The sequence below is a fragment of the Candoia aspera genome, chromosome 1 (assembly GCF_035149785.1).
Source record: "Candoia aspera isolate rCanAsp1 chromosome 1, rCanAsp1.hap2, whole genome shotgun sequence".
In the NCBI taxonomy this organism is placed as follows: Eukaryota; Metazoa; Chordata; class Lepidosauria; order Squamata; family Boidae; genus Candoia; species Candoia aspera.
Window position 1 is genome coordinate 62,277,788 of NC_086153.1, and position 119,336 is coordinate 62,397,123.

The 119,336-nt window shown below is 39.8% G+C and overlaps 4 protein-coding genes across 4 annotated transcripts in view; 2 read left to right on the forward strand and 2 right to left on the reverse strand.

Moving 5' to 3' along the window:
- Positions 1-2,111: 2,111 nt before the first annotated feature.
- AARS2 (alanyl-tRNA synthetase 2, mitochondrial) lies at positions 2,112-35,516 on the forward strand. Its single transcript, XM_063304908.1, has 22 exons — positions 2,112-2,345; positions 3,864-4,052; positions 5,326-5,471; positions 6,889-7,083; positions 8,249-8,393; positions 9,924-10,069; positions 10,445-10,553; positions 11,408-11,446; positions 13,778-13,889; positions 14,234-14,361; positions 15,627-15,777; positions 18,298-18,467; positions 18,876-18,989; positions 20,768-20,908; positions 22,609-22,746; positions 24,387-24,496; positions 25,145-25,253; positions 27,619-27,741; positions 28,433-28,543; positions 30,874-30,957; positions 31,385-31,495; positions 35,017-35,516. The coding sequence occupies exons 1-22, from the start codon at positions 2,118-2,120 to the stop codon at positions 35,179-35,181; spliced, it is 2,964 nt and encodes a 987-aa protein (XP_063160978.1). The 5' UTR covers positions 2,112-2,117; the 3' UTR covers positions 35,182-35,516.
- A 1,923-nt stretch (positions 35,517-37,439) lies between these two features.
- LOC134488018 (uncharacterized) lies at positions 37,440-48,651 on the reverse strand. The gene is made up of 8 exons (XM_063290250.1): positions 48,647-48,651; positions 47,487-47,627; positions 47,113-47,270; positions 46,262-46,430; positions 45,857-45,937; positions 44,115-45,045; positions 41,296-41,485; positions 37,440-37,681 (listed from the first exon to the last, which is right to left on the reverse strand). The coding sequence occupies exons 1-8, from the start codon at positions 48,649-48,651 to the stop codon at positions 37,440-37,442; spliced, it is 1,917 nt and encodes a 638-aa protein (XP_063146320.1).
- A 38,076-nt stretch (positions 48,652-86,727) lies between these two features.
- Positions 86,728-93,853, forward strand: TCTE1 (t-complex-associated-testis-expressed 1). The gene is made up of 4 exons (XM_063290306.1): positions 86,728-86,934; positions 87,408-87,976; positions 90,243-90,692; positions 93,091-93,853. The coding sequence occupies exons 1-4, from the start codon at positions 86,751-86,753 to the stop codon at positions 93,262-93,264; spliced, it is 1,377 nt and encodes a 458-aa protein (XP_063146376.1). The 5' UTR covers positions 86,728-86,750; the 3' UTR covers positions 93,265-93,853.
- A 25,113-nt stretch (positions 93,854-118,966) lies between these two features.
- TMEM151B (transmembrane protein 151B) overlaps positions 118,967-119,336 on the reverse strand; it is a 1,470-nt gene continuing 1,100 nt past the window's right edge. Inside the window, exon 1 of the mRNA XM_063290375.1 lies at positions 118,967-119,336. This exon is cut by the window's right edge and continues 1,100 nt beyond it. Within this exon, the coding sequence (XP_063146445.1) occupies positions 118,967-119,336 (370 nt within the window).

Below are 119,336 nucleotides of genomic sequence, written 5' to 3' on the forward strand. Positions count from 1 at the left end.
ATCCTTGTTCAGCCATCTCTTGTATCTTTTGAACGGGCGTCATCTCCCGAGCCAGCTTAGCCTAGCGGTTCCTTCGCAGTCCGAGTAATTGTTCTTCAATTGCTAGCGCATAGCAGTTCGAGTCCCGTGGGCGCTGTCTGGCTTTTTGATTACTGTACAACACATTTTTGAAAATACCTCCTAAAACCAGAGAGAGAATAAAAATCAGAATTGCAAAGGGCTGAAACACACTCTCTAAAAATAACATTTCCAGTCCAGCTTTTACATTGTTCATGAATCTTTAGCCTATTGCCTGTACAATCCTTGTTCAGCCATCTCTTGTATCTTTTGAACGGGCGTCATCCCTCGAGCCAGCTTAGCCTAGCGGTTCCTTCGCAGTCTGAGTAATTGTTCTTCAATTGCTAGCGCATAGCAGTTCGAGTCCCGCGGGCGCTGTCTGGCTTTTTGTTTTGTTCAATTTGATTAAAATACATTTTGTTTAATATACCTCCTAAGACCCAAGACAGCATTAAAATCAACTGAAAATGGACTGAAGCACACACTCAAAAAATAATTTCCATTCCAGCTTTTACATTATACCGGAACAGTCTTTGTTCAATTGATTCCAGTATCTTTTGAACTAACACACACCTTTGAAACAGCGCAACCTAGTGGTTTCTTTGCATTTCTACTGTGTATTTAAATTGCATCCAGGCAATAAAAAGGATTCAACTGCTAATTTTCTAATGGTTCAGTTTCAACAGGCATTGTTTGGCTTTTGATGCCTCAATTTGATTAAAGCACATTTTGAAATGTATCTATTAAAATCTGAGAAAGCATAAAAATCTAAATGGTATATGAAGGAACCATACTTTAAAAATAAAATTGATGATTCCAGAACAACTTTTATACCATCCCTCAATCTTTACCTGTTGTTTCTACACCCCCCTCTTAGTCATCTTTTGTATCTTTTAAACAGGACTGTGTTAGAGCCTACAGTACTTAGATATTTCTTTTGCAGGGAGGTGAAGTTCCTTTATATATTGGGTATGTGTTTGAACTGCTAACTATTAGTAATTCAAGTCTGGGGGATGCTGTTTGATTTCTGATCCCCTCAACATTATTAGAGTATTTTCTATCCTTAAACTTGTATTTATTGGATTTCAAGGCTAAAATGAATACAGTGTTTGCCACTCTACCAAGTCAAAGAATGAGAGAGTCACAACTGCAGGCAAGAGTGCTTTAACTTTTTAGCCAAAGCAAAGGGCTTTTTAAAAAGACCAAGCAGAATAAGAGGGTGGTTCCACATATATTTCCCAAACTTTGGGGGTGGGAACTGATGCAACTCAGCAGAAAGCTTTTATTTGTGCATATTTGATGATCACTACCACAGTGCACCCATTGCAATGTATTTGCGGGACCTCCTCTCTTCCACTGTTTCTGCTCACCCACCCACCCCAAGATCTAGCAGAGAGGGCATGCTCCAGGCCCCTTCTATTAAACAATGTCATTTTGTTGGACCCAGGAGTCGTGCCTTTACTATGGCAGTGCCTGCCCTGAGGACCAGCATCCCCCAGAGAAGCCATTTCAATGATTCATCTCAGGGTTTGGTTGCCTCTTATGTTTGTCTCATACCCATTGACAGGTGACAAAATCAGCCACGGCACTGCATTAGGTATCTGTTTGAATGTAACTATAAATCAAATTTCTCCATCAAAAGGACCCCCCCCCCCACCAAGCAATGCATCACTTTAAAACAGGGATTCCTAAACTTTTTGCCATCAAACCTCCCTTTAGTGTAATCTTAATGTACACACTTCCCCTAAAAATCCAAACACCAAAATGAACACAAATGAAGAATGAAAACAATACAATGAAACTTTGGGAAAGGTGGATTTATTGTAACAATGTAACTAAAAGGTTGAATGGACTCTGCCTGCACCTCCCCAAGGGAGGTACACCTCAGTTTTGGGAAACCTGCTTTAAAGATAGATCACTGTAATTTCAAACATTGTGAAAGTAACTCCACATGCTCACGGAGCACTCGCTCTCTCATGCATTCATATACACACACAGACGGCGTCACTTCCCAGACTTTGCTCCCCCCTCCGATTCCCACAATTCCGCCCATAGCTAAGATGGCGGTGGGAGTCACGGGCTGCGTGAGACGCTTTCTTTGGGTGCCCCGCGGCTGGCATTGCAGCTCTTTCCGACTTCGCTCGACTGCCTCCTTGTCCTCCGCGCACGTGCGCCAGATGTTCCTCCAGTTCTTCCAGGAGCGGCACGGGCATCAAGTCGTGCCCTCGGCTTCTGTAAGGCCGCGAGACGATCCCGGGCTGCTATTCGTGAACGCGGGCATGAACCAGGTACGTGCCCAAAACAGGGCGGAGGAGAAACAGGCTTCGCAGAATGGTTCCGACGTTGCCCTTGACAGTTCTAACCGGATGTTATCTAGTTCCCTTTTTCTCGGATTTTCTTTCTTTCTTTTTCCTAGTGTAAAAACCGCTACTGCGGCGCCGTCGTTTTACATCTTTCTCGCTGCCAAAAGGAAGTATTTGTATTGCTCATAAAGCTGCATTGCATTTTACATTTTAGACTTCTGGAATTTTTTCTGGAAATGTAAAAAAGAGAAAAAATGTTCAGCTGAAGAAAAACGTGCAGTCAGAATAAGAAGCATAGAAATCATAATGCAACTGAGAATTGCAGTTGGGATATTTCAAAAAGAACTTCTAAGTTCTTTTCTGTAGCATGTTGTCTGTTGAGAACTTGATTCAGTTAAATCTTTTAGATAAAAATGAGTTGAGCTTCATATGCTATTATGCTTTATAGTGTTATTCACATTATCTAAAATTATTTAATACAACTTCTTTTCTAGAGCACCATACTATTAAAACATATACTTGGAACCAGCATGATGAGTGGCTAAGTTATTGGACTGGACTGAGAGAGTTGCTCATTCAAATCCCGCTTGACATTAGCACAGTGTTCGAAAGAAAACTAAAAGAATGTCCTGTTTTCAGATACTCCTGAGTGCGCTCTGGGTGCATATGTGACACTGAAAGAGAGAAAATACTTGCATGACATGTTAAGCCATATTATAGTTAGGCTTGCAGTCTCATCCAAACATACACTACAGGTAGTCCTCACTTAACCATTCGTTTAGTGATGGTTCATACTTAGAACGGTGCTGAAAAAAAGTGACTTACAACCAGTCCTCACACTTATGAGTCACGTGATCACAACTGAGCACTTGGCAACTGGTTCGCATTTATGACCGTCACAGCATCCCGTGGTCATGTGATCACCATTTTCTACCTTCCCAGCTGGCTTCTGGAAAGCAAAATCAATGGGGAACTTCATGATTTGCTTAACGACCATGTGGTTTGCTTAACACCCATGATGATTTCATTAATGACCGCTACAAAAAAGGTTGTAAAATAAACAAGGACCCGCTGTTTCTCTAAAAAAGATAGGGTGGAAGAATAACAGAGCAGCATCTTCTGTTTTGTTTTTCAGCATCCATGGGTTTGGAGAAACATTATTTTGAAAAGAAAGTCTCACATCCTGTGCATGTTGACTCTGATTCTAATTTGGTCACCCAAACATTGTTTAAGTTGTAACAACGTGATCCCACGAAGTGACAGATACCACAAAAGAAAGAGTATCTCGAAGAGTGGAACTATCAAAATGTGGCTGGCCGGATTTGCTGTACTGCCTGGGAAATGTTTGCTGGATGAATCCCTTAACCATGCATGCTTAATGCTAAACTTCGTTTATTGAATTACAAGGGAATGTGCCTGCGCACTATAGCAATCTTTCCCTTGGTCTCAGCCAAATATCTCCTGTATGTGAAATTTCCTTTCTATTTGTCTTTGAATTTCCAGTTCAAACCCATCTTCCTGGGCACAGCAGATCCTCGAAGTGAGCTAAAACATTACCGGCGAGTTGTGAACACCCAAAAGTGTGTGCGGGCAGGTGGAAAGCACAATGATTTGGAGGATGTGGGTCGAGACGTTTATCATCATACTTTCTTTGAAATGCTGGGGAACTGGTCATTTGGTGATTATTTCAAAGTAAGGCATTGAGCTACTCTTGCTTAAAAAACATGGCCTATTTGGAATTAAATGTGATGAAGATTTATAGAGCCAGAGTTACCTTTCTCTTTGTGACATATTTGTTTCTAAACTGCATCAGAAATAGGAGCGTTAAAGCAATTGTTGTAGTCTTTATAGCTTCTCAGTGCAAAGGATTTTCTGCATGTGGAAATAATACTTTTTGAGAAAGCCTTCTCTTCTGATGTGTGCATACAAGGCATTTTAAGCAAACGTGAGACTCCTTACCAGTCTAAAGGTAGTCCATCTTTATGAGAAATGGTGCCACACTATAGTTGATTAGGCCCTTGGAGAACTGGCACATGTGTGTACAGAAGTGGAAGACCATCTATTTTCAGTTAGCTGAACTGAAATGGAAGTGGCAGCTTTCTACCTCCTGGAGGGCACACTTCAGAAAGCACCATAATACTCATAACTAAAAGGATTTAAAAAAAATAGCATACAAATGATATATTGTTTTTTTAGGTTTGAGTGATAAAAGAGAGATTCAGTGGTGTTAGCAGTTTGATTTTAGATTTCTGGCTAAATCAGCCGAGGTCCCAGCTCACAGGACATATCACAGCTAACCCTTAAGGGTCATCGGCTGAATGAAGCAGGAGGTCTGGCTGCGATTAGAAAGTGGATAGCACCAAGACCTGATGGTATAAGCAAGTCAAGTGGAGGAAACCCTTTAGTGGCAAAGTGAACCAAGTTCTCCTGTTGTTTGCACTTCTATTGACTTGGTGAACCTTCTGTGCTCTCATTTCTGATCTAAATGCTTTCAACCAGCTGTCTCCAACCTGTGGCTTGCTGATGTGTTGGAGTGTAATTTCCCTTGGTTTTAGTCAGCATGGCTGTGGTGATTAGAAATGGTGGGGGTTATAGTATATGCAGAGGACACTAGTTTGAGAAAACATTTTTTAAACTGTATAGAAACAAGCAACCAAAAGAGCCTTATAGAATTCTTGTTTGCCATTAATGACACTAATTGTTTTTTTATCTGTCCTTCAACTCCCAGAATTTTGTATCTTCAAGGAATTTAGGGTATCCTGCACAGTAGCTTAGAGAAGTGAGTAATCTATCCAAGGTTCCAGATCAATTTAGACCCATATTTTCATTTTGTTTGCTGCACCAGGCTGTCCTTGATTTGTGATGTAAACAGCTAATATCTGTTCCCTCTGGAGCTTCTGCAGTTGTTTTCTTACCCAAACATTTAACTATTATTTTTCACTGCCTCCATACCTTTTTGTTTTAGGAGGAAGCATGTAGGATGGCGTGGGAGCTCCTGACACAAGTCTATGAAATTCCAAAGGACCAACTTTATGTCACTTATTTTGGAGGTGATACCTCACTTAGTCTAACTGCTGATGAAGAGAGTAGGGATATATGGCTTACACTTGGGTAAGTAACTTTTTTTAAAAAGAGTGTGTGAAAGTAAATTATAGAAACTTTGTTTGAGTTTGTTATCATGGTCCAAGGCCAAACAACAATGCACACATTCAGAGCATATATGCCATACAAATAACCCAAACAATAATTTTCGTTAAGTGGCAACTAGATGGCTTCTAAGAGCTATTGCTAATGACAGATATTTTGTCAATGTCTTAGAAGTATCAACATATAGATCACTAAGTAGTACAGCCATAACTTCCCAGGCCTGCAGGCAGCTAAAGGGTGTGATGATGAGTGCTATTAATTCCATACACCAGTGAATATGTGGTAGACAGTGAAGTAGCACAAGCACATACTCACTTTCTGAGTCCAAACATAAGCAGGTTGGATTACTCTATGTGCCCATTGTCATCTTGACGGGTAACATACCAATTCACACCAGTGTGAAAAATCTTCTGTGTGAGGCGTGCAAAATGTACAAATATTTGGGTATTGTACATGGAGAGGAATAAGGATTTCAAGAATTTTGTTTGCATAGCCTCTAGGTTAAATACCTCTTTGTATGAATGCAACTGGGCACCATATAACAACTGGTCCAGAACTTTGGCCTTGTAAGGTTGGATCGCTGCTGGGACCAAGTTATGAGCATTATTGATTACATACTTAATCATTGAAAGAAATGTTCTATGAGATTTATATTCAGCTCTCACATTTAGCAGGTAGAAGATTGAAAGCAGATACCCCAATATTTCAAGGTTTTAAAACTCTGCTCTATGAATCTCCCATTAATGTTCATTTTTGAGTAATTAATTCCCAGGAATTCTTTGGAACAATAGAATGATAAAGCTTGGAAGTATGTTGGTAAACCCACTGCAGTATGGAAAGAATGGCAGCAGCATCTGCGTATAATAATAGAAAAACTGGATAATGAGCTAGGAAAGAGGGATTGGTCAGTGTAATGCCTGGAATAGTTTGTTGCCATGCTTTATTACATGGTCTTACATGGTTTTATCTGCTTTGTACTCCCAATAGCCAGCATGGACTGAATACCATAACGTTATTTTTCTTGTTCATTAGCCTTTATCAGTAGAGGCCAGGATTATAAAGCAGAGGAGGAACTAGTTGTACATATCATATTATGCCATAATATGGTTTGTTTATTTGGCTTAGCATGTTTTGTGAAACCAGCCTCTGGTTTGTAAAGCGTGATGTGTGATTTAGCAGAATGAATGAACCATGTCCAAGTTACCAGTGGGGTTCACTTACTACAGCAAAGTGGCAGCCCACAAGAGCTTTCCTGTCTTGACAGTTCCAGTCCATGAAGTTTATAGACCCAGGCATTTGGAGAAAAGGAGGACAATACAGATTTACTGCTTCCATTTACCAGCTTTTTTGTTTGTTTGTTTTTAATTTGCTTATTTTTCAGTGTGCCCCCTAGCCATGTTCTTCCTTTTCATCTGAAAGATAACTTCTGGGAGATGGGTGACACTGGTCCCTGTGGGCCCTGCACAGAAATCCATTATGATCATATAGGTGGTGGAAGGAATGTGGCAGCGCTAGTGAATCAGGGCAGCCCTGATGTAGTGGAGATCTGGAACCTCGTTTTCATACAGTACAACAGGTATGAAATGATTGTTACTGCTAGAATTTTATATTAATGCCACAGCCTGATGACTTAGCAAGATTTTGCATGCCATAGAAAAGTGTTTCTCAACCTTGGCAACTTGAAGATGTGTGGACTTCAACTCCCAGGATTCCCTGGCCAGCAAGTGTAATCTGTCTGTCTGTCTGTCTGTCTGTCTGTCTGTCTGTCTGTCTATCTATCTATCTATCTATCTATCTATCTATCTATCTATCTATCTATCTATCTGTTTTAATAAATAAATAAATAAATCTATCTATCTATCTATCTACAGGTTTTACACCAATCAGAATTGCTTTATCAATCCATTTATTTATATTAAATATATATTTCTTCTTCTCCCCCTGTCCCCCATTATAATGTAGTCTGTCAGCTGGGGGGTTGCACCAGTTTTACATGGCATGAGAAGGTCTCTGCAAGGCTTCAAGTACCCATTTTGCCCATTATCTCCCCATCAACTTCAAAATAATTTAAAAAGTAACTTAAAAGTTAAAAAAAGTATTTTAATTTTTTTAAAGTAAAAATAATTTTAAGTTTTGATTTTCTTTACCCCATCACACTGTGTACTGCCTCTGGCAAGTGCACTTTCTGCATTCATGTTCCAGTGCTTATATACCATTTGCCACTGTATTGTCAGAGCTAGCAACCTTTGGCCCAGGGCCCCCATGACATCCACAGCCTGATTTCAAAGGTCTTCTATGAGACATGAGCCCAGATCTCTAGCAAGAGTGATCTGTACCTTTCCTGCAGCCTGCTCCTTGGGTAAGAGAGAAAAGGGTGTCAGAAAACAAAAGAAAATTAAGAGAAAAAGGGGTAGCAGAAAGCATTGGAAATAGAGCATCTAAGAAATTGTGTCTTTACTCATTTGGGGTTCTGGCTTTGCCTCTGCTAACCTAACAGATTGTTTCTGTGGAACGATAGCAAAGGGTTGCCCATCCTAATCTATTATGAACAAGAACCTTTGCATAGTCTCTCATTGATCTTGGTCATCTATTCTGTCCTCATCAGTTTTCTTGGTGCCTTTCTCCAACTTCAGTTTAATCTCGCAGCATTCCCATTCCCCTCCCTTCAGTTGAACAAATCTTTGGCCTCAATTAATGTTTATCATTTTTCCCTCCTCGATTGGCAACTGGTATGTTTCTAGAGAGGTCAGTGGGAGCTTGCGCCATCTACCTCAGCATCATGTGGACACAGGAATGGGCCTAGAAAGGTTGATGACAGTTCTTCAGAACAAACGGTCCAATTATGACACTGACCTCTTCACTCCAATCCTGGATGCCATCCATAAGGTGATGATCAGCCAGGTATAGTTCCACTGAGGCTTTGGGGTTTTGTATATCAAAGTTACATATCTGCCTAGTAGGCCCCAGTTAAAAGCTATGATGGATCTATTGTATTGACTTATATTGATTTGAAATGTATGTGGAGAAAGGGAGGCATGGAAAGCAATACAGTTCTGCTGCTGCTATTAGGTGAGTAGAAAGAGAACAGCTAGTCCTTGACCTACGACCATTCGTTCAGCGACTGTTTGAAGTTATGACAGTGCTGAACAAATGGTGGTTACAACCAGTCCTTGGAGTTCCAGACTTATGACTGGTTGCAGCACCCCACGATCATGTGATCACTATTTGCAACTTTCCCTGCCAGCTTCCCCAACCCTCGCTGTGCCATCCTCACACACCCTCCCCAAGCCTCACCTGCTGGCCTGGTACTTGCAACTTCCTGCCAGCTTCCCCACTACTTTGGTTGTGGGAAACTGGCAGAAAATTTCCTCACCTAACAACTGTGGGATTTGGCTTTATGTCCACATCATTTAGCAATGGAAATTCCAGTCCCAATTGCTGCTGTAAGTTGAGGACTACCTGTATAGCTTCACGTTAGGGGAAGGCTGATGTGACAGAACCATAGTGCTACACCATTACCTTCCTGGTGTGGACAGGAATCTGTGGTCCACTAGATTTTATATTACAATGTTCATGATCACTGGGTGGTGCTCATGGGATTTAGAATTCAGCAAAATCTTGAGGTTCACCAAGATTCACCAGTATGAATAGTGAGGATATACTAGAATGCTTATTTCTCAAGAGACCAAAAGTTTCTCTGGAAGTAGCCTTAAAAGAGCCAGAAGAATGACTTAAACCGTTTGCTGGCCATTCAAATTGAGAGCACCAGCCCTGATAGCATCAGGATGCTTATTTCATGGGTGGAAAAGCACAGCTTCCAAGGAATTAAAAAAAAAAGTTGTAATATGGGTCTTACTGTATTTGGGAATAGCTTTCCTAGCACTCTCTTAGCTATCCGTTCTCCTTTTCTGCTGTACTGCAGTCATTTACATGGCTATCCAGAAGTAGGTGCCACTGAGTTTAGTAAGTTACAGAACTGCAACATTAAAGGCTAGGAAACTTAGCCGTTATTGCTGTACAGTGGCTCAAATGTGATTCAGAAGAGGTGCAAGCATAACACCTGTATGTGACTCACTAAAACAGGCACATCTTTTCTCAGGATCTTTTCAGAAAATAGGTGGAAGTATGTTAAAAAAGAAAGGACACAGAGGCAGTTGAATGAATTTACAAATGCATTAGACCCACCAAATACATTTTGTGTGTTGTGTGGAGATGGGGGAATGGACCCATTTGTAGTTTGGTGAATTATTTTTGGTCTGTTCTTTTTAAAGAACATTCAATTTAAACATTTAAAGAGCATTTAATTTAAACATTTCAAGAAAAAAAAGTAAGGAAAAGCAGTACAACTTGGTGTAGTTAAAGAGAACATGTAGTATTCTTGTGTGATGTTTTTCTGTGTGTTCTGTTATCTTTCAGGGCTGCGGTGGACCTGGTTACCAGGGCTTGGTTGGTGAGACTGACCCAGGGGGAGTGAACATGGCATACAGAGTGGTGGCAGATCATGTGCGCGCCTTGTCTGTGTGCATTGCCGATGGGGTTTTCCCAGGCATGGCTGGTGCTGAGTAAGGAGGAAGTCCAATAATGAGGGGAAGAAGGGTTGGGAGTGGGAATTGATTAGAGGAAATGCTGGTTGATATTGTGAGGGAGAAGGATACTTGGAAAGCGGAAGCAGGGCCTTCTGTGGGACATGGAAGCTACAGTCTTGAATGGTTTCAGGAGATTAGTGGGGGAAAGAGTGAGCTGCAGCAGACGGGAAATGCATGTGTAAAGTATATGATATATGGAGCCTGCCAAGCGTATGGTTGGGAAACCAACAAGGTAAACACTAAGGGAATCTTGGTGGGAATTTTAGCAAATATTCAGACCTTCTGTGAAAAAATAAAACTGCCTACTCACCTAGAATGCTAATTTCTTTCTGAAATTTTTCTTCTCTGCAGGCTTGTTTTGCGTCATATATTGCGCAGAGCTGTACGATTTTCTTCTGAGGTTCTCCATGCTCCACCTGGGTTCTTGGCCAGTTTGGTTCCTGTTGTGGTAGAAATTTTGGTAACTGAGAATTTGATTTCTTACGGAGGATACTTCTTAGAGCCAGCTTCCTTTTCTAACACTGTATTGGTTGCCTTATCAGAAGGTCCTACCCTGTGACATCAGATGAGGAATCCCTTAGTTGCTAAAAGTATGGGAGATACAGCAAAGTCAAAGAGTGGATTTTATTTATGCAGGTATTAAAACTACCTAGTCGTTCCACATCTGGTCTCAATATTAGAAGAAATAACAAAAGACTCAGCAGTTCTTCTATTATTCCAATGAGATATATCACGTCACATCTGCTGAATAGAAAATATGCAGAATACAGTCCAGTAACAGAAATGTCAAAGGACTTGGAATAAGGAAAGAGCTCTCTTTGCAGAATTCCATGTTTCTTGATTGAAAGACAGCCTCCCTCTCATGGAAGTGCTTTTGTCCGATAATATGAAGGGGCTGACAGGCCTTGGGTGATATTTGTGTAAAGCAACACATCTGATACTGTTTATCATTCACACTATTCCTATTCAGAGGTTTTATTTTTGCATAGAATTGGGGGCAGGGGGAGGGAAGGTAATCTGCTATATCAGGCAATTCCTGACATGAGACTAACCCAAAAAAAATATATCCTGATTTCAGAAGTAAAGAATTCCATATAATGTAAATTAAGGATGGGGAGAAGTGGGAGCTGGACTAGTAATGTTCTGTAATGCAGTGATTCTCAACCTCAGCAACTTTACGATCCGTGGACTTCAACTCCCAGAATTCCCTAGCCAGTCGTGCTGGTTGGAGAATTCTGGGAGTTGAAGTCCACACGTCTTAAAGTTGCTGAGGTTGAGAAACACTGCTGTAATGAGTTGATGTTTCCTTTGCAGGGAGATGCTTATCCAGAACTAAGGAGGGATCCAGACAAGGTAAACAGCTAGTGCTGCTGAACTCAAAGTTATGTATGATCTCTAGTTATTACAGATTCCTTGGAATAGTTCCTTGGCAGTTCACTCTTAATGAGTATATTATACCAGCCTCCAGTTTTCTCTGAAGTTTTTTCCCACTTCATTTTGACTAGTGGAAGAACGGAGGTGGGAATGAGATTTAAGGCTCTCTCCTGAGCAGTCATTAGCATATATGCTAATACAGTGTGCACTTGAAAAGTCAGTCCAACAGTTTGCCTCTGTGCCACACTTGAGCAAATGCAAGCAGGAAATTTGCCCTTCCAGCATGGATGAAGTCATAAGCCAGTATCGCATCTACAGCCAGAGGTATGTGGCAAAACATGTTGTCTCTGTTTTGCCTCTTTTGTTTTGAGAGAAAGAAGTTTTCCTCCTTTCCAACTTTATTTTACCCAGTGAATAGTCCAAGCAATGACTCACATGTCTGGAGAAGGAAGGTCTCAGTTAATTTTATAAAACCTTTCCGGACAGGAAGCTTTTGCTGCCTCATTAAAAAACCATTCAGAAATCAGGCTTTTGGTATAGTTTTGATTGCCCATGTTTGACTATCCAAAAAGAAAAGGTAGGAGCAAAAAAAAAGGGGGGGGACTTCACAATATTTCTAACTTAGCTCCTAGTTTTAAAATTTGATGATATTTCCTAAATTTCTAAACGTTTAAAAATTATCCTGCCAATGAATGCAGATGACATCCATCTTTATAGAAACTGCATGTGCTGCAGCAGCTGATAGATTGGGAATTATGTCTTGTTATGTCCATTTGACAGTTGGCGGTAGGGGGTAGAGCCCTCGGTGATACCATGCTATATATCCAGTATTAGCCTAGTTTGTTGAAAAATATTGTGGGGCGGGGGGTGAGGTGTTGCAGCAGCACTGCAATTTACTAAGAATTGGATGCATATACATACATACATACATACAGTATATAGTATGAAATGTACAGTATTAAGCAAGTCTGCAAATTTTCCTTTCTCTTTTCTTCCTGTTTCCTCATCTTGTTGAGTGAAGAGCTTATTGCTGAGGCAGCTGCTGAGCAATTAATGTTTGTACTATAGTAGCAAAGAAGTCTGTCACAATGGAATTTTAATCCCTTGTGTGTTATCTACCAAACAGGGCCTCAGAGTTGGGTCCAAGTAGAATTTCCAAATTCAAACATTTGGAACATAAAGCAGTTTAAATGAATACATTATTTAACGGCATGCAGTACAATACAGTACAATGCAATATTCAAAAACATACAGCAGTTCGAAAGAAGTTCAAGTGGAAAAATATCTAATATCATTATAGCCAGATCTATTATCTCCCTATAGACTCCTCCTCTAGTCTCTACAGCAGTGTTTCTCAACCTTGGCTACTTGAAGATATGTGGACTTCAACTGCCAGAATTCCCCAGGCAGCATGCTCTATAGGATACTTGCCAGTGTTTCCAAGGTGAAAAGAAGGGTGCCCCCTCAGTGGTGGGGCACTCTGATTTACCATCAAAAGATTCCAAATTTCATTTCTGGCCTCTCCAGATATTCCTGGTTAAGATCTAGTCTGAACACTGGAGAAGCTACTGCTAGTCAGCGTAGAGAATATTTAACTAAGGGACTGAGGAAGTTAAAGGAATCTCTTACGGTCCTATTTTAGAAAATGGAACCCTCTTTATGAAAAATTGCAGGGAACGTACAGAAGTTTGAAATTTACAAAACAGGTGGCATTGCCAAAAGGTATTCAGTCTACTCCTAAGGCTGCTGTTTTATATTTTTGTCATGGAATGTGACACTAAGAAACAAACCATACGTGCAAAGAAAAATGGGCACATATATTGTAGTGATGTTCATTTTGTCTTCAAGTAAGAATTGCATCCTACTTTGTGGCCCCAGTTCCAGAAAAGTTTCTGTGGGAGTTACCTATGATGCCACAGTTAATTATGGTTGATTAAGGTCTTTTGTGGACTAGAGGCATCTAAAAACCTGGACCAGTGTCAATAGTGTGTACAATCTGGATTTTATTTTCCAGATCAGATGCCTTTTTTCTTCTACATATCTCTTACTCTGCCCTTTTCTCCATTTGGGTCATAGGACTGCGGGGAGAGTAGAGTAGTGTTCCAGAGAGAGTGAGCTGAGGAGCATGGATCATGTTTTTACGACATCCTCTGGGTAGTGGATAAGTTATCTTGAAGAGCTTGGCTATTCAACTGTTTAATTTGCCTTTTCATCTTTTATTCAACGCTTGTAATTGTAATAATTTGCTTTTTGAGTGATGGGTTTATTTACTTTCTGTGTCTCCTCAGTTTGCTTCTTATCTCCCTACAGATTATGAATATCATCAATGAAAATGAGGCAGCATTTTTCTCTTCCCTCTTGCAAGGCCGCCGAGTTATAAACCGAACTCTCCAGAAATTGAATAATTCCAAAGTCTTCCCAGGCAAGGGTCTTATTTCTCCACAGCCACCCACCACTAACTGCCAAAGTACAACATATAATCAAATAGATGCCTTGTTTGCAAAGCCACCTGCCTGACTTTGACTTGTCCTTTCCTTTTGTCCACGTTTGCATGATACAATAAAATATTTCGGCTGGTTAATGGGAACGAATGTGCCACTTCCTTACATCTTAGCTCTGTAACCACAGTCAGTAGTTATCCTACGGTTGAGTTTTTCATAATTTCAAATTCTAGTTAGGGAGCATCAGAAATGGCAGACACTCTGTTATGGATGACATGCTTAACCGTAGGAAAGTTGCTGATCTTGCTCATATTCTTGCCTGCAGGCGAGGTAGCTTGGTCCCTCTATAGAAATTTGGGGTTCCCCCTGGATCTCATTAAATTGATGATTGAAGAGAGTGGAGCACAGCTAGATGTTGCTACTTTTGATCATCTGGCTCAGGAACATGCTGAAGTAAGCCTCAGATATGTCCTTTTTATGAATCATCCTAACTGATCTGATTTTTTTTTCTTTGATCATTGCCTTAGAAGTGGTACTTTGAGGAAAATCTAAGGCAAGATAGGCAACCTGTGACCTTCTAGCCATAGTTAAGAGGGAGCTCCCAATAGCCCCAATGGTAAATGGTGAAGAATGTTGGCAGTTTAGCAATATCTGGAAGACTACAGGTTGTTCACTCCAGTTGTTTAAGATTCATTCACTGAAGAAGCCCCTCTGTTAACTGTAGTAAACTATAATCCATAATAATAGATTAAGTACTGGCGCTGCGGGTTAAACCGCTGAGCTGTCGATCGGAAGGTCGGCGGTTCGAAACCGCGCGGCGGGGTGAGCTCCCGTTGCTCGTCCCAGCTTCTGCACACCAAGCAGTTCGAAAACATGCAAATGTGAGTAGATTAATTGGTACCGCTTCGGCGGGAAGGTAACGGCGTTCCGTGAGTCATACTGGCCACATGACCCGGAAGTGTCTATGACAACGCCGGCTCCAAGGCTTTGAAACGGAGATGAGCACCGCCCCCTAGAGTCGGACACGACTGGACTTTACGTCAAGGGAAACCTTTACCTTTACTACCACCATAAATACAATGAATATAACAATGAATATAAATATAAATAGATAAAAAATCAGAAGGTCGGCGGTTCGAAACCGCGTGGCGGGGTGAGCTCCCGTTGCTCGTCCCAGCTCCTGCTCACCTAGCAGTTCGAAAACATGCAAATGTGAGTAGATCAATAGGTACCGCTTCGGCGGGAAGGTAACGGCGTTCCGAGTCGTCATGCTGGCCACATGACCCGGAAGTGTCTATGACAACGCCGGCTCCAAGGCTTAGAAACGGAGATGAGCACCGCCCCCTAGAGTCGGATTCGACTGGACTTTACGTCAAGGGAAACCTTTACCTTTACTGACATCTGTCTTAATTCTGATGTATGTTTGTTTGTTTTTTTCAAATGGAATAGCCCTTTTGATTTTTTTCCCCCCTTAAAGGTATACAGGTGCAAAATGAGTTGGAGTGAGATTTCATAGTATTCATTTAATCTCACCTCCCCAACGCTTGATTTAAAAAAGGAGCAGAGCTTCTCAAGAACTTTAAGTTGGAATTTGATCCTAGATTGGGAAAGCTTATGAAAATGCTACAGTCTCCAGAATTCTGTGAAGAGGTTTTATTAAATGGATGTGGCTCATTCTTACGTTTTCTCTCTTTTCCCCTGTCCCCATACCTGTGCAGCACAATGCTAAGTTGCAGCAGCAACAGCAGCCACAGAGTGCTGGGATGCGGCTGGATGTGCTTTCATTGGCCCAGTTGCAGCAGCAGAATGTGCCTATTACTGATGATTCCCCCAAGTATGACTATAAACTTGGACAAGATGGGAAATATGGTAAGGATTAACCAGCCTTGGTGAAAACCAGCTTTACTTTATTTTCCAGTAGGGAGAAAAATGTTTCTGTTAGTATTAATGGTAATTTTATTTTAAAAAATTATAATTACAATGATAAAAAGCTAATACAAACTAAAAAAACCTAAAAAAAGAAAAAGAAAAAATAGAAGGTGCAGAAAAGAAAAAGAAAATAGAAAAATAGAAAAGAAAGAAAAAATAAGGATATAGTAAAGAAAAAGAAAAGAAATATATAAAGAAATTACTTCCCCCTTCATCACAACAAGTATAAACAATTTTAGTGACTCAACACCTTCTCTTAAAATACAACAAATGATCTCTTCTTCCCATATCCCATCTCTTAGCAATAAACAAATCCTCAAAACCTCATCGTTTCAGTCCTGACCAGCAAAAGTCCATTAAGGGTTACCAGAGATGACAACATATCTGTTTTAACCTTGATCAAATAGACCAACTTTATATTCCTTCCTTTTACTTTAAACAATCTTGATCTTTAGTTCCTTCAGATAATGTCCTAAAACTTGATTTCTTTTCATTTTTTTCTTTGTCCCTTCTCACAAAATTCTTCAAAGCTTTAACAAGCCTCTTTTGTAAATTCAATATAGGAAAATTATCCAGGTCACTCTCTTGGTTTGTTATTTGTATATCCATTTTTATGATTAAAACATCAGCTAGTTTGTTTTGTATGTCCAGTGTAACATTTTTTTCCATATCATTCTTGTAGCCTGTCATTTGTAAATCCAGTTTCAAATCAGTCTTGATCTTGTCAGGTAGAACTTGTTCCTCTTCCATAACATCTTTTAAAACACAGTCTGTCTCTAGAGGCAGACAGTCTTAAAATTAACTTCTGAGTCCATTGTTCAAAATATCCTTCAATATGTCCAATGTTAAAATATTCCTCTTTTGGGGGAGATAGGCCGTAGCAAAATTTGAATAATAAATAAATAAATAAAATTTGCTCCATTCTGTATTAGTAAGTCAAGGGTTAAGGATGGAAGAGGCAATGATTTGCATCCCTGAAACTTCCTAGCCCTGTTCCATCTGAAATCTCCCTCAAAATGAAAAAAGAGCCAAAGTAACCCCTCCCTCCAACAATAGTCTGAAGCCATTTGGAGGCAGGCAGGGACTTCCATGTGGGAGTGGGAGGAGCAGTGGGAAGCCTTTTGAAGGCCTCTCACTCCCATCCTCATAGAAGAAACACACAGAATCCCACAGTCTACCTTTGACTATTTTGGTGCTGGATTTTGGCAGTGCGATGTCAAGGCAGTGGGAGGCTCTGCCTTGTCCACCCCTCATATGAAGACGCACCTCTTCTCTAACCAAGTGAGATGTATGGACCCAAATCCCACTTGCAGCCCTTGGAAACCATGGAAAATATTAGCCTCCTGCCCCCCATATTGTTCTTTGCATGTGGGATTCTACGAGTGAAGAAGGGAGAAGAATCATCTTGGCCTTTTGCCTAAGCAGCAAACTACCTTCAATCAGGTCTTACTCACCAGCCACCATGGGAGTTGGCAGGAGTGGGGGAAAAATTGAACTCCGGTGCATCTAGATCAATGTTTTTCAACCTTGACAACTTTAAGATGTCTGGACTTCAACTTCAGCTCCCAGAATTCCCCAGCCAGCCGAAGTCCACACATCTTAATGTTGCCAAGGTTGAGAAACACTGATCTAGAGGAAAGAAGCCTGCTTTTAGCAAGTCGCTGGCAAGAAAGAAAGTCCCTAGTTTGTTCCAATCCCACACTTGTCATTATTGCAGCAAGTTTCATGATGTCACTATTTCATCCATAAAAGTAGAAACCTTGGAGTATGGCCAATCAGAGTAGACACTATTAGGCTAAATAATCCAATAATACCCAAGTTAGTCTAAGATAGTTTCCTTTATTCTGTCCTCTTTTATAGAACAACAAGGGAGATTTAGCTGTCCTGAGTTTGGAGCTGGGGAGGGGAATGTGAAGAAAGGAAATCTATTATAGCACATGTATTGAGTGGATACACATTTAAATGCATTTCATGCAGTTAAAGTCAGTAATACATCATTGTCATCAGCTCTGTGGGGAACTGTGAGTGGTCTCCACAGTCATTAATCTTTGTATTTCTTGGATTTTTCACATACCCAACTTCATCTATTTGGTGGAAGCTTCACATTTTGTTATAGCTCCAGCAGTACATTACAGAAACTGGCAAGAGTCTAAACCTCATGAGGATCTCCTGCCTATTAAGCAGTATGAAAAAAAATGCTTTGAATTTGGGTAATTAGGTACGTCTTTCATGAGAAGGAGCTACTCCTATACGTAATAATGGCCTTCTAATATACTTGCTATGGGTACAGATGCCCTGTGACTGTCCAAGGTATTTGGCCGTAAAATAATTCAGATGAGCATCTTAGAATTGTCAGATCAGTCCTGTGTGCCTGGCTGATTGCCTTGTGCTCCAGGTGGCCCTACTGAATAGGCCACCTTGTAGAAATGGAGTGCATGACCTGTTTCTTACCCTTTGCAGTGTTCAAGCCATGTCAAGCCACAGTCCTGGCACTCTATAGAGATTGGAGTCTCCAAGAGGAAGTTTCTGGAAAAAAAACCTGTGGGGTCCTGCTAGACAGAACTTGCTTCTATGCTGAGCAGGGTGGTCAGGCATCTGATCAAGGCTATATGGTGTGTGGCAGGCAGCAGGTAAGCTTTTTCCCAGTCAGAACTGGAACTATTCCCTGTAGATCAGTGTTTCTCAACCTTGGCTGCTTTAAGCTGTGTGGACTTCAACTCCCAAAATTCCCCAGCCAGCCAAGCTGTGGCACCAGTCTTGTCCTTGTCTACATCTTCTTGCTTCTCTTTTAGTTACTGCAGATATAAGCAAAATGGAAGGGAAAAGCTGACTGCTGTAGTATTTGTACTAAATGCAGAAGGTTTGCCTCTTCTGGTCTTATTACTTGTCCCAAGGTTAATTTAGGAGCTTAGCTGATTGATAAATATCCTTTGAAAATGACTAAGATGACTGAACTTCCTGTAGAAGAACAGGAGACCTGTTCTGTTAAAATCATCAAGTGTCGATGCTAACCGCTGTGTCTTTTTCCTGCTTTTGAGGATGTACTTCTCCCTGTCGAATCAGTACAAGTATTTGGTGGCTATGTAATCCATGAAGTCTTCGTTTCAGAAACTCTGAAGGTTGGGGACCAAGTACACCTCTTTGTGGACGAGGTAACAATCTGTGCTGGGCAATGCCATGAAATTCCTGAGTCGACAGTGTGTGCTGTTGATAAATATGCCATAGTAACAGATTATATTGGGTGGGAAGTTAGGAAAAACACATTACCATGGGCATGAAAAAGGATTTGAAGGACTGAGATACAGGATATCCTGTATTAGTTTTTACCTTTATTGATTTTCCCTCTCTCACACTATTTTCCTTTCAACCAACTCGCTTTCACAAAGCTTAACAAACAGATGCTGCAGTTCAGCACCAGGACACAGCGTCTTATACTCAAGATACAGATTCCCTAAGAATTCTGAACTGTGTGACCTGTTGAAATAAGTGAGGCTGAGATACACAAATGGGGATGTTTTGGTGGAGGAAGTCTTTGTTATAGTAAGGCAAATTCGATCATTTTGGCTGCAGTCTTAGGCAGTCCTTTGAGAGACCTCAGCAAAGTTTATTTCAAGCAAAGCTGCAGTAATTTTGCAGAGTTATTACTCAAGCATTCTACTACTCATAAGCAGCTAATGCTTCAAAATGGGCTGGTGAGCCAGTTGTTTGAGGGATGCTCACTTTTTAATGAAATGCTTAGTTCTAATTAAGCTACTGTACCCCTTTCAGGAACTTTCTGATGGTGTAAATTGTGTGTGCTAGTAACTCCATCACAGAAAAAACTACATCAGCACATGCATCACATAAAATGATCTAAGACAAGTTTGTTTTCGTTATTTCACTTGGTTCATTTAATTATTAGAAGCAGCAAATATTTGGAGTATCAAAGAGTTTAGTCACTATTTTGTAGTGAACGTCTTAGAAACAAGTATGGTGACTTGGAGATATAGGAAGGATCTGTACAAGAATAATATACTGTCTCTTTTGGACAGGAACCATGAAAAGCCATGAAGTTAGTGCTTTTTCAAGTGTTCTGTAATATACATGCAGTTGGTATTCTAGTACACACAATGTAGAGGAATATAGAGATGACCTTGGTGAAGGAATGAATGCGCCATTAAGGGAAGAGAAATGGCAATCCAGTCCTGGGAAAGTGAAAAGCATAAGAAAGAAACTCAGAATAACCATGCTTTGATTCTGTGTGGTATAATACAGACAATCAAAATGGATAGGGCTTTCAGAATAACCATGCTTTGATTCTGTGGGGTATAATACAGACAATCAAAATGGATAGGCTGTTATTATGCCCTATAACAATAAAGTAGCATTCCTGGAATCCTTGCAGTGTCTGTTTCCTGAGCTGGCCTACCTCAAAGGGCTGACAAACAGGTATGTAACATTGTGTTTCTTCTGGCATTGATTAAAGCAGGGAAAGGGAGCTTGGAGATCTTCAGATACTGCTGGCTACTACTGGCTTCAGCATCCTTCATTGCCATTTTAATTGGAGCTGCTGGGACTTGCTGTTCAGCAACATCTGTAGGGCCGCAAGTTCTCCCCCAGTTAATTCAAGTATGATAGAAAAGGAAGGGCTACAGATCACATGGAAGTTATAAGCACACACTTGTTTGGTTTAATCTCTGACATCTCCAGAGAAAACAGATCTTGGATAACGAAGCTGGAAAAAAAAATCTGCCTGAGAACATTCCCAGACAGTATAGTTGGTGCTTTGTAGGTGGATTAAGAATCAGTATAGCTTTGTATATACATTCATGTGTTTCATTATGCATTCAAAACTCCTTTTCATTTTTTGTTGCTGATACGTTCATCTTTATTATAATGTCTTGCAACAGCAGTACCCCCTTCTTACCCAGTGCATTGCCTTTGCTTTCAGGCCCAGAGGCTAGCCTCCATGAGGAACCACACAGCTACCCATTTGTTAAACTTTGCACTTCGCCAAGTCTTGGGAGACTGCACAGAACAGCGGGGATCCAGTGTGACTGCTGAGCAACTGAGATTTTTTGTCAACACCAAGGTGCCTGGGATCCCCAAACTGTTCCATATTTAGAGCAGGGAGGATAAGAAAACCTGGAACACACCTAGAGTCTGGGTGTGGAAGTCAATTCAACACCTACTATCTTGTGCTGTTAGATGGACCACATCTGCCTTTGGACTGGGTTAATGGTTAACTTTGCTATTGCCATAGTGAAGGTCTCTGGAACCAGGTCTTCTGGATAAATGGCTTGATTTAAAATACTCCGGAGCCTAGAAGATAGATACTTAATTACAGTCACAGACCAGCTCAAAACCTAAGAAAGAAACAAGTGTGAGACAGAAAGTAAAAACCACAGTAAAACCCAATAATTATAAAACTGTTGTGGTCAAGGTGTCATGTATTTTAGAAACAGTAAAACAAAACTTAGCCACATTAAGAGAGATAAAATCTCACTGATCAGGTAGTATCAACCGTAAATGAAATGGAACTGGAAGGCCTGGAAATTTGACTAGATGGGGTGTTATTAGCTGCAACCAGGCATCTTTGTAATGGGAGCAGTGCAAAAGAACATGGTTTGGTGTTTCAGGAATTCCTTCACCACAGAGGTAAAGTCTTTGTTCAGTTTCCCTTCAGGAACAGCGGTTGGGAACCCCATCACCTAGAATATAAATTAAAATAATAAATTTATACATAATGATATAAATTTAAATAATTAATAAACAAGCAAACAAACATGTTTCATCTTTTGGAAAAGTACCTAACTGGGGGGAGATGGGCGGTGATAAAAACTTGATAAATAAATAAATAAAATAAGCCCAATTGTGCTCCAAAAGCTGTATGTTTGTCAGCTTGATATTGTTGTGAGGGTCTTTTCTCATTATTGCACCTAACCATGGCACAAACATGCCCTGGCAACATCTTTTTTTCCTGCCATATCCCCATGGTGTTGTCTTCATTTGTCCCCAACATTTGAGTGAGACAGACTTCAGACTTCAGTCATCATTAGCTGTCCTGGTATTGAAGCAGTGTTCTCATTATTCCAACGCTGTCTAAGGGTAGCCACAGGGCATATAAAGTCTGTTGGATTTTGTCACCCTTTACCATGGAGAAAAATTGGGTTAATGAGTAACTTGATACAGACAGTGAAGGAGAGATAGGGATTGGCAATGGGAAAAGCAAATGTCTGGCAATACAGATTTTTGCCATTCAGTGATGGATAGACAGTATAAAGTCAGCAGTGAGGAAAGGCCCTAAAACAGCAGGTGGAGGGAACTGTGTGCTATGTAGGTCCATATCATTGTATAAATGGAGGAGTGATATAGTCAATTAAGTTTTGGAGTATTGAACTATAGGTTAATGTCTCAATATGTAACATGCACAGGACAACTCAACTGTTATCTAACCCTAATTACTATTGTGAATACTTGGTGTTTTCACTAAAAGCTTAATAACGTAACTTTTGATAACATTCTCTTATACAGAATTCGTGTAAGTTCGCAAACAAATCTTGATATAGTGTTGTATTATACTATATAATATATAGTATATAGTATTCAAGTATTCTTGACTCCAGTTTTTGGATGAGAACTCTGAGGCTTAAAAATCTAGCAAGTGTTAACACCTGAAATTGAATCCTGGAAACTAATCATCTACTCTTCTGGATTCTAGGCCCCTTAAAATACACTAATCTTCATGTTGTGTAATACTCCTTTCTGATGAAGTATATTTTTCTTCATCAGGTCCCCATAAAAACAGAGGATCTGCAAGAGGTAGAGGGTATGATCCAGGAGATGATCAAAAGGAATGAAACTGTCTACACAGGAGAAGTCCCCATCAGTCTGACTAGTGATGTTCTAGGCCTCCGGAAACTGGATACGGTAATTTGGGGGATGGCAGTGACTAAAGGAAGGAGTCTTAAGTAACTAAAACCACATCCAAAATGGCCTCATCAGGGGTGGGCATTTTGTTCCTAAGATATTTGGGGTCATTTCTGGGCAAATCTTTATGTTCTTGAATGTATTTTTAATGGAAATGTATAACAATTATAAATACAGGTAGTTTTCGCTTAGCGACAGTAATTGAGCCCAGAAGGCAGGTTGCAGGCCTTCCAAAAGGGCAGAAATAGGGGGGAGATAGGTGGGTGGGGGGAGTTGAAGCACCCCTGCAGTGGTAAATACGGGTGGGCTGCCAAGTGCCCGAATTTTGATCACGTGACTGCGGGGGTGCTGCGACAGTTGTAATTTCAGGCACAGGTCATAAGGCCATTTCTTCAGCGCTGTCATAATTTTGAACGGTCACTGAACGAATGGTCATTAAATGAAGACTACCTGTATTATGCATTTTAAAGGTTACTCCAGAATTACTAAATGATGCTCCTATTTGTTTTGCATTTTGATACACATAATTTCTTAAAGTACTTTTTTCTAAATAAAAACCTACTGTGAGTTATATACAACATGGTTCTTTGAAACTAAAATAGTAACCTACAAAGAACTGTCAGATGGTTTTTATCTCTAATTTAATGTGGCTCCTTTACCTCAGGATAGATAGATCAAAGGATAAATGTGTGCGTGAATGTTGGTGATTAATTTTTTGGTACATTTGAAAGACAATGTTAATAAAAACCCTAAAAAAAGTAGAATGCATTTTACAGCATTATACCATGTTCTTCCATGATTCACTTGGCCTGTACAGAGAATATAATCTTGTTCATCTGAACAGTTGTTTTTCTGCATGATCAAGAGCTTCCCATTCATGCCTTGGCTGTAACTGTTTTCAACTTAAATGCATTCATTGTCTTCTTTCATACTCAGTATGTGTCACTGGGAGAAGCATGCATGTCCCCTCTATGTTTGTTAGTTTATAACTCCCAAATAGGGCTTAGGGAGCATAAGAACTGCAAAATGTACTGTAACTGGTTAAATTTCAGAGTAAATTGGAGCTGAAAACATCTGAAATAGCCAGTATTTTATATAGTTTTTTGTGCTTTCTCTATAGTTTTGCTACTTGGCTCCTGCTTCCGAATCCCATTTCCCTCTAATACTTGTTCCTTCTCTATTTGTTCCAGTTCCCAGCCACAAAATACTGAGCTTTTTGAAAACCTGAACCTTTGCAATTCATGGAATTTAAGCAGCTCAAAAACTGGCTTTTACTGAAAATATATCAGGTTCAGCCATCTCCCACTTGTTTCTGCTAGTAATAGCTTTCCCATCCAGCAGCAATCACACAGGGGGGCTAGTGGGCACGGCACATGATCCAAGCCCTGGCCCTTTGTACCTGCATGTGACACTGACACATACTGTACAAGGGAATTGTGCTGCTGCACCTGCCACCTTGCCTAAGAAGTATGGGCATTTGAGTGGAGATGGTGTGTGCAGATCTTCCCACAGATTGGTCTTCAGCAAATTCTCAAGGGTGCTGCTGTCTTCCACGTAGTTATGTCCGGGTGATCGTTGCAGGTCACTGGCTGCATTGCCAGTAATTGCTGTGTCATGTGGTCCTCTCTGACACCTTTCAGGTGTATCCCAAGCTGGTTCGTGTGGTGTCGGTAGGTGTCCCAGTTGAAAAGCTCTTGGCTGAACGTTCTAAGTATGCAATGGGTACCTCTGTGGAACTGTGCTGCGGAGTGTAAGTATTTTTATCATCTTCTGTTTCTTTTAAATTGGAACGTTTTTGTACCTGCCTTGAGATTGTGCATATGAAGTGGGTTTCCTTAAAAATTCCAATTCCAACTCCCCCCCACCCCCACAGCTTCAGTGGGAAGACCAAGGTCTGCTTAATTTCTGCAGTCTGCCACAGCACTGTCTGCTTCAGTATAAACTGCCAGGAGTCTTGGCTAGCAGCTCCCACATGTGTTTTTGTAGTGAGACCTTTACCTGGGGGAGCTTCATGAGCAATATAAAATGATACATTCTAACTTACTACCAAAGAGAAGGGCAGTTTAAAAATACGGTGAAAATATAGTTTCTCTTTCTCGTTTTTCTTCTTGCTCCTTGGCTATTTACCATTGATTGCAAGCACTTGAAACTCAGTCAGCCCAGCTGAACTATTTATTGGCCAAATCCTGTAGGGTGGTTTGGCTTTAGAAGTTGGGAGATACCTTCTTTTAGCCATAGCTCTCATGAGTGGGAGATTGGAGGCTTTCCTGTCTCTGCCATTCACTGTCTCCTTAACAGTATTATTGCAGAGATCTTTATAGATACTAAGCTGGGCTTTAGATTTTTGACTCCTTCCAAAAAACAGAGTAGATTTGCTGCTTTTTCTCCTCCTGTCCAGACACCTTCTGCAAACAGGAGATATACAAGACTTCACCATCATCTCAGAGCGGCAGATGATTAAAGGAATCAGCCATATTGTTGCAGTGACAGGAGAGCAAGCCAGACAAGTAAGACCTCAGCTGCTGGACTTTTACTAAGTTGGTGGTGCAGATGCTGTTTAGGCAGGCCCCCAGACCTGCTGTCCTTCTCTCTCCCTTTGATCTGTAGTATTGCATTGTCTGGAGGGGGCTGTAGACACCTGCCCTTTCCAAAGCTCATAGTATCTACTCACCTGTTGCCTCCACTCTCATGCTGGAAGCAAATGTTATTCTCCTCCCTTTCCACATCTATTCAAATTCTGCAGTTCAGAATCAGTTAAGCAACCTTGATCTCTTTCACATAGTCCTTTGTTATGTCAAGGTCTTTGATTGTGAAAAAAAAAATGAAAAATCATTCTATCTGGAAACAGGGGAGATGAAAGCAAGGCCAGAACTTTGCTGCCTGATCATTGGGACCTCCATATGGATTCCTTCTCATTCTGACTGTTGAGCAGACAGAGCGTCATGTCTTCCAACATTACTTTCTGTACACCTGTGTTCTCTTGTGCATGGGCATAAAGGTGCAGAAATAATCTTACAGTTTTTTTCCTTCTGCTGCTTTTGTTTATGTTTGATTTAAAATAACATCTAATTCTAACAACGACTTAGGAACATTAGGCCGAGTGCTTCTATTTAATCCAAGGGTGAGGAATATGCCCCAGCCCCTGAGGCAGATATTACTCCTGAGGCCTCTGCATTTGACTTAAGAGACTTCTCTTCAAACCCCCACCCAAATCCATTCCTTTCCTTCAAGCCTGTGGAAGGGTGGAGTTGCTCTTTTCTTTCTTCTCTGTGGAAGAATGGGCTGCCTTCTTCTGCTCTCAGCCTCCATGTGAGCTGAAGAATGCCTGCCTTCTCAATTCATACAAAGTTCAAACAGAAGAAAAACTGCTGGATGTCAGAAGAGGTATGCTTCAGTGCAGAAACTAGAAAGGCGACAGTATTATGCAGGCACTCTGATCTTATAGTTGCAGCCTCCCTTTTGAAGTTGCCCAACCAGAATTTGCATTCTTTTCCAAATGTTGTGCTCAGTGCTACAAAGTTGGATGAGGCAGCCTAAAATATTAAAGTAGTTCTCTCTCTAGGCCTTTGTATACAGTTGGTTTCAAATTCTGATTTATTTCTAGATGTCTTCAACAAGAAACTCTAAGTTCAGTTCAGCCATTTCTGGCATGACTGAGGCACTTGAGGCCTTCCCCTTTCATCCAGTTCAATGAGATTATGTAAATAGTGACAGAGCATGCATACACCCAGACAAGTGTGTAAAATTTAGAAATTCATAGAGTGATTCACTAACATTCTGTAAGTGTTCCTGAATCTGGTCCTCTCCAGAAATGTGGGTCTGTAATTTAGATCCCCAGCTATTGAGAGACCCACTAAAAGAGTTAAAGGTTTAACCAAATTTTTCTCTAAATCTGAAACCGTGATCATGGTAATCTTGAGCTGTGAAATAGCCTCTGAATAACAAGTAGAATGTCCTTAGTATTTTTTTCAATGCAATCTTTTATCATTCCATGGCAACTATTAAGAAAATTGTGAGGCATTCAGAAGATTATATTACGTGAACATATATAACATCAAAAGTATGCCAGATGTTTTCAATGGTCCACAACTCCACCCCCTTTTTAAGCAATATGGTATATACATATCTCTTTGCTTTGTTGCCATCTGTGCAAATAATGCCACCTGTGTGAAGATCAAGCAGCCCAGTCAGCATGACCAGTGGTGAAGAATGGTGGAAGTTTCAGCCAAATCTGAAAATACCACGGGTTCCCTATCTTTGCAATAAGTAAACAAAAATGTTTTTAAAAAATAGCCCATCATCCTTACTATAAGAACAGATTAAAACTGGAAAAAGAAAATGGTCTTTACTTGGCTCTAAACTATTATCACCCCCTCAAATCCTGCTAAGCTGCCTCATTGCGGTGAAGGGGACTGGGGTGTTCCTGGGAGGGCTGACTGAAGAACCCCAGGAGTGTATGCCAAGAATATACACTCCCAGCAGGGTCACCCAAGGCATGAAGGTCATCCCAGCTGCCCAGCTAAAGCAAGCAGACCCCTATATTGGGCAGCAGTGATATAGGAAAGCTAGAGGAGGATAATCACTTTAGTGTCAGTATCAAAAGCATCACTTCATATTGCACGGGAGAAGACGGGGGTAAACAACCATTGTATTTGACCAAGAAAACCACAAGGACAGACAAGGTAAAGTAAATGACGGCATACTGCCAGGTGATGGACCCCACGGTTCAGATGGCACTCCTTGTACTATTGAGAAAGAGCTGAGAATTTTTCAGAGTACTATTGGCACTTATGAAACAGCTAGTTTCAAGGCTTCAGAACATTTAGCTGCTGAATATTATTAAGGCATCAATTATCTCTTTTTTTTTTGTAGGCTCGGGATATTGGCCAGTTCTTGGCTAAAGAGGTGGATTCACTTGCTACCCGAGTGAAATTGGGAGGAGCCTCAGTTAATGAAGCGTGGCGAATCTCCAAGGAAGTTGGACAGCTGACTGATGTGAGTAGTGCCTGCTTTCTCATGAAAAGACCTCATGGCAGGTTTTTTTTAATGCTATTACATGACCTTATTCTCACATAAGCTCCTAGTTCTCTGATAAGTAAGCTTATATTATCTGATACTTGTTGAATGAATGGAAATATTAGTATAGTTGCAACATCCATTGCTATACATCATATGAAGGTAGGATGTCTGATTTCAGGTCTGGATCCTTTGATAATTTAATGGTAAAGAAGTGTTTACTGAAGCCTGCCCTCTTGCCCCCACCCCCATATGAGTTCAATATGCTCAGCATATACTTGTCATTAACTAGCTAATCAGATTGCTTCAAGGGCTTTATTTTTCTCCTGACTGACTGACTAGTGCCATCATCCTATTTCCCTTCCTTTGATTTCAGTAAGCTGGCTGGCCAGTAACATAAGCAGGGGCCAACATTTGGGAGCTCTGGCACAAACAGCTGACAGCTTTATGGTACTCACTGAAGACTGACATTTTTATCAATGTACATCATGCCGAAATGTTTCTGTTTAAGAGTGAAATTAGGGCTTCATTCATTCAAACAGACTGTCTTTTTAGCTACAGGGGGGAAAAAACTCTTCCTTCAGTTGCATTGCTGGAGAATTGTTGCCTCTCCCAATTGAAAAAGAATCTGAGAAATGGAAAGACTTAATGGAGTTGATTTGTTTTACAGAGGGTGGACACTACCAAAATGACCCAGTGGCAGAAAAGGAAACTGCAGGCTACTCTCAAAACACTGCAGCAAGCAGCCAATAATGCCCATAGAAAAATGGAAATCAGACTGGTAAGGATCCAGCAAGTCTTCATTTTGGCAGGCATGACAGAATTTCATAATAAGTTACAAAAAACTTAAATAAGCAAAGAGGTGTTAATCAACTATGTGACCTAATACTCTTAATAGAAACTGAATGACTGCTAAACCATATTTGTGATGAATTCTGAACTGGCAGTTTATTATGTTGATTTCAAAGCAACAAATATTGTAATTAATTACATATATGTATAGAAATACATTTTTAATTAAATGAATATATAAAGAAGTATAGTAAGTGGCACCTTTCCCAAACTACATCACATCCGTCTATGATATGTAAATTGTTATATACTTGGATTAACTAAACGGACAGGGTCTAAGACCAGACAGAAAATCCATGGCAGGACTTCCAGCTAGGTTTTTTGCTACTTCATGCTATGCCCTGCTATGTCGTAGTCTTAGAATCAACTTGAACTGATCCTGTATTGGATTGTTTTAAAGTTTGTGTTGGTATTTATTTCTATCTAACCGCTGAGCTGTCGATCGGAAGGTCGGCAGTTCGAAACCGCGCGGCGGGGTGAGCTCCCGTTGCTAGTCCCAGCTCCTGCTCACCTAGCAGTTCGAAAACATGCAAATGTGAGTAGATCAATAGGTACCGCTTCGGCGGGAAGGTAACGGCGTTCCGTGTCATCATGCTGGCCACATGACCCGGAAGTGTCTATGACAACGCCGGCTCCAAGGCTTAGAAACGGAGATGAGCACCGCCCCCTAGAGTCGGATTCGACTGGACTTTACGTCAAGGGAAACCTTTACCTTTACCTATGATTATTGTAGCTTTTTCGTAGGTAAAATAAACTTGAGCCCATGGACAGAACCTGCAATTACGTTCCAATTTTTATTCAGCTTTTTACTAACTGTACTTACTTACAGTGCTTGTTTATACATAATGAACTACTGTAAATACCTAAGTAGAGAAAACCTCTCACACCAGCACAGCCTACCCCACTTTGGTGCTTTCCCAATATTTGGACTGGTATTCCCATCATCCCAAGGCAACATTACCATAAAGTTGTAAGATTGTGTAAGGGTTCTGCAAAGGCTAAGCAAGTCAGAAACCACAGATAAGATTATTCAAAAGTAATTATCTGCTTATTAAAGATAAACAAAATGTAAACCAGGATTAAATATAAGCCTTTGCATGTGAATGCTGTATCTTGACACAGCAAGACATGTTAAAGTAAAACACATGTGAATAGTTTTAAAAAGACTGATAATAATTTGGTACTTTACTTCAAACTGTACTCCAAATTTAAATCAAATCTGGAACCCAGCTAATTAGGATGAATGTGTTAGGGGAGAGGGTTTCAGTGTTGTGATTGTTCCTGTGTTGAACTGAATACAGAAGATCGGCGTGGAAATGAATGGATTGTTCGGGCTGTGGATTGCTCCCCTATGGAGAGCTAAGAAAGATAACCTAGTTAAATGTTATGGAGCTCCCTGAGGACAGTGCTAATTGAAGATCTTATACTAAACTGTACAGAATAAGACTGAGTGACCCACGGTCCTCTATCTGTTGAAATGCATTCCTAGCAGCCTCCACCACTGATATGCAATTCATAGCATCCTCTATCATTGGCCATGCTGGCTAAAACTTCTGAGACTTGTAGTTAACCAACAGCTGCACTTTACTCCTAATGCACAGGCACAGAAGGGAAAAAAATGGTCAGATGCTTGTGGAGAAAGGTGATTGATCTACTAGAAAGAGTTCTGAGCCTAATCATCAGGATGTTCAGCTTGTGATACGGTTATTTGGGAACAAAACAAGAGCTCAAGAACAGGTTCACAGGTCTTTTTGGAGTAAAGTATCCTCAAATTTAGAAATGTGGAGTCCTCTTTTTATGCTTTATCTTGTGATTAGGCGGTAAAGCAAAAACCAATGAGCTTTCAATGACTTAAAGAGTATTAGTGAGGAAACAAGTCACTGCTACAGAATGGGATTAGACTTTTGGCATGGCAGACTTTCTCTCTTTTTCCAAGGTAAATTTTAATGTCTCTTTCCTCTCTGTTGTGGTACTTCCTGTTCTCTCTGTTCTGGTAACTTCCACTGTTAATACATATATTTTTTGAAAAAAAGAAAATACGGATGTTTTGTAACAAGCACTCCATTTTAGTGCAACACAGTCCATGGACTTATGCTCTTACAGAAGGATTTCTGGTTTGTTTTACATTTGCATTTTTAAAGTAGTAATTAGTGCAGATGTCACTGTGATGTTCCACTGACAGTATCACCTCTCTTCTGCTACTCATTTTATGTCAGTTATACAGCCATTATTAATGCATTTTGTATGTTCTTTCTCCAGGCTGCAGAGAAGGTGCAAGACTTGCTGACAAAGTATTCCAGTGAATCAGTCATCATTGATACTGTTCCTGCTGAGTCACCCTCTGTGAGTTTTAACCCATTATGGATTTCTCTTAGAAAGCAGCATAACAGCCTGAGGGCCATGCTGAAGCTGTTTTGGCAGTCAGCAGATTGAACTGACTTTCTCAATTGTTAAAAAGCTTAGAGCAGAGAAAGGATCACACCTGAGCTGCTCAGATATTGTGAGTGGGCTGATTAGTTCCGAACTCTTTAATGATTAGATTTTTTCCTCTATTTTTATAATTACTGTAGCATGTAATCTTGGATCCTTCCTTTTTACCAACTCTCAACCTATCTGTTATAATCCATTTCTCCTTCACAGTCCATGGAATGTTGCAATGCTTCATAACATCATGCAATCTAAAATACTGGAGACTTGTTCCACTTCTTAAATTTCTTGATTAAAATAAATGTTTTAAAGGTGTTTTATTTTTATCTTTTTTTTGTCCTAGATCTTGATGAAAGCGGTCAATCAACTGTGTAACAAAGTGCCAGGGGCTTCAGTGATGTTGCTTAGCTCACAAGCACCTGGCCAGGTGTTTTGCGCTTGCCAGGTATCCAAGGTAAGTGGGATTCCCAGTGATCCTGACGTTTCCACTATTCTGAAAGGATAGAAGCAAAATCTTCATGTTCTTTGAGTGATAACGAACTTTGAAATGTGTATTTTCATTAGGGTCAATAAAAACATGACTTTAAAAGAAAATTTAAATTGGGCATCTTTATTTTTTTTTTAGAACAGCCCCAGTAAAGTACTAAATTTTTTACTTTTTAAAAAAAATGTAGCATCTTTACAATAGAATTTCATCACCATCATGCCTAAGCGTGATGGTGATGAAATTCTCTTGTAAAGATGCTACATTTTTTTGCCTAAGCAATTTTATGAAAATAAATTAATGGCTCTGTCACATTCACATACTAGGTTACCTGGTAGTCAAACATTTTAGTTTTTCATTCCATGAAAATGATTCTGGCCCATAGTTCAAGGATTTTGCTTTTAGTTACATGTGGGAAATCACAGGCTGGAGATTATCGTGGTTGTAGACTTACATGGTAATGGAATTTGGCCAAACAAGTTAGAGATGTTAATTAAGACAGAGCCAAGGTAAGAAAAGTTGTTCAGAAGAAATGGCTGAGATGAAAGGAATGGCGGATACTTTCAACGTGCTGTCACTGCAGCTATAGGTAATGAATATATTATTTCCTAAATACTTGTTTTTTATTCATCTAAAATATATTACCCAAAGAGATCCTCTTTGATGTTCTAAACAGGTATATTAATTTACAGTTTAAAATATATTAGTTATCAATTTGCACTACTGTTTTCAGAAATATGTGAAGAAATCTGACCTTTCATTGAAACCATTAATATGTGAAGAAATATCAGTGGCAGATGATTTAAATCAGGGTTTTCTCTTAGTGATTGAGTTAATTAAATTGCCTTAATATAAATCAGTCCACCCTGGATTTCCCTTAATGTCTAAAAAAGATTGCAAATTGTCACTTTCATTACAATTTGGAGAAAATAAGCAAAAACTCCAAGCCAACTGCTTGGTAGTCTCTACTGGGTGGGATCTAAAACGGAAGGTTTTATCTCTTGAGTTTGCTGATGTAGTGCCACGCCAGACATTGGCTCATAGGTAGTACAGTATATAAGTTTTCATAGTAACCCCACGGCCCCCAGATAGGTCTGTTTTGCAGAAAGGATTTCCAATATTCTGTATTTGGCACAAACAGAAGTTGCAAAAAGGAAAAACCCATAAAAGCTTAATGTAGACCACCAGAGACCAAGATACTGTAGACACTTCAGAGGAAACGGATCAGTGTGGAACAAAGGAACCCCCAGTAATATTATCATAATGTATCACTATAATTCTGAGGATTTAAAACATTCTTGTGGGTCTCCTTAAGGAAACCTGAGGTTCCTATAAGCAAATTCTGTATCAAACACATGCTCTTATACAGTGGACCCCAGTTGTACTTTTCATGTGGTTTAAAGGCTTTGCATTTGTGATACTGAGAAGCACTTTCCTCAGGGAAATTCTTGCTATATGCAGCAACCGAAGCTAGGCTGTCTATATTCGCCACCCGGTCCATTCCCAGCATACATACCCATCACACTATTCCCTTTCATGGAAGCAACATTATGCAAAATGCAGACAGGAGTAAAGAATAATAAGGATGTGCAGCACTTTGGATCCAAAGCTGAGAAGGTGCTTTGGAGGGGGTGTAGCTCTATCTTTCTGATTTTGCACAATAGCCATGTGATCCCCAGAAAATGCATGTTTAAGTAAGTGTCAACAGTGTGTCAACTGCTGCTCTGAAGGATATTGTCTCACTCTGTTGGTGCTCCTTAGCTCAAACACATTTTTCTTGTGACCACATGACCTCCAAGTAAGCCCACAAAAAGAGGCAGGTTCTTTACAGAAGTACTAGTACTGTATGCAGTGTGTGCTCCTACACCTGTTCTGAAGCATCTTTTTGGCTTCATATCAAAAGTACTGCACTTCCCTAATGGTAAAGCAGAGAAATAAAGACATGAGATAAGAAAAAAGAAAAGGAAACATACCTAAATTTTATCAGTACAATTCGTAATACCTCTGCATACTTTTCTATTCTTGCAAGCCATTCTTGCTTCTCCCATGTCAATCCACAATTTCATGTATTGCCTTTTGTTCTTTAAACTTTTCAGCTCTTTATTTCAGGATCTCATTAAGACTATCCAGCCATGATTTTCTCAGACTTCCCCTTTCTGACAACCCCTTCACTCTTTCTTCTTGTATTTTATAATTCAGCCCCCATTCATGCTCTGTGATCAAATGACCTCAGTGTGTTCCTTTCACCGTCAATCCACAATCATTCAGTGCTCGTTTTCTTAACCCTATCTTTTTTTGCTTTACCACACACACTTCTTAATTAACCCATATCCACTGCATTCAATCTACTTCTGTGTTTTACCTTACATACCCAGTTCTCACTGCCATATAACAAAATGGACAGAAGCAGGTTCTTATACACAGCCTCCATTTAATTCAACAATCTTTTCTTGCAACAGACCACATACTACCAACAGCCTTTCTACCAGCATTTGCCCATCTTAAAATTTCTCATTCCATTTTCCCATCTTAGTAGACATTCTACTAAAGTATACAAATTCAGAGAGCCAGACTGGTGTAGTGGTTAAGGCACCAGGCTGGAAAGAGGGAGACCATGATTTCTAGTTCCACTTTAGGCACAGCCAGCTGGGTGACCTTAGGCCAGTCACTCTCTCTCAGCCCAAGGAAGCAGGCAATGACAAACCACTTCAGAAATCTTGCCAAGAAAACTGCAGGAACATGTCCAGGCAGTTGCCAGAAGTCAACAATGACTTGAAGGCTATACAGAGAGAGAGACACACACAAATTCATCTATTTCCTCTAGTTTTTTAGCAGGTAAATATAACTTGCAATCATTCACTCCATTTTTCCATATTCCTAACAGAACTATTTCAGGTTTCATTACATTAATTTTCAGAACCCTGTTCCTTGTTGTTTCATGCAATCTAATATTCATGGGAAATCATTTAGGTTCTCAACTAACAATAAAATGACATTGGCATACAAAAGCACATATAGTCCATAATTTAGGACTATTCACATTATTTTTTATTTTATTTATTTTCTATCCCACCTTTATTATTTTTACAAATAACTCAAGGTGGCGAACATACCTCATACTCCTTCCTCCTCCTATTTTCCCCACAACAGCAACCCTGTAAGGTGAGTTGGGCTGAGAGGGAGTGACTGGCCCAAGGTCACCCAGCTGGCTTTCATGCCTAAGGCGGGACTAGAACTCACAGCCTCCCGGTTTCTAGCCCATTGCCTTAACCACTAGACCAATCTGGCTCTCTGAATTTGTATACTTTAGTAGAATGTCTACTAAGATGGGAAAATGGAAGGAGAAATTTTAAGATGATTATCACACACTTTCTCTAAATCAGTAAATGCACTTTTTTCACATGCATACATTTCTCAAATACCTGCTGCAAAAATCTGGTCTCCATTCTTGGCAGCTCATCTATGTTCTATTAATTTGTCCCCCTTCTTAGAGTTCTTTATCAAAGGTTTCTGCAGCTGACTGGGCTCTCGCTGTCTGTACTCAAATGGGAGGCAAAGCAGATGGTACTGGAGTTGTAGCTAAAGGCATGGCGAAGACCGATGATTTGCAGATGGTGCTGGCAGCAGCACGGGAATATGCAAAGAATGTATTTTGATGCTCATTTGTGAGGAATCTGGATATTCACTTGAATGACTGTGAATCCTAATGAACTCTGTACATGATGTCCTGCAACACTGTTGATTCGTCTGGATTACTGGACTGATAGAATGAGCTGCTTGGGCCTTGGCTAGCCGATGTATACAAAGTACGAACTTTCATGAAATATAATTTGCACTTAAGGTTCAGAAGAACAGAGATAGTCCTTTGACCAGCCACATGAGCACAAGGGAAGTTAACATACAGGCAAATATAATCAACCGCTCAGCGTAGTTGCTAAGAAAAAAATAACTACAATGTTGACAATAAAGGACATAAGTTTGTTGGCTACAAGACCATGTTCTTTATCCAGTAGAACAAAAAGTTAGTATGCTGTCTGACTGGAACCATTTTCCAAGGCCTGACTATGCAATGGAACAAATCCAGGCAAGTATGCTAGCCAGGTTTTCTCTGGCTGGTTGTACGAATTTTGCAAATAGGAATTTCTTTGGAGGGTGATTTTGCTGTTGAACATTGCTTCACACAAATAATACTGGTGCAAATCACCTCTGAAATTCTGTTATATCCAGAGTTTATCATCCACTTGTTTGTGATTATCTGCCAGGGTTTGACTAACCATGCCTGGATTAATTTTAAATGGACCGCATCTACCACTTTTTTTCAGTTCAATTTTTTTTATCCTAATCTGATCCTTTTTATGTTGCTCAGAAGTCAAGACCTTTTGCTAACCTTAAAAATATTTTTTTGGAACTGAGGAAGGAGAACCTGTGGTTTTCAAAAAAAAAAAAAAAAAAGTTGTAGCAGACCAACTGAGGGACAAATATAGCAAATGTGGGTTGGCCTTTGGTAGAGTCTCAGAGTGTGAGACCCTTATAAGCCTCACTGGCAGAACTACTCTCTTGTCATTTGATGGAAAGTATCAGCTGAGTCTTTCCCATAGACTCAGGGTCTAGCCATGAATTTTTTTTTTTTATAAGAAAGGGCTGTTGCTGGAAATCCATAGTAGGAACTAATGAACCTTTCTTGGAAAAAAGCACAACCTCTTATTTTCAGACTCCAAGCTTCATAAAGGTGTTCTTGATGATATTTTGGCAATCAGAAGATTTTGAATTTCCTTAACTAAATAGTACATTCCTAGTTAAATCACCCCTGTCAACAACAGAGAGGGAAAATACATACATGTGTGCCATGTTCTTAACTGAACTACAGTCAAGCACTGTCCCAATACATGATTGACTAGCAACATACAGAATGTTTTACAATGCAGAGTCTTGGGAACTATATGAAGGCACCCTTCTTCCTTGCTTCAGTCAGCTCTGGTACACTGGAAGTGAAGGAAACTCAAATCCATTTGGTTTGTTCATGCTTCTGGACACAGCAGAGCTAAGGTTCAGGATGTCTTTGTTTGTATTCTGAGAAGAGAAGAAATTAGTACATTAGTGTAATCTTCCATCAGTTTCAGTGTGATACTATTAAAAAAGAAAACAATTTTTCACACAAAAAGCTATGTCTATGTCTATCATATGTCTATGTTGTCCCCCTTTATGTCATGTGCACCACTTTAGATGCACATTTGTAAGCCAGCAAAATACCAGTCTAGCTACAGCTCTCTATTTATGTTCAAGCTAAACAGCATGTCAATAATTGAGTGTTTTGCCAATATTTCAGTTAAACCATGGCCCAGAATTTCAAGAAATGGGAAAATTACTATTAGCTTACTATTACTATTTGTATAAAGTTTTTTATATCATGATTTTTTAAAAAGCGTATTATTTCACACTTTTTAAAGATTGTTTCACCAAATATAACATCTTGAACAAATAATATTGGTATGTATAATTGCTCTATTAACAACAAATTTTTTGCAACAGGCCTTAAGCTTTGCACAGGTAAAATAAAAACTTAATTGATGGCAATGTAATTATCAGAAGAGGAACATGTGTTTGTTTTTCAATTTGTGGCACTTTTGCTACCAGACTTAGCCATATCTGTAGAAACTTTTTCTAGTGATGCGCTTAATAGTTTTGTTTTGTTTTTAGACAAGCAGTACTTTGAATGCTGTCCTAACTACCCAGGAACATCATCCCTTGTCAGATACTAGAGAAAATGCAATGTTTTTGCCCAAATCACTTTTAGTAATGGGAAAACCCTGTCCCTTCAGATGTGGTAGGACTACCACTTCCATCATCTCTGACCTAGTGTTTAATGAGAGTTGGAATCCAAAAACTTTAGAGGACACATATTCCATAGCCTGTTTTAAAGCTCTACCATCACCACAGATTCTAAATTACTGAATTCTATGTAGGGGGAATGAGTATACTGCCGCATACAGACCCGTACTATAACGCCTTCACTGATGGAGAAAGAGTATATAAAACCATCCTGAGACTTGCTTCCATTGTCTACTTTGGGCTGCTGGAGTGGTGGAAGCTGAAGAGACCGTGGTGATTCATTGAGCATGGCCTGTCTCTTCTGCAGGAGCAGCTGATTTCTCAGCACTGTAGAAAATAAGAATATCAATTACAAAGCTATTTTTTAACCTCCGTGGAAGGCATTGTATCTATGGTGCACAAGTGTTTTGCAAGCAAACAGGCCTAACTTAAATTTGGGAAATCTCTAGTTAAATGGTCTCAACTCCCTAAAGGAGGACTTTGGCCTAAAAACTCAGGTCCTGTTTTATAGGCTGACTCAATAACGGCAGCTCCTATGCATCCAGGTTCTCTCTATGGCTGTGTTTATACAACATTGTACAAGACTAGTCCACAAAAATGAACACAGTGCCATTTTATTCTCCCCTTACATCCCACAGTTGTTTAACCAAGCTTCTGCTTACATTTTCCTCTGAACCAAAATGGCCACCATTGGGGTTTTGGAAAAAAACAGGACTTCTAGCTTACAAATCCCAGTTTCTTATAGGTTGCAAGTCCAGTTTCAGGGAACTCCAAATGGTTGGTATTTGGGTGGATTTACCCATAAGATATGTGACAACACTTGCTGGAAGAGTTACGTGTGACCAAGAGTTAGAAAGAGGAATAGCGGCCCATGTTTGCTAAGCAGCTTCTTAGCTTAGCACGTTATGTAAATTTGGTTTGGTTAATTGGCACATTTGGTTAATCTGCGGCACTGTCCATTTTTGGCCAGTCTTTAAAAAGTTATTGCACACTGAAAATAAGAGCATTCAACCCTGAAATATTGAAGAGATATGTTGGTATATTGTTTTCTGCTACAGAAATTAAGGTTACTATGGTAACAAATCATTCTGGCCAGGTGAAGAGGTCGAATTTAATTGTCCTCAGTTTAGGTGTTAATAGTTGCATTGTCTGAGGGGAAGGCAACTTGCAGGACTTTAGTTTCTTTTAGCCTTGCAGGGAGTAAGCAGCTGAGAGAGCCCTCCTCTCTCTGAGAGCATGTGTGAATGCACAAGCCTGTAAATATGTTTTTGTGTTTTCTGTAAATAAATTTATTTTTACAGAAATGCCTGGTGTGTGATTTTTCTGATCATTCTGGGCCAAATGCTTTCCAGCACTCTGCAACAAGATATTCAGTCTTCTTTTCTCCCCATTGTGAAAGTAACTTTAATGCTCTCTTTTTCTTGCTCATCCAAGGAAGGAGGTCTTTTGAGTCTGGAGTAGTTGGTTAGCCCAGAGGGAGGAAAAACTCTTGATTAGAAGATATTTAGTCCTGCCAATATGGACAAAAAAAGAAATGGACAGCAAGAGCTGTATTAAAATAGAGGGTAAGTTAATTTTGATGAAACCAAGTCTTGGATCCCATCAGTCAAACAGAATTAATTTCTGGCTATCAACAAAGCAGCAGGAAATTACCTGGTTTATTTGCTTTAATAGGGCTCAATTCTGAAATGTTGAATCCCTGCTTTTGCATCCATGCTTCCCTCAAGGCATTGAGGAACTGTCATTTATAGTAATTATTTGTTGCTGCTTCTGTAGCAATGATTTAATTATGGACCTCCAAGGCATTGGGAAAACAAAAGTATATGTTTGGGTTAAAAGAAACCTCTCTGGGCCTCCTTTCCCCTTGCAGTCAGTAGGCAGCATAAGAAATAAGAGGTATTAAACAACAAAGAGCTGGATTCAAGTTATTATTTTGCACAAAAAGCCAAGAATTCACCTGCAGTGGGAATTTTTTTGTACATACTGAATAATTCACCCATAGATGTTGAATAGTTGACATTCTCTGTACAGGTGGATTACTTAAGCATGTTTGGAAAAGTGTCTAGCAGAATTTATTTCATTAGATTTAGATGCCATCCAACTCCAAACTGACTCTTAAGTAGCTCACTATGTAAAATAAAATATAGAATACAATATACCATATATGTATAAAAAATGAACATCTGTCTGATCAACATACTATACTGTATGTACAAAAAACAAGGGACCACATCCACCCTACCCCAAAATCTGGGAGAACAGACAGGTTTTGAAGGCCCTTTGGAATGCCATCAGAGTGGGAGTCATACAAATTTGGGGGGGATCTCCTTCTAGTGGGCAGGCACTGTGACAGAGAAGGCATGCTTCATAGGTCTCAATAAATGACACTGTTTAATTGAAGGGACCTGGAGCACACCATCAGAATTACGATGGTAAGGTTAAAAGGAAGTGACAATGAGTAAAAGTTGGAAAGTGCAACATGGCTTTATGCCATGTAGGCAATATGTAGGCCAGATTTTTGCTACTTGGCAGATGACTGAGGAATGTAAATGTAAGAAAGTTTACTGGGCATTTCTTGATTTAGAGAAAGTATAAAGTAAACTGAACTGCCCTGAATTATGCAATACTTTGCATATACGTGTAGTTGGGTGCTAGTGCAGGACAGAGCAGTATATGATGGAAATAAAGCACATGTGAGAATAAATGCAACCCTTAATGTTCAGCATTGTCTCTTTGGTTGTTTAGTATATTTATGTGTATAAGGAATAGTTGTGGCGAAAGTAGTGGTATATTGGTTGGGGATGTAAATATGTGTGTACTTTTGTATGCAGGTAAGGACGCGGTGGCGCTGCGGGTTAAACCGCTGAGCTTGCCGATCGGAAGGTCGGCGGTTCGAATCCGTGTGACGGGGTGAGCTCCCATTGCTAGTCCCAGCTCCTGCCAACCTAGCAGTTCGAAAACATGCAAAATGTGAGAAGATTAATAGGTACCGCTTCGGCGGGCAGGTAACGGCGTTCCGTGTAGTCATGCTGGCCACATGACCATGGAAGTGTCTACGGACAAACGCCGGCTCTTCGGCTTTGAAACGGAGATAAGCACCGCCCCCTAGAGCCGGACACGACTGGACTTAATGTCAAGGGAAACCTTTACCTTTACCTAAGGCTAAGTTCCACAGTGATATGCAGTGAATGTTAGAGTCAACAATTCAGTGACTGTGGATTTTAAGGTTAATGTGATGCATTAGTTATCTCTGACAGGGAAATGCAGCGAAGAATAATAAACATACATGGTGAAACACTACTTTGGTAGAACATTTACTACTAACTTTACTATTGTAAAATAGTAGTAAAGAAATGGATGACAAAATGTGTAAATGCTATTTGCTGGAAGAAGTAGCCCAATAGGAATGGAGACTTAAGTGTTTTAAAATAAAATGACATAGAGTCAAGAATGAATGGATATTGAATGAATGCAGATTGAATATAAAAGTGAGTATCAAGTTTAAAGAAATATTTGAGGTGGCTGGTCATATAGACATAATGAATGAGGATCAGATTATAAAACAGATGTATGAAGGAAGGATGAATTATTCAAAAGGAAGTGGGAGACGAAGAAAGTCAAGGTTGGATGGGGTTGATCAAATCCTGAAAAATAAATAATTAAGTTCAAAGAACAGAAGGCAGTGTATGAATCAGTGCATGGACATGGTGAAAGCAAATATGATTTGCAAGAATAGAAAAGCATGGAGAGATACATTTCGCTAGTATAAACTAATTTTAATTTTAATTAGATTTCCTTTTTTTATCTCCCACCTTTGATTTCTTGTATCCCCTACTTCTCATTTGTTTTCTAAGCTTTGCCTAGTACGGCTTAGGAAGCAAACGGCACAATAGCTACGTGTTTATGTCTTTTTTCAGACTTCCAAATGACAATGAACCTACCTGGGGCTCTTTGTGCACTTGCCACAGATCTCTTGAGCCAGTGTTTTTGAAAGGCAGCCCAGTATGGCATTAGGATGCTGGAGACTGAATCCTTCAGACTGTCAAACAAACTTGGGGGTGGAATCTCCTTCTGGAGGGCTTGCTCAGCTGCCCGGATAGCTCTGCCCAGCCTCTTATTATCCACTGCCACCTGCAGGGCAAGCCACACACATTCTGCTTTCTGCATGCCAAGATTACCCCTGGAACCACATCTCCTTTCCCCTTTTCCTCTCCAGTTGCACAATAAGACAGAGACATTATTTGGAGGTCAAATGTATGATCTCACATTATTTTCCTGCTACTTTGGCCTCTATTTGGATGGAATCTGGTTTCACTGCCAGAGTTACTGATGCAGCAGTAACTGATCAGCCAGAACATTTCTCTAGATAAAATAAGCTGTGGCTGTAAGAAGCTGAAATTAATTTAGCTAGTAGGAGGTAGATGATGGCATTTCATTATTCTGGAATTGCTGTTCTGGAGAGAATATTGACTACTAGACTGTTAGGCTACTCAGTGCATCTTGCTATATTTTCTCTGAAATTCTTGATGCTGTTGTTTTGACTTCTTCTTGTCCCTTTTGGCTTTATACAGCCTTGTGGGCAAGTTACAGAATCTGTGATGATAGCTTCTTTCACAGGTGCATACGTGACTACCATTTATTTGTAAAATGTGTATTACTTCCATTCCTTTAACTGCTCAGCACAGCCTGCAGGCAACAGTCTATTGTGATATCTCAAACATTAAAAGGCCTAGTAAATAAATCTGTTTTGAGGCCAATCCTAAACTGTAGGAAGATTCTGACTCCAGTGGCAATTGATTTCATAATATGATATCCTGCCATAGAGAAAAGTGAATCAGTTGTTAAACTAGGGTCTGCCAAAGATGTCCTCCTGGATGGACTTCAGAAGAGCAGGCACTTTGGGCTCAACCATGTAAGGCCTTACACACCATCACAAGCTCCCTGAATTAGGTTTAGAAGGCTGGCAATTAATAAAGTTGCTTCAGCATAGGAATGACATAGGAGCCCAAAAATGCCCCACCACTCATGTTATTGTATTCTGGTCCAGCTTCACCTTTATGCCTTTAAAGGTAATCCCACAAAGAGTATGTTGCAATACTCAAAGCTTGAAGTTACCAGTGCATGAGCCACTGGTTTCTGTCCTACAAGTAAAGTCCCACCTGGTTTATCAGATGAAGCTGATAAAAAGGTCTCCTTTTCCCTAACATTATATAACTGCCCATCACCAGTGCTTGATCCAGGAGCTCCACCTCACCTCTGCAAACCTGTTCTGCTAGGAGTACAACCCCAGGCAGAACAGGTACACTTCCTAACTCAGAAAGTTCAGCCTGCAGAATAACAGCTTTATCTCATCAGAATTCAGCTGATTTTCCTACATCCACTCCTCTACAGCCTGCAGCCGTATGGAATCGCTAGTATCATCCAACCCTGCGCCCTCAAGAAAGGTGAACTGTAGCTGAGTATCATCAACAGGTTGAAAACAACTTGCTCAAAATTAGTGAATGACCTTCCCGCTGGCCTCTTATAAATATTAAATAATATAGGATCCAAGATTAAATTTTGAGGAACCAACCATGTCCATGTTGAACATAAAGGACTGAGCAGGGGTCTCCCAATATGCCTTAGGGATGTGACCAAGGAGAAAGGAGTGGAACCACTGAAGAACAGTGTCTTGAGCCCTCAGCTTCCCCATATGCTCCAATGGTTACATGTGGTCAAAAGTATCAAAAACCACAGAAAGAGCCAGGAATAACAATGGGATCCTTAACTCTGCATCCATAATCCCAGTTACAGGACTTCATATTACAAATAGTCACAGAATGTATATTACAATGTAGTGCATAGGAAGCAAGTCTGCATGTATTCTACCCTCTGATGCCACTACAAAAATATGGTTGCAGTAACTGAATCCACCATGCTGAGAATTACAGCTTGCTTTGCTTTACCCCCTCCCCCAAAAGCAGGTTTCTTGCTCTTAAGCTTGAAAATTTTGAAAGATTAAGCTATGTGGTGAAATTTATCCTGTGCATAATTTACTCTGGTCACAGAATTTTATGATTGATAGATAGATAGATAGATAGATAGATAGACAGATAGACAGACAGACAGACAGACAGACAGACAGACAGACATCTCAAAGAAAATACTCCTGCTCATTTTACTGTTACTTGTTGAAATTGATGAATGAGAATTTGTTTCAGCAATTCTGTCAAAAAAGAAAATTTTGCAGCATAGTGTTTGTGGACATATTAATGATGAAGTGACCAAGAGGTGTCTGTTAATTTCCTGGTTCTAATTGGACAACTGTTTCTCCAGTCAACTGCAGCCTCCATGGCTTCCCCTGCTTCAATTAAATCCCAAGGAAGATACGATGAAACCTATTTTCCAAGGAGGCCTTTTCTATACCAGTGTTACTGTTCTCTGCTCTTGAGAAATTGTTGGAGAATTTCTCCTTCTGGAAATTTTTGAAGAAAATGTTCTCTGCCAACAAATCTGGTGGATCATTTTTAAAGACTGTAATACCCATTCATGGTTATTTCCCTTTAACACAGACAGTGTAACAATCAATATGATTGTCCTTTATCATAGAGAGTATAAGCACTCTTACATGCAAGATGAGATAACAATCATAAACCTACATTTAAAATAAATTGTTTTGCTTAAATTTTGCTAATCAGTTCTTACCAACCAACCAACCAACCTGATAAACAGGACACTCCACCTGGGGAATAAAAGTACCACTGACATTGTGAGCTCTTACCTGCAGCTGAGGCTCAATCTGAGAAGCAAGGAAACAGTCATGTATCACAAGAACCTTTTTCTTCAGAAGAGCCATGTCAGGCCAGGCATGATGAGCATTTTTGAATTTCTGCACTTCCAGTAGAAAATGCAAACCACTCTCCAACACAGGTGTGCCATGCACCTGGAGGTGTTTAAGGAAATGGAGCATCTCCACAGTGGGCCAGCCTTCTGCAGCCTCTTTCAGCAACTGCCAAAAAGATTCTTTATCTTCCCTTGTAGGTTTTGCTGTGGCTGCTGATGCATCTTGTGCTTCCCGGTTCCTTAAACGCCTAAGAGCTACTTTTCCAGCTATCACATGTAGGAATGGTTCCAGCTTGCACCAGCGTTCCTTTGGAATCTGAGAAGGCACCAGTCCATATTTCTTAAACCCTTCACTCATCTCATCCCAAAACTGCTCAAAAGCAGGGACAACCAGGGAATGTAATAAGAGTCGGATTTCATTCCAGCTAAAATTGGTAATTTCTCCCTGGGCCACTTCTTCCTTTATTCTTTTCTTCAGTTCTTTGGGGAAGGGGATAGTGGATCTCAAAGCCTCCAGCTTGTCCCAGATGTCTAGAAATTTGACTGCACAATTCAGGTATTTTTCACACCCTGGGACTTCCAAGCAAGCCTCCACTTCCTGTAGCAGTCCTAAAACCATTTGAAGCTCTATATTTTGCATTTTACAAGCTGCCTTTTTATAGACATTTAAGATAACCGGGTTGCCAAGAAAATCTGGCACATTTTGAGGGGTGGGTGAGTCCTGAAGAACTGGTGATCTTTCCCTACTTCCCTGGTCTGTACTGCTTGTGCTGGGAGATTTGGAAACCACCACCTTTCTATCCCTTTTCCTGTGTAACCCTCTGTCTTTTGAGTCACGAACATTGGTGTTTTGTTTCTGCTTCTTTATCCTGCAGGCAAAATATATATACTAGTGATGTACAAATAAAACATTCATTTTTAAGAATAAATAGTGCAAATATCCGAAATACAATGACATAATCTGCAAAATGAATACTGGCTGCAATACTTTTAAATTTCACCTATTATTTGGCAAAGGGTGAAGCAGCAGCAGAAGGCAAAGGATGAAAGAGAACATGGCTGAGGAATCAGTCTTCCGATTGGCAGCTCAGCGGTTTAACCCGCAGCGCCACCGCGTCCCTTGTACTGTATGTAAGACCTATTCTTTCAACCTTGGAAGCCAAGGTCAAAACCAACTTCATTTGCAGTTTCCTTTCCTCCACAACCATGAGGGCTAGAAATTAAAACGCATATGCATGTCAAAACCGAAATACTTAGTCAAATTCTAGATAGTGCTATTTTTTTCTGTTGTACTTTAGTTTCCACTTTGTAGTAATAATTGAGTTGTTACTTTTGAGGGGAGCAAAGACCAAACATCTGTACTTCCAAATCTTAGTCTAATTACTGCATTATCCTTAATGTATTATCTCACTGTCCAGCTCCTTCAACATCTTATTCATACCATTAGAAATTAACTCCAACAACTGATTTACTTTTGAGGTAACAGTACAATCTTATGCCATCTATACAGAAATCCTCCTAAGTTCAACTAAGCTTTACTCTCAAGTAAGTCTATGTAATAGACCATAATGTATAAAACCTATTTCAAAACCTTGAGATTACATGATTTGGAAATATGACAACATAAATGTACTGAGGTCACCAAGGTAACCTTTTAATTTCCACAAAAGTTTTGAATACCTCCCATTTCTGTCCTGCTTGCTTCTATGGTCTTTGCTTTCAGTACTTTCAACATCCAAATGAGACAGTGGTACACAGTATCTGTAAGAAAAAAAAATTAGATAATAATATTGGAGAGTTTGGATTTGATTGTTGTGATTGGAGAGTTTACAAATTATTTGTAATGGGTTTTCCCCCCTGGCCAAAGAGATAATGGATGTCTCAATTTGTTAGATTTAATTAACTCTTAAAATCTTCTTCATTAATATAGCAAAAACAACATTTGGACCTGCCCAATGTCTGCACAATATTACATAAAGTCTTAGTTTATAGTGTTGCAGGTCCACAACTTTTGAAAGACCTGCCATCAGAAAATCCATATGTTTACTTTTCAGAAAATTTAGAATAGAACATCTTAGGACTCACTCAAGGAAAGTTGTGACTTCATGGCGAACATAACGGATCCACACCCCACCCAGAATAGGCAGCACATATTGAATCATGGGTTCAAAAGCAGAAAATGTCAAGTCTCCACTGCCAGTGGAAAGTATTCTCTCGAGATGCTGGATGTATTCTAGCATACTGGAACTAAGCTCTGCAGAGAAAGGAGAATCAGAGCACAAGGTTGACCGAGGACTCCAGCTTCAAATTGTTTCTTCATAGGCCAAGTGCCCCCAAATAGTTGGTGAACAAATCTGATAAAAGCTGGAAATTAAGCAAATGGTATTTTTTTTCCAACATAGGTTATAAGATAGGGCATCAGTGTCTATGGTTTACACTATAGCAGTTACAAGTAGGCTTTAATGGTGTTTCCAAACCCTAAACAATCTGTTTGATCAGGATACCAGTGGGGCAGAATTAATGAATATGTTTACCAAGAATTACAGTGGATTAGAACTATCACCTGTCTTCACAGCAAAGATATCCTGTAACCCATCTACAGAAAGGGCCTTCCTAAAATGGATTACATCTCTTGCTTTCTCTAACCATAAAACATTCATACCATCACTGATACTCAGTTTGATTCTGATCTATTGTAGGAACTACAAACTTAAGTCAACATCGTCCATCCATCTGTTCCTCTTTCTGACTCAACTTCAAAAATACTAGATGACATGACATTAATGACAACGATTCCATTTTCTAAGGACATCTATTCCCACACACAGGAGCCCAACATTCTGGGTAATGAGTTTTTTCCAATTAGGCTTTTTGCAATGCTGGACTCAGGTGATTAAATCAGATTCCCCCATATTCACCCTTCCAATATAGCTCACCTGAATTGCATTCTGTGTAAGTGGCCAGAAACAAATGAAAAATCTGCCAGGCTATATTACGTTCTTCAGACTGGCTTGCCTGGTTCTCCTGTGCATTTTCATAACATTTTAGCTTCTTCCACAGTAATAGATGATGAATCTTCTGTGGATCCTCAAACCTGGAGGATAACCATGAAAGATACCTACTTCAACATAAGGTGAACTGGAGGACTGCTGTCAACAAAAAAGAGGATATAGGCAGCCAGATGATCAGCACAGGGCAATGTTGGATCCTGCTTTTTTCAGAAGATTCCCACAATCAAATAGCCTCCTGTGGGTTGAGAATAAAGCACAACTATGAAAAGTGGAACGCTGAAGGCAGCCAAGAAACTCACCTAGTCAAGTAGTGAAGGAGACCATCCCCATCCCCCAGATCACACATCAATGCCTCAACAAATCGAGTAGTGCTCAGGGTTTCAAAGGAGTCTTTAAGGGAGCCCAACAGTTCCTTTGGGCCAGTTCCATTTCTGTTTTTCCTAAACGTTGAAACCAAAACCAAATTATTCATGATCTTTCTGCTGTAGAGGAAACAATGAGATCAGAACTGCATTCAGATTTTCCTAAACCATTCTGAGACTTGTCTCAGAGAAAAGCAGAATTACCAGTCTGCTTCATTAAAACCAAAAAGTATTCTGTCCTTCCCCAGTGGAAGCAAAGCTGATCATCTATAGCAGTGTTTCTCAACCTTGGTAACTTTAAGATGCGTGAACTTCAACTCCCAGAATTCCCCAGCCAGCATGCTGGCTGGGGAATTCTGGGAGTTGAAGTCTTCCCATCTTAAAGTTGCTGAGGTTGAGAAACACTGACCTATAGTATCATTTCTTTGTTGGTTTATTTCTATACTAACTTTCCTCCCAGAGAAGCCTAGAATGGTTAACAATAAAATAGTCACAGAAGAAACCAACATGCCATTGGAGAAGCATAGAGAAAGAGAAGATTTTCTTAACAGCTGCCACAGCATTGCAAAACAAATGTAAACAATGCTTATATAGCCTCCTCTCTGCATTTCTACTAACAACTGGCTTTTAATTTGCCAGTTACTGAATACTGAAGTTTTTCTACCAAGTTTTTCTACCATTTGACCATTGTGATATTAATTATTTTAAGTTGCCTTGAGTATTATTATTTATTCATTAGATTTATATTCCAACTTTGCACAAAGCAGTAAGCGTAGCACTTCTTCCTCTGGGTTTTGGGGGTTTTTTGCACATCAGCCTTGTGAGGTAGGATTCACTAAGAAACAATGATCAGCGCAGTTAGCCAGTGAACTTCCATATTACAACAAACGGGCTTTGTAATACACACACAAATACATAAATCATTTTAATAAACACACAAAAGTAGATACAGTAACAGATCCTGAGTACTTAAGGACAACTAATTGATTAAGCTTCAAGGGGGAGAAACCCATCATGATTTATGATTACAGTAGACTAACAGTCAATATCAAAAATAAAACAAACCTAGCACTTCTGTTTTATGGACTGGTACTCACGCCATTCTCCAGTCATTGTTCCTTTTCATATAGTTCGCCATGTTCTTTTGGTCACCCGTAACAGGAAGCATTGCGGCCATATTGAAAGAAGATGGGAAACCACTACTGCAGAAAAGCTCCTCTTCAACATGGACCTCTGAACTGGGTTCAAGCCTATAGGAGTACTAAATTATACTGACAAGGTACTTTAAAATAAATCAACATTTCCAGTTTTGGTTGAATGAAGAAAATTAAGTGGGGGTGTGGTTCTTTACTAAACTCCACCACAGAGTAAACAAGAACAGAACACAGGACTAATTGTGTATTATATGGTCCATGCTTTAAGGCCATTTTAAAATGTTCTATTTAGAATATAAGAATATTTGTATCTATCTCCTATAGCCCAACTCCCAAAGCCAGGGCTGAAACTGGGGGGGGGGCAAGCGGGGCATTTGCAAGTGGGGCGCCAAAATGAGTGCTGGGGGGGCGCCAAAATGGGCGCAGAATCCATGTTTGCCCCAGGTGACACAGACCCTAGTTGCAGCCCTGCCCAAAGCACAGTGTCCCTTCTAGCACAAACCTTAGCTGCCTGGTTCTCTGATAGTGAATTAGAAATCGGGGGACCCAGTAAGAGCGCAGTCGTCTTAAGGCATCATATTGCTTCCTGCTCAAGGCAGCAAAAGCCGTCTCCTCTTCGCCTGTAATTTCCTCAAGCTGTTCCTGGTGGCAAAGAGGAAGCACAGAGTTTGCATAAAATAGAAACCAAGTTCCACTTTACACATACATACTTTGACTTTGTGATTGCTGCCACTTTTGAGATTACTCCAGTAAGTAAAGTATTCTGTACATATGCCTTTGTAGAAGAGGAATGCAGAACAGCCTGGATGGACCCTCACCCATTTAAAAGGTGAGTCTAATCTATTCTCATTATTGTGGGGCTAATATTTAACCTCTTAAATATGCCAGATTAAAAGAAAATGAAAATAATAAGTACATGTTTCTAACTATCTTCTAAAGGCTGTATTGATTTGATTCTGACTATCCCCCATTAGTAATTGTCAGAAGTCCCTATTTTAAGGTGAAAAACAAACCCTCTGATAGCCATCTAGCAAATTATCAAGGGGGAAGATATTCACAAGAAATCTAGGCAACAGGAGGATTTCATGACTGTTCTGATTCATGAAGCAGCTCTCACTGGACAGAACCTGCAATTCAGTTGCGCAAGCCATTTCTGCACAAGAAGGCTACAGGAGGCAAAGAATTATCCCCTGAACCCAGCTTTCTCACCTGGGATACCAGCTAGCTTAGTTAAGTTTCTGATTACTTAAACTGTTACCTGGACAAAGGAAAAGGGACTTGTACTCCAGACTTGCACTCCAGCTGTATTACTCACTTGAAAAGCAGGAAGAACGGTCAGCATATACTTGGCTTGAATACTCCTGCCAAAAGAGGAGCAGCAGCACAAAATCCACTTGCATTGGAATATTTCCCTGCTTGGTGCTACATAAACATATATCTCTATTTTCTTTTTTTAAAAAAGAGGATTATGCAAAATTTAATACATGATACCAGCACTGCACACTAGATGGTGATCAGGTAGCATAGCTTATATGATTACTCCCTCTACTCTTGAAAGAAGGTGGAAATCTGCCACAAGCTCACATCCCTCAAGATGTGGGCTCATGTAGTTCATGAGGGTCAATTAGAGTCCATGTATACCTCGCCCTCTACCATCTCCTCCAAATATTTGTCCCTATATTTCAGGCTCTTCAGGTATCCCAAGGAATAAAAGAACAAGCTGGATGTTTTGTATTATGCAGCATAACATAGAGCAGTGAATCATCCAGGTATAGATAAGTGTGATCTCCAGATGGTGCAAATTGTGGCTGCCCTCAGAAGCCCAAACTGCACCAATCAGGCCCACAGCTACAGTCTGTGTCACCCGGGGCAAACATGGATTCTGTGCCCCCCCATTCAGTATACAAATACTATTTTGTCATTTTGGTGCCCCCCCAGCGTGGCATCCGGGGCACATGCCCCACTTGCCCCCCCCCCCCATTGTGGCCCTGGCACCAGTGCACCAACCGAACATGAGATGAGGAATAATATCCCTCCTCCTCGTCCTTCTCACTACTTCACTTGGACAAGGCAGGTGAATAAGCAGCAATAGCCAGGAGCCACAGCAAGGCCAGGAATAGTGGGGGACACATATCAATATCAACTCATGATGCTGGTTTTAGTGCAAAAAGTGTCTACAAGCCCAGACATGACCCTAGATGGCATTTGCAAAACTCAAATTAAATTTTAAATGGTAAAATTTTAAAATGGCAATCTTCTTAGATTTGCTGAATCTTTATTTATATTAAAATCTGGCAAGACTTGACAACCTAGCAAGAATTGGCTTTAATTTAAGAAAACTCTTTGGTGTGCCTACCTAAAAAGTTTACCTTCCTATAATCAAAAGTTGCCATGAAGGAAATTTGCTTTCTACTAAGTTGTTTATTTCATTTTATTATGCTTTAAAATATTACAATTATAATTAACATTTCTTTTTAAAATAGTTATTAACATACAATATTATATATAAACTAAATTAATAACCACATTATTACTATACCTCCCACAAGCTTTCATTAGCCCTGCTGAAAAAGATACAGGCATGATCCGTGGCACCTTCTCTCTTCCTCCACCCCAACATTCCAAGTTAATAGCAGCTTGGGAAGTCATTCAAAAGATTTAAAGACTCCCCTCATCACCCCAATATCTCTGATCAGATAAAACATTAGACATAAGTTAATTAGGTTTTTGTTTCCCTGTTTCAAATCAAAAGATCTATCACATACCCCCCACACCCAGACTAGGACTCAGTAATAAATCTCAGACTCCTATTTTGCACAGGTTAATTAGGAAGATAGGCTCAGACTTAGCTAGTCTCCCAGGCACAAGATATATTGCAGCTAGATAAGAATCTTCATTGCAGCTAGAATGGAATTGTTAAACCATTGATTCCCTTCTGTCAGTAGAGGGTTCAATTCTCTCTTCTATTCATGGCAGTTTAAACCCATTGCTGCTTTTCATCACCCTTCTCACATTTCAAAGAAATCTTTGCCCTGCACTTCATGGCCTTGAAGCTGAATGGTTGTTGATTCTTGACATAACTGATATTTCTGCTATCTTTCACAAGATCCATTTATGGATCTTGCTCATCTCATCCCTTGTGCCCTTGCTCAACATTTCCCACCACTCCTAGTGTGAGAAATTCATGGGAATGGCATTCTCACCGAAAGGCACTGGCAAAGAACAGCTGGGACTCCTGGGGTGAAACTGTGGCCTCCAAGTGCCTGGTGCAATCCATGACATCCTCGCAATCAATCCAGAAGTTTAACAGGTGGCTTCCTAATGTGTTATGAAGGAATTCCATAAAGTTCTCCATACCAGCCCTCTGCAATGTAAAAAAGAGAGGAAGGAAAAGAACAATGTGACTGGAGGCACCTGAACAAGGAAATCTCAGCAATAGCTACTGTACAGTACATATCTGAAGATAAGCAGAATAACTTAAAACACTTTTTAAAACCTCTTCTGGTATCTTTGTGGAAATACAGGTAGTCCTCACTTATCGACTACCTCGCTCAGCAACCGTTCAAAATTATGACAGTGCTCAAAAATAACTTTACAACCAATGCCCAGATTTATGACCTTTGCATGGTCCCTCAGTCACATGATGGCCATTACAGTCACTACACATTGTCCTGTGCCTGACCTGTTGTTTTCCTTTTTTCACCCCCTGCAGAGCAGAGAGATTGGAGAGGAAGGGATTACAAGAGAGTAAACAGGCACACAATGGGGAATACACATCAAAAGCAATGCACTGGTGCCGGCAGCCACAAGCGCGCTATGCAAACAACCTGGTATATTCCCCATTGTGTGCCTGCTTACTCTCTTGTAATCCCTTCCTCTCCAATCTCCCCACTGCAGGTGGGGAGAAAAAAAGCAATTTCTGTAGGCAATCTTTCCTGTGCCTGACTTGCTTTCATCCCCCCCGCCCCATGCAGAGTGGAGAGATTGGAGAAGAAGGGATCACAAGAGTGTAAGCAGCTATACAATGGGGAATACACCAGGCTGTTTGCATAGCACACTCATGGCTGCCAGTGCATTGCTTTCGATGTGTATTCCCCATTGTGTACCTGCTTACTGTCTTGTAATCCCTTCCTCTCCAATGAATGTAAATACAAACATTAATTCCCTTCTTGCTAATTATTCCAGCACTAGGGTAAGCATTCCAAAGGGCAAGGAAAAGGTTAGGAGCCAAACAAAAGCTGAAGGTGTGAAACTGATCAGTCTTGTCCGTTTCAAACACTATCCCAGGGCTACTTGGGTGAGCATTCCAAAGGGCAAGGGAGTGGTAAAAAGGAAAGCACAGTCACAGTCACATGATTTCCCATTTAGCAACTGCTTCACTTAGCGACAGAGTTGTCGGCCCCAATTGTAGTCGCTAAACGAGAACTACCTGTCCTGGATAGTCCCCAAATGGTGGAGAAACATTGTACCAAAGTCCAGTTGATAGTTTAGGATTTAAATTATCATCAGAAGGGGGAAATGAAATTATAGGTAAGGACTGAAGCCATAACATGCCGTGTACTGATATCATGAGATTTGTTGTAGCCAAATCAGCAGCAATGTCAAAATAAACAACATTCTGATGAATTTCTTGCTTGTTCAGGTTTCCTCCAAAAATAGGGTTATGACAGAGATGGAGATACTGTAGATGTATCTCCCTGTGTGATGAGCTGTAGCCCTTTTCATACATTTCTCCATATGTATACTAACTGTACACTAAGGATGTGTGGAACCATTCGTCATCTACTGATGTATACCTATTACATGCATGTGGCAGTTTTTGATACTTTTGCAATTAATTTCTTCTGGACACCTCACAAATATTTTCCAACTTCTAAAACATTCTTTCAAAAATGAAAAATGTCCCCTTATTGGCCTGTCTGTGGGCCAAATGCAGCTACTATTATTTTCTCTTACAGAGTTAGTACTTACACTTTGGCACTCAGTGCACAATAAAATCATTATAGCTGACACCAAGTCAGAACTTGGGGTCCATCTAGATTGATTCTGCTGATATAGTCTGACAATAGTCCCGCAGAGCTTCAGGCACACTTTTTTCCAAGCCTGGCGACTCAATCTGGGACCTACAGTATGTACTCATACAGTAAGAGGAAAGCAGATTCCAGAGGGAAAGCACTGTGAAGAAGTAAAGCTGGGATTGCTGTCTGTGCTTGGGAAAAGCAGCTGCAGCCAGGTAGAAATGCTTCCCATCCCCATTCCCCAAGGCTCAGCACAGCTCATGCTTTTTCCCAAAGAGCTGTAAAAGTTTACAGTCCCAGAAACTTGAGAGATGGGCTCATTCATTCATTCATTCACTCACTCACTCACTCCCAGTTTACTTGCAAGCATCCACGCCGGTGTTCCAGCTGCCAGGCTAATTGAGCCATACCTTGGTGTTTTCAGGAAAGTGCCTCATGCCACCCAGGCCCTTAGCTTACAAAAGCAAATGCTAAGACAGAGTGTGTGTGGGTGTGTAAGAAAAAAGGAGAGAGGAAAATGACAAGCAGGCAAGGAAGCAGGAGGTGACGTTTGGAGACCGACAGCTATTACAGGCAGGCAAGAGGGCTATCTGTCAACTGCCAGGACCACAAGCTACAGTAAGCAGCATATCCAGGTGGGATTCCTGCCTGGAGCTCAGCTTGAGAGCTCAGCTGGAGTGCTCAAAAGCAACACTGCTTAAGAGCAGAGCTTGGAGCTCAGCAGCAACCAGAAAAGGAGCAACCACACTGAGGCAGCACCTCATCCCAAATAGCGCAAGAACTTTTGGAGGGAGGCAAAGACTGCATACTACTTTACAGACTTTGAGACTTTTGTTTGCTTTAAGGACTGAGTATTAAAGACGTATTTACGTGGCTACATCAACTTGCAAGGCCTAGGAGGGTGAAGTTAACCCAGAGCAACAGCCTGTTGCTGGGGAGGATGTGTGCTGCAATAAAGCATTGTGTGCAGATCTGCTACACTGTGGTGTGTCCAGTCCTTGGAAAGCAAAGAACCCTCACAAGCACAGAAGCCATTTAAAGTAAATGTCTGTGCAGTTAAGTGTTTCAGCAGGATGCCATGTTACCCACAGTTCCTAGGATGTCTTCTTTAAGTTGCTGCAAAGCAGCACTTCCGAAACCAGGAGGAAAACACTTGTCCTGCTGCTCTTCCTTTGAAATACTTGTTTCATCCAGGTCAAATTGCAAAACCTTTCTGTGTCCTGAGAATGGCTTCTCGTAATTCCTGAAGGAAAATATGGATCAGGAAGTCAAAAATACGTAATTGACAGGGATAACTTTTTTTGCAGATTATAACTATGACATAGCACTGTCTCTATGGACCAGCAACATGATATATGACGGTTTCCCACAAAACAGAAAACTGGTGGGTTTTTTTCCAGGTTGTGTATTTAGCCTAAGAATATTTTACACTATTTCTCAATGGAATATTATCTGAATCCATGTTACTGATGCTGAAAAAGGCTGAATATTATCTCCCATGAAAGTAAAGTCACCAATTACCTAGAAGGTGAGAGCACACCGGTGAAGTCAGATAAATATAAGCCAAATATAAATATAAGCCAAAAGGCAGCAGTCTGTTACTTCTGGTTACACAGCAAAATGAATGCTCTTAAAATCACTTAGCACTCTTAAGAAAGATGAGCCATAGTACCATTCATCATGGACACATTTGAACGTATTAAATTTTTAAGCAGCAATCATGAGATGAGAAAATTTAAGTGTCTTATCCTGGCATTCTTAGCAACTAGACTCACCTATCCTTATGAAACTCTGTGACCTCTTGATTAGAGGTGGTGGAAAGAGCAGTCCTGCTCAAATGAACTGAAGATATCACTTTTTCACCAGCATTTGTCCAGTTACTTCCTACAATACAGACACATATTAGAACCAAGATCAAACACTTGATCCGTGAAAAGGAAAAAGAGACTCCAGTTCTTCACAAAGAGGTAGAAAGTTAAAGATTACTTTGCAGACTTTGGGAATTTTGTTGTCAAACAGATTTCGCTGTTTAGTGTTAAACTGGGCCTCCCACTAAGCTATGCTTGCGTATTTGGAAACATGTATACATATATACATGCCCTTTATGCTATAAGACTGCAATGCACACACCACAGGAGTAAGAAATAGTAAGACAAAGAAATCACAGGCATGAGATGAGAAAAACAAAGCTACAACACCATTCACTATACCTCTCTCCCTACCTTTCTATCCTTCCAATCCATCCTTTATTCCACTACATCCACCAATTCATACATTGCCTTTTGTTCTTTAAACTTCTCACCTCTCTCTTTTAGAGGATCTCATCAACTCCATCCAACCATGACTTCCTTCATCTCCTTTCTTTCAACTCATTAACCTCCTTTATGTATTTGTTCTGGTATTTGATCCTCATTCATTCTATTTGACCAAACCAGCTTAATGCATTTCTTTCATACTGATCACTCACTACATATTTATTCAACACTGGTACCTCTTCTTGTCTTACTGCTTAAGTGTCTCATTCAATTTACTTCTATGTTTCTCTTGTCATCCCCCTCACTTCTATATAGCAAAGCGGGCTGAATTATTTTCTAATTCACCACCATTTTTGCTTTTTTGACAGATATTCATTCCTTGCAACCAACCACATACTAACAACTATCTCTCTATCAGCATTGGCACATCTAAAAAATTCTGTTTTCTCATCATTAGTTAACATTCTATTAAGGTATACAAATTCCTCTACTTGTATAGACTCTACTATAGTTTTTAAAAACTGTACTATAGTTTTTCACTACTTATGCATAACTTGCAATCATTCTCTTTCCTTTTCCCTGTCAAACACATTAATTTTCCCTGGTCTTTAGTACATTAATTTTCAGATGTATCCTCCTTGTTGAATCATAATATCTATTGAAATTTCACTGCAAATCATTCTTGATACTTAGGTACATCACCTACTTTGTGTGTATCTTTGAGTACACTCCTGGCAACTGCCTGGACAAGTCCCTGCAATCTTCTTGGCAAGATTTTTTTGGGGGAAGTGGTTTGCCATTGCCTCTTTCCTAGGGCTGAGAGAGAGTGACTGGCCCAAGGTCACCTAGTTGGCTTCAAGCCTAAGGCAGGATTGGAACTCACAGTCTCCCAGTTTATAGCCTGGTGCCTTAACCACTAAACCAAACTGGCTCTCTACATTACTTACATGCAAAAGTACAAATAAATTCACATCCCAATCAGTACCCATCTACATTCATCATAACTTTATGTATTTCTCCATAAATAACAAATGGGGTATCACTCTTCACATGTCTTATTCCCTGCTCATTGTTGAACCAATCGCTAAGCATTTATTTATTGTCATGCATGCTTTTTTTTTGTCTTGTCAGATTCAGCAACCAATCTTCAATTCCATATTTATGCAAAACTTTCCATAATTCAAGCCTATTCACTTTATCAAATGTTCTGTTTAAATCAACAAATATGGTACTCTTTCTCACATGTCTACATTTTTAATGACCCGCTGAGAAGTAAACTTCTGGTCTGCACATTTCCTGTACAGCATAAAGCCACACTGCACTTCAAAAATTTTATTCATTGATACCTCCCTTTCAGTCAGAAATCTGCAAAACAGTTTCTGAGGCATCTGAGCAAAGAAAATCCCCTCTATAATTCACTTTTGTCACTTTGCATAAGGAAACAACATTCTTCTAATCCTCCATTATGAATATGGTCTTCACACACAAGTTAAGTAGCTCACACAAACACTACGTGAACAAACCACATCTATACTTTAACATTTTTCAAATTTCACAATCTACGCTCATAAGCTTGCCATTGATCACCATTCTCGATTTATATTAGCGAGTAAGTTTTGAGTGTATCCTTCTTTCAAAGTAAACCAAAAGTTAGATCTACATGGATATTTAGATCACTGTGACACATGCTTCAGTCAAGGAACACACAAAATGTGTCCCAACCCATCCTTCTACTATTGTTTTCCCTGAAAAGTGTTCTTTTTCCCCCAACTTTCACCACAGTTATGAAATGATTATCTTTTGGTTACATTGCTGGGTTCTTGGCACTGAGCTTGGTTGTTTTTTTAAACATGTTTGATCGCCAGGCTAGGGAATATCAGTGCAAAGAAGAGTGGAGTTTGCTGATTTATATATAATGGCTGGTCCTGCCAGTCTTTGTGATGGTGTAGCTTCCTTCTTGATGGTTCTTTGATGATGGTTTTGTTTCTTCCTTGATTGTTTATCTGGTACTGTTTCCTGCTTATCTGGGTGTTGGCTGCTGGAGGGAATGTGTTCTAGGCTAATTTGTTTCCTTCCTGGGCTTCTGATTGTATCTTTTCAATGGTACACATATTGGGCTTATCTCTATGTCTACTGATGGCTGATCTGTCTGGATGCCAAGCTTCCAGGAATTTCCTAGCATTTTTGGATTTGGCTTGATCTAAAATGTCAACAGTTTCCCAGTTGAAACTGTTGAGTCTGATTATATGTCCATGTGTTGCAAAATTAAGGAGCTTTCATAATGTCTTTTGACTGCCAGTTGATGTTTGCAATGTGGTCTGCTAGACTTCTGCCTGTCTGTCCCATATAGCCTGGTAATGAAATGTCTGCAAGAAAACAACCAAGCTCAGAGAGCACCAAAACCCCAACAGTTTAACGCTGAGTTACCTATATCCTCTTCCACTGTATGTTTACATTCTAAATACTGTTGATAATGTTCTGTAGTTTGCTGTGCACATACTGAGGAACAGTTGTTTTGAAACACTGCTGACACTGCAACACCTTACAGGAAAAGGCTAAATTACAAATCCTACCATGATAAATGTTCTCAGAACTTCCCATTATCCTGGGGAGCACTTAATACTGGAATTCAATAACATGAGAAAAAACTTGCTGGATCAGAATAGTGGGTTATCTAGATCTGTATTGTTTTCTCTAAGTGGGAAGCAGTTATTTATAAAAAAATAATAAAGGCGGGATAAAAATGAAGTAAAAATAAAAATAAAATAAATAAACTGGATGTGAACACAGTAGCATCTGGCTGCCCATGTTCCATGGCAACATGATCTGTTTTAAGAAGAGCCTCCAATTCTTTCAGCCTAGCTGCAGGGTTCTCACCATTTCTTTCTATACTGGTGTCTGATCGGAGTCTTGAGAGCTGGAGTCTGCTTGGATGTTCTTCAAATGGGGACTGGCCAAAGCTCAAAATACCTGAGAGCTCCAAGAAAACATCAAGGGAGATTTGGCCAGATGAGTTTGCAAAACGGCCTGCAGAAAAGGATAGACAGAGGATCAAAGTGTCAAAAGGAAGATCTTTAAGAGTAAGCTACTGGATAACCTGTGTGGATTAGAAAGGAATGCAATGACTTAATGAGACGATAGAACAGCTGGGACTTGCAGCTTTCCATGTCCCACAATCACTGAGATCATATTTTGCACTGGAAGTAACAGTGAGGAAAAGTGCGTTCTCCTTGTATTAATGGAACTTTGCTTGCTTAATGGATTCCCATTAAGTTTTAACAAAATATCTTGAACCAGCTGAAGTGCAACTTTTAGCTTTTAATTAGAAATAAACAATCTTGCAACACACCACCATCTCTTCAACTAGTATGAACTATCAGCAATAAACTAAATGGTCTTCCAGCCTCTGCTGCATCATTTTCTCCATTTTCCAATTTTCTTCTGGATTTGAGCTAATCTACTACAAACAATAATAAAACCTGAAAGCACATTATCATCCCATTTGCTTGCCAGAGCAGAGTATCAGTTAACTTGGTGCTTTGACACATGATATCATCACTCCTGCTCTGAAAAAGACCTTCCTTGTCTTCTCTAAGTTAAATCTATATGGTGATGAAAAATAAAATGGAGAGCATGTAAAAAGGACATAGAAAGAGACTGATCCTCAGAGCAATCTGCACAGCAATGCAGATATCAGCATCAAGTGTTGGCTGTACACAATATACCAAAAGTTACACATCTGGTCCTATGGTTGCTTCCTGTCTTGCAGCTGCTTATCATATCTGTTCTAGGAAAAGAAGAGTCTGGTGTCTTAAAAACATATGGCAATGTTTTGTCCCTGTCGTCTTCTTCAAGGATTTTTTTTTTTAGCTTCCCAGTCTAAATTACAACTTGAAATTTCCTGGTGGTCTCCTATTCAAGAACCCTGCATACCTCTTTCAAGATCAGCTAGATGCTGCCAGCTGTTGTGACCTCTAATGTACTGTGCACAGCTATATCAAAAGTAAGAATGTTTGTCTTGTTGGATTCAAAATGACAGGTATATTCATATTAGAATAGGTTATCCATGGACAACCACATTTATTAATGAATCATGTATCAGTATATTAAGGACAATATATTTTCATTAGTATATAATGCCATATTTGTCATTATGTGTGTGTACGGACATATATGAAAGATGGAGTATGTGAGAGTGGAACCCTCTCAAGGCAGGTCAAAGATGCTTGCTCAGGAAGATTTCAGTGTATGCAGCATGTGGAAAGTATCAGCATGAAGAGGTGTAGTTTTTCATACACTTCAATATGAAGAGTCACAAGTTGTAATTCCCCAAAGAACAGATCTTACCACATGAACTGGATGAAGCAATGGCACTGTGGTACAAAAAGGTATGCAAAAAGTACCAAGGTAGGACCAGTCAAGCTTTGCTATTGGTCATACCTTTTTGGAGGGTATAAATGTGGATGGTAACTGGCCCCCATCACATGGAACAAGCATTCCATGTGGGCATTTCCACTCAGTTCTTCTGGAACTCAAACCCAGCATGGCCATCTAGACTCTCAGTCAGGAAAGTATGTATGGGTATGTAAAAATGGTGAGTGGCTTTTAGAAAGCAAGAAGGTGAACAACAAAAGTCTAAACTTTAATTTGATTGTATGTGTCTGAATGCCTGAACAAAAAAGGGTAAGTTCTAAGTGTGACAATCAGGCTTCTTTAGCCAAAGACTATCCCTAGTGCTATGCATGCCAAAAATCCTAGGGAAGAAACTGAGATAGACTGGGGAGATCCCCTTTGGCTGATGTAGGGACTTACCTAGATAGGCTGGGGTGCTACGCGTTTGGCTAGGCCGTCTGAGCAAGACATCCCTTGGCACACCAGAAGACGGCTGCTTTGTTGACAGACAACTGGGGATGCTGGAAACGACAGTACTATCAGACTGACGACTGTAACCACGAATAGCATAGCGAGTCACTGGGTAGTTCTCATCCAGTGGACATCTTAGCAGTTTTGCTAATTTGTATTCCAAATAATAGACAGTCCTAAGAAGAGACAGGCAGCAAAGAAAGTTTCAAAAATTCTGACAGAAAGCAATTCAAAGCAAACAGCCACAGTCAGGATCCCGAGGAGGCATCTTTTTAAGTCCTCTTTTACAAAATTATTTCAGACTCTGCATTTTAGGTAGTCCTGGGAATATCTATTCATATTTTCTTTTCAACTGCACTCCCTGCCTTTCCATCCCAGATGCTTGAAAGGAGGCTGTGATTACTCATGTTCAGATAGCATAAATGATTATTATAGTGAAGATTTGGGTTGCAGTGTCCAACACTCTTCTGAAACCAATAATGCTGCCCACTAAGTGAGTGTTCAGTTTCAACACTGAAGTCATTTTCATTGTTCAAGCTCTGAATAAGCCTTGGCTAAATAAATAGCTGCCAATGTTGTTTTCCTGGGAAGTGACTGACCTATAAATTAAGTAGATTACCCACCAGATAATATTTAATGATCTCAAGGTTTCTTGTTCATTGTATTTTTGTTGTATGCAAACACTTACACAGAAGGGACTTCAACCAATCCACAAATACTCTGGGACTTAGCAACTCAGTGGAAAGTCAATAACAAGAGACTCTTGCACAGAAGGCTAGGACATGCATAGCGATCTAATACTCAACCTTTGAAATGGGAGAAAACGCTCCAGAGCTAACCAGCTAAGGACCCTTTCTCTCTCTGCATCAGTTGCCCCATAGCAGGAAGACCTTGGTTCATCTGCCAACTGACTGGGAGATTCCAAGAGGAAGCCATCTAGCTCCTGCAGCCTTCCTGTAAGTCGGTCATACTGCAGTCTAAGGGGAAAAGCCTACGTGAAAGATAGTTTTAAAAAATTAGTCTGAAAAGCACATTGCATGGAAGACAGATAGAAAAAAAAAAGAATTCTGCAGGCTTGTATTCTACCAAGAAAGGTACAATGAGAACATAGTCACAGTTCTTTTTAACGCAACACAATCGATCATTCAACGGAAGAGTAAATCTGGCTTTCACAGCGGCACTACATAATTAACATCATTTCTTGTCTAGCCAACATTATATATCTATTCCAGCAATCAATGCCCTTATTAGGCCTGACTCATTTTTCACAAAGTAGGTAGGGGAGAAGAGGGAGAGAAAAAAAGTTGATGTTGCCACCACTCTTCTAAAGTTGTGCCTGTACCGTTAAGTATGGTTTTTCCTCTTTCTTGGCTATACCTATTGCATGACGTTGAACCTAACCACAGAGATTTGTTCACTATTTGATGACATTTTGATTAGTTCTAATAAAGATATTTCCTACCTGTGGATTTTTCTTATAGCCTGAAAGAAGTAAGAACAGCAAAACCCCTTAACTCTGGTATATTCTTCTGACCAAAAACAATAATTTGAGCCCAGATAGCAGCAGGCAAAGTAGTGAATTCTACTCACAGGCAGAGCCAGGAAAGCATTAAAAAAATCCAGAAAGATGTCATCGTAAGTCAACAGTTCTTCTAGAAGCTCATGTCCTGAAATAAACAAACAAAAAATCAAAGCAGTCACATAAACAAAACCTTTAAGTTTACAGACCCCAAAGATTTCCACAACTTTACAAGCATTATTAACTTCCATAAGAGATATCCCATCTGAAAGCTTTTAGAGACAATTTAACCAAAGGTGGCTCTAGCCAATGCTCAGGGCAACTTAGTTAAGGTCAGATTAACCCAAACATTAAGCACTATAAAATCACAGAAATAATGTATTTATCAGCTTTAAATGGCAAAAACTACTAGGAAGGATTGATGGCTGTTTGCAGGATCCATCTATCCAGAGTTAACTTAAGCCTATGTCACAGTTAAGTTAACCCAATTATTCACACAACACTCTGTGTCATAAACTAACCACATGGACTGAGTTTACATATCATACTAGTCTAAAATGTAGTTGGTAAGCAGGTGGTCTGGTTTGAAAATCAGGAAGTTTGCAGGAGTTATGTACCTCTTTGCTTCTTTTTGGTGCCAACCAGAACTTTCCTGCAATAAGGGAAGAATCTGGACATGAGGATTTTGCTCAACCACCACCAAGCACATAAAGCTGGTGTGTGTGTGGTTAATCTTACATTTTAGGCACATAACATGTCTTTCTAATATTTTTAAAGAGGTTGGTATTTTCTCCCAAAGAGAATAACTTCAAACAAAAGAAACGTTTTTTCTTAATTGAGGTAAGTATTTTGAATATTCCCGTGAGGAAAGTGAGAATAGAGCAGCCCATCTGTTTCACTAAGCAAAAGATCCTGTAAATAGCAACAAACACTGCAGCAATGCATGGGGAAAGGGAGCGGATGATTCCTCTCTATAGCAACAGAGCTTTTCGCTTTCAAACGTGTAGCAGCAGCAGCAGATTTGGCCTGGCATATCTATTTCGTGCCTTCGCTCGTCCAAGGTTATCCACTGAATTTCATGCCTGGGCTAAGATTTAAAAACATAACTTTTCCCGCGTCTAACCAGCTGACCGCGCTGGTTCGCTTCAACACACACTAGCAGACGGGTCAGTTCCTCCCATTTGCCTGTATTCCGCCTTTGATCTGCAGGGCTTCGAGGGGTTCAACCGAGAGAGACAAGCTAGAAAGCTGGGGAGCCTGTCATGGCGTTCTTCCCACTCCTCTTCCGCGCGACGCGAGACTCAGCCCCGCGCTGCGTCTGCCGCCTTGAGCGGAGGCCAGCTTCCATACGGCCGCGCAGGGACTCCGGCTGAGGGAGAACCCTGCCCGCGCGCCTTGGTAGTCAAGGGCCGGCAGGTGAGGGGAGGGCAGCAGGACCCCGGATGAAGACGCTGCAGAGCCTCGGAGCCCGCGGCAGACAGAAAGGGCTCTGCTGCTGCCTTGCAATGCAAAGGGGTGTGTGTGTGTGATTGATAGCAATCTGGGGTCTTCCCCCACCCCCCCGCGAATTGGGGACTGCGCCACGGAACCATTTCCCAGGATCTAGGGAGAACGCTCTTCGTTGATTTCCCTGAATTTTCTTCAATACACCCCTGAGAACCCAATTCGAGTGCTTATATATTTGCAAACCTGAACCCCTTTCACAAGCAGTTTCTTTTGCACAGTAGAGGTACTCGGATTATAGAAGGGCGTGCTCCGCTTCTATGGTGCTGCTCCCTATTTCCTTGTTTAGAAAAGTATGGAGAGGAATACCTGACTCCTTCCCATCAAGGGAATAAATGTAAGGTCAGAGGGAGTCCAACTCAAACGAGCCAAGAGAGAAGTCCTGAATCTTTGTTAGGCAGAAAGAACTGTGGTGGGAGAAGGACCTGGACTTCGTTAGGCTGTAGAATGGAGTTAGGAATAGAACATGCAACTCCCCAAGAGTTCCCATCTGGAGTTAAAGGATAGGTAAGGGAAGTTCAAGACATGTGACAAATTAGTCTTGTGTGTTGGGTGAACCAAGCTCCTGTAGTTAGTTCAGTGGCCAAACAGGATGTGCAAACACAGCCAATGTGGAAACAGAATAACAGAGACACTTCTGTAGTGTCTGTGCCATGGACCCTGATCAATGGAGCATGGATTTTAATTGACAGCCCTGGAAGTACCAAACGTATGGAAGTAGCCAACTGCTAGCCTACAGCAGCAGGAAAATCCTGACGGAACATTCCCTGTTTGACAGGGTATCATCTGTGATTGTTTGCGGTTGGTAAATGGTTATCCGAGGGGACAGCCAACTAAGTCACCTATATTGTGGGAACATGGCTGAAAAGTTCAGTGGAAAATAGAATAATTGCAGCTCATAAGAATGTGCATTTCCTCTTCTCCTTTCAACCAAAGGGCTCTTCTACACACCAGCCTTAAGCTACTTGTCTCCCATGCTGAAACCAGCTGGAAATGAATTAAGAAGTTGCTCTTTAAATTTCACTCTGTTCTTCAGCTTTGACAAAGATGCTGTCCAAGTGTTCTGTTGAGATGGCAAGTTACTGTGATATAAGCACCACTTTTCTTTATATGATGGTTCCCATTGATGGAGTTTTTATAGGTGCTCCCCTCTGTTGACTCCCCATTGTACTTGATACCTTTCTAGCCAATGCATCTACCAGGGAACTGGTGGAAAAAGGAAAAAAGGAACACATTTTTATTTTCTTCCTGTGATTAGGGCTAGAAAGGGGAGACTGGCAGATCTCTTTTCAAGCTCTCCTGATTAAAAAGAAAGAGGTCCGAGTTTCAGAGTCCACTGATGAACTTGTAAAAAACACAACAGTCTTACACCATCCACTGGTGAACAACAGATGGAGGCTGCCTTCAGGGTGGACTGGGGCAAGCTAAGGACATCATCATGCACTCCTGTCTTGAGAAATGGTTAGCTGTCCTTGCACTGGAGCAAGCAGGACATGTGGATGAGCCCAAAAACAGATATGCAAGCAAGCATGACTGAATGGAGCCTGAGGTATGTTAGTATCAGGTCAGATGGGTCAGGCTGAAAATGGAAACTTACAGATTTCATTAGGGACCCACTCCTATGTTTTCCTCTATGTTAAGAGCAGTGAGAGTGGATTCAAGAAGTGTGTGAAGGAGCAGGATGGATCACTCAGGTCTGCTATGAAAAAGAGATACTGTGGTAAAAGCAGAGTCAGCTTTGGCAGGAGTGCTCAACTGTAAATAAGTTTCACTCAGCATGCTAAGCTAGGATGTGGTTTGTCTGGTTTTACCAGTGATCCTGGACTTTGTAAGCAAAAATTTATGATAGGGGTGGGATGGACATTCCACAGCATTGTTGAATCCTCTAATTTTTACAGCCCACATTTTTGGTGAGGGGGTGGTTTTGTGTGTGTGTGTGTGTGTGTGTGTGTGTGAGAGAGAGAGAGAGAGAGAGAAAACAGTGAAACAGGGATTAGGGTCAGGCACACTCCAAAAATAATTTGGAAGAGGAGCTTTGAACATCACACAGCACCTCTCTGCTAAATATTAAAGCAGCCCAAATTTTTCACAGATGCCAGGCTTATATTTATTGTCCAAATATATAAATAATCCCTTTCTGCAAGAGAAAACAAGGAGTGATGATGTAAACACTGCCTTTTCTGTGATTTTACCACATCAGTACACCCCTTACAACTCTCGGAAGCCCCCTCAAAAACAGCAGCTGCAGCTTGATACAGTTTCCTATCCCTGGTTTGTGACTCAGTAGGAACCAAAGTAGTGGGTGGAATATTAGCAGCTGCACTATTGCAGTGATGCTATGGGCTCTGTTTTTAATTCAGGCAAAAGCTTCAGAATAACTTCTTGGTATTTGCTTGCTCTTTCTACAGAGGAAAGACTAGGTTGTTAACTGGAAAATTATCTACTTTTTCTTGTAGGTTCCCTACCTAGAGTATTATAGTTCAAGAATATGATAGTTCATTCACTGAACAATGAGACTTAGTACTCCAACTTCAGCAGTCATTAAAATTGGATGTAGAGCAAGAAAATTTTCACTGTACTAAAGAGAGCAAGATTCAGCTGATCCTGAAGTACGAAAAGGGTTGATGCTGCTGGGGCTGGGAGCTGATAGCAGATGTAGGGAAGAAACAGTGCAGACTATTCTGGCTGCAGAGGAAGTTATCAGCTCAGATGTTCAGTGCCAGTGTTTCAGGCTCTTTGGCTATCAGAAGCAGCGAGTCCATGAGAAGCTTGCAGTTGACTTCATGACCTTTGCTGCTGGGGGCAAAAGCCAGAGCAATACACAAACATCAGATTCTGCTGGTGTTCCTGGAGCAAATGCCTAGCTATTTTGCCACTAGAGATTAAGAACTAGGTCGGGGCATGTGGACCAGAGACCACTTCATAGTTGGTGGCTCAAGCAGAAGTCTTCCTACTGAATCAGTCAGAAATAATTTAATCCACCATTTCACTTTCATGAAAAGATTCCTTTTTAAAAAACCATTTCATTTAAAATACTGGTTGCAGAATGACAGCTAAGTGCTGTAAGCCTATACACTCTCGCTTTTTGTATTAATGTTTTAATATTCTAAAACAGTTTTGTTCTTTACTATTTTGCCTCAGATTGCTGCTGGTCGTCCTCTTCTTCTCTTTCCTTCCACCTTTGCCAGCATTAGAGCCTTTTCCATAGAGCTGGGTCTTCACATAAGGTGTCCAAAGTAGGATAATTTGAGCCTGGTCATTGATGCCTGGAGTGAAAACTCTGGGTGGATTTGTTCCATGATCCATCAGTTTGTTTTCTTGGCTGTCCACGCTATTCTCAGGAGTCTGAGTCTGTATCTAATTTTAAGGATGATTACTCTCCAAACTTATCCTCCAAGCATATTTAATATTTTTCTGTTATCAAACATTGTGCTTTTGAAAGCCTCAGGCTTGTGAGTGCCTCACGTGGTCCTGAATCCCCATACTGTATATCTGAATGGCCAAGATTTCATGCACGTGACTTTGCCTTTTTGTGATATTACCCTAACAACATACAGGGTTTAAACAACAAGCTTAGAGTGTAGGAAGCCTGAGAAATCAAGACAAAAAGCATACTTATGAAAAAAAAAAGTACATAAATACCTTGTGAATCCTAAAAATGCTTAAAGCATGGAAAGGGGAGCATAATTTTCACAAAAAGTTCATATCAGTGCACACAGGTAGTTGGAAAAGAGCTTTTACAATCCAGTTATTAAATGAAATATCTCTGTAGTTTAATAGGTTTAAGTGTCCACTGCATTATTAGAATCACATTGCAAATATTTACCTACTTGATGCTCAGCAAAGTAGCAGCACCTAGTTGAGTTTGGCTGAGCTGGAAAAGCTAGGTAGGGCTGCACCTGGCTACTGTTTGGATGGTAGACAATCAGGAAATAGTCTGTTGGCTACATGGAGAAATCACAAAAATGTCCAAGAAGGCAGCAGCAAACTACTTCTGTATTGTTGCTAAGAAAACTGCACAGATGTGTCCATAAAGCTTAGCTTGACTCAGGGACTAAGTTGAAGTGCAGTAATTACTTGACCATTATATAACTAACATTCAGTGAGACAAAATAAAGTATGGAATATTGTTATATTATTTGTTACTCATATTTATTCACATGCATCCTTATTTTCATCTAGAATAGAAGCAGGCAACCTTTTGGTGACCTGGAGCCTCACATTATTTTTGAGGCAAAAGCATCTGAATATCCATTTTTTTCTAATTTAGAGGGGGAATTAGGGTTTTTCTTTGTTTTTGAACTGTGGTCAGGCTATCCATTTCTTGTGATTTTCCTCTGATTCCATCTCAAAATGGCAGGAAGCTGCCCACATTTTTGAAATTTCAATCCCAAAATTCTGTGGCAGTCACAAGACTGGGGGAAAAAAAAGGTAGGGGGATTGAGGCATGTTGTGTGTTAGAGGGTGTAGCTGCCAAGTCAGCTGCTTTCCAGAGGTTTTTTAAAGGGAAATAACGCAGGCAATTGCATAACAGCTATCCACTGCTACTTCTTAGGGTTGACTTTTCCCCCAGTGGGGCATCCCTTTTGGGTACCCAAAGTTGGGGTTTATTGGAAGATGTCTACACCTGTAGCGTCAACAGGTTAATTTTGACTGATCCCTCCAAGGCTAAGCAGAGTCAGACTTAGCTAATACTTGGATAAGAGACCAGCAGGACATCTCAAACTGTTAGCTAGACTCAGGCCCACAACTTGGGTCTGTGTCACCTGGGGCAAACATGGATTCTGCGCCCATTTTGGCACACACACACACCCCAGTGTGGCGAACGGGGCACACGCCTTGCTTGCCCCCCCCCCCCAGTTGCGACCCTGGCTAGACTGGAAGACTGGACAAGCAAACCAGTTCTACATTGCTGCAAGAAAAGAACATGGATGTGTCCATATAGAGACAGGAATCAAATTCCATTAGAAAGTTGTTACCATTACACCAAACAAAACTGAAAAGAGGAACGGCAATCCTTCAACAGATTCCTTTATGCTATAGGTTTTGTATCTTGCACTTTGAAGTACAACTCCTGTAGTTACCCTTGAATTGCACCATTATTGAGACAAAATTATGCTAACCTGTCCCTGAAGACTTTGCTCTGGAACTCTCTTCTGTTTTGTGCATTTCCAGGAGGATGGGATCTGAAATCTCTTAATCTTGTTTCTCCCTCTCCTGTTTCCTTCCTTTACAGGAAGCTCACTTTACTGGCTAAATATATACAGTTGGTGACAACTGAGTCACTGGGTGTGGCAAGTTAAGTTTCTCAATCTCACCGGCACTTATTTGTCCCCAGAAGGGACAGGTGTACAGGTAAGGAGTAAGTTCCTCCTCCTATCAAACACCAGTTGTAAACTAAGTGACAGCTTAATGGATGGCAGAGCTCCACTTACTTTTTGCTTCTGGGTATTGTTTAACAGTCTACAAAATCCTCTTACAGCGATTCTAACCATATCTACACAGAAAGGTAATCTGCTTTTGTTCGAGGCAGAGATCATCAATATTGCTCATGGTAATTGGAGTTTCTAAGTTTGTTGCCTAGAATACCTTTATACAAGCTTGTTGGATGTACTGCAGTTGTTACCACAATAGGAACTGTATTAAATGTTGTTTTCATGACAGATTTTATCTTAAGAGCCAGTCAAGAGATTGTCTTGGTAACATTTGTAGGGAGATTTTTTATCAGCCCTATCAAACTCCTGGAAAGCAGCTTTTCAGAATTATGACTTCCTCATGGAACACAATTATTAAGTTATTTTTGGAAGCATCCCTCTATGACTATATGATTACACTTTAGGAAATAGTCTTCTCAGGGCATGAGAAATTAAACCATTGACATGCATCCTTGGAGCCAGCTGTCACTGCCAGATAACTAGGTTCTCACCTGATACTATTTCATTGTTCTACAGCTGGGTGTGCTGCATGTGCTAAATCAAAACCAGTCAAGCCACATTATGGGTTAGTGTGATATACAAACCCATCAGTCTGTGAATATAATATTGTTGTAGGAACTTTGAAAGGAGCAGCTAACCCAGCTAGGACAACATAGATCATCTCCTTTGGACCAGTAAGAATAGGAGAGGAGGACAAGAAAAAGAAAAACCAAATGCTCTGCTCATCAAAGGAACCATCGGGATCAGTGCAGTTCACATGTACTTAACTTTTTCCATGCATGGCCGTTCTTCATTCTTCTTCAAGGACATTTAACTTAGTGCAGACTCCAGTGAAATAACTAGTTAATTTTCACATAAAAAGAGGCATAATGATGCTGTTGTGCTATTTTTATTAGCTTAAAGAAACAGAAAAATACAGTTTCATTATCCTGTCCTTATAAAATAAGTACTTTACACCAGAGTTAGATTATCTGTTTATTAAAAGAAACATATCCTTATTCTGCTTTGGTGAAACTCATATTGAAACATACCAGTAGGTGGCATCCTTGAATTTTCAGTCTAAGCTTTTCTCTCACCACACATCTGCTTTTATTAATCTGCAATCTTGCTTTAAAAGTGCCTTTTCATCCTGAATATTACAGCTTCATAGGTAATATTGATTTTTAAACAGACAGGCAGGCTCCTGAGGCTTTGGGTACAGTCCACAGTGCCTCTCTGCATCTGTCACTGAAAGCCATGTTTCAGTGTGACCCAAGTGCAAGGAATAGTCCAAATGTGCTCATTGTTAGCTGTTTCAAGATTCAGTTTTTAAAAATGGCTTTTGAAACATTTTTTTTAAAAAAAATAATGCATGATGTGTCAATTACATTCTTTTTTCCAGGTCCAATTTTTCTCAAGGTTACATTCAGAATTTCTCATCACCCTTGTATCCTTCATTGATTCTCTGAATATTTCATCATAAATCAATCATGATTTTAGATTTATTTTCATATGCACACTCATGTTTAAATTGAAACAGACAGAAGAATTGTCACTGATCAAAGTAGATAAATCTGGGATTTGCTACCTAATATGGTTGATTAACAGTCTGGTTTCACTGAGCACAATACATGCTTTTATTTACTATAACTTGTAACATACCAGTGTGGCTAAAGTTATGTAATGGCTAGAAAGAACTAGAGTACTTTCTCAGGTGCCAGATGCCAACAATTAAATGGGTGGGATCCTACACAATTTCATGTGCTAATGCTGAACTCTTGCATCAGTTTTTAAAAATTAATTTGGGGTTTCAGCTGCTGTAGGCATTTCCCATTTATCCCATAGAATATTTTGGGTGTTGTCTTTATTGTACTCATTTGGAATGGTGATAAGTTGACTCTTTGGCCAGCCAGAGAATATATATGTGTTATATATGTAGGCAGTTATTGTAAACTGAACTATCAGTGTGTCAACAATATATGTTTGAGACTTTTTTTGCATATGTGCATTTGCTGTAATTTGAGAAACAGCCTACAGGCATCACAACTATACACATACTACTTTTTTCCTGCAATGATCCGAATCCCTGTCAAAAGGAGGAGCCTAAATAAAGATCAAACTCCCATGTCACCTTTAAAGCCCAAAGTTACTTAGGGCCTGACAACAGAGGGAGCAAAGGGAAATTCTGGAAGGCTTTCAAGATTCTGTTATTATACCCCATACAGTAGAATAGAATTCGTGGAATCTTGCCAGTGTCTGTTTCCTGACCTGGCCCACCTTGGAGGGCTGATGCCCTCTCCACCAATGAATGAAGGTGCAAGGAGAACAGCTACTAAGATGTGTGTGCGGTGAATGATGACTTTGGAGAAGGCAATCCATTCCTGCTGTTGAATGAGCATGGGCTTTTGAAGTGTAGAGGGCTATAGTATTTCATATTTCTCTCTCTTTCTATACAAAAAGGAATTGTGTTGTTATGTCTCAATATGAATTGTTGAAATGAAATACCTTTCCTTTATAATATTGCCACTAAGGATTTTATTTAGTCTTGCTTTCTATCTATTAAGCACCCAAGGTAGCTAACAAAAATTGAAGGGAAAAAATATAGAGTTCACAATAAAAAATTGCAAAAGAGAAGCATCTTTATGGATTTCTTAAACGTGGAAAGAATGGAGCTCCAAACCCAACTCCAGAAGAGGGTATTGTATAGTCTGAAAGCAAGGCAGGGAAAGGCCCCCTCCTGCGTGTCAGAAAAACAAATCTCTGAGAGGAGAGGCCTCTTCTGTTGATCTTAGGTGTTCTCTTAGGTAGCCAGGCCCTAAGCAATTTTGGCCTGTAAAGATCTACCACCATTTCAAATGTGCCTGGTAAGCAACTGGCTACCAGTGCAGATCTTCTAGTGCAATCATCCTATGATCCCTGTTCCTTGGACCAGTTAGCAGCTTAGCGTGTGTATTTTATACCAGCTCAACTTTGTAGACAGTATTTAAGGGTAGCTCACATACAGCACTTTACACTACTCAAGTCTGGATACAAATAGGTTTAGGAATATTAGATACTGTTAAATGACCTATTAAATAATCTTTTGCATAATTAAACTGCTCTGAGCACAAATTATTGTTGAAAACACAATATACAAAGAAATAAGTACTGATGATGAAGACACTGAAAAAAGGGAACCCTGCGTGGAGCATGAAGATTCATGTAAAACTTCAAAGCCCCCTCAAATTATATTTGGTGGATTCCCTATTAGGTTCATAGATGATGTGGACAGCTCCAAAAAATGAGAAGCCAGATTTGCATTTAGCAGATCTGCAAATTCTGTGTGAAAAACAAAAGGTTAGGAACCACCCAAGATCAAATCTTGCTGAGCTATTTTCCCCATGTTTTGAAAAGATAAATGTCTTTTGAAGAGATCTTCAAAACCACTTAGTAATGATTTTCATGCAACTCCACATGATCTGTTAAAAAGCAAGTTAGGTAAGGTGATGAGATACTAACTTTAGGAGAACAAACAACTGGATGGAAAACTGTGACTAAGGATAAAGCCGAGAAGATTCTTTGGGATTCTACCAGAAGGTGTGCCATTCTAAACCTTCCAGCATCAAAATATATCCAAGACACATGCACATTTACATGAATTATTTCCACCAGGTTTGGAATGTGCTGTTCCACTAAATGTGTTGCCTCAATTGTCCATTGTTCCACATTTCCAGTGGTGTTTTCCCCCCCATCTCTTCTCTCAGACCATTCACTTGGGATCCTAGCAGGGACATGTGGTAGCTAACTCATCAACTCAAATAACACTGGATCTCACAAAGATGAAGGAGAAAAAGCTGCAGAGCTGCCTGACCTTTAGAAGAACCAAGCATTCAGGTTCCCTTCCTTGGCTTGAGGATACTTTCTCCCCCACCCTACATTGTAACCCTTCTCTCTGTCCCTGCATTTATTTATAAACTTCATCAATAATTGAGAGACTGCCTGCATGCATATCTCTTGACTTGGTCCCTGACATATCCCCATCTTAAGATGCTTACTCAGGTTAGCAAAACATTTAATTTTCTCTCTCTGCTTTGTAAGGAATATTAGAGTCACCAGCCTGGAATAAAGCAAGAAGTCATCCATTGTTTTATTGGAAAGCAACTTATCCTCTGTGGCTCACTGACCCATCTTCCTCTGAACATTCAATGAACAGGTTAGAAGTTCAGCATTGTTTCAGGATCCCTGCTGTAGAAAAAGTATATTGTTATATTTTACTCCCTCTGACTTAGCTGAGTACTCCTGATTCTATGAAATAAGTCTAATAACAATATACACCATAAACTCGGCATGAAGTCCATTTTACAGAATAACTGGCAAGGATTTGAAATTGTTCATTGGAAGAACTGCCCCTGTGCTCACTCCTTAATAGCTATTCCTCCCATTCAGTCTCCTTCCACACTACTGTGTCACAGTAATTTTCACAGGATATTTTCAGAAAACACTTGTAACCAGTCTGTCTGTCTGTCTCTCTCTTTAGCTATCACACTTAGATACCACCTTTCTGCCAAAGCACTCAAGGAAGTTTGCTGTTTTAACAGCCTAAAAGAAGCAACTGTTACAAAGAAAGAGTTATCTCATAAATCTCTTCAGAAGCAGAGATGTTGGTTCTGATCTTCGGACCAGCTTCCATGAGAGCAACAAGCAGCAGCAACAAGGCCCTAGAGAGGCTGAAGCAAATAACAAGCCAGGTGGTGATATCATCACAGGATAATGCTCAGGGGAAAGGAGAATCAGTTTACTGAATATTACACAAAAGGTTATCAAAACAGCTTTGCAAATCCCTGGAAAAGGAAGGCTGAAGATATGCTGAGACACTTGATGGCCCTTGTTGGGCTAAGGATTTGAGAACAAGGGGCAATGGATGGGTGAATAATACTGATTTGCATCTTTGGGCTGCCCTCAGCATCTGGGCAGACTCTCTGAAGGCTTTGAGAAAACAGACTTTATTTCCTTACCAAAGCACTCCAAGTTGCCTGTCAAGGAAAAGGGAGGAGGAAAGCAGTGACATTCCATAAAGCGAATATGCAGAATGTAGAAATATTAGATTTGTAATTCTGTGCATTATTACAAAACTCTGCTCATGTCTCTCTCCTAGGAGAGAGTTATCATGCTCTTAAGTTATTCATATATCAGGACTTATACCTTAAGTGAGTCTCCTCTAACCTGATGCCCTCCAGATATGTTGGATTTCAGCTCCTGTAATCAGCTGGGGATTCTGTGAGTCAAAGACCTTCACATTTAAGGGCATTAGGTAGAGAGGAGGCTGCCTTACCAAGTCAACTATACTCAGAGATGGGATTGTGAATCCTGTTTTTTTGTACCTGACCTGCCTGAGAAACTTCATTTGCAGGCTCAGCTGAATTTACTATCAAATTCTTATCAAGAGATGGACAATTTGTAGTACCACAGTTGCTGACTCTAGCCTTTTTCTTTCATTTTGCTTATCCTCAGAAAGGAAGATGAGTTCTTTCCAGGGCTTAGTTCCTTTGTTGGAGATTGCATCATTTCTTTGCACCAATGGGCTGTTTTGACCTCTAGGACAAATGGCTAGAGCAGTGTTTCCCAACCTTGGCAATTTTAAGATATGTGGACTTCAACTCCCAGAATTCCGTAGCCACCCATGCTGGCTGGGGAATTCTGGGAGTTTAAGTCCATACATCTTAAAGATGCCAGGGTTGAGAAACACTGCCCTAGGGACAGAAAAGGGGGAGGGTCTTTACACCCATCCCTTTGTCTGTTTCTCATCTGGCCTGTTGTTAGCTAAACGGTTGTCTGTGTTTAAGAGTCAAAAGGGAAGTCCCCCCACCCCATCTCTCTCATTCTCTCTCTCTTGCTTCCCTCTCTTCAAAATCTGGTTTAGGTAGAAGCTATTTCTTAATATACCTACATTTTATTTCACAATTCACTGATAGCTTAGCCAAGCCCATGTTCTGCATCTAGGACAGCTATATTATAAGCATTTTTCTCTTTTTAAAGGTCATTCTGTCAGTTACTCAGTATTTTTTCAGCACTCTCCTTATATTCAGGAGCATATCCTCTAACAAGGGCTCCTGTTGTATTCAAACCTCCAACACCATGGCTAGGGTTAATGCCTAACTGTTGGCTCAGCAAAGCGCAGGAGCAGAGATCGGGTTAAAACTACTGCAGAAAATGAATCCATCAAAATGAGTCACTTTGTCATGCTAATGATGATTGGTTTGCAGGTATCATCATTCTTTGCTATTGTTGGAAAAGTTGACAATTATGGGTGCAATGGGCATCAAAGGTAGGCTGACCATATTTCCTCGAGACAAAAATGGGACATTGGGATGGCAAAATGGGACGGGGTTAAACAATGTAATATTCCGTATTCACGAAAAAGACGATAAAAAACGTTACCAACAGTAAGCTGGGAAGGTGCAGGAGGGGGAGGTGTGGCAATGGTTGGGTCCGGAGACACTGGTGCAGGGGTGGCGTTGGGCAGAGAGGTTGAAGGAGGCTGAGGGCGGTGGCGGGCTGAGGGCAGCAGCGAGCTGGGAGGGGAGGACAGGAACGAGGCAACAGGAGGCTGGAGAAGCAGAGGGCTGAGGGCAGCAGCTGGCTGAGGGCAGCAGCGAGCTGGGAGGGGAGGACAGGAACGGAGGAGTCTAATGGACGGTTGTCCCTGACAACCTGTTCCTCTCTGGTGCGCCCTTTTGTTTTATTTTCTTCCTGCTGTTTTGGCCCAAGAGCCAATCAACTTCTTTTCTGCTGGGCGTGCTTTTCCAACTGTCTTCCACTGCATTGATTGGTGGCAGTGATTCTTCCTCTTGCTCACCGCCAATCAGTTCCCACTCTAGGTTTCCCACCAGATTAAGAACTACTGCCAAGTCAGCCTCCTTTTCAATTTCAATTTCAATTTTTTCCCAATAATGGCTCCAACGTTTTTAAAAAATGGGACAAAATTGACATTTATATTAAAATGACAGGATGGTCAGGAAATGTTTAAAAAATGGGACTGTCCCATTCAAAATGGAACGTATGGTCAGCCTAATCAAAGGACAGGTCAAGCTAGCAGTCCTCTTTGCACAAACTTACAGGCTGTTGTTTCCTATCTAGTTCATAAGTAGAGTTGCTAATTGGGAAGTTCATGGACTGAAGCCAATATAGTTAGCACCATGCAGAGGAAAATCTTCCAAACTGCCTTCTTTTTCCACAGAAAGTAAATGTCAAAAAATTAGCTACTTCTGAAACTCCAACTATAACTTATTCCTGTTGGCAGAATGCTGGGAAAGCCTTTAGCCCAGGAGAGGTCAAAAAAGTCACACACCAAGCATTTCTATAAAAAAATTTATTTACAGAAAGCAAAAACAAAAGCAAAACATATTTAAAGGACTTAGCTCCCCGTTTGGAGCAAGCCTTGCTTGGCTACATTGCCGGCAGAGAAAAAAAGAGGAAGTGAGAACAAGTCCGGGCAGGTTTCCTCCCCCAGGTGATTTGCATGAAGCACGTGAGAGGAGACAATCAATTGCAACCTTTTCACCCGGCCAAAATGACTAGGTACAACAGCAGCTTAATCTGTTAGTAGGAAAACCTCAACAGTTCCCACAGATATTCAAGAGATAATATGTATCTTCATTGTCCTTGAAAGTATATTTCTCTAAATGGTGTGCGAATATTTTTGGTACTGGAGAAGTCTTCTTTTTCCAAAGATGACATCTAATGGATTTGAGACTTGGCATTTCTTTATTTGAGAACTGAATACTCCATGTTGTATTGAGGTGGGGTACTGCTACTCAATATAGAAATGACCACAGGGATTTGTTGTAATGCCATACTTTTCAACAGAGAATAAATCCACCATTCAAGATGTTACTCCAACTGTTCATCAATCCATGTCAGTAAGATCCCATGGTACTGAGACACCTGATAGGCTATATTAACGTGTCTATCAGCTTGAAACCCCAGGACTGACTGGAACTGAAGCAAAATAAGGTGAAGAGGCATTGATACTCTTTGCTATATTGTGCCCTGAAACAATATAATAGTAGGAATGCAAATTGGATAACTATTTTCACTTCACATTATTGTTGGAATAAACACCACATTCAATCCTAGGCAGAAGACTGGGTATTTCACCTGAGGAAGCAGACACTTTGTTTGGGAATAGGTACGGGATAGATATAGGTAGGGCTGAACTAAAACAATCCCCAAATTTATAATCCTCCTTTTGTTATAAATGCAGTTTACAAAACTGATGGACATTGAAATGGAAGGGCATTTCCACTGTGCAGGAGAGAGTGGTGGATTTAGATCAGGACTGGAATAGCTCACTGTTAGCAGCAGTAAATTTATACTAAGTAACTAGACAGAGCATTATTCTAGGTCACTACAAGGCAGGACAGGGAGTGGGAGAAATGTGGGATCAGCTTTAAGTGTCATAGCTAGCAACTTCAATCTGGATCTTCCTAGTTTTCCTCTAACTTTCTAACCGCTATAATTTAATGACTCTGTGCTTAAAGGCAAAGTCATGGGATCAACATCCTCTGCATATTTACATGTAGATCCTGAACACCACTCTTTAGAATAGAACTGGATGGAGGGGGAAATGGAGGCAGTAGTTATGGCAATTATTAATTACACTGTAACCCATATCCTCCAGGCAAAAATGGGCATGATCAAAAACAAAGATGGCAAGGACCTAACAGAAGAAGAAGAGATCAAGAAAAGATGGCAAGAATATACAGAAGTCCTGTATAGGAAGGATAACAATATCGGGGATAGCTTTGACGGTGTAGTCGGTGAGCTAGAGCCAGACATCCTGAAGAGTGAGGTAGAATGGGCCTTAAGAAGCATTGCTAATTACAAGGCAGCAGGAGATGATGGCATCCCAGCTGAACTGTTCAAAATCTTGCAAGATGATGCTGTCAAGGTAATGCATGCTATATGCCAGCAAATTTGGAAAACACAAGAATGGCCATCAGACTGGAAAAAATCAACTTATATCCCCATACCAAAAAAAGGAAACACTAAAGAATGTTCAAACTATCGAACAGTGGCACTCATTTCACATGCCAGTAAGGTAATGCTCAAGATCCTGCAAGGTAGACTTCAGCAGTTCATGGAGCGAGAATTGCCAGATGTACAAGCTGGCTTTAGAAAAGGCAGAGGAACTCGGGACCAAATTGCCAATATCCGCTGGATAATGGAAAAAAACAGGGAGTTTCAGAAAAAATCTATTTCTGTTTTACTGACTATTCTAAAGCCTTTGACTGTGTGGACCATAACAAATTGTGGCAAGTTCTTAGTGGTATGGGGATACCAAGTCATCTTGTATGCCTCCTGAAGAATCTGTATAACAACCAAGTAGCAACAGTAAGAACAGACCACGGAACAACGGACTGGTTTAAGATTGGGAAAGGAGTACGGCAGGGCTGTATACTCTCACCCTACCTATTCAACTTGTACGCAGAACACATCATGCGACATGCTGGGCTTGAGGAATCCAAGGCTGGAGTTCAAATCGCTGGAGGAAACATTAACAATCTCAGATATGCAGATGATACCACTTTGGTGGCTGAAAGCGAAGAGGAACTGAGGAGCCTTATGATGAAGGTGAAAGAAGAAAGTGCAAAAGCTGGCTTGCAGCTAAACCTCAAAAAAGCCAAGATTATGGCAACCAGCTTGATTGATAACTGGCAAATAGAGGGAGAAAATGTAGAAGCAGTGAAAGACTTTGTCTTTCTAGGTGCGAAGATTACTGCAGATGCTGACTGCAGTCAGGAAATCAGAAGACGCTTAATCCTTGGGAGAAGAGCAATGACAAATCTCGATAAAATAGTTAAGAGCAGAGACATCACACTGACAACAAAGGCCCGCATAGTTAAAGCAATGGTGTTCCCCGTAGCGAGAGCTGGACCGTAAGGAAGGCTGAGGGAAGGAAGATCGATGCTTTTGAACTGTGGTGTTGGAGGAAAATTCTGAGAGTGCCTTGGACTGCAAGAAGATCAAACCAGTCCATCCTCCAGGAAATAAAGCCAGACTGCTCACTTGACGGAACGATATTAAAGGCAAAACCGAAGTACACTGGCCACATAATGAGAAGACAGGACACCCTGGAGAAGATGCTGATGCTAGGGAGAGTGGAAGGCAAAAGGAAGAGGGGCCGGGCAAGGGCAAGGTGGATGGATGATATTCTAGAGGTGACGGACTCATCCCTGGGGGAGCTGGGGGTGTTGACGACTGACAGGAAGCTCTGGCGTGGGCTGGTCCATGAAGTCACAAAGAATCGGAAGCGACTAAACAAATAAACAACAAACAACCCATATCCATGTTGTTGTTTTTCTTGAAAACTCTTTCATTTTAGCTCTGCTACTTATCCCTAATGATTTCTCTTCAGACAGTTTCTATTGGCTATATCTTCCAACCACCTCACATCCCAGGCTTTTTTGTCCTATGCTTAATATCCAAGTTAGCTTGTAGCCATTTCTCCATCTTCTCATACAAGTTTTCAGTAATATGAAACTGGATAAGCATATGTTTAAATCTTCATTTTAAAAATCAGTGTTTTGATGAAACAGAACATCCTTTCAAGCCTGGTAACGAGGGGCTTATCTCTAAATGTCTGAAATAACCAAATCAGTTCTGGAGTAGATACTGTATATTCTTAACTCTCTCCACTTGTACTTCTTATACTCTGCCTTGAGAGGAACTTCTACTGGTATGCATGTCATTCATGCTGCAAGAAATATCAGGATATGGCCATCATTGTTCAGAGCATATACTTTAGCCATGCTGATATATAAATAAAACCCCACAGCCTTCAATGGGATTCATCTCCCAGTAAGTATTTTTAGGTTTGCGGATTCCACATGTCACAGTGTGATGGGGTGTTTTTGGTTTTTTGAAGTGGAGGTGACTTGTTTTGCAAGGGTGGCAGCTGACACAGAAAAACAAGACAGTGGAGGCTTCTATGCTTTTTACTATATACAGTGACAATATTTACACCAGGCATTTACAACAGGTATATACAGCGCGGTCCTGGTGTTCACCCGGTGTCAGGTGTCCTCCTAGGTCTCCCTCCCAGAGACTCTCCCCCTCCAGCTCTCCTGCCTCTTCCCCCTTTCCCTCTGTCTCCCTCCCCCGTTCTGGGCTTGACGAGAGAGATGGTGAAAAGAAGGGAATGGGCTGGGATTTACTGTCGTGTGCTCAGCGTGGCTTGACTTTCTCCTGCTCAGCCGAACACCTACTGCTTCTCCGTGGGGGGAAGAACCTCTCTCAGGGTCTTCTGCCCAGTCCTTCCCCAGAGACCAGGCTTCTCCACCAACAGCCGATCCATCCCCTCCTTCCCCTCTGGGGTCATGGGTGAAGCTGCCTCCTGCAGCCAGCCAGGTCCCTCCTTCCCGTTCTTGGGTGGAGCTCTCGTCCCTCTGGGTCTCTACTGCCCTTCTTCCAGGGAAGCCACCCCTGGACCTTCTCCCGTCCCAACCAGGAACCAGCAAGTGCTCTGCACGCTTACTGTAACTTCTCTCTCCAAATTTTCTCTCCAGCCACTCCATTCACTCCATACACAAACTTTTTTCCCTTCTCCTTCTCTCCCTCTCTCCAATTTTCAGTCAGACTGGCAGCATGTCCCCCAGCAGCTGAGGAGATGGGTGTCCCCTCCCCCAATACCTGTATACCAGGCAGGGCCAATGGGGTTGCTGTCTCACAATCTCCCGACGGCAGCCAGGTCAGCTCATCAGCCCTTGTGACAGCACAGCTGCCCTTCAAGACCAGAACTGAGCTGCTTTTCCCTTTTCACTCACTCCAGCGGCTGGCCCACACCAGCAGAACAGCAGCCATGCCAGGCCACTAAAACCCATATGCCACACCACAGAGTTGGTCATACAAGATTCCAATCCTGACTGTCAGTTTTTCAAGACTTTCCCAGATTCTGAGAGGCGTGTGAATTGGCATTGGGTGACCTCTGCTTCCAAAGCACATTCTTGCTGGTTTCTCTGCATTTCACCACCTACTGCTCTTGAACATTTAAAGGGCACCTTGACACCTCCTCTGGTGTAATTAGAAGTGCCAGCAAGAGGTCCCAGTGAGATAACCCCCTTCCTGAGCTGTAAAGCTGCACTGCATGTAGAACAATTATTGGAAGCAGAGGAGATGGTTTCTATGCTGTCATCTCGCTGTTTTGCTAAACAGACAGAGGGAGGTGGAACCAAGTCCAACCTAATTAAAGATAATTACTGTTCATCCTCAGGAACTGTAAGAGATTCTACTTCCTTGTTCATTAATAGTCATCAGGTGACATACATACCCTGCTGGCATCCAGGCAGAGTGGAACAGGCTTGAGTGCATAAATGCCAAGACAGATTGGTGCCTGAGATGGCTTCCAGACAGGGCTGGCACAAGCATCATCAGTTTAATCTATCCTTTTCTCTTCCCAAGATCCAACGTTTTATTTTGCAGCCTTTTTTTGATGCTTGATTTCTTTTACACTCATTTAATTATGCAGCTTCATTTTTTTAAAAAAAATGATCAGTATAAATTCCTGTAGAGATTCAGAAGTTGCCATTGATGAAAGCTTGATGATTATTTTCAGAAGCAATATTTAAAGCTGCCTATACATTTCAATAAATAAATATTTTCTTAAAGGTGAGCTTATCAAAGCGATCTGGCAAAAATATGCCTTCCGTATCTTCCAAATGCTCTACATTTCTAGGATATGTTTTGTAGAATTTCTATTTCTTTTCCTCCTTTGTAGGTTTTTTTTAATATTTGCATAGCATATCTGAGTAGTTGAAATTGGCCTGCTCACTTCTTAGAAAGAAACTTTGAATAATAAGTTTATTTATTTGTGATGAAGCCCAGTCATGCAACTGTCACATTCTTGCTGAATTTAGCTAGCCTGGTCATTTTACTGGTATAAATTAAGACCTACAGTGAGTCAGGGTTGTAACCGCAGCACATCATTTGGTGAGCAGTCTATAATTTACAATGATTATCTGAATAAAATACAAGGTAGATGTATCTCTAAATGTGCATTTTGGACCCTTTCACAAGACTGCATCATACAGGCCTGGGCTTCTCCAACCTGCAGTCCTCTAGATGTGCCAACCCACAGTTCCCTTCATCCCCAGCTGGCATGAGGGCACCAGGTTGGAAAAAACTATGGCAACCTAAATGTGTCAGCTAAGTGTGTTGAATCCATATACAAGGGCAGTGAGATCTGGAATGTGACCACCTACCAGAGTAGGTCACTTGTGTGACACAGCATTCAAGCATACTTCCAAAAAAAGACCACCACCAATCGCGGGTCTACCTCGCCCTTTCCACGCCGAAAGAAAAAAAAAAACGGATTAATTGTCGAGTGCTTCTTATTTACAACGTGTGAATTATTGCACGGGAAAGTGCCATGACACTGACTATAAAAAGCATTTTGTAAATGTTAGCTTTCTGGATACAGAGCAAAAAAAAAAAAAAGGCTGGGAGAGAGAGGCGTGATTCTTATAACCTCACGCAGGAGACTGGAAGAGATCAACTCGGTATTTTACCGAAGAATTAAACGAGCCAGATTTAAGAAAAGATACACCCGCACGTTCCAACCTCAGAACGTTGGTTCGACGTGGGCGGCGACAGTCCTAAGCCGCGCCCCCGGGCGTTTCTTTTTGCCCCTCCTCCTCCCACAGAGAAAAGGAAGCTCCTATCAGCTGAGTGGAAACCGAGATAAAATCCTGCCCCTCCGGAGGCTGGGTTGGCTGTTTGCTTGGTCCCGTAGCAACGCTTCTCGTTATCCTAGCAACCGGCTTGGCGGCCCTGCAATCCGGTGGGTTGGTGCAGCCGGAGGCGCCTCGGTCGGATCTGCTCGGAGAGGACGGAACTTTGCAATTTGGGGGCCCGTGGCGACTGTTCGGTTGTAAGAAGTCTTTGAGATTTAGGGTCACCACCCATGAAAGGGAAATAAAGGCATATAACTGAATAGGATGCTATAGGCAGCCAGAAGAAATTGGAAGCACCTTTTCCTTATTATTATTATTATTAGAGAATTTTTGGTGTTCCTTTTAGATCATAAGCAAATAGGTATTAGGGGCAGCTTTTCTCCCAGATACAAAATCAAATCTTTGCAGCCAGTGGCTATATTCTCACCCCTGCTTATAAACTATATAACTATGGTTTATTGAATTAAATTCAGTAATTTAATTCCCCATTTTAGGAATTCTTACTTCCCCCAGAAACTAACCACACAGTTCACACAACCTGCTAAGCTAAAGTGTGGCTGACTGCTTTGTGGTTCAGTGTCTTATAGCCAATATTGATTACCACCAGGATAATAATCACCAACTTCTAAAATAGTACATACTTGCAATTATTGGATGTTGAAGCACCTTCTTCATCCACAAGCATTCATTTGAAGCCCAGAAGTTCATTTGACTTCTTAATTAATAGGGAGGGATGGTTGTATGTATAAAAAGCTATCTGTAAGTGCCAGGTAATAGTCTACTTCAGAATTACTTTTGGTTTGATACTTTCTTGGTGTGTGCATTTAGTGCTGGAATTATGGTGGAAAAGCCAGAAAGTCCCTAACTAGATTCTTACTCTTCCCCTCTGATTCCACTCTTCCTCAGCCTAATTGAAGTATACTGTCCCAGCTTTTCAAACCCATTACCTGACATAGTTGTCACAAAACTAAACTTACCATGTGTATATCAACATTTTTTGTATTTGTTTAATAGGGCAGCTACTAAATAGTGTAGTGATGTGTAGTATGGATAGTTTAAGAAGCAACACTGTGGAGTTACTGAATGTAAGAGCTGGAAGGGGCCTTGAAATTCATTTAGGGCAATGTTTTTCAAACTTGGCAACTTTAGGATGTGGGGACTTCATCTCCCAGAATTCCCCAGCCAGCAGAATTCTGGGAGTTGAAGTCCACACATCTTAAACTTGCCAAGTTTGAAAAACATTGATCTAGTCCAGCATCCTTCCCAGTCAGGAATCCATTACTTAAAAACAGAATTTATTATCACTCATTATTATGCTTCTGAAAACTATGGTTTTGATGCTGTTTCATAAGATAGAATTTATATTCTGTTTAGTTCTCTCCAACCTGGTATCCTCTAGTTGTCTGATATCTTTCATCTGGTGGACAGATGAAATTCTCCAAATCATGTTGTGGATTAATTCTAGTGGATTTCTGGCTTCTTTTCAGAAGTTGTCCCCCTGAAGCTACTGGATGAAATGCTTCAGGAAAATTATCTTGACATGTAGAAGTTCGGGTTTTTTTTATATTAGTTTAATTATTAAATCAATGGCCTATGTATTTATTTATCAGATGTCTGTCTCAGCACAATCACAAAAGACTCTTGTAGCTAATCCATGTATAAATTACAAAGATTGGGAAATTACAATTGGTAGGAATCTCACTATCTCTTGTTTTAACAATAACTTTGCAGTATAGGTAACTAAGATACAGAGCAGGTAGAAGGGAGCATATATTATTAGTATTAATTAATATCACAGTGTCTCAATGTGCCACAGTATCTCACCGTGCAAACCAGAGGTCATTAAAAAAATGCTGAAAGCATTTCTGGATGCTGCAGTCATGCCCAGCATTTTAATTTCCCCAGAAGAGTGTTGATGTTTGGCTGAGGATGCTTTGTGTAAGAAGAGTATATTTTGCAACCCTGATTGCACTAATGCTAGGCTATTTATTATATAATAATATAATGTGGAGAGGATGTAGCTCACTAGTAAGCTGCTCAACTATGTTATCTTTTGAAGATATGAGAAGAATTTTACTGCATTTCCATATCTGAATCTAAAGGCTGGAATAACGGGGGGTGATACTCTCTCCACTCTTTGGCAGGACTATACACTACGTGCAGTGTGGGATGATACCAGTTAGTACATAATTGTCTGTCTACCTATGGATGCAGATGAATATGAACCCAAGAAAAGTGCAAGAGAATTTACTTCTGTATTTAAAGGATAAGGAAACGAAGAAATAGAACTCCAGTGATAATATATAATTGTCACATTCTGAAGATCTGTGAATTAGTTCAGTGTCATAAATGACTCACCGCAAAACTTGGCACATTTTAGTTCCCCCAACATTTGATCATAGAATTGATTCAAGGCTTGGAGATAAAGCAACAGCATCTTTGTTCTGTTACATTTATGATCACACTGAATATTTACTCAGGATAGAATGAGACACATGTGATTTCTAAAAACAAAAATACATTTTAGAGCGCTGTGACCCTAAATTTCAAGAACACTATGATTTTACTATATACTCAGGTCATTGGTTCTCTGAAGAGAGTTTTTAGTGAGGAAATGCTTGACATTTGGCAATAAGTTTTTTTAAGTTTTACAAATATAATCTAACCACGGCAGGCCCACAAACTGTGAAATTTTATTTTTAATATTAATCATCAAATTAATGCACAATATTTTTTTAACAGGATGTTCTTTTTATCCAAAGCACCTGTGCAAATTCTGCTTTCTGTCAGTATCCAATAGAAGAGACTATTTGTAGCTCAGTGTTGAAGTGTGGAGTCCTTGGTGCTCTCTGAGCTTGGTTGTTTGCTTGCAGACATTTCACTACCTGACTAGGTACCGTCATCAGTGCGAGTGAGTGTGGGGTTTGCTCCCTGTTTATATACAGTTGCCTGCCCTGCCAGTGTTGGTGGGGGTGTGGTTTTCTCCTTGGTAGTTCCTTGATTAGGGTGTTGTTTTCTGCTTGATTGTTTGTCTGGTGTTAATCCCTGCTGATCTGGGTGTGGGCTGCTGGAGAGGATGTGTTCTGGTCTTTTTGTTTCCTTCTTAGCTTTCTTATTGTCTCTTTTGAATGGTGTGTAAATGTTACCCTAATCATGGTGTGTAAATGTTACCCTAAATCAACCTCAGATTGTCATACCAGAGGGTTAGGATGGAATGGAATTGGACTCGTTTTAAAAAAAGTGGATTAGAACACCTAAAGTGTTACATATATTACATCATGTGAATGGCCTCCATGGACCTTTTACTTTTTAAGCAGAATATTTATTTAATTGTGCTTATTTATGTGATGTGTGCGTGAGTCATTTCCTATAATTATTTCATCTTTAATAGACATTAAAAAGCTCAAGAGAAGACAAAGCAAAATTCTGATGTAAACAACTTACAGTTCTTGAATATTTTTACATGCAGAGGAGTTGACTCAATAAAATAATTTGCCACGTTAATATCTGCATTGATGGAGCTACTTATTGCCTGTACCATACTAAAGGTTTAAATAAATGCAGCTATAAAGGATTTCCCCAACTTCCTTATTGTGTGTTTTACAATAAGTATTTTATTAGTATCAGACACAATTTTGACTTTTGGTTTTCTTGTAAATATTTCTTCAGTGAGTGGTAGTTACAGAATTTTAGTGGTTATCCAATTTGCACAGAACTTTTTTCCATTCTATTAAGAAGTAGAGAAAAATTACAGCAGCACAACAGGATGCAGGAGAATGTACCTGGAGAGCTCAGTACGGTCCCTCCTCCAAGCCATGTAAAAATAAAAAACCCTGCAGCTAATCCCCGACGAATGCGACGGATTATTGCTGAAGATCCTGAATGGAATCTAGCCATAGTTCCACACCTCACTGAGCTCTGCATCCAGCATATAATCAACAATTTTGAAAGTAAGCCATGTAGCTTTCCTATATAAAGTTGCTTGCTGAGGAAGTATTATTTAATACAGTTTGGAAATGTATCTGCTGTTGAGGGTCAGTTGGGGAAAAAGGAAATTAGATGGGATGACTCTGCAAAATGTCAAGCAGTTGTACCACAGATTAAATTGCTCCTGACATTGCTAGTTGACTCATTTAATTCATAATTTTGCCTAGTTTGAATAATTGCCATCTCTGCTGTAACACAGCATATGAATCCACAAGATAACTTAAAATTGGTTTAAGTTATTCCCTCTGCCTGAGAATGGCAGTTCTGTGAAGACAACTGAATATTCTTAATAATGTTCCCAGCATACTCACCAAATTGGCAAGAGTTTTTGGTGGAAGTCATACTAAAACAGCATATGCCTAGTCTAAGGGTCATATAGATAAATCAGTGAATAGCTCTCTACGTTCCCTTGTAATCCTAACTTCTTTCCAACCAGAGAATCCTATCTTGGAACACCTACTTCCTGATCACCAAAAGACAGTGCTAGAAAAGATCTCCACAAGCCTACCCCTTACTGTGACTGCCAATTTGATCAGTGATGAAGGCTACTGGAAACGGTGCTGCACTGAAAGATGGACAGTTTGTGATGTATCCATCTATGGAAACAGTTGGAAGCAGATGTTTTTTGAACGTCACTTGGAAAACATTTTGAAGTTCTACATTCCAGATACTACTAGTCCCAACCAAATTCTGGGTATCATTCCACTCTGCAAGGAGTATGTGAAAAAACTAGAGATTGACCAGTTTCTTCCACCAGTGGGGCTAGATCAAAAGAAGGAAGATGAAGATGTGTCTGATACTGAAAGTGATGCTGGAATAGATGAACCTTCTATGGACCATTTTGATTTGAGCCTGCTTGTTCCTGCACTCTGTCATCTTGAGGAGCTTCATCTTTCATATGGTGTTAAAGACTGTGGCATGAATTTTGAATGGAATCTTTTTGAATTCACTTATCGAGACTGTTGCTCACTGGCCAATGCTATTAAGAAATGTCCAACTCTGAAAGTAATTTTTCTAACACAGTTTTATAGTCTTCTGTAACCTTAAACATAAAATGAGAATTCCTCAAGATTGTAAACTACCCTGGATCGTGGCATGACACACTACTTCCATGGTATAAAGGAATGTAAAGCTGAAGTTGGGAAAGCTATGAAAGAACCATTAAAGCAGGGAAGGAAGGAATGAGCTGTTAAGGAGGGAGCTGGAGAGGCAATTACAAGTCCAGAGACTGAAGCAAGCATGAGAAAGAAACTCAAAATAATCCCGCTTGATTTTGTTTAGTATGGGAGGGGACAGAGAGAAACTTAGACATGTTTTCAAGATTCTGTTGTTATACTCTACAACAGCCTTTCTCAATAGGGGTTCCACAAAAAATTATGATTAAAAAAAATATTGCTTTTTGAACTTTGCGTGCTGTGCAATACTAGCATTCACAGTGGTGGGAATTTTTATAGATTGTGACTCAGGTGCCAGCCTGTCCCTTTGCCGTTGTAAATGTAAAATGTGGATTGTGTAGGTTAGAAGTGATTTGTTTCATGAAGTTTTCATATTTTTTGTGATTTTTATGCATGGGCTTCCTGAGACCTGAAAATTATTTCAAGGATTCCTCTATGGTAAAAGGGTTAAGAAAGGCTGCCCTAGGACAATAACATAGCATTCTTAGAATCCCTGCAGTTTCTTGACCACCTTACCTCAGAGGGCTGACATCAATCTTGAAAGCCTCTCCCAAGTTTCTCTCCAGCTCCTCTTATACAAAACAAAATTAAGGCAGCTGCTTTTTCATGCTTGCTTCAATCTCTGGACTGTATAACCACTTCTCCAAGTCTCTCCCTAATGGCTTCTTCCTTCCTTCACCCCTTAACAGCTCTTTTGCATTTAGGTCAGCTCTAAATTCCTTTACACATGGCTGTAGAGCATCCTTGCACATTAACCCTGAAAATTCTTACTGGGAAATGAAATGCCCTGAAAATGTTAGAACAGAGGTATTGCAGCTATTCTATAACTTCATCCTCCTTCAGGAGGCCAATTCCACAGGTCTTTCCCAGTCTGCTAAGGATTATAAGAGAAGGATCTGTGAAACTGGATCCTTTGGTTCTGCTATAATGAACAAATGACATTTACATCATGCAGATTTCAATGGTATTTACTTCCAAATAAAACTCAGACAAGATGAGAATTTAAGATTAGAGTTGCAGTGCTGGTGCAAGGCAACTTCTACTGTTTTACTTTAGCTGTGTTATCATGAATCTCCCCAAATAAAATCCAGATTAAATTGCAGAAAAGGAAGTTTTAAACCTTTCTTACATCGGAATGCCACCCCAATCCAATTTAAAGACAATATAACTTTTTTAAAAAAAATTTAAACAAAACAACAAAAATGATAAACTCAAACATTGATCTTCTATATTTCTTCTAAGGTTTGGCTCTAAGTATGTGTAGGGCAAAACTGCTGTTCTTGCAAAACTAGAGTGTGATACCCAGTGAGACTTTCCAGTTACATCCCCAAACTATCATAAGCAGTTATAGACACTAAGCCTTGGTTTATACCACATAAAAGAATTGTATTACATCTCATTATCAGTTTGCTCTGATGGGTCAGTATCTTTTTAGCTGCAGTTTTGTTTAGAGGTAACAAAAAAATCTTTCAATAGAAATTATCTGAGGAAGTATAGGCAAAAGTAATTACAAAACTGCCTACATGCCAGGGGCTTTCAAGTGATATTATGTGGATGCCAATTGTTTGAGCATCTAAGGCACAATCACATTTACAGTTTTATTGTTTATTTAAATGACAATATAAACCCTGCTGTTCTAATGGTGCTGCACAATTCATAATATAATTTCCTTCCTCCCACAAAAAGCAGGTAAGGGAATTTTCTAAATGGCTTTCATTTAGAAACAAATAACTTTCTAGGGCAGGATGGGCTCCTTTGGACTCAAAACTGTATACGGTTCAAATCCTCATTTTCCAGCCCAAAGCCCCCTCTGACCATAATTATTTAAAATTGATTGCATAGTTTCTCACCACTTTGTAAAATAAGCATATCACAGGAAAAAAAAAAGATTCCACCCCCTTCTCCCCCAAATCCAGCCCTGCTCATATGTGCCCTTGGCCTGGTCCTCAACTGTTCCAAAAATTTTAAGTGCAGCCCTCGGCCTCCAGACACCCTGCCCACCCTTATTTTAATCATTTAGGGTGGAAAAAAAAGTGTCTTATTGGAAATATGTTAACTTCTTGATAAATGCATGTGATCTTATTTTGTTGTTGCAGGTATTCAAGCTGATACGTAGCAAAGTGGATGATGATAAAGCCAGGATACTGATCCAACACCTATTGGACCACCCTTCATTGGTAGAATTAAACTTATCCCACAATCTGATTGCAGACAGGGGAGCTCGAGCTATTGGCAAGCTAATTAACCGCAGTAAGATGGTAACACTTAACATCTCTGATAACCGGATTCGGGCCCAAGGAGCCCAGTCTATAGCTCATGCGCTGTTCAAGAATTCTACCCTGACATCCCTCAATTTACGACTCAACTGTATTGAGGATGAAGGAGGCCAAGCCATTTGCCACGCCCTTCTGGGTAACAGCACACTGACAACTCTTCACTTGGGTGGCAATGAACTGTCAGAGCCGACAGCCACCCTTTTCTCTCAAGTCTTGGCTCAGAACACAGCTTTGACTCATATCAACCTCTCCTGCAACCACATTGGACTAGTATGTAATCTTCTTGAAACGGGATTGTGTGTTCTTTACACAGTGCTTAGATATTTCAAAGTATTATCTTACAATCTTGTAGGGTAGATCAGATCTGGAGGATAAAGCTGGGACGTAATATTAGTTGGGAAGAAAATTGGTCTGGCCCAGACATACAGGAGAATTCCCAGAAATAAAAGCCATCTCAGAGACAGGTTCTTAGCAGAGAAAAGGAGCTGACAGAGTTGACTGTTCTTCCTGTAGAAGCAGGGCCAATAAATAAAACTTTACCTTCAATTCCTCAATCTTTGGCTCTGCCTTCAAAAGAAGGGCAGAGTTTTTAAGCTGCACCTGCCTGCTGAAAGCCCTGACAAACAGGAATACTGACAAACGTTATTATAAAGAAGAAAGGAATGTACAGTTTTTTTTTCCTGCAGTCTTTGGGTATTTCTTGGTGAAGAACTCTAACATAGCCCTTTCTACATTAGGCAGTTGTTTGCTAAGGCACCTCTCAAGCCTAAAATAGGCCCAAAGCAGAAAAGGCCTCTCTGCTGGAAGCCACTTCCTATGGCGCTTCTGTAGAAAGCAGAGCAGCCAGCCAGCCAACCCGTAGTGTGAGGAGGAGCCGGGTGACTCAGCATCACTGTTCTCGGTTTTTTCTGACATAATGAGGAGGAGTCTTTTTGATCTACAGTTGGCTTTTGTTTTTAGAAAATAGTCGTTCAACCTGTAGTCCTATCTGTAGATTAAAATACTGGAATACAGTATATTCTTTCACCTCAGGTGTACTCAGTTATCTCATTCCTATGTCATTCTGTGGCAGACTAAGTTTTGACCTGGGTAGTTCCAGGCTTATAGGCTAACCTTCTAGATACAGTCCTGCAGAAGTTAGCTTGGTTCCAGGAATCAAATTAGTGAGAAAATCAATCTGGTTTACTTCTGTAACAAGTACATAATTTTACAATCCAGCATTAGACATAGTTTTACTTACATTAAAAGATGTAAGTTCCTTATTTCCAGAATGTTTTTTATTGTAAGACTAGGCTGCAGGTGTTCTCCAAGCTTGCTTTTCAACTGAAACATTTTGTTGCTTGCCTTGGATTTCAGACATTACATGATTCTCAGTACATGCCTCTTTCCTGTTTTGGCAGTCAAACAAGTATTTGGACTATCAGCATCCCAGTGGTATACCAAAGGCTTAATGTACATGTTCTTTATAACATTAGTGCAATTTCAGGGTACAACTAAAGCCTTGGTAAGATAACCTGTTTATGGCTATGCAGTTAAATAAGTGTTCAAGAGATGGCAATATGTCGTTTGATAGCTTAAAGGATGTAGTGGAAAAAGTGGGAATGCAAGGTATTCTCAATTTCCAGGATTACAATGATACATTATCATTAACTTTGTGATTAATGTCTTTATTTTAAAAAGCATAGACTATGGAGATGCAGTAAGAGGATTCAGAAGAGGGAATTAATGAAGACATGTCAGCTCATGTCAGAGGATCACCGGCTATCCTTGATTTCTTTCTTCAGTTTCAATAATACTCCTGACTACTTTGTCACCTTTAAAACCTGTCTAGTAGCATATGTGTCATGATGTCATTTTACAATTCTTGTTATGCCAGTATTGTTCTTCTGGGCCTGCATAGATGCATTAGGGTTGAAGGAGTTAATGGAATTTTTACTCTTTCTCCTTGCATGCCAAAGCTTTGAAGAATTGCCTGCCACATCTATCTAGTATTTTCTAAGTAAATCCTTTATTATCTCCTGACAACATAATGAAGCAGTAGGAATATGTCACTGTCATAGCATCTTCATAACTGAGAGCATAACACATAATCCATTAGGTGAGCAGTTATCTTTAAGTTGCAGTAGGTTGGCAAAAGGGTGGTGTTATCATGTACACACATTTGGCATCACAGTAACTCAAAATAAAAGATAGCCAACCCACCTTTTATTCTGTTTTTCTTGAGTTTAAAAAGTATTCACTGCAGCTGAACCTGACCTCAGAAATATTTTGGGCTGCTCTGATACCCCACACAACAAAATTGAAATCCCAACCGCTCCAGAGCAAGAGCTTAATTTCAGTCTAGGTCTGGGACAGAATTTGAGTGCCTTCAAGGTTCAGAGAAACACTGGAAATGAACTAGAATGAAGCCAACCCAATTTTTTCAGCATGACATACCAGGAAAAGAGTTTTATAGACATTTCAGTTATAGAGACCTCTTAGAGGCATTTGATAAAAGTGAGTTATAGGTTGGGGGGAAAATATGTGCACATTCCATAATCTCCCAAAAGGAATTTCAAGAAAAAGAGTTCTTCAGGCTACTTTTGTACATTTTAAAGTAACATTTAGATTGTGAGATATGGCAGAATGCATAACTTGATCTTCATCTTAGTCTCTCTATTGGTTTCAGGATGGAGGGAAGCAATTGCTGGAAGGCATGTCTGATAACAAGACAGTAGTGGAATTTGACCTCAGACTGGCAGAGGTGGGACAAGAGAGTGAATATCTTATTAATCAGACTCTAAAGGCCAATCAGGAATTAGCCCGTCTCAAAAACCTGCATCTTTCCACCACAAACAACTGAGGAAAAACATTCTGCCTAGTATAGTTTTGACATTGCCTCTTCACTCACGTTTGTTTAAGTATCTGTTTTTAGGTAAGCACTGTGATCAAAGTTACTTGTTCTCAGCTTGTGACTGGATGGGTGTAACTTCATATCCATCTACCACTTTTGTGAAGTTTTTGCAGATGTCTAAGAATTCATGCTCTTGTATAATTAAGCCTGTAACTAAGCCCGAGCATGTAACTGAAATAACCACATATACTGCATCCCTGTTTAGTTCTGCTTCTTTGTTCCTTCATTCCTCTGTTACCTCTCCTTGGTCAGTTTTAAATGGTAAATTCTTTGTACTGTATAAAGCATACAGTGAGTGTTCTTTATAATTTAACAATTCATTTAAAATTACAGTTTAGTTTGCAATTCTGGAAACCAAACATTATACACTGAATATGTAACAAATACTGTTGTTAAATAATAAGAAAGGATTCAAGGTCTAATACTTCTTATCAGATTTAAATTTAATACCTCAAAAGAACTGGTAAAAATATGTTAGCTGAAGTGTGGCAAATTGTATCAGGAGAGCTTTAAACTGAATTGTTTGGAGTTTCTAAATGAAAATCCTAAAGGTAAAGTCCTTAGATACAAACCTGCACTGGAAGAATATAGGTCTTACAGTAATGTGGCCTATTAAAACAATCAAAAAGTAGAACACTGGCTTATAAAGTTTGTGGATTTTGTTTCTCAGAGTATGCAAAATTAACAAGATGCACTTAAAGTCTCAAGTATAGGAAGGCAGAATATGATTGAATCAGTGTCATCTGTGGGGGGGGGGGGTCAAATGTTGAAAGCATTGTGCTACAGTATTGTAATGCAAGCTCTGTATCTTTTGTACATGTTGTGAAGTCACATGCATGAATGAAAGGGGAGGACTTTCATTATTACAATGTGATACTGCTTTGGGCATTTTGATAAAGCATCAGATCCTGCAGAATCTTTGGATTTAATAAGAATAACAAGCTGGTGTAAAGACCCTCAAGATTAGAATATAACAATTGAAGCATGTCGTTTGTTCAAAAGAAAGGAGTTTTATGGTATGTTTAAAAGTATATCTATTCAGAAATCCAAGTGAATGAATTTGGCAGTACTGCAAAGGACATCTGGGTTAACATGTGGAGGAATTTAAAAAAGCAATAATATCACTGGTGTCCACCATCAGCCACCCAATGAGAGGATGTGGATGATGCCTTTAATAAGCAAACTGTGGATTTTGCGAAGAGCCATGAAGCTGTAATTTTGGGAAACTTTAATTACTCAAACGTGTGATGGAACAGACCTTGGGAACACAGAGGATGGAGCAAGACCATTACAGGAGGGAGTTGAACCATTAGAGAAAAGATTCCTTAGTCAGGGGTGGGTGGTGGGGGGAGAGAATGTAAAGAAGAGACTCAGAGTAACTCCTTCTTACACAAGCTAGGTATAAGTGGTTTTAGAGAACTGCTTTGACAGGCTTTCAAGTATCTTTATTCTAGAATAAAGTTCATTCTAGAAATCTAAGTGATTCTTGTTTCTTGAGTTTGCCAGCCTTGAGGGACTTGACATCCGTCTGGAAAGCCTTCTTACTCTCTCATCAGAGATGCATCAGATCATATATTCTGGACCCAAACCATGGCTATAGGTCTTGAGGTACCCCAATGTCAACAGAGCAAGTTGTGGAGGGATTATTAGATGCAGAGATCATCTGCTTGCACTATGTTATAATGCAAATAGCACAGTGTTTGGGTCAAGATTTACCTCAGCCTGGAGCAATCCCACAGACTCCTTTCTGCACTTGCTTGCTTCTATGAAAATACACCTGGTATTTTTCTGCTCTATCACCTCTCTGTCTCATATTCAGGGGCTCCCCACTTCCTCTGTTCTGGTGGATGGGAAAGAGGAATACAAGGTGGAGTGTATTCTGGATTCTAAATGCAGGAAGAGCAGATTGGAATATTAATTCACTGGAAGGGCTATTCTGAGACAGATCTTGATAAGCAGGAGCAGATGTACACATCCCCAACATGTTCACCAGTTTCATCTGAAATTTCCACAGAAGTCTCATCCTTCTGACTCAGACATTGAACAGGGGAGGGAGGGGAGCATTCCAGCTTCTGTGTTTTGTTTTTTTCTCTTCCAGATTTGTCCATTGACCTTGAGATGCACAGTCCTCCTTCATGGGCCGGTGGGAGGGGGTCATCCCTTGCTGTGCATTTCATGGTGGAGAGGGAGAGCGGGTCTTATAGGTAAGGTGTTAATTTGTTTTTAAAATGTATATAGCTGCCCATCTCACCTAATGGCTCTAGGTAGCTCACAACAAAAATATAAAAACTTTTTTTAAAAAAAAAATTACAGTGTAACTGAGAGTGTGTGATGGAGTATCTAAGAACATAGAGGATGGAGCAAAACCATTACAGGAAGGAGTCAGACCATTACAAAAAAATCCTTAATCCAGGGTAGGGGGAACATAAATAACAGGCTCAGAGTTAACTTTGCCTGAATCATGCTAGATATAAGTTGAGCTGGAGAATTGGTTTGGGAGGCTTTCAAGATTCTGTACATAACTTTGATAGCAACAAACATCATTCCAAAAACCCCAGTGGTGGTTTTTTCCAGAGTTTGCCAGCCTCAAAGGCTCCTTTCAAGAAATGTGGATGGGAATAATAATGATGGGACATTTTAGAATTAAATAATGAGCACCTAAGATTCAGGATTCCAAATTAAAACCTTTGAGACAAATAGTTATATAGTTTCCACCTGAACACATCCAATAAAGGGAAGCCCACCATCTGTGTAATTGATTCTACTGTCCAACAGCTTTTGTTAGCAGGTTCATTCAAAATCTGCCTTCCTCCAATTTAAATCCATTATTCTGTCCTACCTTCTGGAACAAGAGATAAATGGACCTTTCAGGTATTTGCTCTTATCCTCCCAATTGTCTTTCCTCAAGGCTAAACATACAAAGTTCCTCCAAGTCTCTCTTATAAGACTTAGTTTCTAGTCCTCAGATCATTCTTGTTGCCCTTCTATGAACCTGTTCAATTTCTCTGAAACTTTAGTGTGGTACCCAGAAAGTTAGATCATATGATTAAATTAAATATTTAAATTTAATTTAATATTAAATTTCTGACAGTAGCTTATTACTGGTATAGGTAAAGGTAAAGGTTTCCCTTGACATTAAGTCCAGTCGTGTCCGACTCTAGGGGGCGGTGCTCATCTCCGTTTCAAAGCCGAAGAGCTGGCGTTTGTCCGTAGACACTTCCATGGTCATGTGGCCGGCATGACTAAACGGAACGCCGTTACCTGCCCGCTGAAACGGTACCTACTAATCACATTTGCATGTTTTCGAACTGCTAGGTTGGCAGGAGCTGGGACTAGCAACGGGAGCTCACCCCATCACGCGGATTCGAACTGCCAACCTTCCAATCAGCAAGCTCAGCAGCTCAGCAGTTTAACTGGTATACTTTAACTGGTATACTTTTTTTACTGGTATACTCTGGGGTTATTAGCAAGGGATAAACCAATAGAACATTTCTACTCATAGAATTGCTCCTATCAATAGAAATGTTGTTTTCTTCTTCCTACCAGTACCCTTTTGTCTTGAAATGTGCTTTGGCAGTTCCCCGATCCACTTACCCACCCACACCAAACAGAATTTGGTAGTGCATGGAGGTTGAAGAAAGAGGAAAAAAGCAAGTCCTTTTGCACAAGTAAAAGTCTACTTGTTTGATACTTCCTGGACACAGCTGACTATAAGAAACAAACTCTGGTCATGGAATATACTAATTTATTTAAACTTATTTCCTGGATTACTTATTAGATTACATGTTTAAACACTGACTGTTTAAAAGTAGTTTTAAATAATTCAACGCCTAATAAAATGTTGATACAACTTTCAACACATTCATCCAACAAACATAAACTAAAAATAGTCATAGGAAACTCAGATTTACTCTTCATGAACTTTTGGGTACAGTAAACAAATAGCAAATCTAAGAAAGAATTAGCATTGTCCCTTTACAATTATCATTTGTATCAGATCCATGTAGACTATTATTATTATCGTTGTCTAATATTGTTTAATTTTGAAAGCCGAACCCAACTAGGGACTGGAGATACAGACAGATCTTCAAGCAAAACTCAGTGCATTTTTCTGCCTGGATCTTCATAACACATTAAGTTTAACTTGACCATTCCCCATTCCCCAGGTGCAGGAAGAAAATGTTCCTTTTTAATTTGTCTCCATCTCTTAATTTTTTAAGACATACAAGTTTGTGTGGGTTTTTTTTAAAAAAGTCACACACACGCACACAAACATTGGACACTGTGAATCATCTGGGACTTTTATTACATTGATTTGGTTTACAATCTTTGTACTTTGATATTTCCAACAAAAAGGCAGCATTGTGATACACTGTTTGTACATACAGAGAAACAGACAGGCTAGGTCATACCAACATACTGACAAGTAAAGGCTGTTCTCAGTGCTCATGGACGAGTTCTGTCAGTATTGAATCTATATCTACTGTTGCTTCTTTCTCTGAGATGGATACCAGTCTCTAACCATGATTCTTCTGTCTACACGTTCCTTGGTCAGTGGGGCTTTAATGGCTTGATGTTGTAGCCACTAACAGATCAGAAGGGATACTTGTATGAGGTTATCTCAAGTGGCATCAGCAGTTGCATTAGAGGTGTTGTGAACAGCACCCTTTAGTCCTCAAAACCCAGTGTGTTTGCACCCTTTCTAACTCACATCTGGACACTCCAGTGGACCGAACTACAGGGGTTACATTAAAATAGGAAATATGCCAATAGCAGCAAGTACAAAATATCCCCCTGAGACACATCTACAACATTAGGTATTCACCATTAACAACTTACTTCTTAATGCTTAGGCAGGCTGGCTTATTGACAATGTAAAACTGTTTATTACTTAACTTACACCCCTGACTAGGAGACCTTCTTAGTTGTTCAGAAAAGGTCCAAGACTACAAACCACTCAGACAAAATAAGTGCAGCTCCTCACAATGTGAATGAAATCTGTGACTTTAGGATTTGGAGTTAAACTGATAGTTAATATCTGAAAAACCCACAAACCAATCTGCTTGTGAAGACTGAAAAGTACAGACACATGTCGAGTAAATGCAGACTCTGTTCATGTCGTATTAAGATTTGAGCTAGGTAAGACTTCAGGCCTGAAAGGGTTTGTGTGTCTATTCCTTTACATGATTTGGATGGATGTTTCTTTAAAGGCAATAAACCAAAATAATCCTCTAAATATTGAGATTGCTTAGAAACAGCATTACAGTCCTTTTTCATACAGAGTCTACGTGTCAAAATGGCAGATCAGTATTAGTTACAAGAGAAAATTTATTTAGACTTATTCCTGGAATAGACATATGCGCTAACATTCAAGTACTGATTTTTTTTTCCTTATAAAATCTAGATCAATTTTTTACTTACAATTGAAATATGGCTTTGCACTTCTGTTCAAATTCAGATCTAGGCATAGCCAATGACTGACATTATCTGTCTGAGATGCTGTATTTGTAATAGCAAGACCTACTTATAACCACTTGTTTGCTTATAAATTGGCTTACCCTGAAGACACTAATTACCAATTTAAAAGTATAAAAATCCAATTAGAGAAAATTCAATGTGTCATTCAATAAACACCATTAGTACCCATTTAATTCTTACTTTCTGCCAGCATAGTCCTAACCCTTGAAAACTGGTTTAAGTAGATAAAACTTAAACAAGATTCACAATGTTTAACTATTATCAATTTTAACTCAGACACTACAGATTAGTATGGTGAAATTATCAACTGCCATATCAGCAATTATTAGCTTATTATACTGCTTCTGTATATGGATGTTCTATCACAACCATAGGAAAACTGTTTAAAGCAATCAAAACTAGCTGACAATTCATATTTTTTCTAGTCATTTTATGATGTCAAAAGACTTTTCAGAAGTCAATAGATTCTGATAATGTTGACCAACTGGTCATGTACATTTACCAAGCTAAGAAGAAATACTTGTCAATTGCCAATTGGAATAGTGTATCTCTTCTGTTTTTCCAGAATACTTAGCTTCTTATTACCCAAGGTTTGCTAGTAATGTCATTCCTTCTTTACAGGGGATACTTTAACAGAGTAGATAATAGATTTTAGAATTCTGAAAAACAAAGGATAGAAAATGCAAGACTTAAATTCATTCTGATAAAAAGCAGATTCTGGGTAAACTGCAAATGGATTTTCTTCATTTATTGAATAGGACAAAAGAACCATTTTCTGTTTAACAGCTATTTCAGTCTTAGTTTTTCAAATTTATTGTAATTGATTTGGGAGGTACAAGGGTAAAAAAGCTTTTGCACACATTATATTTTTATGTTTTTTTTTCTCCAGTGTACACATGGGCTGATTGCTTTTGTCCCCAGAAAATATTAGAGGTAGATTATTTTTTCAGGTATATTCCACTTTCAGAGAGTTGCTCAAGACTAGGGTCCAGATTCGTATTAACAAAACCAAAAAGGGGCAGTATGCCCATATTAGGAAGAACTTCTCAATATTTCAAAGTGTTGAAAAAGAGGAAAAAAATGCCTTGGAAAATTGAGCAGTTTACACAGAGGTAGCTGTGTTAATTTTTTACAGCAAAAATCCTAAAACGCTTGTAGTATCTTAAAGACTCACTCATTTATCATTGCATAAGCTTGCATTTAATAATAAATAGCCAGCCTATAAGGTACCACAAGTCTCTTAGCTGCTTTTGAAAACTGATAGACCAGATGGCTATCACAGGAGGCTACTACCTTGATGTAGTAAGGGGGTTCAGTAGCTTCAGTAACCCTAAAATTATTGTCTGATTGATTTTATACCCACCATCTTCAGAGATATCACTGATGGTTTACAATATCCATCAGTACAAAAGCTATGCCAGCAGGAGTGTTAACTCCCTGAAGATCTACCCTTGCAAGTTCAAAGGAGATGAAGTTAATGCTAATCCACAAGTAGGGTGAGAACAGGTGGGGCTTTACAAATGTGAGAGAAGCCACCCTACTTGGAAGAAAGAACCTGGAGGAGGGTAACAGTAAACAGCAAACCCTTTCTGATTTGCTGGCAAGAAAACTATACAGATGTAGCCAAGTCTGGGGAGCCAGATTATGAAGTCAGTAAGTACTGCACTTAGTTACTGGAAGAAAAGGATGCTGAACTTCCATGAATAGATCTGAAAACAATTTGGCCAAATTAAAACTGCAAGGAATTATGGTGGCCAATTGTGGCAGTACTGAATAAAGGAGACATTAAATTGCAATGTGGAATGTGAGGAGACCAAACCAAGGAAGCCTTGAGACTGTCAAAGTAAAAATGAAGCATACTAAATTGGACATTTAAGGAATAAGTGAACAGAACTGGACCAAAATGGGCCACTTCAAATCAGATATAAATCTGTTTACACAATATACTTATTCAAGGCATGAGATCATATAAAGGAGTGCAGTGGCAATGATACTCAATAAGACATGGCTAAATAAGTGCTCAGATATACAGGTAGTCCTCGACTTATGACCATTCATTTAGCAACTGTCCGAAGTTATGACAGCACTGAAAAAAGTTAATTATGACCAGGCCTCGCACTTACAACCGTTGCAGCATCCCCGCGGTCATGTGATCAAAATTTGGGTGCTTGGCAACCAGCAGGTATTTACTACATTGCAGTGTCCCAGGATCACATGATTGCCATTTGTGATCTTCCCAGGGGACTTCTGACAAATAAAGTCAATGAGGGAAGCCACATTTGCTTAACAACCACATGATTTGCTTAATAACTGTGGCAAAAAAGATAAAATCAAGTGCGACTCACTTAACGACCACCTCGCTTAGTAATGGAAGTTCCGATCCCAATTGTGGTCGTAAGTTAAGGACTACCTGTAATCCAATGAATGACAGGATCGTATCTATCAGAATTAATAAGCACCCCATGAGCATCAATGTTATGCAAATGTATGCCCCTATTACAGGTACTATGGTAGAAGGCATTGAAAAATTCCATGGTAAATTACAAGAAGTGCCAAATGCAACATCTAGAAAGGATATAGTCCTACTAATGGATGATCAGAATGCAAAAGTTGGAGAATCGGAGCTCCTCGAAGAAAGGCAGGTTGTAAATCTAACCAATAAATAAATGGAGGAATCTGGAATTTCAAAATGGTTTAGATCGGGTAAATGCAATAATGCAGAAGATAGTTTGAGGTGGTTGGTTTTTTTTAACAGAATTTGTTGATTGCCAGCATCTGTGTCAAGCAACATAAACACAGTCCCTACACCTGGACATCACCAAACACATCAGTATCAAATTTAATAGATAATATGAAATATATTATGTGCAATCCAGTCATCCAGGTTACTTTCAGGTGCAGACTGTGGAACAGACCACAAATTACTGGTGTCAAATATACAGATTAAACTTAGAAAAGTAAAGAGAGTAAGAGTGCCCACAAGCTTTGACTTGCAGGATATATAATTAGAATTCAAGATCAGTGTAAGGAATGGGGAGGCTGTGATACAGTGGGTGGATTCAAACAACCTGGCTCTCTTACACGACAACAAATTACCAGCTTCATTTAACAGCGGAAGATGGCTCAGGGGATATAACCCAGACTTGGTATTTGTGAGCAATTGTATAATCCAACGTGTTAAAGCAGTCTGCCCACCTATCCCAAATACACAGCATCGGCCAATTATGTGTCAGGTTACTGCTGTAGTTCAACCTCACAGTATCCCCTTTAGAGGTAGGTATAACTTTAAAAAAGCTGACTGGCCTAAATTTCAGAGATTATTGGACAGTGCTGTTACTCAATTAATGTATAACTTTAAAAAAGCTGACTGGCCTAAATTTCAGAGATTATTGGACAGTGCTGTTACTCAATTAATGCCTAAACCGAGCTCCTACGATAATTTGTGGAGGCTGTTAAAAAATGCTCTTGGTTATCCCACGGGGTTGTAAAACCAACTATATTCGAAGCCTTACAGCTGAGACAAAGGACAAATTGCAGAAGTATCTAGCTCTTTTTGACGTCGATCCTATGGCAGAGGACACAGTGAATGCAGGCCAGCAGCTAATTAATTCCATAGCTGAAGCTAAGAGAGAAAGCTGGATTAAATTAATGGAGGAACTACTGTCACCTGAATAATGACCGAACTTGCTCTAGAGACTATGCCAAAGTAACAGCAGACCAAATAGCCAGTCACCTCCTTAAGAACGGTAATTCAGATCAAATGCCTCCAAAATATAAGATTAAAATCAATAGAAATGAGAAGTATGAAACAACTAACTTATTGTCCCCTTTTACTATGGAAGAGCTGAGAGGTGCTATAAGGAAGCGTAGACCACGGAAAGCTGCCGGCTTGGATGACATCCTTGTCAAGCAGATAAAACATTTTGGGCCAAAAGCAAGACAGTGGCTACTAGAAATGTTTGATGATTGTTTGGAACAATGTAAGATTCCTGGTGTCTGGCGAAAAGCTAAGGTTATTGCAGTTCTAAAACCAGGTAAAGAAGCCAACAATCCTAAGAACTACCATCCAATTTCTCTCCTGTACCATACCTATAAAATCTTTGAAAGAATGATACAAAACCGCCTCACTGTAGCTGTAGAACCCCTGCTCATACCGCAGGCCGGATCTCGCCCCAAAAAAAGATGTGCCACACATATCCTTGGCTCAGTACATCAAAGGTGATTTCAAAAGGGCAGCGTAACAGGAACTGTATTTATTGATCTTATGGCCACATATGATACCATCAATCTCAGAAGACTGAAGCAGAACGTTTATGATATGACTAAAGATTTTAAACTTACAAACATCATCAGGAATCTGCTTCAGAACCGTATGTTTTCTGTGGAGTTCCAGGGAAGATGAAGTAGGTGGAGGAATCAGAGGAATGGCTTACCACAGGGTATATTGGCCCCAACCCTTTTCAATATTTACACCAATGATCAGCCGTTTCCTGCAGGCACTAACAACTGATAACAACAACTGAGACACACTGCTGATTGAGCAATAGCTGTACAGGGAAAAACATTTGAGGAGGTAGAACAATGGCTAACTGAAGCCCTGGAAGAGCCGGATCAATACTATTGTGATAACCAGTTAAGGCCAAACCCCGCAAAAACTCAGGTATGTGCCTTCCATCTTTGCAATAAGCAGGCTGCTAGAAAGCTGCAAATTACATGGAAAGGAGTGTTATTGGAGCATTGCTACAACTCTAAATACTTAGGGATTACTTTAGACCAGGCCCTAACATATAAACAGCACTGTGTCAATACTAAATTGAAGGTCAGTGGAAGAAACAACATTCTCAGGAAACCAACGAGCTCTACTCGGGGTGCCAAACCTTAAAGCAACAGCGTTAGCCCTCTGCTACTCAGCAGACGAATCAGCCTGCCCAGTTTGGTATAAATCAGCACATGCTGGGAAAGGAGACGTTGCTTTGAATGAAACTAGCAGAAGTATTACCGGATGTTTGAAACCTACCTCTCTAGATAAGATCTACCTGGGTTTGGCGAAAGTTGGGAAGTATGGAAATCATTGAACAGACTGCGCACGGCATAACAAGATCCAGAGATACTCTGAAGAAATGGGGCTATCTGGTGGCCTCTGCCCTTTGTGAATGTGGAGACATGCAGACAACACATATGTACACTTGTCCTCTGTGCCCTGATCAATTCACATTTGAGGACCTCATGACAGCACGACAGAACACAATTTATGTTGTCAGTTTCTGGGCAAGATCTGTTTAACTTTTATATATTTTAACTTTTATATCTTATATTTTAAATTCTATGTTTTACAGTATGCCTTATTTTAATTGTGATGCTTCTGACATGAATAAATAAAAAGTGTAAGGAACAGATTCACTAGCCTTAAAATATATGAATGCCAAGACTGGAGATGACAACTGGATAGTAAGTATTTAATGCATCAAATTTGGAGGATGAAACACTAACAATGTGATGACAACAGTGTTAGCTGAAAGAAATGAAGAGTTTTGGTAAACAGTTTTGTTTTTCTGAGTTCAAAAATAGTACAAGAGACAACGTGTTGGAGTAGAGATTAATCCTAGGGAGCAAGGCCATGACAAAGTTAAACAAGATCATGAAGGACAAGGATATTACAATGACAAGAGAGATCAGAACAGAATTTTTTTAATTTAGGGTTGTCAAAGCTGGAAAAAATAGTTCATCATGGGTATGGGAAACAAAGATATTAGGAGTACCCAAGAGTGCTTGAAGATAGGTGAACAGGATCATAATCACTTGAATGGCCTTGGAAGAACTACAGATTATAGATAGAGACAATATGAAGGGCACCTGTCCAAATGCCAGAGATGGGCCCAACTCAGTGGCACCTAAGTAGTAGATGTCCTGCAACATTCAGCAGTTGGACTAAATGACCTTCAAGTTCATTCCAATTATATTATATTATTTCAAGATGTGCTAAGTAAGAGATTATACATAATAGAGGAACACGTCCAGACACATTAAATTATTTTAATTGAATGCTGAATATCATTTTCCAGAAAGCAGGCTCTATTTAGGAAGCTCTGCATATACCTTGTGTCTGCCAGTAGCTTTATTCTGGATTGAATAAAGAAATGTTTCCTTTACAGTGCTTCTTTTACATCCAGAAGGCGTATAAGAAAAACATAATTCTGCTGTTATGTATTGACCCACCTTTTTGTCTGCAAGAAGGTGATACATAACAGCAATCACAGGAAAGTGAAGACAAGTGCCTTGTTACACTTGCCTGCACAGCTACAGGTAGCACACCTACAGATAGCAAATCCCTGCCACTCACTTTCACACTAAGAAAATTAAGTAAAGCTGCTTCTGTATTTGAATGAATAGTGAAGACATGAAATGCTAATAAAATGAACCAACACAATTGTTCTTGAATAAGAAAGATTCTGCACCCATGTGAGTTTCCTGTTCCCCTCCAAAGAGATTCCCCTCTTTTAGGTTGACCACTTCTTCTACCAGTACTGCTTTTCTGTCCACAACTTTTCAGAGCCAATTTACCTTTGAATAGATTTTGTAAGAATTAGCATGCCTCCTAGCTAAGGAGTAAACAGGCCTATTAAACACCACTGATGTTTAACTATACCATCACTTTGGAAGATGTCCTGTCAAATGGCATATGATCAATAACCTCAATAGCAGTCTATAATCATCAAATGATTATAATTCTCAGATGTCCTCTTGCTCTTATTTACTGCTGCTTCTTCATATGAATGACCACTGGTTATTTTATATAGCATATATGCTGCTATGGTTACAATCCCCCTAATCCATCAAGCAGCAATACAGGAAAATGAGCAGCATTGCTTAACCTTGTGAATATTGAAGGATAAAGTGATGTTCTTCAAATACCTGAAGAGGATTTAAGTTATAGGAAGGTATATTCCAACCAAATGTTAGAAAAAGATTCTCAATAGTGGAAACAGTTTGACAGTGGAAAAAATTATTCAGAGGAGTGGTGGGCTCCCTTTTACTAAATATACTGAAGCAGAGGCAATACAGCTGTCAGGGATGCTTTAACTGGGAATTCTATGCTAAGCAAGGGGTTGGACTCAATGTCTTCTTTCAATGCTATGGTTTTATGCACGTTCATTCAGTAGTTCTAGTAGGGCTTGCTTACTGATATTGTACCCAATATTCTCAAAATAAATGGAACCATTTGGTGCCTAATTAATTAATGTATACTTCATTCTGCTACAAAAATTCCACATCACTTTATAAGCACGTAAATACTAATGTGGCAAAAACAAGGAATCGGGAGTAGAAAAAGGTAGGAACTAAAACTTGGGATCAAAGAGGCAATGAATATTGAATGGGACCTGTTTTAAGACACTGAAGTTCTACATGCTGACCAAGAGCATCCTCAACCAGGTCCTTCTTCAAATTCTTGGTACATTGTGGGCATATACTCACTTTGTCTTCTTAAAATAGCCATGATAAATACATTTGACTGTTCAAAAGACAGCAGAATGTTGTATTCTGACAATGAGTGCCTCCATACACGCAATTAATGCACAGAGATATAAATACATTCCAAATTATGTTTTTCACTATTTCAAGATTATGACCTGAAATTGATTTTTTTTAAAGATGAAAATATTCTCTTAGCAAACAAAAAGTCCTTAGTATTGGATTCTGGCAAAATTTATCATTATTCTAATTTTAGTTTACGTATTATTTTACCATATCAAATACCTTTTATGTTATTGTTATGGCAAAATCTCAGTTTATTACAGATTTAAAAATACAGAACCATCCTCCTTATGAGCAAATCTTAACCACAGTACTGTTTTCAAATAATGAATGATACTTCATTCACAAGAACAAATCTATGAAATAAAAGAAATAGAGTTGCTTCAAGGTCTGACTGCAAGATACAAGATTTTTTAAATCTATTGTTCATGAATAATTTTCTTTTATAAGCCACCAGAATAAAAGTTAGCTGCCCATGTTTATTCTATATTGCAATATTCATATAAAAATGCCTTCAAGACAGCAAATCTGAATTGCTGTATTTGTTCCCATTCTAGTTAGGTCTTGGCAATTAAATGTAACTGAATCAAATGATGATTATTATAATTCAATTTAACTGGAAAAAAAATGAGAACGTTCCTTTTTTTAATTAAAAAAGATTTTGTGAACAATTTCAGCTTTTTTTTTAGTTACAACATTTTGTTATCACTGAGTTTCTGAACAATGTGTTATCCATTGAACTCTGAGAGAAAAACAGTAAACAATGAAATACAGGTTTGGAAAAGTCCTGTTGATGCTTTCTAATCACTTTAGGAAATTGCTTATTTTAAGGCTATTAGAGATCTTCGGAATGACAAGTTTGAAAAGCCACCTGGTGAGTCTATCTTCATTCTTGAACAAAATAAAAATTAGCCATAAGTTCAAGAATTGGAAATAAATGACAAAAAGCTAAATAAGATTTTGATCTAAGAAAGTTATAAACAAATTAAGGGCCCAAACAAATTTGGAATATTGAGACTTTTACTATAAGATTTTGGAAATAATCATATCAAATAAGCAATTTTTTTTTGCCTTCCGGGCTCCATGATGATGCAACTCCTAAATAAGACAAATGAGATAAACAGGGGAAAAGTATGAAAAACTGGAATTTAGATTTGTTTCAGATTTTGAACTCTCAAGAAACAACTTGGCTAGGAAAATTTATTCTTTACAGATGCCTTGAATCTAGTGTGATAAATCTCAAAAATGTTTTCTTTCTGATGACATTGAGAAGATTAAATCGTTGGACAAAGTTTGTTTCCTCATAATATGGTCACTGTCTCCATTATGGAAGAAGAAAAACAGAAAATATTAGATTAGAAGACAGTGCCTCACAAGTTTCTTACTTGAAGGCTAAGAACAAAATTAAATGCAACTAACAGTATAATCCTATGCATACTTACCTGTGAGTAAGCACTACTGAACACAGTAGGACTCTTTTCCAAATCAACATACATAGGATTGGACTACATTGGTGGAAATAAACTATCAAGAAAGACACAATAACTGCTTTAAAGTAGATTTTTCATGGTTGCGGTAATTGCATGAAACAGCAATCTATTGTTTCCAACTAAAAAGCAATGAAATTATTATTATTATTATTCCATTCAGTCACTTTGGAAAGACAGTATAGTAACAGTGAGTATTTCACATTGGTCAGGAGATACAGACTTTTTCATTCATTCAGTACCTACTATATTCTCTCAGGAATTGGTACATCTGGCTCTTACAGATGTTGAGCTAGAGTGCCTACCAACCCTAGCCAACATGGTGAGGGATACTGAGATAGGATCTGAAGAATCCTGTATTATCCACTCTTGCCCTAAATTCTTAAGCAGCGACTGCAGGATTCCTAGTCATCTGCTTCCAACAAAGGGGGAAGTGCTATATTTATTCTTTTTATACACCCAGGCTATATTTTATTATAGGCCTTTTAAAAAGAATACTGAAGCTGGCTTAATACCAAAGATATATTAATGATCTTGAAAATGTCATGGAACGTGAGTAGTACATTCTTTTCCAAATCAGACAATGATTCAATTCAATTGTTAATTTAACTCCACTATTATTTCTTTAAAGCTTGGCAATAAAAGAAAAATACTTAAATATTTTTCTATTGCACATGCAACAAAACTAAAAGGTTTGTATGGGTGTATATACATATTATTTTATTATGTTGAAACGGCTACTATATTAGAAGTTCTAACCCACTGATTTTCTTTCTACAGCAAGTAAGGCAGGAAACAAAGAGCATGAGATCAGACATGACCATTTTGTAAATATAGGCCATGGGCAACCAGGCCAGTGTATTACAAAAAAACAAGGGAAAGCAGCTTAGGATTTAAACTTTGTGACACACGCATATATAAGACAGATTCTTACTCTTTATGGCCACCGTCATAACTGGGTTGTTACAACTGCAATAAAGTATGTTACCTGCTCTAATCAAGTTCTTGCCTTCCCATGAGGGCCTAGGTGTCTGCAGAAAAGGGCAAATGACCCCTGTGTCATGTTACTGCACAAATGATGCAAATTTTGTATTGTACATCACTTTGTGTCGTGTGTGTAAAGATGGCCTCACATACAATGTCATTTTGCATAAGAATGCCAAATTCTAGAGAAAAAGTCACTGAAAGCATCTGGAGACAGTTGCTGGCTCTTGGTTCTTGGGTATCATATTGCTTCATGAATTCCTTTGAGGCATGCTGCAATTCTACATAAGCACGTCTGAATAGAATCCTCCTTTAATAAAGATTCCCAATCTGGGGCCCTAGGATTCCATGACACTCTCAGATGCTTTGGGTAAGGCCCCCAGAGACTATCAAAAGTTGTTATGGAATTAGGAATTTAGCATAATAAAAGATGAAAAATATTGAATACATACCTGGAGAGAGAGAGTGTGTATGTGTGTGAACTTTATTTAATTTTAATCAAAACAACATGAAATGCATTCTAATTTATCTTCTGACCTGGTCTCACCCACTTCTTTTTGTAATTCAGCACCTAGCATGCCACTCAAAAACCAAATACATCTCTCATCCCTTAAAAAGGTGACCATCCCTGTCCTATGCCACGGATGGATACTAAAATGTGCCAAGTTATAAAACAGAAACAATGCCAAATTGAAATAAAATATAATGTTAAGCAATTTCTTTTGCATCTTTTCCAAGTGCAAGTGATTTCTAAATTCATTTGTATGCTGTGTGGACTACCAGATAAACAACGTAGGTTGTGAATCACTATTACCCAGTTTTAGCAATGGATCAATGCATCAGAATTGTGGAATGTCTTTGGGCCAAGCCTCAAATGCTTAAACTGGCAACTCTATCTACATCTAGAATCTAAGATTCAGCTCTGTAGGCTCAACCTGGATAGCAATGGTCAAAATAATTTGCTTTCATGTTCAATGAATCTACTTTCTAAATCAATAGCTGATCTCTCTGCTCCACTAATCAGCGATTGTGGGAATGACTAATATGTGATTAACTGGAGGCCTGTAAGCTACATCTTTCTCTCTAGCAACTGGCATTCCAGAAATGTTGCAAGTTGTGTTAGTCCTGGCAAATCCAGCATGCCTCATTAGCATATGGATGGTTGCTCTAGGATACAAACTCTCCGTGCTATTGAGGAAGCTCTTTGTTGCCACTTCCATTTCCTGCTCTCTCTCTCTTTTCCTTCTTCTACCAAGGGAGAAGCAGCATGCTTTTGCAGCTCTCTCCATCTTGGCCTATGCGGTTGGGCATAAGAAAAGGAGGATTCTGCCCCTTTCTTCCATGCAGCTGTAGGGATAAGGGTGAATTAAGTCTTAGGAAAGAACAGAAGATACAAGGAACTTCATCTTTTCCACCGAACATGGATGTAAACGAACCAAGAATAAAGTCAGTAAGATATTCTTTTTACTTAACCTACTCTGTCTAAGCGTGTGATTCTTTATGCTTGGGAGGGCTGAATGTATAAGATCAATGACCTGTGTTTCTCTAACATGTTCACTGAAGCTATTTAATATTCTTTTTCTCTGTGCAGCTTCTCAGCTGTGTTAAGCTCTGCTCCATTAGGTGGTTCTAGCAGGCCACCAATGGCTTCAAGTGGTACCACTTGAGCTAGCAGCTGATAAAGACATTTCTACTCAACTCCAGTATTAGGAGTAGTAGTATAATCTGCTATTGACTATTCTAAAGCCTTTGACTGTGTGGACCATAACAAATTGTGGCAAGTTCTTAGTGGTATGGGGATACCAAGTCATCTTGTATGCCTCCTGAAGAATCTGTATAACGACCAAGTAGCAACAGTAAGAACAGACCACGGAACAACAGACTGGTTTAAGATTGGGAAAGGAGTACGGCAGGGCTGTATACTCTCACCCTACCTATTCAACTTGTACGCAGAACACATCATGCGACATGCTGGGCTTGAGGAATCCAAGGCTGGAGTTAAAATCACTGGAAGAAACATTAACAATCTCAGATATGCAGATGATATCACTTTGATGGCTGAAAGCGAAGAGGAACTGAGGAGCCTTATGATGAAGGTGAAAGAAGAAAGTGCAAAAGCTGGCTTGCAGCTAAACCTCAAAAAAAACAAGATTATGGCAACCAGTTTGATTGATAACTGGCAAATAGAGGGAGAAAATGTAGAAGCAGTGAAAGACTTTGTCTTTCTAGGTGCGAAGATTACTGCAGATGCTGACTGCAGTCAGGAAATTAGGAGACGCTTAATCCTTGGGAGAAGAGCAATGACAAATCTCGATAAAATAGTTAAGAGCAGAGACATGACACTGACAACAAAGGTCCGCATAGTTAAAGCAATGGTGTTCCCCGTAGTAACATATGGCTGCGAGAGCTGGACCATAAGGAAGGCTGAGAGAAGGAAGATAGATGCTTTTGAACTGTGGTGTTGGAGGAAAATTCTGAGAGTGCCTTGGACTGCAAGAAGATCAAACCAGTCCATCCTCCAGGAAATAAAGCCAGACTGCTCACTTGATGGAATGATATTAAAGGCAAAACTGAAATACTTTGGCCACATAATGAGAAGACAGGACACCCTGGAGAAGATGCTGATGCTAGGGAGAGTGGAAGGCAAAAGGAAGAGGAGCTGAGCAAGGGCAAGGTGGATGGATGATATTCTAGAGGTGACGGACTCATCCCTGGGGGAGCTGGGGGTGTTGACGACCGACAGGAAGCTCTGGCGTGGGCTGGTCCATGAAGTCACGAAGAGTCGGAAGCGACTAAACGAATAAACAAGTATAATCTTCAAGGGAAATACAAGAGTGCCACAAATCTACAATTCTGAACCTTCTCACCCAGCTAGTTTGTGCTCTATTCAGTGAAAGCTCTCCTTCAACACTGAAAAGGATTTTTCGGACTAAAATGCCAGGTCTTCCCAGTGAAAATCATTGTTGGGGAAGAGGGGTGATTGGAAGTGATATTATTGATGTGGATCCATCTCCTAAGTGATATTCGCACTAGGCCTGTGCAAATCACTGAATGACATTCTTCACCTACAATCAACTGAATCTGTTCCTCAAAGCTGCAAAGAGGCTGCAGTCTCAGATGAGACCTTCCTCTGCCAGAAAAACAGAAGCACCTAAAATGATTTGCAGAGACCTAATTTGTACTTTCTTCTCTGGATGTTCATGTGTTAGTGTGAACTAGATCAAATGATCCTGACAATTTGATCAAACACAGTCTCAGCCATGTAGTTCCTTTTCACAAATGCCATTTATAAATGTATGCTGCAGTTTTCAATAATATTGTTGGGAAGAATCTCTAATTTGCAGTCCAAGAAAATGTTTGCCAGTCATTGCAGACAAAACTGCACTATATGGATCAGTAAGCTGACTTGTTAAAGTCACCTACTTATAAGGCCCAGTATAGAGATATAAAAGCAAAACTAAAGGGAAAAAATGTGGTTTCTTTGTTTTTCAAGCAAAATTAAATTTAGGGGAAAATAGAAACATTAAATATTTAAACAACTTTACAGATATACTTACCTTGTTACTTACATTATAAAATGCATTATGAAGTTTGCTTTGTTCATAAAAATACATTTGGTACATCATGTTTGAAAAGTATAGTTTATTGCTTGATACTTGCATAAAGGCTCCAATACTCTGTATCGGATCAGAATTTGTGAACTATCAAACTCAGTTTTTGTGGGGATGCCCATGATTGCATTTTAAGCTTGATTCATAAATTCAGTTGCAGCTCTTTATTTCTTCTCCTGCTCAAGTTTTTTTTAACACAAATCAGTCCTAAATAACAGCACTCAAATATAGAGTATTGGGCCAGAAATAATTCATGCTTTGCTTTTTAACTTCTTCATCTATGTAGATACATAAATTGTCTCATTAAACATAATGATGCTATGGTGTGGAAAGGTGGGATAAAGGATTAGGAACCTATCCCAAATCTAGGAATGGCTAGCTAATGGCTAGCTATAGCACCAGTCCTCAGTGAAAAAAGGACGCCATGTATGAGGAGAGAAAATAACTTCGAAGGTTTTAAAAATATCTGCTCAAAATCTTCAGAAAGCATCAGAAAATTGAAATGTTTTTTTTAAAAAGGAATAGCTCTCATTAAGTTATCTCAGAAAATATTAATATTTACTGCAGTCAAGATATTATACAGTACATATATAAAGATTGACTTGACAATTATTTTTCTTCCCTGGTCTTTATCTTGCATCAGACTGGGTTATACAGTACATCACATGAGTCCTTTCCACTCTCCCATGAGTTTAAGGCTGCATGCATGGGATTATTCTAGTCTAGGTTCTTTAGACTTTAGGGCTGAATAGGAATTCAAAGAATTCAGAAAAATATATCTGTCCTAAGTTACTAATTCATGAACAGGTCTGCAACTGCAGCTTCTTAGTATCACTACGTTTGGTTCACTAAGTAGCTTCTAGAGTTAGAACTTTCTCCATCATTCATCAATTGCATTCATATACACCAAGCCATGGCTTGCTTAACAAATCACAATTGGCTGGGATCACACAATACCCAGCTAAATCCAAATACCATATTCTAGTACAGCATAATATATGAACCAGGCCACTGATTGGACATGTTTGGATTTATAAAAAGCAGTTTTGATTATCTCTAAGCCTTTCTCAACCTCATAGCATTGTGAAGATCAATGTCCCACTTTTCTATGTTTAAAACTGAATGCCAACGTATCTAATTAAGTAAACGTGCCTGCTGTCATCCCTCCTGTGACACTCAGAGTTCCCACAGAACAGATGATAGATGGGGCAATATATGCTGGCTTGCAAGATAACCTGTAAATTAGAAATCCTAGCCTGCACGGAATAGTGAGTGTACTTGGAGATCCTCTCCAGTCTCAGTGTTGGCTCTCAGCAGGGACTTACTCCTCTTGAAGGAGCAGTTCTGTGATTTAAGGCTGTCCTGAACTCATGGTCTCTATTTCAGCATCAGGTAGAGGCTGTGGCCAAAGCGGCCTTTGCTCAGCTTTGGCCCTGCACCAGTTTAGGCCCTTTCCGATCAGGAGGCAATGGTAATTCCCACCCTCATCACCATGTAATTAGACTACTGTAACACACTCTACTTGGTACTGCGACAATAACTCTGATCCAGCAACTTAGCAGCATAACATTAGAGCCACGCTTGCTGCATTGTTCAAAGTGCTTGTCTTAATTGTTCAAGCACCTCATGGCTCAGCTCCTGGATACCTTTAGGGCTTCTCTTCCAAACTGACCCAGTGGGTGGTAAAAAGTCAGGAACTAGAATGCAAAAATTTCTATTGCTGACACGATCCTGTGGAAATTTTCATCCCCTGAGGTGAGATAGGCCCGAACTGTACCCCTTTCAGAGATCCCGGAAAACCATTTTTATTTAGGTGGGCATTTGATCACTAACAATAAGACAGGGTACCTACAGTATTTGTTGATCTTTACAGTGTTTTAGATGTTTATGAATTAAGACTGCTATCTTGTTTAGGGTTGTTAGATTTTGTGCTTTTACTTTTTTCAATAATAATAATAATCATCATCATCTGTCTTAAATCTTTTGAAGTAGGTGGCATGCAAGCAATTTTAATAATGAAATAAATAACAGCTTCAGTGGCACTTTTAACATACTGACCAGAAGTCCCCAAACTGACCAGTATTGTCCTGACCAACAGCAAGGACTACTGCATGTGGTATAGGTATGACTCAGGCTTTTAACCTGGTTTTCATCGTATCTATGTTACTAAAAAGCATTATGTGAAAGCTGTGAATCATCAAAGCAATGTTAAATGAAAGAGCTCAATATATATGGGCACATCTGGTGACAACAGCTTGTAGAAGATTGTAACTTGGCGTGTAAGAGGAGTAAATGATAAAAGGAGTAAGATTTAACCAATGAAATGAAAAGATAGTTGCACATAATATACCAGTGAATATGGAAAAAATAGAGGTAGGTTCTGAAGAAATTGAATAATAATCTGAATAAATACAACCCAGGGGGTTGGCGAATTATTCTGCTAGGTGACATAAGGAAATGGGATATGAAAGCTGCTTGGAACAGTGTGATGAGAATTATTTATTTCACATTTCTATCCTGCTGCAATCAAAAAAAATTTGGCAGCTTAATTACAGAGTGCCACAGAGATGTGTGGACTTATACTAATGAAAAGTACAAAAAAAGATGCTTGGTAGAATGATGAACTGAAAAGAGGCTGTGGATGAGAAAAATGAATGTAAGAGATATTGTACATACTAATATACTGTATGAGAAAAATACAGTATATGGTACAATGTATATATTTTAGTCAAAGCAAAGATCATTAAAAGGAAGGGAAAATGCTAAACAAGGAACTTCCAGAAGAGTAAACAGAATTAAAAATTAAAATGGTAAAATGATTTTGGATGAAACTAAAGTGCGGGAGTGCTGGAAGGAGTATTTTAGAGATTTATCTGGAATCATAGTGGTATGTCAAAAGTAGAAATGAAATGAAAGCTATATATGTACATGACTAAGAAAAAATCAATGCTAAGAAATCATAAATGCTATAAATGCCCAGAGTCCCTCTTGGGGGAGATGGGCAGTAACAAAATTTGAATAATAAATAAAAATATAAGAATACTGAAAAATGTAGGTGTAAATGAAGTAATGTTAAAATATGGGTGTGGTTTGCTTACAAAGGAGTTGTGCAACTTGTTTAATGTACGTCTCTATGAGAAGAATGTATCAATTGTTGTAAGAATGCCATTATTGTTTCCCTTTACAAGAGGAAAAGTAGCAAGGATGAATGCAAAAAGATAGAGATATTGGTTGTTAAATGTACCTAGGAAGATCTTTTATAAAATTTTAATCAAAAGGATACAAGAGGTGACAATATCTGAAAATTAATAAGTGCAGTGCAGCCTTATGCCAGGCAGAGGATATACAAACCACATTTTTACTGTTCAGCAGGTCACTGAGAAATGTTACATGACTATGAAACTGAATATTGGTTGCTGAATGCAGTAACAACAGCCTATAATGGAAATAAAACATTCATACAAAGAAATGGAATACATAGCAAATGGTTCAATGTTGAGCAGGGAGTAGGATAAGAATGTGTGAGGTCTCCTTGGTTGTTAAATGTATTTATGAATAGATGTGTACAGAAAGCTAGTTATAATGATAGAGGTGCGTTTGCTGGAGATGTGACTGTACATATACTTTTATATGCAGAAGATGCCTTGTTGCTGCCTGAGAACCCAAATAATTTGCAAAGAATGTTAGCTCACTTGTATGATGTGACAAGGCTTATAGATCGTGAAATTAATTTATCAAAGACCAAGGTTGTTATGTTTGATGGAAAATAGATTGAATTATTGCAAGTTATATATAGATAGAGAAAAAACCAGTGCAAGTCCTCCAATCCTGATGCTCATCTGCTCTTCCAGATGAGCTTGAAAAAATGGTGGTGTTGCTTTAAGAGTTGCATTAACTTTTATTGAGTAGATTCTTTAAAGCAGCAGCATCTTTTGGGGGTGGGGAGACAATGCAGAAGCCTGAAAAAGTTGGGATGCTTTAATGAATAGCATAAAGTGCTGCACTCATACTTGCATGAGCTCCAAAGCACTCTTTCAAAATAATTTTCAAAGTGTACCCTAATGGATGTGCTATTTTGTATACAATAAGTTTCTATTACAATAGCATAGCACAACAGTTGCCAAAGAAGGACTGAAGTACTAAACTTTGGGAAGGGAGGAGGGAAAACATAGCTAGAAAATTAAGACAAGATGGTGCACAGTCAAATATAGAAGCCACAGGAGGAGTAAGGTTAACTGCTCCTCACTTCAGTCAATGAAAGAGAAATAATGAGATTAAGATGCAGCTGAAAGAACCCAGGTTAGAAATGAGGAAAACACTGTCACTATAGGAGCAAATCAGGCCAACAAATCTGTTGCCAAAGGAATAATCATTTCAGACATAAATAATTTGAAATACAATCGATGCTCTATAAAATGGGCTAGAAGTGAAGCTGAATTCTGTTATTTAAGACACACAAACTATTTGTACAAACTGTGATATGTAATACTGGCTCTCATAATAAAGCCCACAAATTCAACATCCTGTGTGTGTGTGTGTGTGTGTGTGTGTAGATAGATAATATCCCTGCAAAATTAGCATATTCAAAATGTCCAGCTTTTTTCCCCTCCTGCTCTCAACTTTGTCACTTAATATTCAGATTGAAGAACAGTTGTGAAGAACCTGAACATTTACTTATTACTTTGCAACATTTTAATTAGTTCTGGGAAAAATACTACTCCAGTATGAATTATGCTCCCTGAAACTTTGATTCTTAGAGAAAGTATACTAACTAATGTTTCAATTTTAGACTAGTATCCCAAACTACAACAACAGTTCCAAAATTCCAGCCAACATGGCCATTGGAAGTTCTGGGATTTGTAGCCTGAATGTTGCCAGCTGGAAAGGCTGATGTATTCTGAGAAAGTGAGCTTTTGCAGAGAAATGTGTTTATTACGTAAAATACAGAGCAGATAAGACTAAGACTACAGGCCATTCTGTCCATCTTTCTTCTATAAACTTTATTCCCCAAAGGCAAACTGCACACAATAACACTGAAGAAAGATGGTGATGGTATGGACTGACTCCCCAAATTTCCTAGGTATCATAGCCATTACTGAGAACTCTGGTTCTTGGGATCCCTATATATGGAGAAAATAAAAGTTGAGGAAAACTGCACTAATCAAATCTTAGGTGTCATACTTGGTGGTATCCAAACTACAATTTGGTTAGTTGCAGTTTGCAGGATCAAAAACAGAAACAGGCATGCTTCTCAAAGAACCTTACTTACCATAATACACATTCATACCCCCAAACTCCTGGCTCTGAAAAATTATCAGACTGGAAAAAAGGAGAAATCCTGAATATAAAGCTCCATCCTAATATGGCACAAGTCAAACACATATATCCAATAGCCCGGGGATATATATGTTTGACACTCCATCATGGCACGTGCTTGGGAATGGGTGAAGTGAGGAGGTACTGTAATAGGCTACTGACTCTTTACACACTCTTTTCACAAAGGAGCAGAAAGCTGTTGGGTCCAACTGTCCAAATATCACTCATGTATGGAATAATTATCTCCCTTCATATTCTGAAGAACATCAGGAAGCAGGAACTTGATTTGTCTTGGAGTAAAATTTATACATACCCTTCAGCCTCACACTGATCAGTTTCTGTATCATTAAAAAACTGCAGCTGAATCTTTCAGAACCTTCCTCATCACCAAATTTCTTACCTGAGTAACTTCATTACAACTAATTTCCTCTCATTTAGGATCTCCTAGGATCCCAAGTCCTCTCCGTCACTCCGTGACACACTTAATATATACATGGTAGTTTCAGTGCCTTACTTTAAATATTGGGGCCTCTCTTGGATTTGGATTCAACACTGCATAATATCAAAGTCCAAGTTTTCCTTGGTAATTTTCTTTTTTTTCTGTTGTCAGAAAAGAGTAAGTACTGTGAATATTTTAAACTTTATCTGTAAGTTGCTGATTCTCACACGTGAAACATCAGAACTTAAGAACCCATGGCCCCTGGAGCTGAGGACAATGTAACAGTCGAGGCCTGGTCTAGGAAAAAGGAAGGGCTGACTCGTAGCTTTTCTTTCAGGTTCCTTTGCCTGGAGAATCAGCGCAATTACTTGCCTTGCTGGAGAGGAAAAGCTACACTGCCATGGATTCTTCTACTGAAATGCAACTCTAAAGAAGTCGGTAACAGCTTTCCACCTGAGTCTGGGACTGTTCCAGCTAGATACTGTCAAGGTGGCCTGGGCAGTTGAAGGTTGAACTGAAAGAAAGAGGCCTAGTATCTCCCCCCACCCCCCGTTTTTTTTTGCTTGTGGTTATCAGTCTGAAATTCTGTGCCATGGATTTGATGATGGTGTTGATTGCTCAGATCATATCAAATTCATTACTGGGAGTCAAAAGCTGTTGTGTTCTCTAGGGGGTGATGTGAAGGAGGAATACTTTCTGACTCACAAAGACACATTGATACCAATATTTCTCTGCTAACCTATCTCCTGCCTAACCACCATATCTGTGCATTAGGGCACTTTCCTTAATTGGTTTTCACACCTTTAGAGGGAGGTCTCCACACAGGATCCATTCCGATGGAGATGACGGTGATCGTGGTTGAGGCAGCCCTCATTTCGATGTACAATAAGGATGGGGAAATAGAGGGCATCTTGGTAAGGAGGAGGGTCTTCCTCCTCCACAGTGACTTGGCTGGACAGGCGAGTCTGCTCAGTTGGACAGCTCTGCTCATTTAAGCTCCCACTCCGACTTTGCCAAAGGCAGCTGCGCCGTGAGCCATAGAGGCGGCCCAGAGAGAAGCGGCTGCTGCTAAAGGGGATCCTGGGGCTGCCATTGCAGATACTGAGAGCACTACGGGAGAAGATGGAAGAACTACTTATAGTCCTGTGGCACTGTTCACAGTTTTGCCTGTAA

Excerpts from the sequence above, each read along its gene's own strand:
- LOC134488018 (XM_063290250.1), bottom strand. Across the intron at positions 45,938-46,261 it reads GAAGTCACAACTTTCCTTGA|ATACTGTGTACCACTGTCTC; the intron begins GTGAGTCCTAAG and ends TTTTTCTTACAG. Across the intron at positions 37,682-41,295 it reads AAGTGCACAAAGAGCCCCAG|TGCTGAGAAATCAGCTGCTC; the intron begins GTAGGTTCATTG and ends TATTTTCTACAG.
- AARS2 (XM_063304908.1), top strand. The coding sequence starts at position 2,118 with ATGGCGGTGGGAGTCACGGGCTGCGTGAGACGCTTTCTTTGGGTGCCC. Across the intron at positions 11,447-13,777 it reads TAAGGAGGGATCCAGACAAG|ATTATGAATATCATCAATGA; the intron begins GTAAACAGCTAG and ends ATCTCCCTACAG. Across the intron at positions 18,990-20,767 it reads TACACCTCTTTGTGGACGAG|GCCCAGAGGCTAGCCTCCAT; the intron begins GTAACAATCTGT and ends CTTTGCTTTCAG.
- TCTE1 (XM_063290306.1), top strand. The coding sequence starts at position 86,751 with ATGCAGGAGAATGTACCTGGAGAGCTCAGTACGGTCCCTCCTCCAAGC. Across the intron at positions 87,977-90,242 it reads AGAAATGTCCAACTCTGAAA|GTATTCAAGCTGATACGTAG; the intron begins GTAATTTTTCTA and ends TTGTTGTTGCAG. Across the intron at positions 90,693-93,090 it reads CCTGCAACCACATTGGACTA|GATGGAGGGAAGCAATTGCT; the intron begins GTATGTAATCTT and ends TATTGGTTTCAG.